The 121,896-nt window shown below is 38.2% G+C and overlaps 1 protein-coding gene across 3 annotated transcripts; it reads right to left on the bottom strand.

The window, feature by feature from the left end:
* Window positions 1-61,434: 61,434 nt before the first annotated feature.
* Window positions 61,435-118,016, bottom strand: LOC103111638 (desmocollin-3). 3 transcript variants are annotated; one of them, XM_007520955.2, is made up of 16 exons: window positions 117,760-118,016; window positions 108,210-108,294; window positions 104,654-104,853; window positions 99,815-99,934; window positions 87,615-87,770; window positions 87,218-87,362; window positions 84,011-84,177; window positions 79,007-79,141; window positions 78,195-78,380; window positions 74,705-74,961; window positions 74,451-74,593; window positions 73,184-73,408; window positions 71,595-71,819; window positions 70,022-70,143; window positions 66,855-67,112; window positions 61,435-63,735 (listed from the first exon to the last, which is right to left on the bottom strand). In XM_007520955.2, the coding sequence occupies exons 1-16, from the start codon at window positions 117,826-117,828 to the stop codon at window positions 63,532-63,534; spliced, it is 2,697 nt and encodes an 898-aa protein (XP_007521017.2). In that variant the 5' UTR covers window positions 117,829-118,016; the 3' UTR covers window positions 61,435-63,531. The 3 variants fall into 3 exon arrangements, with proteins under 3 accessions (XP_007521017.2, XP_060029637.1, XP_060029638.1); XM_060173655.1 differs by lacking the exons at window positions 104,654-104,853; window positions 108,210-108,294; window positions 117,760-118,016 and adding an exon at window positions 63,816-63,858 and having other exon boundaries at window positions 63,598-63,735; window positions 99,815-99,955; XM_060173654.1 differs by lacking the exons at window positions 104,654-104,853; window positions 108,210-108,294; window positions 117,760-118,016 and having other exon boundaries at window positions 70,022-70,125; window positions 99,815-99,955.
* Between the last annotated feature and the right edge of the window lie 3,880 nt (window positions 118,017-121,896).

Genomic DNA, 121,896 nt, shown 5'->3' on the forward strand with positions numbered 1-121,896 from the left:
GCAGCACAATTCATAATAGCTAAAACCTGGAAGCAACCCAGGTGCCCAACAACAGATGAGTGGCTGAGAAAGCTGTGGTATATATACACAATGGAATACTATGCAGCTATCAAGAACAATGAACCCAACTTCTCTGACCCATCTTGGACAGAGCTAGAAGGAATTCTGTTAAGTGAGCTAAGTCAGAAAGATAAAGATGAGTATGGGATGATCCTACTCATCAACAGAAGTTGACTAAGAAGATCTGAAATGGAAACTAAAAGCAGGACCTGACCAAATTTTAAGTAGGGCACCAAAGTAAAAGCCCTGTGATGAGGGGTAGACATGCAGCTTCCTGGGCCAGTGGGGGGTGGGAGTGGGTGGGAGGGATGGGTCACAGTCTTTTGGTTGTGGGAATGGTGTTTATGTACACTCCTAGCAAAATGTAGACATATAAATCACTAGTTAATTAATATGAGAGGGGAATAATCAATTGTATGTCTCAAAGTTTTTCAAAACACAATCTGAATCTTTTTAATATATAGGCTGTGTATTTGATATGCGGACACTCGCAAAAGCCTAGACCAAGTAGATCAGAAGCATCCAATAACACAGCTATATACAAGATACTGGGTACTGTACAGCAAACCATAACAAAAGGACTTTTCAAAGTTAACCCAATTACCAAATAATGTGATGATAACATTAACTATCGATTGTCTTTTTGAACCCTAAGACAGCAGGAACCTCACATCTCCACTATAGAGCCCCTACTTCCCCCAGTCCTGGAACCCTTGGATAGGGCCCACTTTCCCGTATGCCTCTCCCAATCCATATAAAATAATATTGCATCCGCCCACCACAACCTAACCAACACAACGATTGCCACCTCAACATGCTTCACCTGAGACTGTGTCCAGAGACTTCATGTGTGGAATGACAACCCTTCAGCTTCATTACTCGGGTGAGACCTTTCCTTTTTATAGTACACTCTAATTTCATCTCAGGTGGTTCACTTTCTAACAAAGTCCCAAAACCTAGATATACACCAGTTTCTGTGAGAGAGAGCTTATGTTCACACGTATCCATAAACTACTGCAAAATATATACCTGAAAGCAGAAGTACACTAGAGTTTGCAGTGAGTACCTTCGTACCACTGCCTCTCCACTATTCCAAGCTTTGGGTCCATGATTGCTCAACAATTTGTTTGGCTTCTTATGTTAACTCTCTTTTCAGTCACCAGGTTCCAGATGCCATCAGGATGCTGGCCAGGCTTCCCTGGATTGAAGACCCCACCAATGTGTCCAGGAGCTCAGCTTCCCAGAGACACACCCTACTAGGGAAAGAGAGAGGCAGACTGGGAGTATGGACCGACCAGTCAACGCCCATGTTCAGCGGGGACGCAGTTACAGAAGCCAGACCTTCTACCTTCTGCAACCCTCAATGACGCTGAGTCCATGCTCCCAGAGGGATAGAGAATGGGAAAGCTATCAGGGACGGGGGTGGGATATGGAGATTGGGTAGTGGGAATTGTGTGGAGTTGTACCCCTCCTACCCTATGCTTTTGTTAATTAATCTTTTCTTAAATAAAAAAATTTTTAAAAAAATTCTTAGGGCAGGACCATGTGGTGGTTCACTTGCTAGAGCTACACATTACAAAGTACAAGGACCTAGCTTCAAGCTTCCTTTCCCCATCTACAGGAAAAAAAGCTTCAAGTGTAGTGGATCATAGCTGTAAGTATCCCTCAGTCTCATCTTCTATCAAAAATAAAAATAGAAATAGTTAGCAGGTTTTGGGAACTAGGAATAAAGAAAAGCCCCCAGAAAATGACTATGTACAAAGAATGGCTATGGGCATGCTGAGTTATTTTCTTAGTCACCCCAAAAGTTATGTCTTATTACCACTTAGTGGAAGACCAAGGTATTTTTCTACCTTTAAACTGAAATCTTTCGGGACCGGGTGGTGGCGCACCTGGTTGGGCACACATGTTACAGTGCACAAGGACCCAGGTTTGAGCCCCCCACCCCCGTTCCCACGTGAAGGGGGAAAGCTTTGTAAGTGGTGAAGCAGGGCTGCAGGTGTCTCTCTTCTCTCTTCCTCTTTATCACCCCCTTCCCTCTCAATTTCTGGCTGTCTCTATCCTATAAGTAAATAGAGGTAAAAAAAAATAAATAAAATTGAAATCTTTCAATGACTTAACATTAATTTTCACATTCCATTGGCAATTGTCACTTTATTTTTTTTCAAAACTCTTTTTTTAATTTAAAAAAACACTGGAATTTCAAACATATGAGCTTCAAAAATGACTATTTCAGAAACAGGACTTGTGAAAAGGGGCTGTTTCAAGCTGAAGCAGCTTCAAATGATTAGCCTTGTGAGACAACAGGTGTTAGATTCAACAGGGTCCTAATGCCAGGAACACATTTACATTCAAATTGAGCTGAACATAATTAGAAGTTATTTCTTCAAAGTAGAAGCCCCTTTGTGTAAGAAAATTGCACTCCCACTTATGCAAAATCTGAATTAAACTTTACACTTTAAACATCCATCTTGGCCATGCTAATAGGAATGCCACTCACCTATTGTTGGACACCTGGTTTGTTTCCAGGTTTTGGCTATTATGAATTGTGTTGCTATGAACACAGATATACACATATCTCTCATATCTTTTTGGATGAGTGTGTTTGACTCCTGAGGGTATATCCCTAAAAGGGCCGGGTGGTAGTGCACCTGGTTGAGTGCACGTTACAGTGCGCAAGGACCCAGGTTAGAGCTCCTGACCCCCACCTGCAGGGGGAAAGCTTCACAAGTGGTGAAGCTTGGTTGCAGGTGTCTGTCTCTCTCCCCCTCTGTCACCCCCTTCCCTCTCCATGTCTGGCTGTCTCTATCTAATAAATAAAGATTAAAAAATAATAAATAATAAATTTTTTAAAAGGATCATATCCCTAAAAGAGGAATTGCTGGCTCATAAGGAAGGTCCACTTCTAGCCTTATAAGTGTTTTCCAGAATGCTTTCCACACAGGTTGGACCAATTTACATTACCATCAGCATTGCAGAAGAGTTCCTTTGTCCCCACGACTTCTCTTGCATCTGTTGTTGCTGGTATTTCTGATGTATGCCATTCTCACAGGGGCAACATGGTATTTCATTCTTGTCTTCATTTGCATTTCTCTGGAATCAATGTCTTGGAGCATTTTTTCATATATTTGTTGGCCTTTTGTATCTCTTCTGTAGTAAATATTCTGTTCATATCCTCTGCCACTTTTTAAAAAGTTTATTTATTTTCCATTTTGTTGCCCTTGTTATTTTAACAGTTGTGGTTATTGATGCCGTTGTCGGATAGGACAGAGAGAACTGGAGAAAGGAGGGGAAGACAGTGAGGGGGAGAGAAAGATAAACACCTGCAGACCTGCTTCACTGCTTGTGAAGTGAACCCCCAGTTCTGTTTTTTTTTTTTTCCTCAAGATTGTTTTGGCTATTCTAAGTGTCTTCTGGTTCCAGATAAATGTTTGTAAGTTTTGTTCTATTATCTTAAAAGAAAATTGGTGGAATCTTGATGGGTTTTGCATTAAATTTGTATATGGCTCTGGGTAGAATATTCACTTTAAGGCAGGGGTAGATAATATAGGTAATAGTTATGCAAAAAGACTTTCATACCTGAGGCTCCATAGTCCCAGGTTCAATCCCCTGTACCACCATAAGCCAGAGCTGAACAGTGTTCTCTCCCTCTCTCTCTCTCTCCCACTCTCTCTCTTTCTATATATATATATATATTCCTCTCTGTCTTCCCCTCCTCTCTCCATTTCCCTCTGTCCTATCTCCTATCTAACAATGACAACATCAATAACAACAATAATAACTACGATAATAATAAAAACATCAATGGCAACAAAAGGGAAAAATAAATAAATACATATTTAATTTTTTTAAAAATATGTATTTATTTATTTGCAGAGCTGGGGCTTCACACCTGCATTATTTCATCCAGGTGGACACAGAGAAAGACAAAGGGGAAGAGGCACTACAGCAACAGATCATCTTCCACTCCCATGGCAGTATGGAATCTTGAACTTAGATCACATGCATATCAAGGTATGTGACCTAGCCATTGAGCCACCTCTCTGACCTACCAAGACATTTTTGTCTTTTACTTTTATACTAAATTATTTTTGTTGATAAGGAAGGGGAAGACAGATGTGATCTAGCAATGTCTTACTCAACTGTTCTGTTAAAGCCATTTAATTCTTCACTTTAGGTTAACTGACAGTCAAATAGGCATCAAAGGACTGAACTATAATTATATATGTTTTGAAGTTTTTACGTAATGGATTTATAGAAATGGCATCTCAAGATCCTTACTATATTTGATTTTTTTAGAAAAAGAAATTGTCCTATCTCTACTGAAGGTAAGGAGAACATGTACTTATAAATTCTGGCTTCTAGGTTGGAGAGATATATTCTACTTATGCATGTGATCCATGTTCAAGCCCAGATATCTGCATCAGAGTTGTAATGGCTCCAGAAGTGTCTCTCCCCTCTCTGTGCCTTTTTACCTGAATGAAAATGTGGGCCAGGAGTTGTGCTTGTATGTCCCTGACTCTAAAAAAAAGTGATAGAAATTAATTAATTGATTAATTCTGATTAGTTACTATCACTTTGTAATTGAATCCCAGGTGTCTCCCAACATTACAGAATAGAAACTACTCCAATCCTTTGTTTACCTCTAGCACAGCTGCACTCAGGGTAAACAAGCAGAGTGAAGCACATCAAAGTACTTTCTTTAAAATATGGGTCATGTGTTAAGATCTCTATCGTGCATGCATACTTAAATGCATTGAATTTCTTTAACCAATGTCCACAGAGAATAAGATGCTTTCTTTTTATTCCGTCAATTAGATTTAACACAGGAATGGGGGAGATAAGCATAATAGTTATGCAAAAGACTTTCATGCCTGAGGCTCTGAGGTCCCACAGGTTCAATGCCTAGCATCCCAGTGAAGCAGAGCTGAGCAGAGCTCTCATATAACTCTGTGTCTTTCTCTCGATCTCTCTCTCTCTTTAAAATAATATAATATATTTAATTAGCCTTAACACATTATTCTATAAATAGTCTCAGTTGATTAGCTTCTTATAGCTTATTCAATGTGTGTTCTGCCCTGTGAAAAGTTATATTGCTGGGGGTAGAATTTGCATAATGGTTATGCAAAGAGACTCTCATGCCTGAGGCTCCAAAGTCCAAGGTTCAATCTCCTGTGCCACCATAAGCCAGAGCTGAGAAGTGCTCTGGTAAAAATAATAATAATAATAATAATAATAATAATAATAATAATAAAATAATATATACATATCTTTATACTTTGATAAATCATTTTGGTCCATAATTATTGAAAAAAGTTGTCAAATAATAGTACTATTCCTGCCACAAAAATATGAGGGATGATTAATATTAATAGGCAAATCTTCCACAAAGATTGTTTTTGGAGACAGAAAAATAAAAAGTGTTCCTTAATTAGTTGGTTATGAAAGTCATTGGATACTACACCAGTTATCACAAATTTCCGTGTCTGAACTGGGTGAACTATATGTGAAGTATCCTAGTCTAATGGACTGAAGCAACTCTTTACTTCAGTGATGTTTTGGACATTTCAAAGAAGCAGGATGAGCGTCCATTCAGCCAAATTTTAGTTTGAATATCAGTGATGTTCCCCCCCATGTGTTCTAAATGGGACGCAAGAATATTTATGATTTACATTATGAGACTTCCCAAGAGAGAGCAGGCACATCTCCCAAACTAGTCCGAAAGATTATGGGAGAGCAGGGAAACTAGGCTGGCTTTTGGATTTTTTGTTGTGAAGGAATGTAGTTAGGCTGAAGAATCCCACATACAGATAGGAGCTGAGGTCATCTGAATTTTTCATCAGTGCTAAGGGAGGGAGAATCTAAATTTCTTTTACTTGTGCAGATGTATAGAAGAGAGGAGAGCATGAAGCTTAAAAGCTGTCGACAGTAAAACTTCAAAAGCATGGTGACAGATTATTTGTTGTAAAGGGATTTTCAGAATTTAAAAAAAAAGATTGCCAAGCCAATAGTTGTGCTTAGAATGTATTTACATAGAGATACCAGAGAGTTACAGACCTGAATTATTATATATACAATTTCCGGTTTTGCATTACCCACCCAATTCCCAAGAATTCATGAGGACACATATAATTGCCTGTTTGTTGTCCATATTGCTCTGCTTAGACTTTGAATGACCTGAAAACTGAGAACATATTTTATCTTGATATTTACATGTCTTAGTATGATGTGTGGTACACAGTGAATGTCCATTCAACAAATGCTTATTGGATAAATGGATCTATTAACTCTAATGTGCTTTAAATTTTATTTTAAATCACTGGAGCATAAATAGCATGATAGCTGGTATAATAGTTCACCTTATGGACAATTATATAAAATGTGCTATACTTTAATAAGGATTACACACTGAAAATGGTTAGTTAGCATATTAAAGACTCTTATCAGGAATTCCCCTTCCAGGGACAGATTATACAAAAGCTTTAATTATCTTTATTTATCATAAGCACTTACAGGATATGAATTGTTATAAGGATTTGGAAATTATCTTTAGTTGATAGAATGTTTCTTGCCCACGATAGGTGAATTGACTAGAAACACATCATAGGTCCTTTGGTCTAGGTAGGGTCAGGGTCCAACACTCATGCTCAGTGTTTATAATGTAGGCCTTTGTTCAGTTTCCTTTTTAGGATATATTGAGGATTGTGAGCTTAGTGGTATTTAGGCACCTGATTAAGTGGGCCAAACATCTCTGTCCTTGGGTAGCCTCATCATTTCACCACAGTTATGTCAGGTTCAAAGACTGTCATGGGATAGCAAATATAGAAAGAAGTGTTTCTAAAAATCACTATACTTGCATTAAATGAGTCTTCTAAAAGATGCTTATGGAGTACCTAAAAATGACAAGAGCTGGGACCTCATGAATTTTAAAAAACAATATTGTGTTTGTACTAACTCTGATACTACTGGCTTTCAAGTATGCAGAATTTAACTTGCAGATTATTCTATTCAGATACACAATCATGAGTTGAGGTCATGTGAAAAGTCTTACCTCCAATCTATTGATATTAGCAGAAAGAAATATAATGAATGTAAACCACCAAATGACTTACCTAAATTAACAACATTCCATCTCGAAAACCAACCAGTTTACCATAGTAAGCAAGAATTTTCCTTATGTTTCTATCAGGCTTCTAATTAAGAGATTTCAATAGAATTATCCATATTAGTTATCTAGATCTGTTGCAATACCATGCTGTAGGCTAGAAGTGTTGTTGTCCTTGGGCTAGATGTCTTAAAGCAATAGAAATTGATGGTCTCTCAGTTCTGGGAACCATAAATCCAAATCAAGAATCTGACATTCCCTTTTACCCTTGAAGGGGTCTCCATGGTTTCTATTGACTTTGAGCAAACTTTGTCCTATAGATGTATCACTCTGGTACTTTGTCATCATATGACCTTCTCCCCTGACATGCACCTGTTTCTTAACATGATTGTCCTCTTACAAGAACATCAGTCCCATTAGATTAATGGTCCACCTTATTTATTTGTTTATTGATTTATATTGCCACCAGGATTATCCCTAGGACTTAAGCACTAGAATTCCAGTGCTTTTATTTCCCTAACAGAGACAGAAAGAAATAGACAAGGAAAGGCAGACAGGGGAAGAGAAAAAGAGACACCGCACTGCTCTTCCATTCCTAAGGCTTCTCCAATCATGTGGGCACCTGGGGTTTGAATCCACGTCCTTAAACATGGTAATGCATGCACTCTTCTGGGTTCTTCTGATTATAATACCACCTCATCTTAACCAATTGTATCTGTAATGATCCTAATTCTAAATAATGTCACACACTTGGAATGGAGCAGTTAAACACTTGGTTGAGTGCACACATTACCAGGTGCAAGGACCTGGGTTCAAGTTTCCAGTCCCCACATGCAAGGGAAGTTTGAGGAGCAGTGGAGCAGTGCTTCAGGTCTCTCTCACTCTCCCTCCTCATCTCTGCTTCTCTACCTTCCATTTCTCTCTACCTTATCAAAGGGGGAAAAAGAAATGTGGTAACATCCTGAAGCACTGAAACTTGAGGATTTCAACCTACCTCTTTAGGAGTCAACTCAGAATAGAATCTCTTTGTAAATTTCCCCATCTATGTTCCAAATCCCAAGGGAGGTCTGATTTTTAATCAAGAAAGGGTTTTTTTTTTTCTTAAGCTAAAATCTCGGCCTCTGTTCTCAGTGAGATTTCAGTTTAAAATAAGGCAGATACGTAAGCAAATAAATATGGTAAAGTTGCTGTGCTAATGGAGGAATGTGTCTCATTATGGTGAAACATAACATTTGAGAGATGAAAATAATTATAACAGATTGTATGAGCATTTTATTGAAGCTTTAAAGAAACACATTGCCCTGAATTCTAAAATGTTCTAAGCTCTCATTAAGAACTTTTATTTCTCCTCAAAAGAAAGTAAAACTTTTTTAATATCTTGAAGGAAAATAAGACTAATAGCATAGTAAGATGACTCAGCAATTTAGAAAGTAGTTTTGGATGCAAAAAGCCCACATTCATTTAGAAGCTCCCACATTTCTTGTGTTACAAGAAGTAATCAGTATTGTCAGCCTCAAAGAAGAAACTATGACAGTAGCATTTTTATTTTCACTTGACACATCAAATCATCTTCCAGACTATACACATCAGGGCATATTTCCTTTGAAATTCAATTTTGAATAAGTTTAATGGTTGTGTAATTTCTTTTTACTATATCCTCAACATCAGAAAGGGCAATGCATTCATTTCTTATAAAGATAAAACAAAAACAGTATTAACAAGCACTTTTTCCAAAGACTACATACACATGGCCCACAGATACATGAAGAAATGCTCCATTTCACTTATCATTAGGGAAATGAAAATCAAAGCCACACTGAGATTCCATCCCACACCTGTGAGAATTGCCAGCACCAACAAAACAGAACAACAACAGGTGCTGGCAAGACTGGGGGAGAAAAAGGGACTCTGATACATCCTGGTGAAAATGCAAACTGATGTTTTTATTTGTTTAAGGACTCCTTTGGGGAGTCCTTAAACAAATAAAAATGGAGTTACCCTCTATCCTGACTATATCACTCTTAAGCATTTACCCAAAGGACACATATTCACTTATCCAAAGGGACATAGTTGCTCCCATATTCACAGCTGGATTATTCACAGTGGCGAATGAGTGAAAGCAGTTTAAATGCCCATCGTTCACGATGACTGGCTAAAGAAATTATGGAATGCTACTCTGAAATAATAAAAAGATGATATTGTGACTTTGGGACAAATTAGATGGAACTGGAGGTGAGTATGCTTAGTGAAATGACAGGATGAAAGACAACTATCATATGATTTTATTCATAGGTGGAATCTAGAGAACTGATACACTTGACCTTGCCAAAAAAAAACAAAAAAAACAGAAGCGAGCAAATTGTTTCTAAGACTTGTGGAGACTATGATGGTTAACTATGGGAGATGGGAGAGTGGAAACAGAACTTTGGTGGTGGTGGGTATGGAACTATATATACCCTGTAGTCTACATTTTTGTAACCTGCTATAATCACAAATTAAAAAAAACAGTATTGATAATAAAACTTCAATTTTGCTTCTCAGTAGCACAGATGAAGTAAGTACAGAAAGGCATTAAGAAGGACTCTAGCCATGGGTTACAATGTACAATTTCCCCCACAGAGAGGGCATCTTTGCACTTCACCCATTTTCCCCTTAACTGGTGAGCAGCCTGATTTTTTATCTGGAAGCACCATGGGCTCTCTCCAACATTCTCCTTAATGTTTCTGGAGTCCTTAAACCCTTTACCTTTTTTCTTTTCTCACTCTCCAGTGTTGCACCTCTTCTATCAATCTTGGGCTCAGAAATGCAAGAATTTTTTCTTCTTTTTTTCTTTCATCAAAATTTAATGTCTGGCACTTGTGCCAGCATAACAAATACACAACTCTAGGGAGTTCCTCTTTCTCCTTTTCTTTTCTCTTCTCTTCTTTTCTTTTTTTTCCTTCTCTTTTCTTTCTTCCTCTTTCTCTCCCTCCTTTCTTTCTTCCTTCATTTTTTTTCCCTTTCTTTCTTTCAAAGAATCAAAGAGACATTTAGAGGGAAGGTGAGTATAGAGAGGGGGAAAAAAAGAGAGACGAAGGCAGTACTTCATCACTGTTGCTGAATCCAGTCACCCCCTGCAGGTATGGAATAAAGACTTGAACCCTGGCCCTTAAATGTAAATAATTCTTTACAGAAATTGTATTGTCTCATTATAAAGTGAACTTTGAATTATTTATTTGAGTCATTTCTTCATTGTATCATGCTAAGAATATCACTGATTTTTTTTTTTCTTTCAGGGTTATTTTTGGGGCTAGGCGCTTGCAAAGTGACTCCCCTGCTGGTGGGAAGCTGGAGGCTCAAACCAGGATCCTTGTATAATTACAAAGATCATTTTTAAGTGGGAGGCAGGAGGGTTAACACAAAGGCACACAGAAACTGAGGATTGCAGGCAACTTCTCAAAGGGAAAGGCAAAAAGTGACTTTTTGCCAGCTTCCAGAAGAAACTTTTGCCTTTAATTTTTAACTCTGTAGGACTCATTTTCGACTGTTGATTTTGTGCTAGAATATAACAGATACTAATCGCTAGTGTAATATTGATAGTGTAATATTTGAGAGCTTAAACTGCTAATTCAGACAAGCCTAGTTAGAATATACTGCTCTCCTCCAGCATTGTACTACTAGAGTAGGTAACTCATTTTCTCCAGGCTGAAGACTTCTCATTTGCACAGTGGGTATTAAAAGTGGTTGGGAGGCAAGAAAGATAGCATCATGGTTATGCAAAAAGACTGCCATGCCTGAGTTGCCAAAGGTCTCAAATTCCATTCCCAGCACCACCATATACCAGAGTTGAGTAGCGCTCTGATGAAATATACATATTAGAAGAAGTGTTTGTAAACTACATGTTTTGTTATAATTACTAGTCATTATTATCACATACTATAAATTTATTAACAAATATTTTCCTAGATATGTGAGAGTGGTCTTTGCTATTCTCAGATGAACACTGGAGCCACCCTGTCTGAGATAGCTGTTATTATCCTCTTGATGCTGAAAAGAAAATGAAAATTCAAAAGCTGAATGGAACCACATTTTCCAGAACCATTCTCTAAATTTTTTCAAGAATTTTTTTTATTATTATCTTTATTTATTGGATAGAGACAGCCAGAAATCAAGAGGGAAAGGGGTAATAGAGAGGGAGAGAGACAGAGTGACACCTGCAGCCCTGCTTCACCACTCATGAAGCTTTCCCCCTGCAGGTGGGGACCTGGGGCTTCAACCCCAGGCCTTGCGCATTGTAATATGTACACTTAACCAGATGCGCCACCACCCATCCCCCAATTCTCTAAATTTTATGGTCAAAAATGAAACTGAAGAAAAATGATGAATCTGGAAAATATGATCCATCTAGAACATCACAAAATAAATGGAAGAGCAGAAGATTAAAATGTAACATGGACTGTATTCTTTTTTTTTTTTTTTTTTTTTTTTTTTAGAAACAAAGGCATAATCAGGCAATTTGTAGTTTTCTGTTACAGATACCAAATCATACCCTTGGAAAACTTGAAGCTAATTGACTTTTTATTCATTTTTAAATACCTGGAGCTATAACTTTAACCTATCTTATGAAACAAATGGGGCTTTTTATTTCCACATCCGGATATTTTTAAGAGGTTAGTGTGAAGCTCCTATAAATATGCCAAGATTTCAGCAGCTAAGACAAACATCTCAGTAAATAACTTAATTGAGCTGTGAATATTTAGTGATTGAAATCCGATTACTTTGTGGCTTAATTTGTGTACTGCTTGACTGCTCTGCAGTTTCAGGCAATTTAACAATGTAGACAGTGTATGAAGATGGAATGCTAAATAGTGACTGAGGCATTTAAAGTAAAAATGTCTGAGTCCTGTTCACTTTTTTAAGCTTACCACTGAGTAGGTTGTAGGCCCTTTTCAAAGACCCCCCAAGTCAGTTCTTCTTCTAGCATTTGCCCTTCTTCCGTAGCCAGTCAACAGCGTCAGGTTGAGCCTGATGTAAAGTTTCGAGACCTCCTTGGAATCTGGAGAGGTGGCAGTCGTTGACTATGTGGGTCATAGTCTGTCTGTAGCCGCAGGGGCAGTTTGGGTCGTCTCTGGCTCCCCAGCGATGGAACATAGCGGCGCACCGGCCATGGCCTGTTCGATAGCGATTGAGGAGGACCCAATCATAACGTGCTAGGTCAAAGCCGGGTTGACGCTTGCAGGGGTCTGTGATGAGGTGTTTGTTCTTTACCTCAGCTGACTGCCAACTCTGTTTCCAAGAGACTGGAACAGAAGTTCAGTGTAGGCATAGGGGACCAGATTGGGTGACGAGACGTCAGTATAGCATATAAAAGTAAAGAAAGGTCTAGATTCTTTCCCCCTAAATCTTTGGGTAATTAGTTTTTACCCTCTTGTTGAATCTCTGCAGGCATTAGGCTAATAAAGATTAATAGCATAGTATACAGAATCACCTTCTGTTGTATGCTTTACATTGGGTTCTAGTTCTCCCCCACCAAGAGAATTAGATCAGTCCAGTTAATTTCATGGGCCCGCTTGGCCCCGCCCCTAGGAAACCCACCAGAGTTCCAGAGTGACAGAGTTGGAGCGCTTCAGAGTTCCAGAGTTGGAGGGTTCCTGAGTTCGAGAGTTCAAGAGAGTGCTTGCGCCGCCACAAAGAGACAGCAGAGTTCTGTTTGGTGATTAGTTTGTCTTAGTTTATGAATCGTTGTTCCTGAATAAAGAAATACAGCTTCCCTGCCCAGCCGTTGTCTCCGCATCTCTGTTACCTGCCCGTGAAGCTAGACCGCCCAGCAAAAGCCTCCAAATTTTAACAACAAATGGCGCCCACGTGGACCTGACCTGCGCATCTCTCAGATAAGTAAAGACAATTTGGCTACCTATGTACTATGGCCTTCTCTTCTGCTTGTGAAGAGATCTCCAAAGGCCTCTGCTCTTTCTTCACGAGACTGTTTTGCTGTTTCTGGAACATTTATCTCTGGACCACTCTGTGGTTTCCACTCACTCGGGCAAACTCAGAACAGCCAGCGGGAATAGCCAGCAGGTGGGAGGCGAGGCGCGGAGCTGCTGTTTCCACCTGGTTAAACAGCCAGCCAGCCGGCTGCGCCCAGACAACCCCGCGCACTGCCCCGCAGCCCGCAGGAGGCCGACGCCAGCACACAAGAGCCCCAGGAGCCCGATGCCAACACGCTGGAGCCCGATGCCAACACGCAAGAGCCCGAGGCCAGCCCACAGGAGCCGGCTCTCCACCACGTGGCGCAGGGCACTGGATGCCTGATCCCTCCACACTGCTTGGCCACTGCGAGCAGGGCAGCAGACATGGCAGGGCCATGGGGCAGGGTCGCGGCAGCCTATCATGGCCGCCACCCCTGGGCACCTAGGCCCACGCCTTCTACAATGGTGGCCTGCCTGACCTCTTGCTATAAATTCTGGAACCATCCCAGGCCTCCCGGACCCCCGGGCTCCCTGCCGAAACTGGGCACACGAGATCTCCAGCCGCAGGTCCGGTCTGAAGGCAGACAAGCTTGAATATGCAGAGATTTGTGCAGAGATCGCAACCTGCAATTCCTAAAAGTGAAGCTGCGTGAAAAGCCACCTCTGGATGGTGAAACCCCCCCCCCCCAGCAACTAAGACAGTACAGATTTAAATTTGTGTTTAAAATGACATGTCTGCGTAACAAAGGTTTCTCTCCTTGTGTATTAATGACCATGTTTATGTGTATGTTTAAAGTTTGGTAAACAGTAGCTTTAAGGCTAAATTCTTACTAGTCAAAGTTAAATGAAAAAGGTTTTTAATGTAATTCTCATAAAGATAAAAATTAACTTACATTTAAAGTCTGAGGTAAAAATTAGTTAACAATCAATATATTTTAACTAAGTTGGTCTAAACAAAAGGTTAAATAGACTTGTTGATGTGTAAAACTCTCCATTACCTTCTCTGTTAGAAATGGTAGATCACACAATGGCTATGCTAATTATTCTCATGCCTGAGGTTTCCTCTCCGGCCCACACCTAGGGTGTGTCTCCATCTTGAATGGGTGTAACAAAAGGTTAAAAGACGTTGTTGATATGTAAAAGTCTCAAATTCCTTCTCTATTAGAAACGTTAGATCGTGCAGTAGATATGCTAATAATAAGTTTTGTTTCATAGTAAGTAAATTGCAGCCAGCTGCCTTTGGGACTCTAGGCCATTCCCTGCCCCCATGCAAATGCCCATCGAAAAAAGTATGCCCCCCAGAGGCAAGAAATGTTTTTTTTTTTTTTTAAGCTGATAAAGTTTAGCCTACAGAGGCAGATATGGCCCCCTCAGGCCTTCCCTTGGCAACACGCTGGTTCTTGTTATTTGCTTGCATGTTTCTCCATGTTTGTGCTAGTTTCTTTTTTAAAAATGCCTGTATGATATATGTTTCTGTTCACCCCACACCCTTGATACTGTAGCCATTTAGTTAAAAGAAAAAGGGGAATTGTTGTATGCTTTACATTGGGTTCTAGTTCTCCCCCGCTAAGAGAATTAGATCAGTCCAGTTAATTTCGCGGGCCCGCTTGGCCCTGCCCCTAGGAAACCCGCCAGAGTTCCAGAGTGACAGAGTTGGAGCGTTTCAGAATTCCAGAGTTGGAGGGTTCCTGAGTTCGAGAGTTCGAGAGAGTGCTTGCGCCGCCACAAAGAGACAGCAGAGTTCTGTTTGGTGATTAGTTTGTCTTAGTTTATGAATCGTTGTTCCTGAATAAAGAAATACAGCTTCCCTGCCCAGCCGTTGTCTCCGCGTCTCTGTTACCTGCCCGTGAAGCTAGACCGCCCGGCAAGAGCCTCCGAATTTTAACAACAACCTTCACTCTTATCAAATACAGTCCTCTCAATGATATATAAATGAAGTTAGTGAATTTTTGTGATGGTCTAATGTTTTCAAAACACAGTGAAGTAGTAGCTCTTCTGAGAGAATTATTGTTATCCTAAAACCCAGCTACATGGGTTTCCAATATTTCACAATTATATACCCAGAAACACTGAATTTTATGAGATAGATAATAAGTTATATTCCAAAGATTTTGAATATTAGATACCAAACAAACTTCAGTTTTCAAACACTTAGAATGTCATTCTATAAACTCATTCCAGGATATTGCTTCTATGGTGAGTTTATTTTATTCTCCCTTCAAAATTAAGCCTTTTTCTCTGTTTATCACCACCCTGAGCTCTCCAGTCTGTTACTTGGGCTAATACAAGAATTCTAGTTTATTGATACAAGTTTCATCCACCATCATCCCACCCCCTTGCTAGAATTCATTCATCCATCGCACAGAAGTCAGAGAACTTTTCAAAACCTAATCTTTTATTATTGTCTCAAATGCCTTCTGAAGTAAAAAACATTCCAGAACTTTACTATGATCATCAGAAATGTACTGATTTGACTACGCCCTATTTTTCTTATCTCATTATATTTACATCAGTCTGTTGTATATCAGTAGTTGTCTATACAAATGTATACACTATTTCCGTATGTAATTAATATAATTTTATTTTTGTCATACTAAGACTTCAAAATCCAGATCAGCTCCTCCCTTCATAGTGAGCACACATGTAGTACTCAGCAGTCATATGTAGCATTCAGTCTGGATCCCTTAGTTTAGTGAAAGAATTAGAAACTGCTAATGAGACAATCATGTGAGCAATGTGTAGGTGATAAATATGAAATGGAGTTGGTGTATTGCACCAAAATAATAGTCTCTGGGATGGGGGTGGGAATACAGGTCCTGGAAAAGGATGACAGAGAACCTAGTGGGGGTTGTATTGTTATGTGAAAAACTGAGACATGTTATGCATATACAAACTATTGTATTCACTGTCAAATGTAAGACAAACAGAGACACCACAATTCCTGACTCCAGTTTGTATTCCAAAGAAGTAGTTAAAACCGTGTGGTATTGGAACAAAAACAGACACATGGAATGATGGAACAGGACAGACAGCCCTGAACTAAACCCACACATAAATAGGCACATTATATCTGATAAAGGAGCCAGAACTGTCCAATGGGAAAAAGAAAGTCTCTAACAAATAGCGTTGGGGGAATTTGCACAACCACATGCATTTCACTATAAACAAGAGATGGTATCAAAATCTCATTGCTGTGCTGCAGGCCATTAGGAATAAACTGTTCAGTCATTTCCCTTTACTATTGCATTCAAGCAAGAAGTTAATGATTTTAAGATAAAAATTGAACCCGTATTTTGGTGCACAAAATATAGATACTTGGACACATCTGGTTGATTCATAGATTTTTCACTTTTCATCCAGATGGCTTTTCATTATAAATGTCATAACACAAACACAGCCAAACTTGAGCTTCTCAAGATGTTCTAAATGAACCCCAAAGCACTCATTGCTCTTGCAGAAGTATAATGTTGATTTTTTGATAAACTATAATGCTTTGTGTAAGGCTCCATAATTAAGCACTTATGATGTTTCATTATAAGCATTCAAAACAGTAAATGAAAATTTGTACTGATGAGACATCTAAAAGTTTTTTTTTTTTTTTCTATCTAAAGTTTATTTCTACTAACAAAGAAACATCAGTGGTGTTATAGTGATAACTTCTATGGACAGAAGTAATTATGCTAAGATTTGGTGATGCAAGAGGAATCATATCAACAGAGATCCTGATCCTTGGCCCATATTCCCAGAGGGATAAAGAATATGGAAGCAATCATGGACCCAAGAGATTGGGTGGTGGGAATTGTGTGGAGTTGTACCCCTCCTACCCTATGGTTTTGTTAATTAATCCTTTCTTAAATAAAATAAATTTTAAAAAAAAGAATATGGAAGCTTCCAATGGAGGGCATGGGGTGCAGAACTGATGCTGGGAATTGCACGGAACTGTACCCCTCTAACCCTTCAACCTTGCTGATCATTATTAAATCACCAATAACATCAATTAAATTTTTAAAAAGATTGAAAGCACAACATAATAGGAGAGCAGGAAGGGCACTAAAGGTAAATAAAAAACATGAAAGCTATGGGATAAAAATCTTACCTTTTTTATCTAAAAGTTGAATATGGCACACAGAGGAAGCCTAGAGTTTACCTGTTCACCAACAGGTAAAATAATATTTGCCTCCTGACTATTATTTTATGAGGTCCTATTCATGAAAGAAGCATCTTAGAATGGAGGGGTGGCTAGCCTTAAACTTGTGCTTGAAGAGTTTACAAATAGGGGACAGGTGGTGGCACACTTGGTTGAGGCACATGTTAGAATGTTCAAAGGTCCCGGGTTCAAGCCCCTGGCTGCAGGGGTGAAGTTTTGCAAATGGTGAAACAGTGCTGCATGTATGTGTCTTTCTGTTTCTCTCCCTCTTTAACTCCTCCTTCCTCTTGATTTCTTGCTGTCTCTACCCAATAAATAAATAAAAATAATAAACTTCAAAAAACAAAAATATTTTATTAATACACTAAAATATTCTTTTATTAAGCGATCCCTTCACACTAGCCTACTACTTTGGAAGGCAGCTATGCTAATCACTATACCACCAACACCTTCTCTAGTCTACTACTTTGAAGACTTCACTGTCTTCCTTCAAGAGAAGGATGTTGGTTACTTATCAAGGTATACTTATGCATTGTCAAATTATTTTTCAAAATACATTATTTATTTTATTTGTGGCTTCTACATATTTGAGTAATCATTTGATGACATGCCCACTAGCTGACCATCCAACAAAGAAACAAATTTGATCATACTCACATTTTTAGGCATTCAAATGAAATCGCAGTGATCATAAGCCATGTGTTATGTATACAAATAAGAGTGAAATGACTCAACCCCAGCAGCACATGATCAAAATGCAATTATATACGCTTTTTGTTTTGTTTGCTCATTTATTTGATAGAATGATTTTATTTGTAGAAGTGACCATTTTATTGTAAAATTAAAATCTATTATATAAAAAGAGGGAAGAAGGGATATATAATTCAGGAGAATTCAAGAAAGCAGGGTGATTACACCTTTCTCAATCCTGTACAAGTATCAGCTTTCCAAAAAATGTCTTAGAGGGACTGCACACTGGTGCACCAGGTTGAGCGCACATGTTACAAAGTGCAAGTACCAGGGTTCAGCCACTGAGCCCCACCAGTATAAGAAAAGCTTCACAATGGTGAAGCAGTGATGTAGCTGTCACTCATTTCAGGACCAGTCTTCCTTGAGTGGCATGTGGGATGACCTTGTCTCCCTTTAGAGAGGGTCAGTCCCTATCATTGCTACTTTATAGTGAGGACAATGTCCTACAGAGGTCCACAAGAGGGCTTATAGTGGTGTTCCTGATAGAAGTGACCAGTGATAGGAGAGAGAGAGAGAGAGAGGGAGAGAGAGAGAGAGATCTATTCCTTTCTGTATCTATTGAATAGATAATGTTAAAAAAAAGATTTATATAAAATAATATGTCAAAAAAGAGTATGTCTAGAAAAAAATGTTTTCACCAGCATTGGCAAACATTTGCTTATTATCTATCATAAGTTAAATAAATGCTTTTCATAGAGATTTAGTCCTGCTAATTCAGAACTCAGAGTAATTACAGAAAACGGACTATCAAGTTATTGGTCTTGGTTAAAAAAGGAAGAATAAAGAGAGAATAAAGACAATATGAGCACTGTTTCAACCAGAGCTTTGCTGAGTTCTGGCTTTTGATAGTTTCAAGCCTGGAATCTGTCATATACAAGTCCTGTATACTGCCACTTGATAATACCCTGGTCATCTGTGAATTTTTTTTCTTTTATTATATTTTGTAAAAGTATGACTTAGGTCAGGGTTGATTATTTTGCCCACTGACATTCACTAGTTGTAGCACTACTTGTTTAAAAATTTATTGATCCTCAATTGACTTGGACCTATAATTTTTTGAAAATATGCTAAGTCCATTTATGTAAATATAACTTACTTTTAAAAAACTTAAAAAATATTTATTTATTTATTCCCTTTTGTGGCTTGCCCCGGCCAGCGGGGCGAGAACAGGGGCTAGGAACCCTGAGACCTGGAATGAAAGGGACAGGAGACACAAAGAATGACAGCAAGACAGGATTCTGATCGAGCTGCAAAATTTTATTGTGTTTACAGGCATTATAAGGCTTTGGGGAAGGGGGAGTGCAAGGGGGGGGGGGAGCAATTATCAGGGTGGAATGTCCCTTGCAACATACATAGCCGAAACTATGTCTATTAACTATAACTATGTGGTGTGTCACTTGTTTTCTGGTAAATGGCCTACCTGCGGGGAAATAGAAACTTATCTCGAGGGCTTTCATTGTTTCAATGGCTTATCTTCTATCAAGCAGAGAATGGCTCTTGGCAGTTGCTCTTGTTGCTTTATTGTTGTAGTTATTATTGTTATTATTGGCGTTGTTATTGATGTCATTGTTGTTGGATAGGACAAAGAGAAATGGAGAGAGGTGGGGAAGACAGAGAAGAGAAGAGAAGAGAAAGATAGACACCTGCAGACCTGCTTCACTGCTTGCGAAGCGACTCCCCTGCAGGTGGGGAGCCAGGGGCTCGAACCGGGATCCTTATGCTGGTTCTTGCACTTTGTACCACCACTGCGCTACCACCCGATTCCCCACTATGACTTTTTAAAATTTGGAGGATTATGGATTATAGTACAGTTGTTGACACACGGATAACATTTCTCATTATCTATGATAGGTCTCTCCATCCATTATGCATAGGTATCCATCCTAATGTCCTCTCACCCCCTCCCATACCTTCTGTCTACCCCACCCTGCAAAGAACTTTCTTGAGTGCATTCCACTACACTCAGCATAAGTCTCACTCTGTGTTCTCCCTTTCTTTCCTTGTTTCATAAGTCCCACCTATAAGTAAGATCATTTGGTATTTGCCTTTCTTCTTTTGATTTATCTCATTTAACATGATTCCATTGAGATCCATCCAAGATGAGACAAAGGTGATGTCTTCACCATTTTTAGTACTTGAGTAATATTGCATTGCATATATTTTCCATGCTTCCTTCACCACTTACCAGTGATTGGATATGGGAGTTACTTCGAAGTTTGAACTCTAAATATAAGTGTACATAGATGTTTTCATATGGGCATCTTTGCTTCCTTTGGATATTTCCCTGGGACGTAAATATCTGGGTCATAAAGTTGTGCCTATATACCTATCATTCCACAAAAACCATACTGTCTTCAATATTGTAGCTACATAGTAAATATTAGCATTTGGTATAGTGAATCCTCTCACTTTACTCTTAATTGTCATTGTTTTAGCACATGTAACATTCCAAAAAATTTTTACATAAGTTTGTCTAAGCTTACTTCATTCCAAAAACATAAAAACACATAAAGAAACTTTGGTGGAAATTTTGAATGTATTAAGTCTACTGATTACATTTTACTAATATAAAGTTAAAATTACTTTAGGTATTCTTAAAAATTTATATTTAAACAATATAAACTCATAGATAAATACAGATAACTTGATGAATGTTTACACTTTTAGATATTCCGTAGATTATATAAGGATAGGACTAGGCTTTGTCTCGCTACTCTGAACAATACATGTGATGTTGTACCACCAGGTAATTCATTACTCAGTTTTTTTTCAATTTATATACAGACAATCATCATATATAAACACGGAGAGTTTTTGCTGCTACTGTGGTATTAGTCTTCCCCAACAATTCAGATAGACTTTTTAAAAAAATCTTTATGTATTTATTTTGAGTAGAGACAGATAGAAATTGTGAGGGAGAGGGAGAAATAGTGCAGAAGAGAGACAGAGAGACACCTGCAGACCTGCTTCACCACTCATGAAACTTTCCCCCTACAGGTGGGGACCAGGGGCTTGAATCTGGATTCTTGCGCACTGTAATGTGTGTGCTTAACCAGGTGCGTGACTGCTTGGCCCCTAGAGCTTTCTCAATATACCCAGAGTAGACCTTTTCTAATATGTGGCACCTTGGTATGGGAAAATAAAGGTCAAAGGTCAGTTGAGTCCCCAGGGTCATGGGGAAAGGATCTGTTACCATTGTTTTGGAAGATAAACTATTTTAAGAGCAGCAAAGGTCCTCAAGGACAAAACAAAGTTCTTGTCCTCATCTCAGTCCTTTGCTTATTTCCTAGCTGTCCTTGTTCAGTCCTCGAAGAGTATAGTTTGTGCTATCTATCATCTAGGTGTTTATCAGTGGAGGTATCCACCCTGTCTAAGAAACTGACCTTTTTGCTTTCAGAGTAAAAGATGAGGGAATTTCCTTCTTGTCATATGAAGTGCCCCTTACTCTTTGATGGAGGTTCCTTAGCACAGGATGAATATTTCTGACCTGCTCCATCTTATTTTAGAATTTACAGCCATGGAAGTTCTCTACCCATTTGTTATTCAGTTTTAGCTTTCTCAGAAGAAAGTGGGTGGGGTGGAATTTCACCCCTGTATCCTGACACTCTACAGACAGTTTAGTGATTTTTAAGCATAATTCTCATGAAGGTAGTGATAAGACTTGCAAAACTCAGATTAGCATGACTGCATTTGTTCTCTTGCTTCTTTTGGAAAGGACATCTGGAATAATATTCATTTATTTTACACTGATTATTTTTCAGCTCTATTCACATTCATCATAATTAAAATCAGATAGTAAGAGTTCTATGTGAAGCACTAGTAGAAATCAAGGGGTTTGTAATTAGGAATTGATAGGATGTTTTGGCAAAATCACAGAGCCTTCTGGGTCACTTTCTGCTTGTTCTTGCAAAGAACCAATCACATGGAACACCAAAAGGACATTTGACTGGAAAATTGACTTGATTGATTCAAATTTGATTACACACTGGAAACATATTTAGTTCAAGTTAAGCATATTAATATATATCAGTTAGAATAAAGACCCAATTGCTTCTTTGTTACTCATTAATGAAACTTAATATCTTCAGCAAAACATTAATGAAGAAAAAAATACTGGCTTGCAGAATTCATTTTGAAAAATTAATTAATTGTTATTAAGGGCAGCCTGTTCCATAAAGTAATTACTGAGGCTCTGATGGAGAAAAGCTTTATATTATTTACTTAGCAAGCTGTTGTTTACCTTTTTCATTTTATATGAATTTGTCATGCATATAGGTTTTTTTCTCCTACAGAAGGACCTCAAGTATAATTTAAAATTGTTATAGTAACCCTGCACTTATAATTGATAAAGGGACTGCATTTTCTATAGTGTTTACTAAATTCAAATGCATTGCAAAGAGAAAAGGATTACATCATAATATTTTACTCTTGTTTCCAGTCTATTAATAACTAACAAGTAATGTCCTTGATTATGGGATAAAATAAACATAGATATCATAGCTTTTCTTTTCAGAGGGCAAATATATTGTTTATGTTTTAATGTAAATCTACCAGGGGTAAATCTTTAATAAAAATATTTAATGTTTTTGGAAACACAATACCAAGCACCTACATAACAGAATAGCTAAAGGGAAAGTTGAATGAGTAGTTGGGAATTCTACTTTTCTTCCGACTTTGTTTCCTATTTTTAAATATTTTTTTGATTCCTTTACTTTTATTATGATAGAGACAGAGCCAAACAGGATGAGAAGGGGGAAAAAGAGGAAGAGAGGGATGCCAGCAGGCTGCTCCACAGTTACTGAAGCCCCCGCCCCTGTGCGTGGGAAGCAAGACTCAAGCCTGAACCCTCAAGCAAGGCACCTTGTGCATTTTATTGGCTGACCACTGCCCAGTCTGTAAAACTTTGTTTTTCTCTATAACTTTGGTCTACATGCTAAACCTTATCTTACCTGTCTAAAATAGAAATGCTAACAGAAATATTTTAATATTATATAAAGAGTAATGTCATAAAGTGATTTGACCATAAAATGGTTAAGTACTACTTAACCATTTAAGAAAAATTGTTGTTTTTACCAGACCATTGTTTATGGTGGTGTGGGGGATAAAACCTGGGACTTTGAAGCTTCACACATGAGATTCTCTTTGCATAACTATTATGCATCTCCTGCCCAAGATTAATCCTTAATATAATGCTTATAGGGAAGGGGAAATAGCATAATGTTTATGCAGTAAGGTTCTCATGTCTGAGACACCAAAGTCCCAGGTTGAATCCCTTGCACCATCATAAACTAGAACTGAGCGGTGTTCTGATATATCTATAATCTATATCTATACATATACCTATACATATATCTATATATCTCTATCTCTCTATCTCTATCTATATCATCTATATCTATATCTAATCTATCAGATATATGAAACCTATATATGATGCCTATTAAAGGGTTCTTTATTTGTTTTAAAGTATAGACAGGTCATCAGAAGCTGTCTTTGAAAATATAAATTATTGGGAGTTGGACGGTGGCAGGTTAAGCGCACATGGCGCAAAGCACAAGGACAGGAGTAAGGATCCCGGTTCAAGACCCTAGCTCCCCACCTGCAGGGGAGTCGCTTCCCCTACTCTCTCCATTTCTCTCTGTCCTATCCAACAACAACGACAAGTAATAACTACAACAATAAAACAACAGGGCAGGGAGTCGGGCTGTAGTGCAGCGGGTTAAGTGCAGGTGGTGCAAAGCACAAGGCACGGCATAAGGATCCTGGTTCAAACCCCGGCTCCCCACCTGCAGGGGAGTCGCTTCACAGGCGGTGAAGCAGGTTTGCAGGTGTCTGTCTTTCTCTCCTCCTCTCTGTCTTCCCCTCCTCTCTCCATTTCTCTCTGTCCTATCCAACAACGATAACAACAATAATAACTACAACAATAAAACAACAAGGGCAACAAAAGGGAATAAATAAATATTAAAAAAAGAAACTTCTTAAAAAAAACAGGGCAACAAAAAGGAGTAAATGAATTTTTTTTTAAAAAAAATAAAATATAGGGAGTCAGGCAGTAGCACAGCGGGTTAAGTACATGTAGCGCTAAGTTCAAGCACCAGCAGAGTGATACCGGTTTGAGCCCCTGGCTCCCCACCTGCAGGGGAGTGGAGTAGCTTTACAAACGGTGAAGCAGGTCTGAAGGTGTCTTTCTCTCTCCCTCTCTGTCTTCCCTTCCTCTCTCTATTTCTCTCCTATCTAACAAAGATGACATCAATAACCATAAAAAAAGAAAAAAGAAAATATAAATTATTGTGTGTTGTGAATAAATGAAAGTATTTCTGCACTGAACTGCATTAGCAAAGACTTTGATTCCATTATAGGGTAGATTAATTTGCCGGTAATGGCAGGACTGTTTGTATAATAGCACCATGTTTCATTAAGACATATTAAAAAAAAGATAAAACCTGAAGTGGTCATATTCTAAAAGAAATTAACCCAGCTCTGCTGATAGGTTTTAGTTTTTCTTTTCTTTTTTTTTTTTTTCTTTCTCATGATTATATGGATATGATGGATATTTCTCAAAATCTAGTTTAGACAAACTGTTCTGAATGAAATGAGTTCTCCTGATCAAATGAAAATTAAGCTGAAAATTGATGCCTTTCCTCCCTTCCCCTACCTCCGCCATGGAAATATTTAAGGATAAGAGACAATTATTTCTCAGAACTATTAAGCCCTCTCAGAATTTTTTTCTCCTTCATACATTATGGAGCAACCATTTTAAGCTTGTCCTATCTCAGAGGGGTGAATGATAGAGAAACTAAATGAAGTGAGGCTACCCTATATCATTCTTTTTGGAGACACTATGTATGCATCTGTTAGTGTCTCTTCTATTCCACAGGAGCAGCCAGCTCAAACATTTAAGAGTTAGATTTCTCCTCTTTATTTATTTCTCAAGTAACCACTGGATGGCAGCATAGGATGATAAATCAAAATCAACCCTTACTTGCAAATCATCCACCAGAGGCTATTAATCAGGTGTGATTCCCCTACATGCCTAACACCGGGAAATAGCAGCAAACATTTCATAAGGAAAATGTGTGGGTACTTATTCCCCTCTATGTGTGGTTGCAATGACACTTCAAGTAATTTCCCAATTGAGTTCCATAGTATCACAAAAGAGTCTGTCTTTCATGCCATGGCATCTTGTAGGGTGTTAGCAATGTGAATATGAATTTTAGTGAGAAATATTAGAGAATCAAGAAAATGTAAATGATTTTCCCTAGACAGGCTTAGTACTTGCTTTTACAAAAGCTATGTCAGGTCTCAGAACTCCTTTCCTCTGTGCTCATAAGGAACATACAATGTAACAACAACAAATTCCATTCTGACTGTCAAGATATTTTGGTGCAAAATTCCATTCTGACTGCCTCAAGATATTTTAGCACATTACACAGAGTGTTTACATTCCCATTATCTTTGCAGAACTGGATATAAATTGTGTTCTGGTTAGGTGGACTAGACATTTACTTTTAGGGACATCTTTCATTTATTCATTTTTGTTTTTCCTCCATCTAGGAGTTTTTCTTATCCTTTCTTTTACTCTCCATCCTTGGTATTTTTATTTATCAAAGAAGCTCCTTTCAGGACTCTCCGGCATTTTCCTTTTAAGCACCAAGCTCCCAGCTTTACTCACTCTGGCCATATATTGTCCTGCTAAAAATTGCTATCTGGGAGTTAACACTACACACCTTTGTGCTTTTATGTTTAAAGCGGCAATTAGCACATGGTAGTCTCAGGTGTGCAAGACAATGATTACAAATTCACACAGAATGCAAAATCTCACACAGTGAGTCTAGTTATAACAACGTATTGCAGAACTGGTACTTGAAAACAGCAATGTTTTAAGACTGTTTATATTTAGTACATCATATTCCATTTTTTTAAATTTTATTAACATTCTTATTTTAAATTTCAGGTGCTATCACTATCTTGGAAAATCTCAGAAAATTGTCCTAGGATGTTGTGAATTAGTATTGCTTAAGGAAATGTTTCATAAAAGGAATTTTATCTGAGAAATTTTATATGTTCTATATTCTGAAAAAATACTCATTAATACATTAAATCTTTGAAAAGTCCTACAAAAAGACATGCTATATTTTACAAGACTAGCTTTTCAAATTCTGTTATTCACATGCATTAAGAAATATGATGGGGCGGAGGGTAGATAGCATAATGGTTATGCAAAGAACTCTCATGCCTGAGGCTCCAAAGTCCCAGGTTCTATCCCCTGCACCACCATAAGCCAGAGATGAACAGTGCTCTGGTTAAAAAAAAAAAAAAATGATGGATGTGAGGGCGATCTGGCTGCGACATCTGTCACACCATTGATCGCCAGGGTTGATTCTGCTGACCTGGGTGGCTAGGCGGGTGTCCCCTTCCTCCCTCACCGTTCCATGTGCGTCCCTCCGGAAGCTGCGCGCTTGGTCAAAGAGGACAGCCTTCCTGGAATAGCGACAGACCCGGTCTTCTGTCAAGGGTATACCAGTAGCTGCGCTCCCCCACTACAACCTCCAAACAAGCTCTCAAGAAATATGAACATAAAGTAAAAATATAACATAAGGTAAAAATGCTGATTAAATTTCAAGATATATTACATGTCTTACATACAAATTGGCATTTTGACACTACAGAACGTTGAATATTTAATTCAATGAGTTTAACCAGAATGTCAGTTCACATAGAAAATCTCATCAAATTCCTGAATGTCTGAGATGACAATTATCACCGTACTTTTAAAGGTTCTTATATGTCTTAAATTACACAGGCCATTCAATTTTTGTCTGAAATAACTTTGTGTGTGTGGGGGGGGGGGGGTTGTGAGCCACTTTGCTAATCTAAACCTTAGAAATTTAATTTACCCACACAGATGGCCATCTAGTGGTCATTTCTTAAATCCCAGACTTAACTCTGGAACAGACATTTGACTGAAAAAAAATATGCTATAACTGTGTCCAGAAGTAAGTTTTAGAGTAGATAATTACTGAACTAAGGACTAATTTATAATTATGTGAATTTAACCTGTAGTGAGTATTTTTCTTAGAAAATAGCCTTCTTGATTTTCACTTCATTTATTTTTTTTCTTTAATATACTAACCACCTCTAAATGGAAAAAAAGTTTCTCCTTTCTTTCGCCCTCCCTCCCTTCCTTCCTTCCTCTTTCTTCCTTTCTTCCTTTCTTTCTTTCTTTCTTTCTTTCTTTCTTTCTTTCTTTCTTTCTTTCTTTCTTTCTTTCTTTCTTTCTTTCTTTTACCAGAGAGCACTGCTCCCTCTGGCTTATCTTGGTGCAAAGGCTTGAACATGGAATTCTGGATACTGGCATGTGAAATCTCTTAGCATAACCATTATACTGTCTCCATCACCCTAATAATTATTTATTTATTTATTTATTTATTTATGTTGCCTCCAGGGTTATTGCTGGGGCTCGGTGCCTGCACTATGAATCCACTGCTCCTGAAGGCCATCCCTCCCACTTTGTTGCCCTTGTTGTTACCCTTGTTGTCCTTATTATTATAGAAACTTTGCCCTGCAGGTGAGGGACCAGGAGCTTAAATCCAGCTCCTTGCACACTGTAGTGTGTGTGCTTAACCAGGTGCACTACCACCTGGCCCAAAATGTTTTATTTATCTTATTATTTTAAAGAGGAAGGGAGGGAAAGAAGAGAAGGAGAGGGAGAGGGAAAGGGAGAGGGAGAAACAGAGAAATAGAAAGATTACGCTCCAGAACACTGCATGGCTTTGGCTTATGGTGGTGCTAGGGGTTGAACCTGGGATCTTAGAGGCTCAGGCATGAAAGCTATTTGCATAACCATCATGCTATCTCTCCAGCACCTGAGAGTGCTAGATTATATGACAGTTATGTTTTTAATTATTTGAGGATTCCCCATATTGCTTCTTATTCTAACCATACCATTTTGCATTCATATTAACAGAGTACAAGGATTGTAATTTCTCTAAACCATCAGTGTTGTCTCCTATTTTCTAGGAGACAACTTAAAAATATAAAAATAATATTATTTTTAATTTATTTTTTCCAGAGAGATACAGAAAGAAAGTTACAGTGTAAGAGAGAGACCAGAACACTGATCAGCTCTGGCTTATGGTGGTGCTGGGAATTGAAGCTGGGACTCCACAAACTCAGGCATGAAAGCCTTTTACATAACCATTAGGCTGTCTCCATAGCCCATAAAAATAATATGAAATTATAGTTTTAATTTTACTCCCCTGATGATTATTGATATTGAGCCTTTTATTTTTCTGTAGCTTTTGGACATTTGAACATTTGCTTTGAAGAAAGGCTTATTCAAGTCTTTACTTTTAATCAGGTTATCTGGATATTTTCTCTCATTACTGTAAAATTGCAGGAGCTTTTTGAAGATTTTCTTCTTTCAGTGAGAATGCTGAAAACTTATTAGAGTTAAATTAAAGCCAAAGTGTCCATTGCTGACTAGCTCCTCATCCCAACCTTAGTGGCCTAAGAAACATGTTATTTTACTACCATACTTGAGGGCCTGTGTTTTGCCTTTTATCAGCTTGTAGATATTTATACTAATTAGTCAAATACTCTTCGATTTGTCATCAATATCAGGTACATACTTAAGGGTTAGAAAAAAAAAAATATATATATATGCCCTTTGAGGATATTATACTACACTCAGAATGAATATTGCTTTTCTCTCTCTCTCTCTCTCTCTCTCTCTCTCTTGATCTGGCTTCTTGAGATGAACCAGCTTCGAAGCTGAAGGCTGGAGAACAGATTTGTGAGACGAACTACCTCAGCAATCCTTCTCTCCCACCTGCTCTGTGACTGGGCTATAATTCTCAGCTAAGACCTCACAATCAAGATGCTACCTGTGCTTCCAGGAAGCTATTAAAACCCATGGTCACTACTCTAATGCCCACCTTTGTTTACTCCAGTCCTCCAGGCCCAGCCCCCTCCGCAGGCCCCTCCCTGGACACTCCAGGCCAGCCTCCCAGGATGGGCAGAGGGTCCCATGGGCAGGGCAGCAGGGATCCTAGGCCCAGGGAGCTGTGGAGCTGAGCCCTGCCCTCAGAGCCACCCGTGGGCCATTCTACAGGCAGAACTGGGCCTCAAGGTGGTGATGAGGGTCAGGACAGACAGACAGGAGACCTGAGGCACCCCAGATGCACCCTCCGTACCCTCACACCCGGTCCGCCTCAGTAACAACTCTCACCCCCGGGAGAAAGTAAAATATAAGTATCCATACCTTCAAAATAAAGGAAACACTCACTACCTTTCACAATGTAAGGTGTTGACACAGTCTTGATTTTATTTATTTATTAGCCACCAGAATTATCTCTGGGGCTCAGTGCCAGCACTACAAATCCACTACTCCTGGCAGCCATTCTTTCCCCCTTTTTATTGGATAGGACAGAGAGAAATTGAGAAAGGAGGGGCAGATAGAGAAAAAGAAAGACAGACATTTAACTAACGTGCTTTGCTGCTTGTCAACTGTGCCCCCTGCAGGTGGAGAGCCCTGGAACCCAGATCCTTGTGTGAGTCCTTGCACTTTGTACTATGGTTAGGTTCTAAATCTAAGGAAGCATCAAGAGACTGAGATGATGTAAAAACGAGAGCCTTTATTGTTTTCTAGCCGGCTAGGGCCGAATTACCGAGGGGCTGGTGCAACAGCCTTCTGGTAATCAACCCCGTACCCAAGTTCTATTGAGGTTTATATACCTTTCAGATTACATGGCTGCGTGACAAGGTTCAGCTACACAATGTGGTTACATGACAGTTTTACATCTATAGCCCACAGGTGCAGGGAAGGGGGGGGTCTTTTTCGGCCTTGTGGTTACCTCCTTTTCCTGACTCTAGGCTCCTGGACTGTTTTCTCAGAGTCTGTTGTTGGATTTATCTCCTGTTTTGCAGACTCCCAGGCCTGTCTTGTAATTGCTTACTTAACCCTTGGATTGCCCGAGTCTAGGTTCATTTGTCTGTTCTTATAGCATTTTACGTTTATTACTTTTTTGTTCAGTTCCTACACTATATGCGTTTAACCAGGTGAGCCACCACCTGCCCTCCCCCAGTCTTGACTAATTATAAATATCTTTATATAACAGTATTTCCTCTGTCTTTTTCTCTAATAGAAAGAAACCATGTCTAAACTTTCATTATACTTCAGGGGATGATGAAATAACCACCTGGGGGGATGGTAGGGTCCTAATTTGAACCCCCAGTACATGACATGGGAGTAGGGTCTAATCAATGCTGTGGTATCTCTCCCCTGCCTCTCTCTACATTTCTTTTTGTAAAAGAAAATCTAGTCAAGAGTGGTGAACACCTAGCAATTACAAAAACAAATAAATATATATTAATAAATAATAAAATTGTGTTACATTTTGGAAGGAAATGTCTATTATGGGAATACTATTGAAATATCAAAACATTTTTACATTTTTCCAGTTAGAGCAACTATATGAAAACAAAAGAATAAAACTAGTGACTGTGTATTTGAATATTCAGATATACTGAATTTCTAATAGATGAATTGGGTGCAAACTCATATATATATATATATATATATATATATATATATATGTTTTATTTTTGGTAGATTTTAAAAATTATCTGTGGTGATATTTTGTTCAAATATTATCATTATCTCACGGGTCAAGGGCACTATTATTTCATGGGACCATTATTGAAAATAAGACCTAAGTATGAATAAAATGAACATGCATCAGAGACTTTTCCTATTGGTAAACATACTAGAATGTGACATCTTACTATGTGTACTTTGGTAAATCTTTAACAGTTACTCCTAAAAATGAGTACAAAATAAGTTTGAAATTGGATAAAATAAGTTCATTAATTACTCTTTTTTTTTTGCCTCCAGGGTTATCACTGGAGTTCAATGCCAACACTATGAATCCATTGCTCCTAGAGGCTATTTTTCCCATTTTGTTGCCCTTTTTGTGGTTGTTATTGTTATTGATATAAGGCTGTTGTTGTTGTTGTTGGATAGGACAGAGAGAAATTGAGAGAGGAGGGGAAGACAGAGAGGAGGAGAGAAAGATAGACACCTGCAGGCCTGCTTCACCGCTTTTGAAGTGACCCCCCTGCAGGTTGGGAGCTCAAACCAGGATCCTTAAGCCAGTCCTTACGCTTTGTGCCATGTGAGCTTAACCCGCTGCACTACTGCCCATACTCCTACAATTGTTGTTTTTAGTCTCATACTTTAAATCTTAAAAAGTAACTCCAACATAAAATAAAGAAATGTGTGTTTTACATTGACTACAACTTCTGATCCTTTCCCAAAGAGAAAAGATTGAAACAAAAATACAAGTAATTTTTTAAATCCACACTAATCCTACGGGTAGCCTTCAGTTCTGAGATAAACTGACACTTTGTGTGAATACGCCTGGAAATTACAAAGGAAAACTGCTGAAAGTGAAAAAACCACTCTGAGTTAAAAGTTCTGGGGTTTAGTCTGAGACTTCAGCTTTTTGGCAAGAAAGTCACATCCAACTTTTCATCCTTCCGAGTACTGCAGTGAATTGCAAACTGACACTGCTGCCCCAAGAATGGCAAAGATCTTTAACTAAAATAGATCATATTGCTAAAATTTGGGGATGGTGTGTATTTTGTTATTTATACATTTTAATATTTGTAGGTTTTAATAGTGAACATATGGTATTATAACAATGATTTTCCAATGTTTTTCAGAAGCAAAAAAAACATTACAGGATAATCAAAGCCATTTGTAAAATACTGGCCAAAAAAAGTTTCATCTTGATATCAGTTACATACTGACTTGTCTGAGCACTGACATTTTGATATGCTTATATGTACCATAAAGACCAAGGGGCTCTTCATCTTTCTCCAAGTTTTACTCTTGCTTCATTATTAAAATCATCTTTTAGAAGAACTTGCTAAGTCATTCTCTCAGAATGGCTCTTTTATTCTCAAAGGTCTTATTAGGACAATTTTTTATCTATGAAGCACTTCTTAGTTAATTGAAAAGGAAATTGAAGACCAGAACCAACTTTGAAGCATACTTGTGAGGTTGTCTTATAATAAGAACATTAATTGGGTTGATTAAATCAACACATTTTTGAAAATGTTTTGACAAAGACAATTTCTATGTCCACATATGGTTTCTTAAAATAAAATAGTGGAGCTCGGTGCCTGCAAAGAGAATCCACTACTACTGGAGGCCATTTTTCCCATTTTGTTGCCCTTGTTGTTGTTTTTACTGCTAACATTGTTGTTGATGGATAGAACAGAGAGAAATCCAGAGAGGAGGGGAATACAAAGGGGAGAGAAAGACACCTGAAAACCCCTTTCACCACTTGTGAGGTGACCCCCACCCCCACAGGTGGAGAGCCTGAATTCAAACAGGGATCCTTATGCGAGTCTGTGAGCTTCGCGCCATGTGCATTTAAGCCAGTGTGCTACCACCCAACCACCTAAGATATATATATTTTTTAAGTATTTTAAACACAAAGGTAATGCTGCTAGATGTTTTAATAGTTTTTAATAAAAGAACAACACACATACTTTATTTTAACTTGAATACAAGTATTGTATGACTCCAAAAGAAAATGTTATATCTGAAGTACATTTTAAAGCATTTGAAATATAAATACACTTACTGACTCTACGAATATATCAAACATAACATCATAAAATGTTCCACATAATATTGCCCAAATATTAGTGAAAAACATAGATTAGTTTATGGGCAAGTGTTATCATTAAGTCCATCATTAAGATTTGGTATCTTGCAACAAATGCTGGAGAGGTTGTGGGGACTGAGGAACCCTTTTACATTGCTGGTGGGAATGTAAATTGGTACAGCCTCTGTGGAGAGCAGTCTGGAAAACTCTCACAAGGCTAGACATGGACCTTCCATATGATCCAGTAATTCCTCTCCTGGGGTTATACCCCAAGGACTCCACAACACCCAACCAAAAAGAGGTGTGTACTCCTATGTTCATAGTAGCATAATTCATATTAGCTAAAACCTGGAAGCAACCCAGGTGCCCAACAACAGATGAGTGGCTGAGAAAGCTGTGGTATATATATACAATGGAATACTATGCAGCTATCAAGAACAATGAACCCACCTTCACTGACCCATCTTGGACAGAGCTAGAAGGAATTATGTTAAGTGAGCTAAGTCAGAAAGATAAAGATGAGTATGGGATGATCCCACTCATCAACAGAAGTTGAGGAAGAAGATCTGAAAAGGAAAATAAAAGCAGGACCTGACCAAATTACAGCAGGAACCTCACATCTCCACTATGGAGCCTCTACTTCCCCCAGTCCTGGAACCCTTGGATAGGGCCCACTTTCCCGTATGCCTCTCCCAATCCGTATCAAATAACATTGCATATGCCGATCACAACCTAACCAACGCAACGATTGCCACCTCAACATGCTTCACTTCAGACTGTGTCCAGAGACTTCACGTGTGGAATGACAACCCTTCAGCTTCATTACTCGGGGGAGACCTTTCCTTTTTATAGTACACTCTAATTTCATCTCAGGTGGTTCACTTTCTAACAAAGTCCCAAAACCTAGATATACACCAGTTTCTGTGAGAGAGAGCTTATGTTCACACGTATCCATAAACTACTGCAAAATATATACCTGAAAGCAGAAGTACACTAGAGTTTGCAGTGAGTATCCCCCTAACACTTCCTCTCCACTACTCCAAGCTTTGGGTCCATGATTGCTCAACAATTTGTTTGGCTTCGTATGTTAACTCTCTTTTCAGTCACCAGGTTCCAGATGTCATCAGAATGCTGGCCAGGCTTCCCTGGACTGAAAACCCCACCAATGTGTCCTGGAGCTCTGTTTCCCCAGAGACACACCCTACTAGGGAAAGAGAGAGGCAGACTGGGAGTATGGACCGACCAGTCAACGCCCATGTTCAGAGGGGAAGCAATTACAGAAGCCAGACCTTCTACCTTCTGCAACCCACAATGACCCTGGGTCCATGCTCCCAGAGGGATAGACAATGGGATATGGAGATTGGGTGGTGAAAATTGTGTGGAGTTGTACCCCTCCTACCCTATGGTTTTGTTAATTAATCCTTTCTTAAATAAAAAAGAAAAAATAAAAAGATTTGGTATCTTACTTGTGGCACAAAAAAGAACAAAACTATATTTTTGGACAGTATATAATGCATCATTTGATATTTTAATTCTTTAGCCCACCTTTTCACAAATAAAGTGCCAGAAACTGGGGAAAACTATAGAGGAAATTGGAATTATTTGGGCAGCTAAAAACACTATTGAATTCTACATTAGCAAAACGGCAATTCAGAGTAGACCAAACTCTTCCTTTTTTCATAAAATAATCTACAAAACAACCAGAAATCCAGCCACTTTTGTAGGAGTTCTGGAAACAAAGAATTGAAAGTTAGCAAGCACCTAATGAAGAAAAAAAAAAGTCAACTCTAAAATCGTGGAAAAGATTGGTGGTTGTTTTTAACCTGACCACATTCTGCCTCTTGCCTGGGAGAGTAACATTTCGAAGCAGCGACCTAGTTCAGAGTTCCCCTCATCTTTGGACTAAAGGAAGCAGATCATTGCATATGTCTGTCCAAATCTGTTTGAGAATATTGAAGGACCTACTCTACTTGAATTCTGTTTCACATAGCTTGGAATACAGAGAATGATGGCAAGCCTTCCACATAAAAGCTACAAGAGAACTACAAACATCTGGGCTATGGATAGAAATATACAGTAGGGCTAACCAAGACCTGAAGGAAATTCTGAGGTAAAACTTTTTGGAAGATCGGGATATTGACAAGCAGCTGTACAGATGGAAGATCTGAGATTTCCGTGTGTGTGCCTAGACAAGATTTATGCTCCAAAACATCCCGAGGCACCCTTAATGCTTTCACAGTAGGCTAAGAGCAAACCTAGGTACTCCATAAAGAGGTCTCTCAAACAAAAGCTGGTCTTCAATTACTGGGACACATACTTTATAGTTGTTTTTCCTACCATCATCACATTTTTGTATATGGATTTTTAGTTGTCACAAGGTCAGTTACTATCATATAAACAAATTTCTGTCAAAAAGTTTTTAAAATATTGGGAATGCAAGTTCAGAATGACAGGGTTGCAGAAATTACATTGGCTTCTGGGCTAAATCTGGTGGGAGCCTGCTGACCAGGAACAGTAGTACCTGGAGAGGGCGCTAGAATTGAGAAAAGAAAGAAGACAGTGTAATGGGATCAGGAGGGCCCCAGTTCATTAACTGAGCGCCCAGATTTATTTTCCTTACAGTCTTTTATAACACACACATCAAGAAGTTTAATTAATGCTGGAACTGAATAAAGTTTCTCAAAACATAATCCAGGTGCATAAGCAAAGTACAGTTTTTCAAAACATGAGCAAGATACAGTTGAGGCAAAAGTTCATGTACTTAGACTCATCATTTTCCCAGAGTCTGCAAAGTCTTTATCATTTTCTCAGCTTTCTCTAGTCATCCTAGGAGAAAGGTCAGAGGCGCACAGAAAGCCTGCTTTGCCAGCCTTCTGCTCACAGGCCCAGGGGCCTTTGCCTCTCAAGAACCTGCTGCCTCTGACAGCAAAACATGAATAGACATGGGCCCTAGGGGTTTATAGTTAACGGTGTTGATATACTTTTCACATATTTGCGAGATACTCTTTGCCATGATCCAGCTTTCTAATCCTATTCCCAATTCTGACACCATCTTCCTAGACAATATTTTAGCCCACCTGCATGTTACCTATAAGGCTTAGGAAAAATTAGTAAAGTCATAGGCTCCTTGGAGTATACCTAAAATAGATTTCCTATCCTCTACCAAAATGAAGACCACAAATCTCATCTACTGTATTATTAACTTTAGATTCCTGATTATTAAACAGTTTTTTCTGCTTTATATCTTTTTTTTTTATTTAGAAAGGATTAATTAACAAAACCATAGGGTAGGAGGGGTACAACTCCACACAATTCCCACCACCCAATCTCCATATCCCACCCCCTCCCCTGATAGCTTTCCCATTCTCCATCCCTCTGGGAGCATGGACCCAGGGTCATTGTGGGTTGCAGAAGGTAGAAGGTCTGGCTTCTGTAACTGCGTCCCCGCTGAACATGGGCATTGACTGGTCGGTCCATACTCCCAGTCTGCCTCTCTCTTTCCCTAGTAGGGTGTGTCTCTGGGGAAGCTGAGCTCCAGGACACATTGGTGGGGTCTTCAAACCAGGGAAGCCTGGCCAGCATCCTGAGGGCATCTGGAACCTGGTGACTGAAAAGAGAGTTAACATACAAAGTCAAACAAATTGTTGAGCAATCATGGACCCAAAGCTCGGGATAGTGGAGAGGAAGTGTTAGGGAGGTACTCACTGCAAACTCTAGTGTACTTCTGCTTTCAGGTATATATTTTGCAGTAGTTTATAGATACGTGTGAAGACATACTCTCTCTCACAGAAACTGGTGTATATCTAGGTTTTGGGACTTTGTTAGAAAGTGAACCACCTGAGATGGAATTAGAGTATACTATGAAAGGAAAGGTCTCCCCCGAGTAATGAAGCTGAAGGGTTGTCATTCCACATGTGAAGTCTCTGGACGCAGTCTGAAGTGAAGCATGTTGAGGTGGCAATTGTTGCGTTGGTTAGGATGTGATCGGCGGATGCAATATTATTTGATATGGATTGGGAGAGGCATACGGGAAAGTGGGCCCTATCCAAGGGTTCCAGGACTGGGGGAAGTAGGAGCTCTATAGTGGAGATGTGAGGTTCCTGCTGTCTTATGATTCAAAAAGACAATCGATAGTTAATGTTATTATCACATTAATTTGTAATTGGGTTAACTTTGAAAAGTCCTTTTGTTAGGGTTTGCTGTACAGTACCCAGTATCTTGTATATAGCTGTGCTATTGGATACTTCTGATCTACTTGTCTAGGCTTTTGAGAGCGTCAGCATATCAAATACACAGCCCATATATTAAAAAGATTCAGTTTGTATTTTGAAAAACTTCGAGACATACAATTGATTTTCCCCCTCTCAAATTAATTAACTAGTGATTTATAAATCTACATTTTGCTAGGAGTGTACATAAACACCATTCCCACCACCAAAAGACTGGGACCCGGAGGGAGAGGAAGATGGCGGCCTGAGAAGTTGCTGACAGCGAGCGCTCTGACCGCATCGTCGGCAACGGTAGGATTTTCTGCCTTTAGCAGGCCAGTTAATAAGGGGTGACACCAAAGAGTGGGTACAATTTAATTTGGGTTAAGAATTAGAGTAAAGGTGACACAGACTAGCGGGGCTCCAGAATTCCCAGGGCGCCGGGCAAGGAGAGTGCGCCGGGCATTGTCCTCCGCCCGCCCAGGAAAGCGGCTCCTCCGCCGGTTGCAGAGCGCGGCGGGCAGAGGACCCGGAGAGAGCACTTTAGCTCGGGGGCTTCCTCTTGGGAGAATCCAGGGTCCACCGCGACCCTGAGAGCAGATCCAAAGACTTCTTGAGTATAGCTCTCATTGGATCAAAGGATTTGGAGCTAGTTTTCATTTTTGAGAAATCCTTTAAAAAAGTCTGGAGGGGGGGGTTTCCCGGAAGATGGCGGACTACGGAGAAGCGGCTAGCCTTTGAGCTCCGGACACATCTCCTGTAAACAATAGGATTTTCTGCCTTTAGCAGGCCAGCCAATAAGGGGCCACAGCGGTCATACCAAGGTGTCTATAACTTAATTTGGGTTAAGAATTAGAGTAGGGGAAAAAATTCTTTTTTCTTCCTTTTAATTTTCAAGCATACATCCTTCCCGCCGCTCCCCCCACCCCACCATAAACAATGCCTGGGACCAGCTACTAGCAGGATACCCCATACCACCAAACAGGGTTTTTTTTTTTTTTTTTTTTTTAAACTCACTGATACACATTTGGGAAGTTCCTCGCACTGCTCTTTAATTACAACCCTTCTTCTTATATTCTCCCTTTTCTCTCTCTTATCTCTCTCTATCTCTTTTTTTATTTTTTATTATTACTATTTTTTTTTTATCCTGTCATACAATTCTTTCTTCTTTGCCTTTCTGAATTTGTGAATTACTTTGGGGAAGAAATCTGACCCAGAGTGGACTTTCTATGTGTGTATATCTGCTCTAGTTCCCTTTACACTCTTGTTACCCCTAGAATATACACTGGATAGTAGATTTGCATAACTGTCTATTCTTGCTATCCTCTCTTTCTTTTCTCTTTCTTCACTGGGATTTGGTTACTATTTTTTCACGGACTGGAGAAATTTTTTGGCTAACTGGTAATGATTAAACTCCTTCAATACTTACTTCAGTTGCTACTGTAATTCCGGAGGTTGGTGAGTGCAATTGTCATAAAGGTATTTAGTACAGTGCTACTTGTGCTCACAACACAGCAACTGAGGAACAACAGAGCATTAAAAAAAAAAGAGAGAGAAACACATAAATAAAAAAAATATGGGTAGATTAAAAACAAATAAAACTGCTACCCCAATGAATGAAGACAAGAGCCCAGAAGAAACCATAAATCAATCAGAAGTAACCATAGATAAGAAAAGTATGCAAGCAATAATAAACTTATTAATCACAGAAATGAAAACAACATTGGAGGAAAGGAATGGCAGTATTAGGGAAACAACAGTTGAGACACCCAAGGAAAATACTGATTATCTTGAGACAATTAGAGAACTGAAAGCTGAAATAGCTGTAATGAAGAAAGAAGCTGAGGCAAGGGAAAGCAGACTAACAGAAGCAGAAAACAGAATTAGTCAGACAGAGGATGAGTTAGAGATAACTAAGAAAGAGGTGAAAGAGCTTAAAAAGAGATTGAGAGACACTGAAAACAACAACAGAGACATATGGGATGATCTCAAAAGAAGTAACATTCGTATAATTGGCCTGCCAGAGGAAGAAAGAGAGGAAGGGGAAGCAAACATTCTAGAGGAAATAATACAAGAAAATTTTCCAGACCTGAATAACAGAAAGGATATCAAGGTGCAAGAGGCCCAGAGAGTACCAAACAGAATCAACCCAGACCTGAAAATACCAAGACACATCATAGTCACAATGAGAAGAAGTAAGGATAAAGAAAGGATCCTAAAGGCTGCAAGAGAGAAACAAAAAGTCACATACAGGGGAAAACCCATAAGACTTTCTACAGATTTCTCCACTCAAACTCTAAAAGCCAGAAGGGAGTGGCAAGATATCTATCGAGCCCTGAATGAAAAAGGGTTTCAACCAAGGATAATATATCCTGCTAGACTTTCATTCAAGCTAGATGGAGGGATCAAAACCTTCTTAGATAAACAACAGTTAAAGGAGGCAACTATCACCAAGCCGGCCCTGAAAGAGGTACTAAAAGACCTCTTATAAACAAGAACATCACTATAATACTTGTAATATATCAGAGTAAACAAATCATTTTTTAGAACAATGGCACTACAATACATTAAATCCATAATATCAATAAATGTCAATGGCTTAAACTCACCCATCAAAAGGCACAGGGTGGGGGGATGGATCAGAAAACATAACCCAACCATATGCTGCTTTCAAGAATCCCATCTGTCACAACAAGATAAACAAAGACTTAAAGTGAAAGGATGGAAAACTATCATACAGGCTAACGGTCCACAAAAAAGGGCAGGAACAGCCATTCTCATCTCAGACATGATAGATTTTAAATTAAATAAAGTAATAAAAGATAGGCAAGGACATTACATAATGATTAGAGGATCAATCAGCCAAGAAGACTTAACAATTATTAACATCTATGCACCCAACGAGGGACCATCTAAATACATTAAACACCTACTGAAAGAATTTCAAAAATACATCAATAGTAATACAATAATAGTGGGAGACTTCAATACCCCACTTTCACACTTAGACAGATCAACAAAGCAGAGAACCAATAAAGATACAAGAGAATTGAATGAAGAGATTGACAGACTAGACCTCTTGGACATTTTCAGAGTCCTCCACCTAAAAAACTGGAATACACCTTCTTTTCAAATCCACATAACACATACTCAAGGATAGACCACATGTTAGGCCACAAAGACAGCATCAATAAATTCAAGAGCATTGAAATCATCCCAAGTATCTTCTCAGACCACAGTGGAGTAAAACTAACTTTTAACAACAAACGGAAAATTATTAAAAGACATAGAATTTGGAAACTAAACAACATGCTCCTTAAGAACCACTGGGTCAGAGACTCACTCAAACAGGAAATTCAAATGTTTCTGGAAACTAATGAAAATGAAGACACAACCTATCAAAATATTTGGGACACAGTGAAAGCAGTACTGAGAGGGAAACTTATAGCCATACAATCACATATTAAACACCAAGAAGAAGCCCAAATGAACGACCTTACTAGACACCTCAAGGACTTAGAGGAAGAGGAACAAAGGAACCCTAAAGCAACCAGAAGGACAGAAATCACTAAAGTTCGAGCAGAAATAAACAACATCGAAAATAAAAGAACCATACAAAAGATCAATGAAGCCAAATGTTGGTTCTTTGAAAGGTTAAACAAAATTGACAAACCCCTAGCCAGACTCACCAAACAAAAAAGAGAGAAGACTCAAATTAATAGAATTGTAAACGATGCAGGAGATATCACAACTGACACCACAGAAATCCAGAGAATTCTGCGAAACTTCTATAAAGAACTATATGCCACCAAGCTAGAGAATCTGGAAGAAATGGAACAATTCCTAGAAACCTATGCACTTCCAAAACTGAACCAAGAAGAACTACAAAATCTAAATGCACCAATCACAGACAAAGAAATTGAAACCGTTATTAAGAATCTCCCCAACAACAAAAGTCCTGGACCAGATGGCTTCACAAATGAATTCTACAAAACTTTCAGGAAATAGTTAATACCCATACTTCTTAAGCTATTCCATAAGATTGAAGAAACAGGAATACTCCCTTCCACCTTTTATGAAGCCAACATCACCCTGATACCAAAAGCTGATAGGGACAGAACAAAAAAGGAAAACTACAGACCAATATCTCTGATGAACATAGATGCCAAAATATTAAACAAGATCTTGGCCAACCGGATACAGCAACACATCAAAAAGATTGTTCATCATGACCAAGTGGGATTCATCCCAGGAATGCAAGGCCGGTTCAACATCCGTAAATCAATCAATGTCATTCATCACATCAATAAAAGCAAAGCCAAAAACCACATGATTATCTCAATAGATGCAGAGAAAGCCTTTGACAAAATCCAACACCCATTCATGCTCAAAACTCTACATAAAATGGGAATAGATGGGAAATTCCTCAAGATAGTGGAGTCTATATATAGCAAACCTACAGCCAACATCATACTCAATGGAGAGAAGCTGAAAGCATTCCCCCTCAGACCGGGAACTAGACAGGGCTGTCCACTGTCACCGTTACTCTTCAACATAGTATTGGAAGTTCTTGCCATAGCAATCAGGCAAGAGAAAGAAATAAAAGGGATACAGATTGGGAGGGAAGAAGTCAAGCTCTCACTATTTGCAGATGCTATGATAGTATACATAGAAAGACCTAAAGAATCCAGTAGAAAATTACTGGAAGTTGTTAGGCAATATAGCAAGGTATCAGGCTACAAAATCAATGTACAAAAATCAGTGGCATTTCTTTATGCAAACACTAAATCTGAAGAAGAAGACATCCAGAAATCACTCCCATTTACTGTTTCAGCAAAATCGATCAAATACCTAGGAATAAAGTTGACCAAAGAAGTGAAAGACTTGTATACTGAAAACTATGAGTCGCTACTCAAGGAGATAGACACTGATACCAAGAAATGGAAAGATATCCCATGCTCATGGATTGGAAGAATAAATATCATCAAAATGAATATTCTCCCCAGAGCCATATACAAATTTAATGCAATACCCATCAAAGTTCCACCAGGCTTCCTTAAGAGAATAGAACAAACGCTACAATCATTTATCTGGAACCTGAAAACACCTAGAATTGCCAAAACCATCTTAAGGAAAAGAAACAGAAATGGAGGCATCACACTCCCAGACCTTAAACTATATTATAAAGCCATCATCATCAAAACAGCATGGTACTGGAACAAAAATAGGCATACAGACCAGTGGAACAGAATTGAAAGCCCAGAAGTAAATCCCAACACCTATGGGCATCTAATCTTTGATAAGGGGGCCCAAAGGATTAAATGGAAAAAGGAGGCTCTCTTCAATAAATGTTGCTGGAAAAACTGGGTTGAAACATGCAGAAGAATGAAATTGAACCACTTTATCTCACCAGAAACAAAAATCAACTCCAAATGGATCAAAGACATAGATGTAAGACCAGAAACAATCAAATACTTAGAGGAAAACATTGGTAAAACACTTTCCCACATACACCTCAAGGACATCTTTGATGAATCAAACCCAATTGCAAGGAAGACTAAAGCAGAAACAAACCAATGGGACTACATCAAATTGAAAAGCTTCTGCACATCCAAAGAAACTATTAAACAAACAGAGAGACCCCTCACAGAATGGGAGAAGATCTTCACATGCCAGACATCAGACAAGAAACTAATCACCAAAATATATAAAGAGCTCAGCAAACTTAGCACCAAAAAAGCAAATGACCCCATCCAAAAATGGGCAGAGGAAATGAACAAAACATTCACCACAGAGGAGATCCAAAAGGCTAACAAACATATGAAAAACTGCTCTAGGTCACTGATTATCAGAGAAATGCAAATCAAGACAACACTAAGATACCACCTCACTCCTGTAAGAATGGCATACATCAAAAAGGACAGCAGCAACAAATGCTGGAGAGGATGTGGGGACAGAGGAACCCTTTTACATTGCTGGTGGGAATGTAAATTGGTACAGCCTCTGTGGAGAGCAGTCTGGAAAACTCTCAGAAGACTAGACATGGACCTTCCATATGACCCAATAATTCCTCTCCTGGGGTTATACCCCAAGGACTCCATAACACCCAATCAAAAAGAGGTGTGTACTCCTATGTTCATAGCAGCACAATTCATAATAGCTAAAACCTGGAAGCAACCCAGGTGCCCAACAACAGATGAGTGGCTGAGAAAGCTGTGGTATATATACACAATGGAATAATATGCAGCTATCAAGAACAATGAACCCACCTTCTCTGACCCATCTTGGACAGAGCTAGAAGGAATTATGTTAAGTGAACTAAGTCAGAAAGATAAAGATGAGTATGGCATGATCCCACTCATCAACAGAAGTTGACTAAGAAGATCTGAAAGGGAAACTAAAAGCAGGACCTGATCAAATTGTAAGTAGGGCACCAAAGTAAAAACCCAGTGGTGAGGGGTAGGCATGTAGCTTCCTGGGCCAGTGCGGGGTGGGAGTGGGCGGGAGGGATGGGTCACAGTCCTTTGGTGGTGGGAATGGTGTTTATGTACACTCCTAGCAAAATGTAGACATATAAATCAGTAGCTATTTAATATGAGAGGGGGAAATCAATTGTATGTCTCAAAGTTTCTCAAAAGACAAACTGAATCTTTTTAATATATAGGCTATGTATTTGATATGCGGACTCTCTCAAAAGCCTAGACCAAGTAGATTAGAAGCTTCCAATAGCACAGCTATATACAAGATACTGGGTACTGTCCAGCAAACCATAACAAAGGGACTTTTCAAAGTTAACCCAATTAACAAATAATGTGATGATAATATTAACTATTGAGTGTCTTTTTGAACCCTAAGACAGCAGGAACCTCACATCTTCACTATAGAGCCCCTACTTCCCCCAGTCCTGGAACCCTTGGATAGGGCCCACTTTCCCGTATGCATCTCCCAATCCAAACCAAATAACATTGCATCTGCCGATCACAACCTAACCAAAGCAACGATTGCTACCTCAACATGCTTCACCTCAGAATGTATCCAGAGACTTCACGTGTGGAATGACAACCCTTCAGCTTCATTACTCGGGTGAGACCTTTCCTTTAATAGTACACTCTGATTTCATCTCAGGTAGTTCACTTTCTAACAAAGTCCCATAACCTAGATATACACCAGTTTCTGTGAGAGAGAGCATATGTGCACACGTATCCATAAACTACTGCAAAATATATACCTGAAAGCAGGACTACACTAGAGTTTGCAGTGAGTACCTCCCTAACACTTCCTCTCCACTATTCCAAGCTTGGGATCCATGATTGCTCAACAAATTGTTTGGCTTCATATGTTAACTCTGTTTTCAATCACCAGGTTCCAGATGCCACCAGGATGCTGGCTAGGCTTCCCTGGATTGAAGACCCCACCAATGTGTCCTAGAGCTCAGCTTCCCCAGAGTCACACCCTACTAGGGAAAGAGAGAGGCAGACTGGGGGTATGGACCGACCAGTCAACGCCCATGTTCAGCGGGGAAGCAATTACAGAAGCCAGACCTTCTACCTTCTGCATCCCTCAACGACCCTGGGTCCATGCTCCCAGAGGGATAGAGAATGGGAAAGCTATCGGGGAAGGGGGTGGGTTATGGGGATTGGGTGTTGGGAATTGTGTGGAGTTGTACCCCTCCTACCTTATGCTTTTGTTCACTAATCCTTTCTTAAATAAAAAATTAAAAAAAAAAAAAAAAAAGACTGGGACCCATCCCTCCCACTCACTCCCACCCCCCACTGGCCCAGGAAGCTGCATGTCTACCCCTCACCACAGGGCTTTTACTTTGGTGCCCTACTTACAATTTGGTCAGGTCCTGCTTTTAGTTTCCATTTCAGATCTTCTTAGTCAGCTTCTGTTGATGAGTGGGATCATCCCGTACTCATCTTTATCTTTCTGACTTAGCTCACTTAACAGAATTCCTTCTAGCTCTGTCCAAGATGGGTCAGCGAAGGTGGGTTCATTGTTCTTGATAGCTGCATAGTATTCCATTGTGTATATATACCACAGCTTTCTCAGCCACTCATCTGGTGTTGGGCACCTGGGTTGCTTCCAGATTTTAGCTATTATGAATTGTGCTGCTATGAACATAAGAGTACACACCTCTTTTTGGTTGGGTGTTATGGAGTCCTTGGGGTATAAGCCCAGGAGAGGAATTACTGGATCATATGGAAGGTCCATGTCTAGCCTTGTGAGAGTTTTCCAGACTGCTCTCCACAGAGGCTGTACCAATTCACATTCCCACCAGCAATGTATAAGGGTTCCTCTGTCCCCACAACCTCTCCAGCATTTGTTGCTGCTGTCCTTTTTGATTTATGCCATTCTTACAGGAGTGAGGTGGTATCTTAGTGTTGTCTTGATTTGCATTTCTCTGACAATCAGTGACCTAGAGCAGTTTTTCATATGTTTGTTAGCCTTTTGGATCTCCACTGTAGTGAATGTTTTGTTCATATCCTCTGCCCATTTTTGGATGGGGTCATTTGCTTTTTTGGTGCTAAGTTTGCTGAGCTCTTTATATATTTTGGTGATTAGTTACTTGTCTGATGTATGGCATGTGAAGATCTTCTCCCATTCTGTGAGGGGTCTCTCTGTTTGTTTAATAGTTTCTTTGGATATGCAGAAGCTTTTCAATTTGATGTAGTCCCATTGCTTTGTTTCAGCTTTCGTCTTCCTTGCAATTGGGTTTGATTCATCAAAGATGTCCTTGAGGTGTATGTGGGAAAGTGTTTTACCAATGTTTTCCTCTAAGTATTTGATTGTTTCTGGTCTGACATCTAGGTCTTTGATCCATTTGGAGTTGATTTTTGTTTCTGGTGAGATAAAGTGGTTCAATTTCATTCTTCTGCATGTTACAACCCAGTTTTCCCAGCACCATTTATTGAAGAGAGCCTCCTTTTTCGATTTAATGCTTTGGGCCCCCTTATCAAAGATTAGATGTCCATAAGTGTGGGGATTTATTTCTGGGCTTTCAATTCTGTTCCACTGGTCTATGTGCCTATTTTTGTTCTAGTACCATGCTGTTTTGATGATGATGGCTTTATAATATAGTTTAAGGTCTGGGAGTGTGATGCCTCCATTTCTGTTTATTTTCCTCAAGATGGCTTTGGGAATTCTAGGTATTTTCAGGTTCCAGATAAATTATTGTAGTGTGTGTTCTATTCTCTTAAAGAAGCTTGGTGGAACTTTGATGGGTATTGCATTAAATTTGTATATGGCTCTGGGGAGAATATTGACTTTGATGATATTTATTCTTCCAATCCATGAGCATGGGATATCTTTCCATTTCTTGGTATCAGTTTCTATTTCCTTGAGTAGAGACTCATAGTTTTTAGCATTCAAGTCTTTCCCTTCTTCGGTCACTTTTTCCCTAGGTATTTAATTAATTTTGCTGAAACAGTAAATGGGAGTGATTTCTGGATGTCTTCTTCTTCAGATTTAGTGTTTGCATAAAGAAATGCCACTGATTTTTGTACATTGATTTTGTAGCCTGATACCTTGCTATATTGCCTAATAACTTCCAGTAATTTTCTGCTGGATTCTTTAGGTTTTTCTATGTATACTATCATATCATATGCAAATAGTGAGAGCTTGACTTCTTCCATTGCAATCTGCATTCCTTTTATTTCTTTCTCTTCCCTGATTGCTATGGCAAGAACTTCCAATACTATGTTGAAGAGTAACGGTGACAGTGGACATCCCTGTCTAGTCCCCGATCTGAGGGGGAATGCTTTCAGCTTCTGTCCATTGAGTATGATGTTGGCTGTAGGTCTGCTATATATGGACTCCACTATCTTGAGGAGTTTCCCATCTATTCCCATTTTTTGTAGAGTTTTGAGCATGAATGGGTGTTGGATTTTGTCAAAGGCTTTCTCTGCGTCTATTGAGATAATCATGTGGTTTTTGGCTTTGCTTTTATTGATGTGGTGAATGATATTGATTGACTTACGGATGTTGAGCCAGCCTTGGATTCCTGGGATGAATCCCACTTGGTCAAGATGAACAATCTTTTTGACATGTCACTGTATCCGGTTGGCCAAGATCTTGTTTAATATTTTGGCATCTATGTTCATCAGGGAAATTGGTCTGTAGTTTTCCTTTTTTGTTCTGTCCCTATCAGCTTTTGGTATCAGGGTGATGTTGGCTTCATAGAAGGTGGAAGGGAGTATTCTTGTTTCTTCAATCGTATGGAAAAGCCTAAGAAGTATGGGTACTAACTTTTTCCTGAAAGTTTTGTAGAATTCATTTGTGAAGCCATCTGGTCCAGGACTTTTGTTGTTGGGGAGATTCTTAATAATGGCTTCAATTTCTTTGTCTGTGATTGGTGCATTTAGATTTTGTAGTTCTTCTTGGTTCAGTTTCGGAAGGGCATATGCTTCTAGGAATTGTTCAATTCTTTCAGATTCTCTAGCTTGGTGGCGTATAGTTCTTTATAGAAGTTTTGCAGGATTCCCTGGATTTCTGTGGTGTCAGTTGTGATATCTCCTGCATTGTTTACAATTCTATTAATTTGAGTCTTCTCTCTTTTTTGTTTGGTGAATCTGGCTAGGGGGTTGTCAATTTTGTTTAATCTTTCAAAGAACCAACATTTGGCTTCATTGATCTTTTGTATGGTTCTTTTATTTTCGATGTTGTTTATTTCTGCTCGAACTTTAGTGATTTCTGTCCTTCTGGTTGCTTTAGGGTTCCTTTGTTCCTCTTCCTCTAAGTCCTTGAGGTGTGCAGTAAGGTTGTTCATTTGAGCTTCTTCTTGGTGTTTAATATGTGATTGTATGGCTATAAGTTTCCCTCTCAGTACTGCTTTAGCTGTGTCCCAAATATTTTGATAGGTTGTGTCTTCATTTTCAATTGTTTCCAGGAACATTTGAATTTCTTGCTTGAGTGAGTCTCTGACCCAGTGGTTCTTAAGGAGTATGTTGTTTAGTTTCCAAATTCTGTGACTTTAATAATTGTCTGTTTGTTGTTAAATGTTAGTTTTACTCCACTGTGGTCTGAGAAGATACTTGGGATGATTTCAATGCTCTTGAATTTATTGATGCTGTCTTTGTGGCCTAACATATGTTCTATCCTTGAGTCTGTGTTATGTGGATTTGAAAAGAAGGTGTATTCCAGTTTTTCGGGTGAAGGACTCTGAAAATGTCCAAGAGGTCTAGTCTGTCAATCTCTTCATTCAATTCTCTTGTATCTTTATTGGTTCTCTGCTTTGTTGATCTGTGTAAGTGTGAGAGTGGGGTATTGAAGTCTCCCACTATTATTGTATTACTATTGATGTATTTTTGAAATTCTTTCAGTAGGTGCTTGATGTATTTAGATGGTCCCTCATTGGGTGCATAGATGTTAATAATTGTTAAGTCTTCTTGGCTGATTGATCCTCTAATCATTATGTAATGTCCTTGCCTATCTTTTATTACTTTATTTAATTTAAAATCTATCGTGTCTGAGATGAGGATGGCTGTTTCTGCCCTTTTTTGTGGTTCGTTAGCCTATATGATAGTTTTCCATCCTTTCACTTTAAGTCTTTTTTTATCTTGTTGTGACAGATGGGATTCTTGCAAGCACCATATGGTTGGGTTATGTTTTCTGATCCATCCCCCTACCCTGTGCCTTTTGATGGGTGAGTTTAAGCCATTGACATTTATTGATATTATGGATTTAATGTATTGTAGTGCCATTGTTCAAAAAAAAATTTTGTTTGCTCTGATATATTGCAAGTATTATAGTGATGTTCTTGTTTATAAGAGGTCTTTTAGAACCTCTTTCAGGGCCAGCTTGGTGACGGTTGCCTCCTTTAACTGTTGTTTGTCTGGCTTTTAGAGTTTGAGTGGAGAATTCTGCAGATAATCTTATGGGTTTTCCCTTGTATGTGACTTTTTGTTTCTCTCTTGCAGCCTTTAGGATCCTTTCTTTATCCTTACTTCTTCTCATTGTGATTATGATGTGTCTTGGTGTCTTCAGGTCTGGGTTGATTCTGTTTGGTACTCTCTGGGCCTCTTGTATCTTGATGTGCTTTCTGTTATTCAGGTCTGGGAAGTTTTCTTGTATTATTTCCTCTAGAATGTTTGCTTCCCCTTCCTCTCTTTCTTCCTCTGGCAGGCCAATTATACGAATGTTACTTCTTTTGATATCATCCCATATGTCTCTGTTGTTGTTTTCAGTGTCTCTCAATCTCTTTTTAAGCTCTTTCACCTCTTTTTTCATTTTCTCTAACTCATCCTCTGTCTGACTCATCCTCTGTTTTCTGCTTCTTTTAGTCTGCTTTCCCTTGCCTCAGCTTCTTTCTTCATTACAGCTATTTCAGCTTTCAGTTCTCTAATTGCCTCAAGATTATCAGTATTTTCCTTGGGGGTTTCAACTGTTGTTTCCCTAATACTGCCATTCCTTTCCTCCAGTGTTGTTTTCATTTCTGTGATTAATAAGTTTATTATTGCTTGCATACTTTTCTTATCTATGGTTACTTCTGGATGATTTGTAGTTTCTTCTGGGACCTTGTCTTCATTCTTTGGAGTAGCAGTTTTATTTGTTTTTGATCTACCCATTTTTTTGATTTATGTGTTTTTTTTATATGCTGTGTTGTTCCTCAGTTGTTGTGTCTTGAGTACAAGCAACACTGTATTAAATACCTTTATGACAATTGCACTCACCAACCTCAGGAATTACAGTAGCAACTGGAGCAATTATTGAAGCAGTTTAATCGTTACCAGTTAGCAAAACAATTTCTCCAGTCTGTGAAAAAATAGTAACCAAATCCCAGTGAATAAGAAATAGAAAAGAGGGAGTCGGGCTTTAGCGCAGTGGGTTAAGCGCAGGTGGCGCAAAGCACAAGGACCGGCATAAGGATCCCGGTTCAAACCCCGGCTCCCCACCTGCAGGGGAGTCGCTTTACAGGCGGTAAAGCAGGTCTGCAGGTGTCTATCTTTCTCTCTTCCTCTCTGTTTTCCCCTCCTCTCTCCATTTCTCTCTGTCCTATCCAACAACGACAACAACAATAATAACTATAACAATAAAACAACAAGGGCAACAAAACAGAATAAATAACTAAAATAAATATTAAAAAAAATAGAAAAGAAAGAAGGGATAGCAAGAATAGACAGTTATGCAAATCTACTATCACTGTATATTCTAGGGGTAACAAGAGGGGAAAGGGAACTAGAGCAGAGATACACACATAGAGAGTCCAGTTTGAGTCAGATTTCTTCCCCAAAATAATTCAAAAATTCAGAAATGCAAAGAAGAAGGAAGGAAGAAGTGTATGACAAGATAAAAAAAAAAGAAAAAGAAAGAATGGACAAGAGAGAGAAAAGGGAAAAGATAAGAAATAGAGCTGTAATTAAAGAGCAGTGAAAGGAAAGGTTTTTTTATTACTTTATTTTTAATTTAATTTAATTTTTTTGATTAGCTGGAGGGGGAGGAAGGAGGAGAGTCTGTAGAGGAGGTAGGAGTAAGGAGACAAGTTCCTCCCACAATAGATAAGATGCCCACTACCCTAGCACTGAAATATATGCTAAGAGTTAATTCTGATCAACCTAAAGGGGGGGAAGATATATGCCTTTATATAATATTAATAGTAAAATAGAGCATGGTATAATAAAATAAAATAAAATAAAAACCCTGTCCCAGATTACCTCAAACCTTGTGATCAGAGGCAGCTGATTGTTAAGAATGAGAAAAAAAAAAACCCGTCAGGACTAGACAAGGATAGCTGAAATAGACAGTTATGCAAATCTACTATCCACTGTATATTCTAGGGGTGGATAAAGGTGGAAGGGAAGTTGAGCAGAGACACTTGCAGTGAGAGTCCACACTGAGTCATAATTCTTCCCCAAAATAATTCCCAAATGTGTATCAGTGAATTCAAAAAAGCACACTGTTTGGTGGTGTGGGGACTGGGGGCTGTGGCTTTGGAAGCTGTAGGATTAAGGAAGAAAGGATGAAAAGAATGAGAGAAAGAAAAAAAAGAAAGAAAGAGAGAGAAAAAAGAAAAAGATAAGAAAAAGAACAGTCATAAAAGAGCAGTGAAAGGAAAGGGTTTTTTTAAAAAATTTATTTATTTTTAATTATTTAATTAGCTATGCAGGGTGAGGTGGGGGGAGGTTGGCTACTTAGAAAGAAAAAAGGCCAGAGGTTTCAGAAGGGTATAGACTTAGAATGAATGATACTCCCTTTTGGGACAGGAATTTGGTAAAGAAAGAGGCTCCTAGCAGGAGACCCTGCTAGGAGCTGGTCCCCAGGGACTGGTTATGGGGGGGGGAGGAGGCGGAAGTATGCTTAAAAATTAAAAGGAAAAAAAAGTTTTCCCCTTTTTTCCTACTAATTCTTAACCCAAATTAAGTTATAGTCACCTCCTTGGTGTCACCGCTAGGACCCCTTATTGACTGGCCTACTAAAGGCAGAAAATCCTACCGTTTCCAGGAGATGTGGTCTGAGCTCAAGCCACTAGCAGCTTCTCAATCCGCTATCTTCTGGGAACCCCTCTGCTTTATATCTTAAGGCTTCTCAGCTACCAAGTTGAAGATACTACCATGATACCAACCTGACTTCTCCGGGTAGATGACCTCACCAGTGTGTCCTGGAACCCCACCTCTCCAGAGCCCTGACCCACTAAGTAAAGATAAAAAGTAAGTGGGGGTATAGATTGATCTGTCAACACACATGTCCAGTGAAGAAGCAGCTACAGACAACAGACCTTCCACCTTCTTCACCCCATAAAGATCTTTGGTCCATACTCCTAGAGGGATAAGAATAGAGAAACTTCCAGTGGAGGGGATGAGACACAGAACTCTGGTGGAGGGAACTGTATGGAATTGTACCACTCTTATCCCACAATCTTGTTGATCATTATTAAATCACTAATAAAACAATAAATAAAATTTATCTTTATTTCACAAGTGTGTGTGTGTTACAGAAAGAGAGATAAAAGCCATCACCAGTCTTCTGTACATATAGCACTCAGTATTAGACCTGAAATCATAGGCATACAAGTCCTGTGCTCTATCAGCTGAGTTATATCACCAACTGTAGAATTTTCTAAATGTCAGATAATAGGGAAAATCAGAGAGGGGTTAGGTCTCTTCCTTTCTTTTTTTTTTTAATTTACTTTATAAAATAGAAAATATCGGGAGTCGGGCTGTAGCGCAGCGGGCTAAGCGCAGGTGACGCAAAGCACAAGGACCGGTGTAAGGATCCCGGTTCGAACCCCGTCTCCCCACCTGCAGGGGAGTCGCTTCACAGGCGATGAAGCAGGTCTGCAGGTTTCTATCTTTCTCTCCTCCTCTCTGTCTTCCCCTCCCTCTCTCCATTTCTCTCTGTCCTATCCAACAACGACAACAACAATAGTAACTACAACAATAAAACAACAAGGGCAACATAAGGGAATAAGTGAATAAAATAAATATAAAAAAAATTAAAAAAAAATAGAAAATATCAACAAATCCATAGGATAAGAGGAGTATGGATCTGGGATCATGATGGGGTACAGAAGGTGGAGAGTCTGGCTTCTGTAATTGCTTCTCCACTGAACATGGGTGTTGGCTGGTCAATTCATATTCACAACCTGTCCCTATCTTTCCCTAGGGGGGCAGGGCTCTGGAGAGGTGAGGTTCCAGGACATACTGGTGAGGTCGTCTGCCTGGGGGAGTCAAGCTGGCATCATAGTAGCATCTGCAACTTGGTCTCTGAAAAAAGCATTAAGATATCAAGAAGAACAAGTTTGTTTAATAATCTAGAACACAAAGGCAAGAATATAGCAGATGAGATTTGGGGTTTCCATTTTGGAAAAATACAGTATCCTAAGTGAAAAAATCAGGAATTCAAACCCAGTTAAGATTCTGGTAGCACTAAATAACTAAACAAACAGCCACCTTTATAGGAAACATACTCCAGACCAGGCTATGATCTAAATTTTTGACAAGTACTGATTAAATTAATGTCCTGAGCAATCCAGTGAGGTGAGTACTGACATTGTGTATCGTATCTCTCTTCTGATTAAAAACTAGCAGTGAACTCTAATTCTATTCAGAGTGAAACCTTACAATAAATTTCTAAATTTGATATTACTTCCAAGAATATTTGGCAAAATTTCTCTGAGAAATGTCTAAGTTCACATTCTACCAACTCAATGTGTAATGTCAAGAAAAAAAATTCACCTAGAAAGGAACATATTTGCTATATCTACATAAAGAAAGCCACATATTTAGTACTACTACTAACTTTCCACTCTTTGACTTAAAGGTTACGGGAAAATTATTAAAATACACAGCTCTGTTTGGAAACGAATTATTACAGGATTATTTGAACTTGCAGATTTAAACAGAAAAATGCCTCACTAATTGAGATATGAAATGAGTGTGGACATAATGCCTGCAAGTCTAGCAACTAAAATCATATGTAGGAAAATAAATGGAAGGAACAAGAGTTGGCACATCTGCAGAGTTCATATGTTCACCATGTGTGGGGACCCTAGTTCAAGGAGTGGTGAGCAATGCTACTGGTAACCTTTCTCTCTCCTTTTCTTTTTCCTATTTTTTTCTGTCACTCAGAAAATGAAGAAAAAGAAAACTATGACCACTAAGAATGGTAGTTATCTTGCAGTCACCAACCCCCAGATATAAAATTTAAAAAAGAAAAATAAAGGGGAAGGAAACATATTTAGATTGATCACTATTCTGTCATCTGAACCTCATTAATTTTAAAACTTTTTAAGCCATAATTCAAAACTGATATATTCAACCAATTTGATAGATATAATAAAACAGTTCATTTTTTTTTCTTTAGAAACTAATAAAGTACAATGATTTGCTTCATGTTTTGTATAAACAGTAGAAAGAACAAAGTGATTAAAAGTCACTATCCATAACATACAAACAGCATCAATTGATGCATTGATGCTGCATAAAATAAAATATTTTATTTAAAACAGAAAGAGAAACGGGAAAAAAAAACACTTAACTCTGAGTTTGTGTATAGCTGACATAACTTGGAGTAAAAATATATTAATAATCACATTATCACCCAATGGTTATGTTTGAGACCTCCCTGTAATTATCTAAAGCATATTGGTAGGATATGTAAATAAACTTAATGATAAAAATCAATTGTGAATAAAGTAATTTGATAAGTAAGCATGATAAACATGATTTTTTATAAGAAAGAGACAGGAATAACCTCTGATATTTATTCATAAAATGTGCCTTTCTTGTTTGTGTGTAGTGCTGGGACTTGAACCCAGTGCTTCACATATGTAAGGTATGTATTCTCACCACTGAATATTGAGCCAAATATAATTATAATAAAAGTCGTATTTATTGCCAGATTTAATATTGTTGGCAACTTTGCTGTACTTTGTATAATGGTCAATAAATTATTATGTATATCTACTTATGGTCTTTGGATAAAGCCCATCACTTCAGAGATCAGTAGAAACCTTATCTATAGAATCTAGAAGAACCAAATCATGACACAATTAGAACATTCAGACTCCATTTAAGAGGGATGTTGGGATGTTTTTAGGCACTGTAGCAAGAATGGATTGAGGCAGAGATGAATTCACAGGTAGCTAAGCTGGTTGGAAGGGAAACATCAGATCGAAAATCAGATTAGGCTCTTGTCTGTAAAAACATGCTAGAAAACAAATTAAATTTTCAGTGTCAGAAGAGGAACAAATGCTAAATACAAATGACAGTTTACATTCTCAAAATCACTTACTGGGCCATGCCTTTTATATACTCACTGAGATATTACAGATTCACTAACATGAAGATCTCCATGTGACACACAATACAGCAAGTGACAAAGCTAAGCTGAACATTTGGTTCTAATTCTGGGAGGCAGTAAATGAAGAAATAAAAATGAGAAGAAAGGGATGGGGAGAAGAGAAGGAAAAACAAAAGGAGGTGAGGAAGAGTGAGAGGCAGGAGGAGAAAAAACAAAAGAATAATAAAAAAGTTTGAAGAGAAAATGGGAAATGAAAAAGAAATATATATATTCTTATCATTCATGTCTCACCCTCTCTCAAAGCCCTCTAATCTACTCTTTTTAAAAAATATTTTAATTGGACAGTCACATGTCACCACCTAATACCATAAACCAAGGTCAAATGAAAATGCAATAAAGATCTAGATATACTATCTTCTGAGATCACATGAGTTCAGTGTGTTCAGGGACCACATGTTAGAGCTGAAACTCTAAAAATCATAGAAGAAAATGTCTGTGAAACTCCACAAGATCTTCACATCAAAGATGCCACTTGAGAAGCAACTCCCTGGGTATGGGAAATGAAAGCAAGAGAAAGTAAATGTTATAACATGAAACTAAAAGGCTTCTACACATCGCAAGCAAACTACACAAGGATAACCAGGCAAATGGGAGAAAGTATTGGCTCCTCACACATTAGACAAGTGACTGGTATCAAACATGTATATAGAATTGGTACAGATCTACAGAAGAAGCAAAAACAACCCAATTAAAAAGTGGATAAAGAATTAAACAGCTTTCTAAAGAAGAGATACACATAACCCACAGACAAGAAAAAATGTGAAATGCATATTAAAACTACATTGAGATACCATCTTACACCTTAGAGAATGGCTTACATCAACAAACCAGGGGATGACAGGTGTTGGGGACGTTGTGGAGAAAAAGAAAATTTACTACATTGTTGGTGGGAATACAAACTGGAATTACCTTATGATCCAGTAATACCACTCTTAAGCATTTATCCAGTAGACACTCAAACACTAATTAGAAGGGACACAGGCGCCTCTATGTTCATAGCTGCATTATTCACAATAGCCAAAGAGTTAAATTAGTTTAAATGTCTAACAACAGATGACTGGCTAAAAAAGTTATGGGATATATATTCCATGGAACACTATTCTGCAGTGGAACAAGATAATACTGTGTTCTTTTGGACAAAGTGGATGTAACTGGAGGTGACTATGTTTAGCGAAACAAATAAATGAAAGACAACTACCAGACGGTTTCACCCATATGTGAATCTAGATATCTGGTTTACATGAACTTGCCAAAGAAAAAAAACAAAACAAAAAAACAGAAGCAAGCAAAATCTAAGACTTTTGAGAAATATGGTAAAGACACAAACTTTGGTGGTGAGTGTGGTGTAGAACTATACATAATAATTTTACAATCTTGTTACTATTAATAACAAATAAAAGTAAATTGATTTCTTTTTTAGAAAGAGAAAAACTAAAGCACTGTTCAACTCTGGCTTATGGTGGTTCTGGGGATTGAACCTAGGACTTTAGAGCCTTAGCCTTTTGAATAACCAGTATGCTACTTCCCAGGCCCTCTAATAGACTATTATCTTTTGCAGAGTAAGACCCTAAACCTTTACTATAGTCATAGAACCATACTTAATCTGGCTTCAGACTATGACTCCCCAGTGGCCTCCCCATTATTCCTCTCAAGTTCAGTTTCACTAATTTTTAAACCTAGCAAGTAAAATTCTACTTCAGGGCATTTGTATTATTTCTATTCCCTTAAAAATTTCTCCCTTTCCATCTCCGTAGCCATTTGTTGACTCACTTCCATTTGAAATTTGCTTAAATGGTACTAAGTCATAAGGGTCTACTGTAACACATTTTTAAATTCAATATGTATTCATTTTCAAGACCAGAGCACAGTTTCTTTCTCCAATATGCAGTGGCAAAGTTAGAAGTTGGAGCCTCAGGCATGCAAAATCTCTATTTTATTTATTTGTTGAATCACCTCCCCAGTCCTACATAATTCCTATCAAATGAAAGTCCCCCAAAATAGTTTTTGCTCCTTACTCTATTAACTCTATTATATTTGCTCCTCTATCTCTTCTCTATGTCACTTACTGCACACAACACATGAAATGCATTTATGCATTTGCCTTTTATCTGTCTCCACTCCTGTCTTGAGTTGCATCATGAGAACACAAGCTTTGGCTATTTATTCACGTGGCAATTTTTTTTTTATTTAGAAATGTGGTTGACATGTGATAGAAGGATGAGAAAGAATGAGTTTTCCTCTCCTTCTGTGACTAACCTATTTTACTTCTGTAATGTTCTCAAGGTACATCCTTGTTGCACAGGAATGGCATGATTTCCTTCTTTTTCATGGCTGAATGATAAGGCAGCCATGATGAATAGTATGGGGTTCCTCAAAAAACTTAAAAATAAAAATGTGATCCAGCAACTACACTCCTGGCTATTCAGTCAAAAGAACTTAAATCAGGATCTTGAATAGCTATCTGCATTTTCAGTTTTTTAATAGCCCTATCCACTCTACAAACGCCAAGAGATAGAAACACCCAAATGACCGTGAACAGATGAGTGGATAAAGAAATTCATTCATGAGTAGATGAATGCTCTTGCTTTAAATAGTAAGTTGAGGCAGAGTGAGGTTAAGGAGTTTATTCTGGTTACTTAACAAATTAAATACATTTCCACTGATGAGTCTACTTTTGTATCTATTCAGCATGTAAATTAAATTACATTTAATTTTCAAGTCTGTATTTGTCTGTATACTGTACATGTAAGTATATACATATATTTTCTTTGTTTCTTTTTCCCTATCCTTTGGAACACTTTTAAAATGTTTATCAAAATAATAAATTGGTAGGAGCATTGATGTGCAGATTTCAGGCAGGACGTAAGTTTAATTTGCTACCTCATATAAAATTGTAATAGTATTACCTACAAATTTTGGTCAAAAGATAGAGTATTTTGCAACTTTATCAAATACTGATAAATATAGTGAGAATAAAAACTAGGGAGTGTCTTTGATAGTAAGATCTAAAGAAAAGAAACCCTTCACTTTGACTTACAGTTGTGTGAAACAACAGACTCAATTCATAAACATCACTAAAGTCTAAGATTTAATCTGATAAAATTCACACTTATATATTGGCTTTTCCACCCAAATAGGTAGAGATTGATAGTAACAAGATAGAAACAAATTAAGTTAGGGGCTGGGCATTGGTGCTCCCAGTAAAGTATACACATTACCAGGTGCAATGACGCAGGTTCAAGTCCCCAGTCCTCACTTGCAAGGGGGTAAGTTTCAAGAGTGGTAAAGCAGCGGTGCAAGGATCTCTCTTTAGGCATCCCCCTCCTCCCTAAGTTTCTCACTATCTCTATCCAAAAAAGAAAGAAATGGGGGCTGAGTGGTGATGCTCCCGATGAAGTGCACACATTACAGTTCATTTGGACCAAGTTTCAAGCAGCTGTTTCCCATGTGTAGGGGAAAACTCTCATGAGTGAAGCAATGCTGTGAGTGTTTCTCTTTTTCTCTATCTTCCCCTTACTTTTCAATAAAAATTTAAAGGAAGGAAGGAGGGAGGGAGGGAGGAAGGAAAGAAGGGAGGAAGAGAAAAGGAGAGAGGAAGGAAGGGAAGAAGGGAAAAGAAAAATAGAAAACAAGACCACCAGAAGTGGTGGACTCCTCTTGCAAGGCCTGAGCTAAAGCAATAATGCTGGTGGAAATCCCACAATGACCTTGGGTCCAGACTCCCAGAGGGTTAACGAATAGGAAAGCTATTAGCGGAGGGGATGGGATACAGAGTTCTGGTGGGAATTGTTTGTTGTACCCCTTATCCTATGGTTTTGTCAGTGTTTCCTTTTTATAAATAAAATTAAAAAAATTAAGTTACAAAAGAAAAAAATAATAAAAAAGAGGTAGAACTTTAGTTATTAATAATAATATTCTATAAATATGAATATGTAACTATGTATATAATCTGTTGAGGCAGGAAGATAGCATAGAAATTATGCAAGATTCTTTCATTGCTTAAAACTCTCAATTCCCAGTTTTAATCCTCTGCACAAGTATAAACCAGAGCTTAACAGTTATAGTTAATAATAATAATGTAAATATATATATATATACATTTAGTCTTACAGTAGCATGTATTTAATATTACATTTCTTCTAAATAATAATTTTTGTGTTTTCATAATTGGGCTGAAAAAATAACCCTATTTAGGACATCATTCTTATTGTAGATGATATATATCCAACTTCACTAACTTAGAACCACAGAACAAAATGAGGACATCACCAGTTTGATGCTGATAAAATTCACATCACTTTTTGCCTCCCCTAACACATGTATGTCATTTTATTGACTTTCTCCCCAAAGACCTTCATATTGTTACATAACTGTTTTAACTAATTTGTGACTCATAGTAATAAGAAAGAGATTTTAATGAACTTAGAAACTTGGTGAAATTGATCTTTAGTTTGGAATAGGTCACAACAAACTAGAAGTACTTTATGATAGTCAAAATCCAGTGTCTCAGCCTGACTTTTTAAGCAGTAATGCAATTTAATTCTAGCACACTTTGACTTCCATTAAGTTCAAGTACAAATTTTCCTTCATATATAAATATATATATAAATATATATATATATATATCACACCATACATTTTATGTAACTTGCAAAGAAAAGCAGAAAATTCATTTTAAAGTTATGAGGAAACTTACTCAAAAGTATGAAAGTTTCTTCTGCAATGACTGAGTACAAGCCACCAGTGTACCCCAGTTTGAGATACTGGTTCATAATATTCAAAGTGCGTATTTTACCCCTCACTATGGCTGTGTTATGCACATGAGACAGAGAGACAGAGAACACTCAGAGAAGAGATAGGTTGCAGGTGTTTCTGCTAATGCTGAACTTTTTGTTCCTTCTTCAAATTGGCTTCTAAAGATCCTCTGCTTTGAAGCCATATTCAATAACAATGTCTCTCTGGCCCTACCCACATGATTATGCAGCTCCAGGTGTCTCCTGTTTGTGCTTAAACACAAAAGAGTTCTCAGTGACTGAAGGGTGTGTCCTTGCTTTCTTGTAGGTACTTAAAAAGGAGCCAGAGGCATAGGCAGAACACCAAGCTCCTCCTACCTTTAGGACTCATGGAACTTACCTCATCCAAAGCATACTGTAAACCATTTCATCTTGAAGGGAATGTATTTAATTTGTTAAGAAACACATGGCTTGAGGTCTACTCTCAACAAATGCTGACATGCACAGCCCAGTATTGCAAACAATAAACACTATGTCATACACCAGATATCTGGAACTTTTTCTTCTTGTCTGACTGAAACTCGATATCCACATGCCATTTCCCTCTCCTTCATAGTTCTCCTTCTACGACTGACCTATTTTGCTTATGTAATGTCCTCAAGGTACATCCCATGGCATGATTTCCTTCTTTTTCATGGCTGAATGATACAGTAGCCATGATGAACAGTATGGGGCTCCTCAAAAAATTTAAAATGTATGATCCAGCAACTTCACTCCTGGGAATTTAGTCAAAAGAATTTAAATCAGGACCTTGAATAGCTATCCAGACTCTCAATTTTTCATAGTACTATCTACTCCACAAAAGCCAAGAGGTAGAACCACCCAAATGAACAGATGACTGGATAAAGAAATTGTGATATATTTATGAATACAACAAATACATTCTTTTTTTAAAATTGTTAAAAAAACATATATTTATTCCCTTTTGTTGCCTTTGTTTTATTGTTGTAGTTATTATTGTTGTTGTTACTGCTGTCTTTGTTGTTGGATAGGACAGAGAGAAATGTAGAAAGGAGGGGAAGACAGAGAGGGGGAGAGAAAGATAGACACCTGCAGACCTGCTTCATCGCTTGTGAAGAGACCCCCCCTGCAAGTGGGGAGTTGGGGGGGGCTCGAACCGGGATCCTTATGTTGGTCATTGCACTTTGCACCACCTGCGCTTAACCCGCTGTGCTACTGCCCTATTCCCCAAGGAATACATTCTTTAATTGTCATTTGGTGACCACCACTGTTTGATGGTAGATATGATGCTGCCACTTTAAAAATGTAATTTAGTCAAACTGAAAACAGTACCTTAGTGTGGACCCTTTTCAGTGCTCAGTGTGAAAAATCTAGAGAGGAACTCCCAGTAGTTATTCAATGGTGTTACACAGGAAGGGGCTAGGATGGGAGTGACAGTACAAGGTCAACATCCATGAATGGTAAAGAAGTGCTGTGGTATCTCCTCTCTCTCTCTCTCTCTCTCTCACACACACACACACACACACACACACACACACACTTTCTCCTCTCACATGGGAGTCATATATCCTCAAAGTGGCAGACCAAGATTGGAACATTATTTTAATGTTAACATTATTTTTTTTCTCTTTATGTTTCCCCTTTAACTATACTACTTCACTCCCTAAGAATCTTGTATCAGTGCTTTACATCTGGAGTACTACAATCACAACCACCTTCTAATACTTCTTATCCAGTGAAAATCTGATAAATAAATGGAAACATATAAATTATAACTTATAAAGCCATCCCCAAAGAGCAATCTCACATCCCAAAGTGTGAAATAGTGATGTCGACAACTTGACAATTATCTGTTCCCCACAGTATTATTGGGCATACATGAAACCATCAGTGAGGATGTCTATTTCTATGCCAGCTTTAAGCATACTTTTACAACTTGACCACATTGGGGTAATCTGATATTTAAATACAATAATGTAAAGAAATCATGTTAACATTTTTATTAACATTTTACATATGCAAAGATTACCTTGTACATTCAATTTTTGCCTATTTTGATCTGTGATATTTTCTTAAAAATGTAATTTCTTTTACTATCAAAATAAAGTTCTGTTTAAAAAACTGCAAAACAATCCTTATTGTATTTTAAACAGTTAACTACTTCCTCATAGATAAGGTAAAATGTACATTGATATTAAAAATTCAAGAATATTCACTGGACAAGTAAAAGCTTTAGAAAAACATTTCCTTTCATAGTCAAACAGTATATTTTATCTTATACATATAAGAATAACAGTACATGTCAAATTTTTTATATTATGAATAAAACCTTAAAAGTAAAATTATCTTTATTACCTGTGAATCTAAATATCTTTATTTCTGAGGCAAATAAGAAAGCAGAAAATGTAGCACTCTCTCCAAGACAAAAAGCTGAGGGAAGGGACTATGTAGGTGGGTAGCAGTTTTTCTTAGAAAAATGCACAGATTTTAAGTTAATTTAGTCTTTATTAATCTATTCCAATTTGTTTCCTAGTAGAAAAAAAATTCCTATTACTCACTATTTTAAGCTTTCACCTGAAGTGAGTCTACAACAATGTTATATTCAACTTTTCATAAGAATACCTATTAGATTACAGTTCTCGTAATATTTTCTAGGGCTTTCCAGGGGGTCTAGAATATCAACACATTTGAAAAAACACTAAATTTCTGAAATAGCTTGAGGATACTCTAAATTGCATCACGAATTAAACTTTTCTTGTATTCTTTTTTATATTTTATAGCATTTAAAATTCTTGCAGGTGTCTTTCTCTTGACCTACCTTTCCCTCTCAATTTTTCTCTGTCCTATCAAATAAAATGAAAAGGGCGGGGGGGGTGAGGAAGGCAGTGGCACACCTAGTTAAGCACTCACAGTACAGTACACAAAGACCCAGGTTCAAGCCCCTGGTCCCCACTTGCAGGGGAAAGTGTCATGAAGGGTAAAGCAAGGCTGCAGGTGTCTCTTTGCTTCTCTACCATCTACTCTCAATTTCTGTCTCTATTCAATAATAAATAAATGAAAATCAGATAAAATGTAGTTTGATTTTTTTGTCCATGCACTTTTTTGAGATGTTGTCAGAGCAACTGAGAAGATAAAGCTGTTCTTCATGATCTTTCTGAGCAAACAACAGACTTCCCTGGACAGACAACTCCACCATTGTGTCCTGGAGCTCTGATTCCCCAAAGCCCTTCCCCACTAGGGAAAGAGAGAGACAGGCTGGGAGTATGGATCAACCTGTCAAAGCCGATGTTCAGCGGAGAAGCAATTACAGAAGCCATACCTTCCACCTTCTGCACCCCACAATGACCTTGGGGGGTTCATACTCCCAAAGGGTTAAAGAATAGGAAAGCTATCAGGGGAGGGGATGGGATATGAGTTCTGGTGGTGGGAATTGTGTGAAGTTGTACCCCTCTTACCCTATGATTGAGTCAATGTTTCCTTTTTATAAATAAAATTTTTTAAAAAAATATACTGGTGCTAAGTGTGACTGACCAGGAGAGACAAACATTTTGAAAACTAAAAATCCAACATATAGTAAACATAATATAGTATAAATGGATACTGATTTCTAATATTGTACATCTGAAACCTGTGTCAAGCCACCATTATTTCAAAAGAATAAAAAAATAAAGTAAAAAAAAAAGCTCAATGTAATCGGATAGTGCTTGATATCGCCTTCTACTTAAAACTAAATGTGGGAGAAAATAAGAATTTCTAGTCCAGAACAGTGTAGCTACTGTGCAATTAACATTTAACAAAGCTATTGGGGAAATATCAGTAAAAGAGAACAAGTCTTTTGAAGAACTCAATTCTAATACTAAAGCATGAAATCTGCCATTCGTTGCTGCTTTACTCACTGATTTCAAAAAAGGCAAAATTTATTCTAAAATTCTTGGAAAAGATAAGATTAATGCTATACAAATACAATTTGTTAAATGGTACTATTTGAATTGAGAAAAATGCACACACATATTAAAATTTAATGTCATATTCCTTTGGAAGTGTCCAGAGTGTCTGACAAAAACAAAGCTAGCTGGAGCACTCTAACATTCTCTCTTTGTGCATGTATCTGCCAGTGCAGTAAATTTAGGTTCCAGATTATTTAAGAAGTCAAGGCCCTCTTCTTCCTGCTTCTCACTGCAACAGCCAACAGAACCAGCTGGAGAGCCTCTCCCTTCATAGCTGTATGTCAGGACATAATCTCGAGATGGAACCTGGTCTTCATTCTGATTACATAGGTGCAATTTCTGTAAAAAAATTTAAAAGGTTTGTATTATTATTTTAAACACCTTAAACATATGAACAAGAAATTTATTATTGTATTTACCTTTTATGTCTAATTTTTAACCAGTGTGTCCTCTAATGGTGTCCTACATACAAAAAATGCAAATGATTGGTCGTTATCACAACCAGTATCTTAGACATAGCTGCTATTCCATACACATAAAGAAATGGATACAACGGGTATTTTTAAGTGCATTTAAATTATCAACTAATGCTTATCCCAAGTCTATTTCTAGACCTATGTCCATATTTAAAGGTCAGGTTCATCAGCAGGATGGTGGCAATATGCTTAGGTAGAGTTTATGAATTTGAACTTAAATAGACAATCTGATTATGAGTCATAGTTCTAAATTGTATTGACTTGTATTGACTAGTTATAAGATTTTTTAACAAGTTTTTAAACATTTGTAAGGCTTACTCACATTAAACTGGGAAAACAATCTACCTTATACAAATTATTATTAAATGATAAAGGAAAGTACATGAGAAATATCTCTGTTGTTCATACCCAGTACACAGTAAAGATGTTAATTAAAATCACTATTATATGCAGTTATAACATAAGAATCACTACGTCAACTTCAAAATCAAATTTCTAAGATAATCAAAAGATGACAAAAGAGAAGCACAATATTTGCAGTGACATTTAAAATAATTGATATTAATGATAATTCATATAGCATTAACATAATTGCAAAAATCATACTGTTTTGGATAAAGAAGCCAAGCATTCAGTCACCTCAGTCCTCCTTGTCTGACACTGATTTTTTTAAAATTCCTGTACCCCCTCCCTCTCTCATCTGCTTCCTATCCTTTCTCTAACTCAGAGCTTATGTCCTTGGCTACTATTATCCAGTGTCTTACCTCAAAACTGTTTTTTTCCTCATATTCCATTACCTATTTGAATATATTGAAGAGCACACCTAAGATAAATTTTAAACATCACTCCTTTAAAAAAATTTTTTTTACTGTTTGCTAGTATTTTACTTGATAGAACAGGTCAAACACAAATTAAGATGAAAGGGGGAGATGTAATAGAGATGGAGAGAAAAAAAGAGATGTGTACAGCATAGCTTCACTTTTTGTGAAGCTTCCCCCGCTCCTCCTGCAGGTGAAAGCTGGGGATTTGAACCTGGGTCTTTGTGCATGGCAATGTGTGCGCTCAACCAGGTACACTACTGCCTGGTTCCAACTTCACTCACAATCTGATCTTACACTAGATGGACACTAGAAACAAAAGAAAATTGATGCTTGAATTTGACAAAAAGATAAAGCCATTGATTAATTTAATAAACTGAAGCTGTGTCTCTGAATGCTGTCACTTGTGGCCCATCAAAGGGCTACAGATCCTGGTCCGGTGTTTTACATTACAATATCACTAGTGTCTTCTGATATAAGATGCAGAAATTTAGTACCATGCAGATACTACAGGACCCAGCAGTGGTACACCCTGATAGGCGAAGAAAGTACTAGCACAAGGACCCATGTAAGAGTTTGGGTTCAAGTCCCCAGCTCCCCACCTGCAGGGGGAATGCTTCCAAGTGGGAAAGCAGGTCTGTAGGTGTCTTTCTCTCTCCCTCTCTCCCTCCCCCTCCTCACTCAATTTTTCTCTGTCCTATTCAATAAAATGAAAAATGGCCTCCAGGAGTAGTGGATTTGTAGTGTTGGTATCAAGTCACAGTGATAACCCTGGAGGCAAAAAAAAAAAGGAGAAGGAAACCGGAAGGAAAGAAAGAAGGAAGGAAGGGAAGGAGGAAGGAAAGAAGGGAGGAAAGAAAGATAAAACAGAAAAAAAATACTTTAGTCACTTGTGGTTCTCTACCCAGGCTAGATATTTGAATCACCTGAGGAGCTTTAAATAAATAATCAAGCAGGGAAACAAGTAAACAGCCAAGCCAAATAAATCAGACTCTTTTAAGAGGGAACCAAGACAATAGCAGTTTTTGACTATGTGAACTTCTTCACAACACAAATAATTTTAATGAGGTAATTCAGTAATTATAAAAACTTGGGGGCTGGTGAAATAGTTGAATTGGATAGTGTGCTACTTTGCCAGGTGTGCAGCCCAAGCCAGGCCTCCATCACATAGAAGGAAGCTGCAGTGCTGTACTCTCTTTCTGTCTCTATCTCTCCCTCTCTCAGTACATTTCTGTCTTTATTCTAAAAAAAAAGTAATTAGGGAAGAGGAGATAGCATAGTGGTTATGCTAAGAGATAAACTCCAAAGTGTTAGATTCAATCCCCCATACCACCATAAGTCAGAACTGAGCAGTGTGCTCTCTGGTAAACAAACAAAAATTGTTTAGATTATTTAAAAGCTTCCCAAGTGATTTTGATATCCTTGCAGGACAGAAAAATCCTTTATTTAATCCCTCCTTTCATTTCTTTATTTTCTTGCAAATAAAAATATTATATTTACATGGTTCTCTTTATATCAAATAAGGTTCATATAGGTCAAATTAGTTGATGTTCATCCTAGAATTGTGTACAGGTGTTTTCATAAAGAATGGAAGATTTGATTGAAAGAGTTTTGTGATCGTGAGAATCAGATTTTTAAAAACTCTTTATCAAAAACATTTATGTAGTAAATGCAGAGAGAAAAAATGGGGCCAGATGGTGGCACACCTGATTAAGCACACACATTACAGTGTATAAGGACCCAGGTTCAAGTCCCTGGTCCTTACCTACAGGGGAGAAGCTTCACAAAAGGTGAAGAAGGGCTGAATGTATATATCCCTCTCTCTCTCTCTCTTCTTCCCTCTCAATTTCTTTTTGTCTCTATCCAATAATAAATTAAATTACATTTAAAAGAAAAAATGTAATCCCAGTAAGAGTGTGTATTAAAAAGCTCCAATTTTCATGAGATTTTGGAAATTAAGAGAAATGTGGCAACTGCAATAAAATCCTTTTAAAATAAATAAAGTAACAAAAGTAAAGAAAAAAATAACTGGGGGATGAGAGAAAATAAACTACATCAAAGTATATGGAAAAACAGTTTCTGAGAAATATACATTAATTTCAATTATCTACTGTTCTGTGCCTGACCATTGAAATTATAATGTAAGTGACTGAGGGGAACTCACTTCACCAAGACGGGGCTGGGTGAAACTATGCCACTCAGAATAAGTGTATCTACAGTTGTCCACATCTAGGTGTCCTCCCCTGCAGGAGTCCAGGGTCTGATGATGTCCCACCGCCTGGCAGGATTCCGAAGTCTGGTGTCCTCCTTTCACCATCTCAATAACATCCTGTCCTCCATTCTTGACTCCAGATCCCACTGTACCACAAAAGCCGTGGCTCAGGTTGTTCACAGTGTTGGTCGTAAATCCATTGGCAGAACACTAAAATGAAATAAGATCGATAGAATGAAGAAGACATGGATTCAAAACAACTCACAAGAATACAAAGGAGAGAGATGGGGCAGCAAAGGGTCAGGAATCACTGTTCAATGTTCTGCTTGAGGAACTGGATAGATGGGATAAAATGAGGTCGGTCACCTTTGTAGGTGAAAGAAGAGCTCGCAGTTGAATTACGAACATGGTTTAAGTTTGAGAAGCATGGAGGATGGATATCTTAAGGTGAGTGAATTCATGGATGCGTAGAACTGAAGCTCAGGTGAGAGATCAAAGCTGATAACAGAGTTCTGGGAGACACTGTTAAACAGTTTTTTTTAGTTGAAGATGTATTAATAAATGAGATCATCCAAAGACAACTGTAGATTAAAAGAAAAGAAGGCTAAGAATAAAGCAATAAAAACAAGAAAACCTCAGTAGCACAAGAAAAATAATGTTTTGAGAGGTAGATTAAAGAATTAGAAATATGATAGATTTGAGTGGAAATAATTATCAAAATAGTAAAGGAAAAAAGAAAAGTGGGTTCTATAGCTATACAGAGAGGATTCTGTTAAGACAGTCAAGTAATACATAAAGGAAGCAAAAAATGGCACACTCAGTAAAATGCACGTTACCGTGCTCAAGGACTCCCACATGTCCACCTACAGGGGGCAACTTCACAAGTGGTGAAGCAGTGGTTTTTTTTTTTTAAGTTTCTTTAAAAAATGTTTATTATCTTTATTTATTTATTGGATACAGACAGTCAAACATAGAGAAGGAAGGGAGGGATAGAGAGGGTGAGAGACAAAGAGACACCTGCAGTACTGCTTCACCACTTGTACTGCTTTCCCCCTGCAGGTGGGGGACTGGGGGCTCCAATATGGGTCCTTGTGCATTGTAACATGTATGCTCAATCAGGGGTACCACCACCAGGCTCCGAAGCAGTGTTATAGGTGCCTCTCTCTCTCCTCTGCTCTATCTCCTCCTTCTCTCTCAATTTCTCTCTGTCTTTATCAAAAAGAGAGAAAAAGGAGAGGAGGGAGTGGAGTGACCATCAGGATCAGAAGATTCCTACAGGCACTGAGTTCCAGCAATAAGCCTAGTGGCAACCTAAACAAATAAACAGTAGGAATAAGATGAAACAATTTAATTCACATAAAGTAAACATCTACTGTATTCAAGTTTAAAAAGTAGTTATTAGGGCAAGGACTGGCATAAGGATCCCGGTTAGAACCCTCGGCTCTCCACCTGAAGGGGAGTCACTTCACAGGTGGTGAAGCAGGTGTGCAGGTGTCTGTCTTTCTCTCCCCCCTCTATCTTCCCCTCCTCTCTCCATTTCTCTCTGCCCTATCCAACAACAACGACATCAGTTAACAACAACAACAATAATAACTACAACAATAAAAAAAAAACAAGGGCAACAAAAGGGAACATTTTTAAAAATTAGTTATTAGTTATCTTTATCAAAATAATTTCCAAGAAGTGCTAAGTGAACAGGAAGTAATGTTATAGTGAAATGAAAGATATTTTCCCTTCCAGAAGTTCAGTTTCAATGAAGAAATCTAAATAAATCAAATAAAAAAGATGTTATGGGAAGTAAATGAGAACAAAGAGTTCAATGAAAGTTTTAAAATGAGAAAGAATTAGAATTGCTTTTTAAATATTAACTTAACATCGGAATTTTACTGAAATATTTTTTTAAATTTTTTTATCTTTATTTATTTATTGGATAGAGACAGCCGGATATTGAGAGGGAAGGGAATGATAGAGAGGGAGAGGAACAGAGAGACACCTGCAGCCCTGCTTCACCACTCAAGAAGCTTTCCCTCCTATAGGTGGGGACTGTGGGCTCGAACTCAGGTCCTTGTGCCTTGTAACACGTGCATTCAACCAGGTGCACCAATACCTGGCCCCTACTGGAATCTTTAGATCATGTGTGCAAATTAGTTATAATCACCTCAGCATGTGAGTTCTAATGATAAGCTAGTCCTTTCAAGATATCCGCTGTAACTAGGTTCATTATACCATATTCTTATCAAAATTTTTCCATTTAATATAAAGAATTACTAACTACACAGGAAAACATTTGTGTTCGGGTGGCTTACTAAACCTGAAATATATCTGTAAAAGTTATATTTACAATATCATTGCTTGCAGAAAAAGAACTAATAAGTAGCCATTTGGTGGCACTGCTACTCTATTTATTTAGGTTACTGCTTCAGTAAAAATCTACCATACACATAGGCTCACACGAATCTTGATTATCAAATCTCCTTGATAGTATAATTTTATCCCTATAAATGCTCTTTGGGGAATTATCTTATGTAAACAAAGTATACTTGAAGTGAGTTTCAGATTTACTTTTCCAGCCCGATGTTTTTATTTTTTTGAAATGTTATTAGTGATGTAGTAATGTTAGACAAGATTGTGGGATAAGAGGAATACAGGTCCACAGAATTCCCATCATTAGAGTTTCATATCCCATTGGAAGCTTTCCTATTCTTTATCCCTCTGTGAGTATGGACCAAAGATCTTTATGGGGTGCAGAAGGTGGGAGGTCTGGCTTCTGTAATTGCTTCTTTGCTAGGCATGGGTGTTTACAGGTCAATCCATATCCCCAGCCTGTTTCTACCTTTCCCTACTGGAGTAGAGCTCTGGGGAGGTGGGGTTCCAGGACACATTGGTGAGGTCATCTACCCAGGGCAGTCAGGTTGGCATCATGGTAGTATCTGCAACTTGGTACCAGCCCTGATTTTTTCACCCATCTTAACTCGATCTGGGATTTTTTTTCTTAAACTCCAAACTATTCCATATATTAATATGGAAAATATGCTAGAGCACAGCATTATTCTGGCCTTTCTCTTCTATCTCTTCATTTGAAGAATAAATAAATCTTAGAAGAAATAAGAATTACTTACCACCTTATCATCTCCAGGTGCTTCTGTGTTGGATATAATTAAATTCTGTTGTGCTAAATCCTCAGGAAAACCTTTTCTTTTCTTGGCTCCGACAACTCCACATACTAAAGTTAACAATACAGCTGAGTTTAAACAAAAGCAAAAAAAAAAAAAGCAAATTTAACATTCACGGAATAAACATTCATTATTATTTGTTATTATCTAAAGTTGACAGAAGAAAAATAAAATCCTTAAGCATAGCAGCTGATGAAATTACTTTAGTCTTTCTAAATGTCACGTAAGTTTTAAAGTCTGAAATGCTTAAATGTGTTAAATTTGACTCTAGTCCTGCTTACAAACTGGAATTCTACACATGCTTCTATGTTTGCAATTTTATGCAAAAAGTACATTTAAAATAAACAATTCTCTGTTTCTCTTCCTATCTACCCCTCTTCTCTCAATTTCTTTTCATCCTATCAAAACAGAAAGAAGAGAGGAGAGAAAAAAAGTATATATTGCACCATTCTAAGCTTGAAAAATGATTGACCTAGAAACTCTGGTTGCAGAATCCTTCTCTTAACGAATATCACAGAACAATTGAATGGACATAAAAAGGGGGAGAAATACTGTGCCACTGAGGACTACATAACTGGGATGGAGGTCAGCAGAATTTAAAACTGTCAAGATAGGCCCAAGAAGACATAGTGCTGCAATATGAATATCTCCCATAAATCTGTGGCTCCTGGTGTGAAGATATGAAGTGAAAGTGACTTTATAGAGAACTTTCATGTGGCAGGTATTTTAGAATATTTATTAAACTATAAAAGGATTAAGACTAAGAAATAAAAGCTATGAGGTGACAGATTTGGTTTGATCTTAGAAATTTTCTTTTCTATTTTTTTAAAATTATTTTATTTTTTTTGTCATTGCATTGTTAAAGCCCTTGTTGTTGTCATTATTATTATTGTTGCCATTGATGAAATTGGATAGGACAGAGAGAAATCAAGAGAGGAGGGGATACAGAGAAGGGGAGAGAAAGATAGACAACTGCAGGCCTGCTTCACAACCTGTGAAGCAACCTCCCTGAAGGTGGGGAGCCGGGGGCTCCACCGAGATCCTTATGCCGGTCCTCACGCTACCACCCAACCTCTTTCTTTTATATTTTTTTGTTTTTGTTGCCACCAGGGTTGTATCTGGAGCTTGCTTTCTGCACAATGAATCCACCATAACTGGTGGTCAGTTTTCCCTCTTATTTATTCTTTCATTTGGCAGGACAGAGAGAAATCAATAGGGGTAAGGGAGTTAGGAAGAAAGACAAAGAGACACCTGCAGCACCATGTAACTACTTGTGAGGCATCTTTCTTGCAGAAGGGGAACGGGGGAGGCATTTTCAACAATTTTTTTCAAGAGTAACATCTTTTATCTTAAAAAGGATATCACTTTCATAGAAATTATTCAAAATCCAGAATTCAGTTAATAACGTAAAAAGAATCTGAAGGAGGACTCAGAGCCCATTGGATAAGATTTGTAAAACATTTTCCTTCAATCATGTATCTAGCATATACTTGAACACCAAATCAATGAAAAGACTTACTTGAAAGTAATGCTAGGCCCAGTAGGATTGCTAAAATGGCCCATTTTCCAAGGACTATTCCTGAACTCCTTGAAGCTGACCGGCATTGAGTCGGATGCGTACAATCACATAGATTAACTTTCAATTTTTTTGTTGCAGATTGACCTGCTCTATCATTTACAGTAATAGGAATGATGTATTCTTGAAATTCAGCGTTTTTCCGATATGAGAGTCGAGCCGCTGTATCTGAAACAAAATAAATACATTTCTAGAAATTGTTTATTACTTCCTTAACTTTTGCTTCACTTTATATATTGCTAATATTTTATTATATATTTTACTATTATTTACTTTATTCCTACTTATATTTTAGTATTAAGAAACTGCTGGGATGGGTGGTGGCACACCTGGTTGAGTGCATATGTTACCGTGTGCAAGGACCTAGGTTTGAGTCTCTGGTCCCCACCTGCAGGGGGAAAGTTTCACGAGTGGTGAAGCAGTGCTGCAGGTGTCTCTCTTCCCTCTCCCTGTCTATCACCCCCTTCCCTCTCAATTTCTAGCTAAATAATTTTTTTTTAAAAAAAGAAACTGTCAGCAGTGTGAAAATGAATAGAATTAATGGACTGTCTTCAACCTTTCCAAACATGAATATTATCTTCTAGAAGGTGTTCATTATAATTGTCTTAGAAGAGAGCATTATGTAATTTAACATTGGAGTGACCCAGTGGAATTCCATTAGCATTTAGTATTCCCTTGTCTACTCCCTTACCTACAAACTGAGGATCTTACATGGGTTATCAACATAAACTTTAAGCACTTTTCTGTAATATAATTGTGACACACATATAATTAGCACCTATAGTTTCCCCCACAAAGATTAATAACTTAACATTCTTTTATTCATTCACTATCTGACACCTGTCTATTATTCTATCAATAAGATGTGAATAAGTAGCACATTCCAAAGCCATCAATAGGGCTTGAACTTGAAATTTGAACTTCAGGGATTTGGGGCTGTACCTCCTACTTGAAACTTCTCAACACCATCACTTGAGCCATCGTCATATCTCATCGTTCATACTAGTATACCAGTCCTTGGTTTTACTTGTCATTCACCTTTACCCTGTTCTCCTATCATTACTTTTCTGTCCTCCTACCATTAATATCACATTTTAAGATATAAATTTGGCCCTGGTACTGAATCACAAGCTTACTTTGTCTTGTACACCATTCAGATTTGAGCCCAGTCCCCACTACACTGGAGGAAGCTTAGATGCCATTTTACTTTTTCTTCTCTCCTTCTATCTCTCTCTCTCTGTTTTTCAATTTGAAAAAGTAGACAGGGTACCAAAAAATGCTAAACTACCTGCTACTATAAGAAAAATGTATATTCCTTTATAAAAAATGCAAATTGGACCTCATAAAAATACTTATTTTACATACAATGTGTAATACAGACCCCAAATAGATTTTATGAAAGTTTAATTTAGCCTTTTCAACTTTGTTAATAAAATGCTGCATGTGTGAACAAATCAATCCACTGGGAAATAGTTGAGAGCATAAAATCACTGTTTTACATCAAATAACGTTAACTGTTTTACATCAAATACCGTTAACTTTGGTGAGGATCCATAATCTATTGATATCTGAAGCTGGGTTTGCAAAACTGAAGGAAAATGGAGCACCATGGATAGGTTCATCAGGATCAACAGCTGAAATGTCAGTATATGCCATCTTTGGCTTGCAGATTATGATATCATTTTGGAGGATTTCTGGTGCATTATCATTCACATCTTCAATGGTAACTACAAGTGTTCCAGTACATGATCTACCGTCTAGAATAAAGGAAAAAGAATTTGCTTAGTTTGTAAACTTCTGTAGTTCAACAAGAACAACAAACAGTTAACCAAGTTCTACTTTAAATAGGCTTTTAAAATAAAAAGACTACTAGAAGAAAACAAAAACATGGATATACAAAAGTAAATGAAGAAGCCTGCAGGTCATCTGCAATGAGTACTGCAGCTGATCATGTCAGAAACTATCACCAATAATACTTTTGCCAGATTATTAATGAACATGAAAGTAAATATCTAAATTTGAAACCTTCTATTTGTGTGGCTATCTTCAGAGCAGAAGCTTATGTGTAATAAAATGGCTATACAGAAGTTATTTTAATTTTGTCCACAAAAGACAACAACCAGATGGTTTTGGAATCTAGAAATCTGATTTACATCATAGAAATCTGAACTTGCAAGAAAAAAATATATTGTACACACAATATTGTGAGTACAATATTTGGAAGACTTTTTTTAACCACTTTTTTAAAACCACTTTGAAGGACTTTAATTTTAAATATATAATGCCCATGTCCCTCAACCAAAAATTCTGACCCATCTAGACTAAATGAATGTCTATACTTTGATAATTGAAATGCTCCAAATGATCTTAAGATGAAGCATAGCTTAAGGGACATAATTCAAGGAAAGGACCATTTAACCTAGTCATCATCTAAACTATTTAAAGGCTCAAATTAAAGTAACATAAAGAAACCAAGAGTCTGGTGAGACTTCAGCCTTTGCATAAGTTTCATCACTAGCCTTTAATATAGTGATTTATAAGCATTTATGGTTCCAGTGCAGAGGATATGAAGCTAAGCCAAACATGGCATCTTGTTGCAAGCCTTTTCATCTTGTCAGACAATTAAAATAAATGTAAATAAAAAGCAAAAAAAAAATAAAGGAGAAAAAAATGAATATAAACAGTCTTTAAATCAATTCCTAAGACTTTGACATACTTATTAAAGGAGTACATCTGTATAGGCATAATTTCAATTTATTCCCCGTTCTTTTATATACTAGATTAAACTTGATTCTTTACCTTGGTCTATTGCCAAAACTGTAATATTATATAAGTCATCTCTAGGAGATGCAGCCTCTCTGTCCAGAACTTTGGAAGTTTTTATTGACCCTGAAATTTCATCAATGGTGAGCCATCCCTTCGGATCATTCAATTTTCTGTACCTGTCAGAAAAAGAAAAAAAGACAATCATCAGAAATATAAAATGTATTGAAATGAGTTCATTTCAATTATTACAAATCATTTTTATCATATGGGAATATATTTATGTATACCTTATGCTATTACTATTTCTAGTTTCAGGGTCATAAGCTTTATAGCCATTGATCTTTAACCCCACTTCTGAGTTTTCTTTTATCCGCACATATTGGGCTGCCGGGCTGCATTCTGGTCCTTCATCTTGATCTATCACATGAACTGTGACAGAAGCTCTGTTCATGGTTATGGTTCTGAGCACATCCCTAGTAAACGGAGCTTCGTTGCTCACTCCAATTTCCAGGATCACTTGGTGATTTTCTTCATGGTTTAGTGGCTTTAAAATAAAGTACATGTGTGTATCAGTATGAGTGTTTCACACAGTGAGTGGACTTTTGCCAATATGAAATGTTTCCATACCCCAACTCAATCAGATTCTGCTTTGAGTTTCCATTTCTGTTTTTCTTTCTCAACTTCTGTTTATGAGTGGGCTCATCCAAAAGTTCTGCATTCCCATTTAGTCAATATTGACTTTTATATTTTCCTAAAGAGACAGGTGTCTCTAATAAGCCTTTCATAAGTTTGGTTTAAATGTTTCTACAGGTGGCTTTACAGAGTTCTGGAAAATCAATTCCTGAACTATGTTACAGCTCATTTTTGCTAAGGAAACTTGGAATTAACACACAATATGACTCTCCTTCGAACACTATCATTTAGAAACTTATTAGTCATCCGACTAGTTTGACTTTTTTGACAAGTGTGTTGGACTTATTATTTTCTACAAAGGTCTAGACATTTTACAGCTCTCATGAAATTAAGTGTTGTCTTATTAAAAAGAACAATGTGTTTTCTCTCTGATAGAAAAGGTAGTCCAAAAGTACATTTTAACTGCCCTATCTGGCAAATATTGAAGTGATTTTATTTAAGCTTTTACTTTTTTTGTCAATGTCCATGCTAATTCTCACTTCTTCTTAGAAGTCTGATTTGACTTCTTGATTTCCTCATAAATGAATTCAATAAAAATCATACCCATGTTCGCTTGTTCATGTTTGTGAAAATTACATTTGGACAATTTAAGAATGACACAGTGAAGGCCAGGATGGTCCCCATGGCAGAGCACACAGCTTGTCACGTCTGACCTAGGTTTAAGCCCCCAGCACATGTGAGATCACTATGTACTACATCAAGGGAAACTCCATGAGTAGTGGAGTGGGGTGGGAGTGTCCCCTCCTCTTTTTCTCCCTCTCTGTCTCTCTGTGTGAAATTAAAAAGGGGGGAAGGGAGTCTGTTAGGAGCAGTGGAATTGTGCAAGCAGCAATTAAAAAAAAAACATACTGTGGCATTGTCTATAGCTTGTCCAGCAAACTTTCACAATGAAAATGAAAAGTAATAAAAGAAATACTATGTATCCAGTGGTATTACCATAGTACTTCTTCCATTTTATGGAGCAGGAAAGTGGAGATGAGGAGGTAAGCTGATTTTTACCAAGGTCAAAAGACATTCCTTCAAGCTGGAGTTGATAATAAGTCTTCCTTGATTACATTTCACTAGTCACCACTTTGTAATTCCTCTGCTGTTCTACACAACTTAGTTGGCTCATTGGTCAGTCAGGCTCTCTCCCTCCCTCTCTCTCTTTCTTTCTTTCTTTTTTTTTTGTCTTCAGAGTTATCCCTGGGGCTAGGTACCTGCACTACAAATCCACTGTTCCTAGAAGCTATTTTTCCCCTTTTTTGCCCCCATTATTCACTGTTGCTGTTGTCATTACTTTTGTTACTGCTGTCATTATTGTTGGATAGGACAGAGAGAAATGGAGAGAGGAGGGGAAGACAGAGAGGGGGAGAGAAAGATAGACACCTGCAGACCTGCTTCACCGCTTGTGAAGCAACCCACCTGCAGGTGGGGAGCAGGGACTCGAACAGGGATCCTTAAGCCCGTCCTTGTGTTTTGTGCCATGTGCGCTTAACCGACTGTGCAACTGCCTGGCCCTCTTTCTCTCTCTTTCTCTCTTAAGCCAATCTTTTGATTATAGTTGATTTTTTTTAGAATTTATCCCCTTGGCATTGGAAGAGGAAAATTTCTTTAAAGAGAATAATTCATTCCTGTAACTTTTTGTTTGAACTAGTAAGGGGTGTTGTCATCATTGGCACTGTTGTTTATATGACAGAATGGACTTAAAATGCCCTGCTATACAGTTTTATTTTAAAATAGGAGATACCTAAGCAAGAAAAGCAAAGAATCCCTTATAAAGAAAATCCTATTAGACATCAGCAACTTTTCAAAAGGCCAAAAGCTAGAAAGAACTGACAGAATGTATTCAAAATTCTGAATTAAAAAGACCCACAACTGAAAAAAACTTCATACTACTAAGCTGTAAGTTTTGAAGAAGACAGGAAGTGTTTTTTAGGCAAGCAACAGCTGAAGGAATTCACCATCACTAATCCAGGCCTATGAGAGATACTAATAAAATTCCCATGAAGTGAAAACAAACAAAAATGACCTCACTCATAGGGAGAAAGCAAAATCAAGAAAGTAAGCAAACCCCAATGAAGACCATGGACTAAACAACAGAACTGAGTATATCAAAGGTCTGGGGGTAGGGAGGGCAGTAGCAGGAGAGGTGGCTCAATGGACTTTAGTAGAGAGATATCAGTACTTTTGGGGGGTGGGGTAGTGCATCTTAAAGAGGTAGAAAATGCACTTCAGAATATCTATTGGCTTGTGAACCAAGGTTCACAAACTAAATTAAGGGGAGTCATAGAGCAAAGCGCAAGGATCCTGGTTTGAGCCCCAGCTCCCCACCTGCAGGGGATTTGCTTCACAAGCGGTGAAGCAGTTCTGTAGGTGTCTATCTTTCTCTCCCCCTCTCTGTCTGCCCTCCTCTCTCCATTTCTCTCTGTACTATCCAACAATGATGACATCATCAACAATAATAATAAGTACAACAATAAGGGCAACAAAAGGGAAAATAAATAAAAATAAATTAAAACTATTTTTAAAAAGAATATAACATCTTTTTGTATAGCATCAGAGCTAGACCCCACACAAGAGATATGTTACAAGAAGAATAATTTGGGCATATGGAAGTTAAGACTATTGAGAATCATGGTTTTACAAATGTGGAGGAAGTTACACTGAATATATGAAATTCCTACAACTATGTTCAAGCATAAAGTGACTCATGACTTAACAAAGTTACAAAAGAAAGGCAGTCATTAGATGGGGGCAGTTAAACTAAATATTCAGTTTTCTTCCAACCTGTTGCCTTCTCACTTATAGGTGGAACTTAAAAACAAAGAAAGGTAAGAGAAAGCACAAAGTGAAACTTGGACTGTTGTGGTATATTGCACCAAAGCAAAGGACTCTGAGAAAAGAGAGGAAGAAACAGTATGAAGGGACACTGGCATCATATTGTATCTCCTACATACCAGCCAAAGGGAGATGAGAAGTTTGTGCTTATGTGTTAGACTATACTATAAAACCGTTAACCCCTCAATGAAATAAAGTAAAATAAAATAATTCATTGACTAAAATCTAACTTTCCAAGTTATCGATTAGTCTGTATTTTTGTACCTTTACAACCCAGAGGACACCTTCATTAGTTTCTTTGTCCGTTGTGATTTTGAAATGTCCATTTTCATTGCCCTTGATAATGGTAAAGTTTGCTCTCCAATTGGCAGTGTTGATTAAATCCTTATCATCTATAGGTATTCTTAAGATTTCCATATTAAATGCATTTTCATCTATAGATGCTTCATACTGAAACAGAAAAAAAACTCATTAAAGTTTACTTTTTAAAGATAAATGTACAGACTAAAATGTTTCTTCCACATTAAGAGTACTTTTATCCACAAGGCAGAACTTGGACTAGGTTTAGTGTGTTAGACCAAAGAGGAGGGGGTGTTTTAGAGGGAGGGGGTGCTTTCAGGTTCTGGGGCACCATGGTAGAGGATTACCTAAGTGGAGGTTGGAATGTCTTATGGTAAACTGAGAAATTTTACACATGCACCCACAAGTGTATTTACTGATTACTATAAACCACTAATACCCCCAATTGAAATAAAAACAAAGAAAGCATAATTCTAGATGAAAAAAATACTTATTTTTCTTATAGTGCCTACCTAGATAATTTTAAAACCACAATGATAAAAGACATTCTTTCCTGTAAGGATAGTTTCTGAATTAAGTAACTTAAATATTCAAATGAAGACTTCTGCTGCTGCTTTTTAACAAGAAGGTAATAATATAAACAAAATTTTAAAGGCATAACAAAATAAAATACTGTCTGTAAATAAGATTTAGATTCCATTTAAATAATTAATTCCGACTATATAACAAATAACAATATGTACAAATAAACACAGATTTTAATACTACATACTTACAGTATTTTGCCTGAAAGTGGGTGGATTGTCATTTGAGTCTTTTACTGTTATAACACAAGTTGATGTAGTCATCAGTCCAAAAAATTGACCGTCCATGTCTTGTACTTTCATTAGCAATACATACTTATCTACAGCCTGAAAACAAAGCAAATAACTAATTAGTTCTAAAAGCTTTTACTTAGATTTGCAAATGAAACATAAAATGCATATTATTATATTTCCATTATTATATTTGATTTCCACAATTGTATGTAGTCTAAGAATTTCATAGACGGAAATAAAACTGAAAAGGCAAACAGGGTAAATTACAAAGATCCATATTAAGAATTTAGATTATGCCTTCAGTAGAGAGTAATAAAAAAAAGGCTTATGGGAATGATATGGGAAGCACAAAGTAAGAATATTTGTATTACAAAAAGACTATTATTGAGAGCTGGGTGGTGGAGCACCCAATTAAGCGAACATAGTACTAAGCTCACATAGTACTAAGTCCAAGGACCCATGCAAGGATCTGGTTTCAAGACCCCACCCCCCCAACCCCCATTGCAGGAGGGATGTTTCAGAAGTAGTGAAGCAGGTCTGTTGATGTCTATCTTTTTTTCTTTCACTCTAATTTCCCCTCCTCTCTCAATTTCTCTCTGTCCCATCCAATAAAATGGAAAAACTGGCCTCCAGGCTCAGTGGACTTCTAGTGCTGGCACAGACTCAGTAATAACATTGGAGGCAAAAAAAAAAAAAAAAAGAAATTAAAAGGAAAAGACTATGATTATTAAATGTTAGTGCACATGATTTGATATAGAATTCTTTTCTCAAAATGTGAAGTTAGGAGAAAATATTGATGACTACATTATTTTGGTTAAAACAATTTCAGATTTCTCTCTTAGTTACTCTTTAGAGCTTGACAGACTAGCTAATTAGACAAAATGTCCACAAGGAAGGCAAAGCACAATTAAGCAAGTTAAGCCAAAAATTAAACAGATAAGGAGGCAGGAAGTTGGCTCAGAAGTAAATAATGAGGCTCAGTGGTACAGCATCTGCCTCACAAACTTGAATCTCTGTATTCAATCCCTGGCATTCCCCCCCCCCCCACCCCACCCCACCCACAGCAGCAAGAGCTCAATACATACTGAAATGTTGCCTTGCCCTTTTTTCCCTCATAATTTTCTGTTCTATCTCTTTATTGACCTAAAAATAGAAAAAGCAAATTGTGTTGAGGGGGGAGGGGCACCACAGCAATCAATGCCTATGAGTAAGACCTTGGGTTTAATCTCCACTACTATATTTTAAATAAATCTAATATAATTTAAAATATTGTATTTTTTATTTTGAATATAGACAGAAATTGAGGGAGGAGGAGGAGCAAGGTGGTTGGGGGAAGGGAAGACACCTATAGAATTTCTTCACCATTCATGTGCTTCCACCCTGCAGACTAAGACTAAGGGCTTGAACCCAGGTCCTGTGCACTACAATGTGTATGCTCAGTGACGTGAGCCACAACCCAGGGCCTAGTTTAGTTTAATTTAAAACCCAGTAAGGAGTTTTCAACAATGGTCAAAGGCAGGTGATTTAAATCAAAATAACAATGGATAGAGAGTAGAAGGATGACATGCTAGTCATCTGGGAGAACAAAGTTGGGGTTGAAAATAGAGCTTATATAAAAGTTGAGGATGATACTCAGGTTCCTGACCTGAATACCTCGGTAGACAGGTTTACCCAAACAATATGAGGAATTCAGGATTTACAGGTCTCCGTTGGAGTAAAGATTTACTCAAGGTTGTTAAGATGGGACAAAGAGAATGAGTTTTATTTGACATATAGTGGATTTTATTAATCCATGAGAGGTTTAAGAAGAAAGGTTCAGAAGATGCCCAGTTAAATGATGTTAAATGATACATACTTAAGGGATAGCTAGAACCAAAAATACCAAAATGGGGGTCTGATAATATAGATGATGACTGAAATTACAGCAACGATCAGTTATCAAGCAGAAAAGCTAAAGGGTGGCAAAAGCTGACGACACAAGGAAGAATAATATAAGTAGAGGGGAATACGAAGACTAGCAAAGAATGCTAATAAAGAGAGATCAGAGTGGCCACACCTGATTGAATGCACATGCTACAATGTATAAGGACCACGGTTCAAGCCCCTGGCGCCAGCCTGCAGGAGGAAAGCTTCACAAGAGGTGAAGCAGTTCTGCAGGTGTCTCTCTGTCTATTTCCCTATCAATTTCTCTCAGTCTCTATCCAAATAAATAAACTAATTTTTTAAAAAAGCAGAGATCAGAGATGCAGAGGAGAATAAGAAATCAAAGAGAGGGAAGAGTTTTAATATGTGCCAACAACGAGAAAAGGACTTAACAAAAGTGAGTTGGAAGTAAGGAAGCCTTCACTGATTGTTGCAAATTAAGGCTTACAGATAGTGATGAAATGAAGTCATGAGTGATGAAATGAAGTCATGAGTTGCTGACACATTCATCTCTGGCCTTTCTCTCATATCTTATTATTTTTAGCCACTCCAGTTATATATACTTCCACATGGGAAATCAAAATTGTGACTTTGAAATTCTCCTTTTATAGCATCCAGGACCCTGGTAATCTATTTTTCTTCCTTTAAATAAACTGCCATTTTTTTCCCCTCTGTCTCATGTATTCATTTCCTAGCTTTCTTTTTTATTCTCCAGAGTGTACTTTGTAGCTGATCATCACACAGTCCCATTAGATTTATTTTTCTTTTCAGGTGAACAGATCTGGAACTGACTCAAAATCTCTTACAAACTGTGTAACTTTTGTTTATTTCATTTGATTTTTATAAATTTCCTTTTTTTCGATCTGTATAAAGTTTGGGTGAAATTCTTTCATTAGCATATTCACTGCCACATATTTCACAGATACTAAAAAGCATTCACGCTCTCAACTTCCCCATTAATTATTACCATTATGGGTGTACATTGTCACATAAGCTGTTCTGACCTCATACAATTTAAAGTAATGATAAACAAAACCTATATACTATTTTTGATTCAAAATTATGATTTTTCCCCTATGTTTTCTTTTTCGTTAGTAACAAATACCACTGATGATCTCTTTCTTTATCATTTCTCTCAAGTCATATTGGTCCTTGTATTTAAATTTCTCTAATCATCATACAAACTACTGAAGTGTTCTAACAGAACTACTTTCAACATGTAGAACTGATTAGTCTATCACAGTCAATACTACACCTCTTAGAGCTAAATAAAAGTTGATAAAATAGAGCAATCGTAATAAAATTCAGTACAGTCATTTGACTTGGGTTTGTCAATCACTTGTGTTTGTCCCTTGCATTTAATGTATTGCCTGTCTAGCTAAACCAGTCAAAGTTGGAAGAGCAAATAAGACTATGTGTATTTAAATATAAAGTGCCATATATATATATATATATATATATATATATATATATATATATAATGTTATTACATCAATCACATAGTATTATCAGTTTTAACAATACACTAAACTGGGTCAGTGAAATAGCTCACTTGGTCAGCATGGTGCTTTGCCATGTGTACAACCCAGGTTCAATCCCAGCCCCTACTGCACCAGAGGAAGCTATGGTGCAATGGTCTCTTTCACACACTATCTCTCCCTGTCTGGGAAAGAAAAAATGTCATCCCAAAATAGTGAAGTCCTTGTGATGACCAAAAACTTCACTGATATCTCAACTAATTCTTTCCTAATTAAAGTTACATACCTATAGTCACTGAGTAGACATCAAGGTATGACACCTGCTTGTAAAAGGAACAAAAGTATTTTTCTTAAATGAGAATTAGAATTTGTACTAAGGTTAAACCTATGAGTCTAGTCACACACACCATATATTCAGTAATAACTTTGTTAAGTATCTCTTGTTCATAGGCCTAAATGCTCACTTATTTGTACTTTTATGACTTAGGGCTTACACAGGAAAATAAAAGCTCTATAAGAAATAATTTACAGGGGCTGGTTGGGTGGTTCAGCACTAGGGTGTTGCCTCAAAAGCTTTAAATCTGGTTTTGATCCCAGGTACCACATGAAAAGGCAACAAAGACAGAATGAGTGCGACTCCAGGGATGGTGGCTATCATTTGGCCTCTCCCCCTCTCTTGTTCAAAAAGTGTAAAGTAAATATTGGACAGTCAAGATCACTGAGCAGTAGAGGGCATGTCTCCCTTGTATGAAGTCCTGGGCTCAATTCCCGGACGCCTCATTAAAAGAAGAAGAAAGAGGAGGAAGAGAAGGAGGATGAGGATAAGGAGTTGGAGAAGGAGAAGGAGAAAGAGAAGGAGAAGAAGAAAGCAGGCTCAGGCAAAAATTACTAAAGTCAGGGGGCTCCTTGGAATATACCTAAAATAGACTGCCTAGCTTCTTCTCAAATGAAGGCCCTTTGTCTCATCTTCTCTATTCTTACCTCTAGGTTCCTATCTATTAGACAATTTGCCCTGCTTTATATCTTACTGCCTTTCAGCCACCAAGCTACAGATGCTACCATGACGCCATCCTGACCTCTCCGGGTAGGTGATCTCACCCACGTGTTTTGGAACCCCACCTCCCCAGAGCCCTACCCCATGAGGGAAAGATAGAAATAATCTGGGGTATGGATCAATCTGCCAACGTCCGTGTCCAGGGGAGAAGCAATTACAGAAGCCAGACCTTCCACCATCGGCACCCCATCAAGAATTTTGGTCCAGAATACTTCCAGAAAGGGATAAAGAAAAGAGAAGTTTTCAATGGAGGAGATGGGATACAGAACTCTGGTGGAGGGAATTGTATGGAATTACACCTCTGTTATCCTACAATCTTGTTAATCATTATTAAATCACTAATAAATTTTTTTAAAAAGAAACAGGTAACATAGACAGTAATTCTTCATGTCTTATGCCTAAATAAAATAAAATTAGTTGTCCCTAATCCAGAGGGCAGTGAATTTCAGTAAATTTGAGGGAAGTATATTCCTCAGTAAAATGATATTCCAAGGACTTTCAAGTTACCTCTCTGTCCATAGAATGAGAGACGGTGGTGATTACGCCCGTGCTGGGATGCACAGAGAAGAGGCCAGGTGATCTTGGCATCTGCTCCAAAATGCTATACTTCAGGCGTGTGTGCATCGTGTCTGGCTCATCTCTGTCTGTGGCACAGACCACTCCCACCGTAGTACCTAAATATTAAAGAAAAAAAAAAGTTGTTCCTAAATTCCAGAGTTAGAATCAGTGTCAAAATTAATGTTAAGTAGTACACATTTTTAAAAAAATGAACGACTAGAAAGGAAATATAATTTAAAGTGTACTTATTCCCATAAAAGTATTCCATTTTCTACCAGAGATATTCCAAATAGAGAGCTTCACATTGAAACTGTTAGGCATCTTGAATCAAAGTCTGTTTTTAATACTTTACTCAGTTAAAAATGTCTGATCATGTCACTAAAAATGTACTTAAGAGGTGAACAAGAATAGCTTCAACATATATTTTCTCACAGTGTAATAATAACCAAGCTGGGGAGGTACACGATATCTTTTACATAGATACAATTTTTAATTAAGCATTTCATTACTAGATAAATAGCAACCAGCTTGTGGTATAACTGTATAGATAGCCCAGTTTCACAACCCACTCACTCCTTTCTATGATATTGTTTTGCTATTAGCTGATTTTCTTCACTTGTCTTTCCCCCTACACCGAGTTTGGACTCATCCACATTCTACTTCCCTGTCCCTCAATAAGGAAGCCTGTATTCTTTACCACTTGGGCAGAAATTAAGTCAGCTATTCCTTCCATTAGAACTATTAGTGCTTGTCAGTTGTATTAAATGTAAGAATATTTCTTGGTAAGCTACTTCAGGAATCAAATAATGTACACAACTGGTATTTTTATACTGTAAAATAATGTTCCAAAGCCCATGGAAAAATAATTCACAGATGCATTCATTTGCTGATACTACAGCATGGGACACAGATCTGAGAAACAACACACAAAACCCTAGCTGACCACCACTTGTGGAAACTCTCTTTGTGTGAATTAAGATAGACCCAAGAAAGGCCTGTTAGTACAGAGATTTACAGCCTTAACTACTCAGAAACTACTAATAAGAAGTGCTTAAAGTGACTGCAGATTAACCTGGGCAGTCAAGTGTTTCTCTTGATGACTCTCTGGTACGAACTAATAAAATACTCAGGAAAATGCTAGACCCAATCAACCCTCTTTAAAAAAAAAAAAAGTATAACAGAGCCAGACTTGTGAAGGTAAAAAAAAAAAAAAATAGGATAGGCCATCTAATGTAATCATCTTGTTTCACAGGACAGAGAACTGAGAGACTTCAGTGAGTTTCCATACCAAATTAATAATATACTCTGAATCAAAAACTCAGTTCCCTAAACTCCAAAACAATGACTTTTATTTCTAATTGTACCATGTGAGTAATAGAGGTTAGCATCTATGGCATCATCTTATCAAAGTAAAATACAAAGGAGAATGTCAGATATAATCATAAGTGAAGATCTAAGGAACTAATGGAAATATCAGTAGGCAAGTTAATAAAGCCATCTTTTATGAGTGAGACCCATGTTCCTTAAGCTTTATTGTGAGTGGTTATTTCTCATACCGCACATATAAGATGATATTGAGAATACCACATTAAAGGCCAACTAGGTTATAACTTTGTTTTTCCATATGTGTTTAAGGCAGACAACATGTGAGATAAGTTTCTTTGAATTTACTTATTTTATTCTAAAGTACTAAAGAAAGAGTAGGTACTAGTTTTAATTAAAAAAAATGAGCTTAAAATGCATTTTTCATAACATTATGTCACTCATAACTTCTCTAAATAAAAACATCTGGGGGCCAGATGGTAATGCACAGGATTAAGCACACATAGTGTGAAGCTCAAGGATCTGGGTTCGAGCCTTTGGCTACCCACCTGTGGGGGTAGGGTAGTCTCTTAGCAAGTGGTGAAGCAGGTTTGCTAGTTATCTTTCTTTCCGCTATTCTGTCTTTCCCTCCTCTCTCAATTTCTCTCTGTCCTATCCAACAACAGCAGCAGCAACAACAACAACATAATGGAAAAAAAAATTATGGCTACTAGGAGTAATGGATTCATAGTGCAGTCACTGCACCCAGCCCCAGCGTTAGCCCAGGAGGCAAAAAAAAAAATAGCTACAAAACAGAGATTCTCCCAACTCTTCATCTGCACTACTCCAGCCTTTAGGTACATGATTAATCAACAACTTGTTTGGCTTTATATGTTAATTCTGTTTTCAGCCACCAGGTTCCAGATGCTACCATGATGCCAACCAGACTTCCCTGGACAGATGACCCCACCAGTGTGTCCTGGAGCTCCACTTCCCCAGAGCCCCAGCCCACAAGGGAAAGAGAGAGGCAGGCTGGGAGTATGGATCAACCTGTCAATGGCCATGTTCAGCAGGGAAGCAATTACAGAAGCCAGACCTTCCACCTTCTGCATCCCACAATGACCTTGGGTCCATACTCCCAGACGGTTAAAGAATAGGAAAACTATCAAGGGAGGGGATGGGATACAGAGTTTCCTGATGGTGGGAATTGTGTGGAGTTGTGCCCCTCTTATCCTATGGTTTTGTCAATGTATCCTTTTTATTAAAAAAAAATTAAATGTAAAAAAATTAATTTATCACAAAAAAAAGATAAATATATTACCTCTCAAAAAAAAGTATCTATGCTGATTGTAGTTTTATTGCATAATATCCTGAGCATCCTCTTTTGGAACTGAGAAAGATAATAACTCCTCATAATGATAAAAGTAAATATATAAACCAAATGTTGTACAATGAATAACTGTCATTTGCCTTTCTATTATATTCTGTTGTACTGACAGGATCACAAACTCCTGTAATATCCTGGAAGTTACACATTGGTTAGATGTGATGGTAATTGGATCTGGTAAATTGGATACTGTTGTTATTTCTAGATGGCATGGACTTGATTATATAGACCTCATTGTCTCAAAATGTATACAAGGATATATAACTTGATATACACTTTATTCTTAAAAGTTGTCTCATGGTCCGACAGGTGGCGCAGTGGCTAAGGCACTAGAATTTCAAACATGAGGACATGAGTTAAATCCCTGGCAGCACATGTTCAGAGTGATGTCTGGTTCTTTCTCTTTCTCTTTCTCCTATCTTTCTCATAAATAAATAAATAAAATCTTTTTTAAAAAGTTGTCTTACCGAGTCTACTACTTTCTGGAACTTCAAAATTATAAACTGATTCTGTGAAAACAGGATGATTGTCATTTTCATCCTCCACTCTGATGGGTAGTGGAAGAGGCAAGTCTGCTGAGTATCCGTCGGCAGTTGACGCATAGGCTACCAACTGCAAAGAAGCAAAAGCAGGGTCAGTAGGTCGTCATACAGTATCAGAGAGAGAAAGAATGCTAACTCTTTATCTCTTACTATGCTCTTTGTAGATACCTTCAGTAATAAACTCATATATTTTTATATTTTTTTAACTCCAGGATAGCATCTCAGAGGAGAGTGCGAGAAGACAAGAAAGAGTGATGAAATACCATAAGACATGTATTTGAGTTATTTAAAATGACTAAGTCAATAAAAAAAAAAATCCTACATCAAAAACGTCATATTCTTCACGATCCACAGGCCGGGTGCAATACAGATTTCCAGTATCTCTTTCTATGAAAAACAAATTTAAAGGTTCTTGGTCAACTCCACGTCCACTTATTGAGTAAAAGATAGTATAGTTCTGTGCTGCATCAGATTGGACCTAAAAGAAAAAATAGTGTGTAAAAATTACTATTAAAATGCTATTTTAAATCAAGTCTATGTTTTTATTTTAATGTCAAAAACATGAATTTAATAAATAGTATACACATTTGTGATTCATCAACACATAGTAATAAGCATTTGAAAAAAGGCTTGTTTTTAAAAACCACTAAATGTCCAACATAAATGATAACCAAAAGCTCAGATTAATAGCAATCTGCCATAATTTTTTGTCCAGTATTTTGGAAAAAGAATAGGAATCAAACCAATCATTGATAAGAATAAATCAAAGAAGAAGGGAATGGCAAGTTGGTGGTTTTTACTTTTATTTTTAAAAAATTTTTATATATTATTTTCCCTTCAGTTACCCTTGTTTTTTATTGTTGTTGTAGTTATTATTGATGTTGTTGTTGATGTCATTGTTGTTAGATAGGGCAGATAGAAATGGAGAGAGAAGGGGAAGACAGAGAGGGGGAGTGAAAGATAGATACTTGCAGATCTGCTTCACCACCTGTGAAGCGACTTTCCTGAAGCGGGGAGGCAGGGGCTCGAACTGAGATCCTTACACCGGTCCTTGAGCTTTGCTCCACATGCGCTTAACCTGCTGCGCTACTGCCTGACTCCCAAATTGGTGGTTTTTAGGGAGAGAAACTGAAAAGAACTAAAATAGTGAGTGATGAGAATAGACACCTAAAGTTCTTCCCAGTAGAGGACAAAGAAACTACAAAGCTCCCGGATAGATAGAAAAGTGTCTAGTGTTTCTGTGTTCAAATGGTTGCAGAGAGTTTCTTGTCATAGGAAAAAAGCAAATTCATGGGGGAAAGTAGATCAGGATGACTATGTAACAGGAAGCACATGATTCTACTGATTCCAAGGATGTTTGTTGGCTTTTTCTTGGAGTCAATCAATGAAGACTTTAGACAAGAATGACATCATCTGATTCACATCTAAAAAAGATAATTCTTAGTGCTTTTAAGACTATACTTAGGAAATACACATAACTTAGACATTAGGGGAAAAGCAGGAAGGCTATTTTGAAAGTTACTACAGAAATCTGGGAGAAAAATAGAAGTTTGTTACATTAACATAGTAATAACAGAGGTGGTGAGCAGCGGTTAGATTCTGGTATAATCTGAAGATAGAACCACTACCATAAGCTCATAAATTCAAGGGAAATACCTAAGATGAAGTTGCAACTATGCTATAGCAGATGGCATCATGTACATGTACATTTCTACCCAGTCTTCTTCAGAGTATGATGTATAGGTAACTACATAAAGGCTTTCCTGTTCCTCTGGATTCTAGCAATTTCTGGTACTCAGTATTTTCATCCAAGTTAAAAAAAAATATCGGGGAAGATGGCGGACTGAGAAGCTGCTAGCAGCGTGTGCTCTGATCACATCTGGAAACGGTAGGATTTTCTGCCTTTAGCAGGCCAGTCAATAATTATAGTCACCAGAGAGGTGACTATAATTTAATTTGGGTTAAGAATTAGAGTAAAGGTGGCATGGACTAGCGGGCGGGCTGCTCCAGACTTCCCAGGAGGCGCCGGGCAAGGCGGGTGCGATGGGCATTGTCCTCCACCCAGGAAGGCGGCTCCTCCGCCGGTTGCAGAGCGATGCTGGGCGGCCAGCAGAGGACCCTGAGGGAGCACTGTAGCTCGGGGGCTTTCTCTTGGGAGTCTCCAGGGGCCACCGCGACCCTGAGGGCGGATCCAAAGACTTCTTAAGTATAGCTCTCATTGGATCAAAGGACTTGGAGCTAGTTTTCATTTTCGAGAAATCCTTTAAAAAAGTCTGGAGGGGGGGGGTTTCCCGGAAGATGGTGGACTGAGAAGCTGCTAGCCGCTGAGCTCCGAACACATCCCCTGGAAACAATAGGATTTTCTGCCTTTAGCAGGCCAGCCAATAAGGTGTCATAGTGGTGACAAGGAGATGACTATAACTTAATTTGGGTTAAGAATTAGAGTAGGAGAAAAAAATCTTTTTTCTTCCTTTTAATTTTCAAGCATACCTCCCCCATCCCCACCCCCCTGCCACAAGCAGTCCCTGGGGACCAGCTCCTAGCAGGATACGCCACACCACCAAACAGGGTGCTTTTTTGAATTCACTGATACACATTTGGGAAGTTCCTTGCACTGCTCTTTAATTACAACTCTTTTTATTATCTTCTCCCTTTTCTCTCTCTTGTCTCTCTCTATCTCTCTCTTTTTTTTTTTAAATCTTGTCATACACTTCTTCCTTCTTCTTTGCCTTTCTGAATTTGTGAATTACTTTGGGGAAGAAATCTGACTCAGAGTGGACTCTCTATGTGTGTATCTCTGCTCTAGTTCCCTTTCCCCTCTTGTTACCCCTAGAATATACGGTGGATAGTAGATTTGCATAAGTGTCTATTCTTGCTATCCTCTTTTTCTTTTCTCTTTCTTCACTGGGATTTGGTTACTATTTTTTCACGAAATGGAGAAATTTTTTGGCTAACTGGTAACGATTAAACTACTTCAATACTTACTTCAGTTGCTACTGTAATTCCTGAGGTTGGTGAGTGCAATTGTCTTAAGGTATTTAGTACAGTGTTACTTGTACTCAAGACACAACAACTGAGGAACAACAGAGCATAAAAAAAGAAGAAAGAAACACATAAATAAAAAAATGGGTAGATCAAAAACAAATAAAACTGCTACTCCAATGAATGAAGACAAGAGCCCAGAAGAAACTACAAATCAGCCAGAAGTAACCATAGATAAGAAATGTATGCAAGCAATAATAAACTTATTAATCACAGAAATGAAAACCACATTGGAGGAAAGGAATGGCAGTATTAGGGAAACAACAGTTGAGACCCCCAAGGAAAATACTGATTATCTTGAGACAATTAGAGAACTGAAAGCTGAAATAGCTGTAATGAAGAAAGAAGCTGAGGCAAGGGAAAGCAGACTAACAGAAGCAGAAAACAGAATTAGTCAGACAGAGGATGAGTTAGAGAAAACAAAGAAAGAGGTGAAAGAGCTTAAAAAGAGATTGAGAGACACTGAAAACAACAACAGATACATATGGGATGATATCAAAAGAAGTAACATTCGTATAATTGGCCTGCCAGAGGAAGAAAGAGAGGAAGGGGAAGCAAACATTCTAGAGGAAATAATACAAGAAAACGTCCCAGACCTGAATAACAGAAAGGATATCAAGGTTCAAGAGGCCCAGAGAGTACCAAACAAAATCAACCCAGACCTGAAGACACCAAGACACATCATAGTCACAATGAGAAGAAGTAAGGATAAAGAAAGGATCCTAAAGGCTGCAAGAGAGAAACAAAAAGTCACATACAAGGGAAAACCCATAAGATTATCTGCAGACATCTCCACACAAACTCTAAAAGCCAGAAGGGAGTGGCAAGATATCTATCGAGCCCTGAATGAAAAAGGGTTTCAACCAAGGATAATATATCCTGCTAGACTTTCATTCAAACTAGATGGAGGGATCAAAACCTTCTTAGATAAACAACAGTTAAAGGAGGCAACCATCACCAAGCCGGACCTGAAAGAGGTACTAAAAGACCTCTTATAAACAAGAACATCACTATAATACTTGCAATATATCAGAGCAAACAAATTCTTTTTTAGAACAATGGCACTACAATACATAAAATCCATAATATCAATAAATGTTAATGGCTTAAACTCACCCATCAAAAGGCACAGGGTGGGGGGATGGATCAGAAAACATAACCCAACCATATGCTGCTTGCAAGAATCCCATCTGTCACAACAAGATAAACACAGACTTAAAGTTAAAGCATGGAAAACTATCATACAGGCTAACGGACCACAAAAAAGGGCAGGAACAGCCATTCTCATCTCAGATATGATAGATTTTAAATTAAATACAGTAATAAAAGAAAGGCAAGGACATTACATAATGATTAGAGGATCAATCAGCCAAGAAGACTTAACAATTATTAACATCTATGCACCCAACGAGGGACCATCTAAATACATTAAGCATCTACTGAAAGAATTTCAAAAATACATCAATAGTAATACAATAATAGTGGGAGACTTCAATACCCCACTTTCACACTAAGACAGATCAACAAAGCAGAGAACCAATAAAGATACAAGAGAATTGAATGAAGAGATCAACACACTAGACCTCTTGGACATTTTCAGACTCCTCGACCCAAAAAAACTGGAATACACCTTCTTTTCAAATCCACATAATACATACTCAAGGATAGACCACATGTTAGGCCACAAAGACAGCATCAATAAATTCAAGAGCATTGAAATCATCCCAAGTATCTCCTCAGACCACAGTGGAGTAAAACTAACATTTAACAACAAACGGAAAATTATTAAAAGACACAGAATTTGGAAACTAAACAACATGCTCCTTAAGAACCACTGGGTCAGAGACTCACTCAAACAGGAAATTCTAATGTTCCTGGAAACTAATGAAAATGAAGACACAACCTATCAAAATATTTGGGACACAGCTAAAGCAGTACTGAGAGGGAAACTTATAGCCATACAATCACATATTAAACACCAAGAAGAAGCTCAAATGAATGACCTTACTGCACACCTCAAGGACTTAGAGGAAGAGGAACAAAGGAACCCTAAAGCAACCAGAAGGACAGAAATCACTAAAGTTTGAGCAGAAATAAACAACATCGAAAATAAAAGAACCATACAAAAGATCAATGAAGCCAAATGTTGGTTCTTTGAAAGATTAAACAAAATTGACAAACCCCTAGCCAGACTCACCAAACAAAAAAGAGAGAAGACTCAAATTAATAGAATTGTAAATGATAGAGGAGATATCACAACTGACACCACAGAAATCCAGAGAATCCTGGGAAACTTCTATAAAGAACTATATGACACCAAGCTAGAGAATCTGGAAGAAATGGAACAATTCCTAGAAACCTATGCACTTCCAAAACTGAACCAAGAAGAACTACAAAATCTAAATGCACCAATCACAGACAAAGAAATTGAAACCGGTATTAAGAATCTCCCCAACAACAAAAGTCCTGGACCAGATGGCTTCACAAATGAATTCTACAAAACTTTCAGGAAACAGTTAATACCCATACTTCTTAAGCTATTCCATAAGATTGAAGAAACAGGAATACTCCCTTCCACCTTTTATGAAGCCAACATCACTCTGATACCAAAAGCTGATAGGGACAGAACAAAAAAGGAAAACTACAGACCAATATCTTTGATGAACATAGATGCCAAAATATTAAACAAGATCTTGGCCAACCGGATACAGGAACACATCAAAAAGATTGTTCATCATGATCAAGTGGGATTCATCCCAGGAATCCAAGGCTGGTTCAACATCTGTAAGTCAATCAATGTCATTCACCACATCAATAAAAGCAAAGCCAAAAAACACATGATTATCTCAATAGATGCAGAGAAAGCCTTTGACAAAATCCAAAAACCATTCATGCTCAAAACTCTACAAAAAATGGGAATAGATGGGAAACTCCTCAAGATAGTGGAGTCTATATATAGCAAACCTACAGCCAACATCATACTCAATGGACAGAAGCTGAAAGCATTCCCCCTCAGATCGGGGACTAGACAGGGCTGTCCACTGTCACCGTTACTCTTCAACATAGTATTGGAAATTCTTGCCATAGCAATCAGGCAAGAGAAAGAAATCAAAGGAATACAGATTGGAAGGGAAGAAGTCAAGCTCTCACTATTTGCAGATGATATGATAGTATACATAGAAAGACCTAAAGAATCCAGCAGAAAACTACTGGAAGTTATTAGGCAATATAGCAAGGTATCAGGCTACAAAATCAATGTACAAAAATCAGTGGTATTTCTTTATGCAAACACTAAATCTGAAGAAGACATCCAGAAATCACTCCCATTTACTGTTTCAGCAAAATCAATCAAATACCTAGGATAAAGTTGACCAAAGAAGTGAAAGACTTGTATGCTGAAAACTATGAGTCGCTACTCAAGGAAATAGAAACTGATACCAAGAAATGGAAAGATATCCCATGCTCATGGATTGGAAGAATAAATATCATCAAAATGAATATTCTCCCCAGAGCCAAATACAAATTTAATGCAATACCCATCAAAGTTCCACCAAGATTCTTTAAGAGAATAGAACACACACTACAATCATTTATCTGGAACATGAAAACACCTAGAATTGCCAAAACCATCTTAAGGAAATGAAACAGAAATGGAGGCATCACACTCCCAGACCTTAAACTATATTATAAAGCCATCATCATCAAAACAGCATGGTACTGGAACAAAAATAGGCATACAGACCAGTGGAACAGAATTGAAAGCCCAGAAGTAAATCCCAACAGCTATGGGCATCTAATCTTTGATAAGGGGGCCAAATGATTAAATGGAAAAAGGAGGCTCTCTTCAATAAATGGAGCTGGGAAAACTGGGTTGAAACATGCAGAAGAATGAAATTGAACCACTTTATCTCACCAGAAAGAAAAATCAACTCCAAATGGATCAAAGACCTAGATGTCAGACCAGAAACATTCAAATACTTAGAGGAACACATTGGTAAAACATTTTCCCACCTATACCTCAAGGACATCTTTGATGAATCAAACCCAACTGCAAGGAAGACTAAAGCAGAAACAAACCAATGGGGCTACATCAAATTGAAAAGCTTCTGCACATCCAAAGAAACTATTAAACAAACAGAGAGACCCTTCACAGAATGGGAGAAGATCTTCACATGCCAGACATCAGACAAGAAACTAATCACCAAAATATATAAAGAGCTTAGCAAACTTAGCACCAAAAAAGCAAATGACCCCATCCAAAAATGGGCAGAGGATATGAACAAAACATTCACCTCAGAGGAGATCCAAAAGGCTAACAAACATATGAAAAACTGCTCTAGGTCACTGATTGTCAGAGAAATGCAAATTAAGACAACACTAAGATACCACCTCACTCCTGTAAGAATGGCATACATCAAAAAGGACAGCAGCAACAAATGCTGGAGAGGATGTGGGGACAGAGGAACCCTTTTACATTGCTGGTGGGAATGTAAATTGGTCCAGCCTCTGTGGAGAGCAGTCTGGAAAACTCTCAGAAGGCTAGACATGGACCTTCCATATGATCCAGTAATTCCTCTCCTGGGTTTATACCCCAAGGACTCCATAACACCCAACCAAAAAGAGGTGTGTAGTCCTATGTTCATAGCAGTACAATTCATAATAGCTAAAACCTGGAAGCAACCCAGGTGCCCAACAACAGATGAGTGGCTGAGAAAGCTGTGGTATATATACACAATGGAATACTATGCAGCTATCAAAAACAATGAACCCACCTTCTCTGACCCATCTTGGACAGAGCTAGAAGGAATTATGTTAAGTGAACTAAGTCATAAAGATAAAGATGAGTATGGGATGATCCCACTCATCAACAGAAGTTGATTAAGAAGATCTGAAAGGGAAACTAAAAGCAGGAACTGATCAAATTGTTAAGTAGGGCACCAAAGTAAAAACCCAGTGGTGAGGGGTAGACATGTAGTTTCCTGGGCCAGTGGGGGGTGGGAGTGGGTGGGAGGGATGGGTCACAGTCCTTTGGTGGTGGGAATGGTGTTTATATACACTCCTAGCAAAATTTAGACATATAAATCAGTAGTTAATTAATATGAGAGGGGGAAAATCAATTGTATGTCTCAAAGTTTCTCAAAACACAAACTGAATCTTTTTAATATATAGGCTGTGTATTTGATACGCGGACTCTCTCAAAAGCCTAGACCAAGTAGATCAGAAGCATCCTATAGCACAGCTATATATAAGATACTGGATACTGTACAGCAAACCATAACAAAAGGACTTTTCAAAGTTAACCCAATTAACAAATAATGTGATGATAACATTAACTATCAATTGTCGTTTTGAACCCTAAGACAGCAGGAACCTCACATCTCCACTATAGAACCCCTACTTCCCCCAGTCCTGGAACCCTTGGATAGGGCCCACTTTCCCGTATGCATCTCCCAATCCAATCCAAATAATATTGCATCTGCCGATCACAACCTAACCAACGCAACGATTGCCACCTCAACATGCTTCACCTCAGACTGTGTCCAGAGACTTCACGTGTGGAATGACAACCCTTCAGCTTCATTTCTCGGGTGAGACCTTTCCTTTTATAGTACACTCTAATTTCATCTCAGGTAGTTCACTTTCTAAATATTTATTTTATTTATTGATTCCCTTTTGTTGCCCTTTGTTGTTTTATTGTTGTAGTTATTATTGTTGTTGTCGTTGTTGGATAGGACAGAGAGAAATGGAGAGAGGAGGGGAAGACAGAGAGGAGGAGAGAAAGACAGACACCTGCAGACCTACTTCACCGCCTGTGAAGCAACCCCCCTGCAGGTGGGGAGCCGGGGTTCAAACCTGGATCCTTATCCAGGTCTTTGCGCTTTGCGCCACCTGCGCTTAACCCGCTGCGCCACAGCCCGACTCCCAGTTCACTTTCTAATAAAGTCCCATAACCTAGATTTACACCAGTTTCTATGAGAGAGAGCTTATGTGCACACATATCCATAAACTACTGCAAAATATATACCTGAAAGCAGAAGTACACTAGAGTTTGCAGTGAGTACCTCCCTAACACTTCCTCTCCACTATTCCAAGCTTGGGATCCATGATTGCTCAACAAATTGTTTGGCTTCGTATGTTAACTCTCTTTTCAATCACCAGGTTCCAGATGCCACCAGGATGCTGGCCAGGCTTCCCTGGATTGAAGACCCCACCAATGTGTCCTGGAGCTCAGCTTCCCCAGAGACACACCCTACTAGGGAAAGAGAGAGGCAGACTGGGAGTATGGACCGACCAGTCAATGCCCATGTTCAGCGGGGAAGCAATTACAGAAGCCAGACCTTCTACCTTCTCCAACCCTCAACGACCCTGGGTCCATGTTCCCAGAGGGCTAGAGAATGGGAAGCTATCTTGGGAGGGGGTGGGTTATGGAGATTGGGTGGTGGGAATTGTGTGGAGTTGTACCCCTCCTACTTTATGTTTTTGTTCATTAATCCTTTCTTAAATAAAAAATTTAAAAAAAAAGAAAAACCAATAACTTTCAATGCAAAAAAAATATCAAGTAGGTAGTTAGAGATAACAATAAATATTCTTAAGTCTCAAATGTGTAAAGAGGACTTAAAGCTGTGAAATAGTGAGAGATGGTGAAACAGTAAAGATGGACTAAAATGGTGAATGTAATTTTAAAAGGAACATTATTTATGGGCCGAACTTTGGACCTCTACAAAGTATAGAAACCAGACTGAAGGGGAGGAGGATATAGGAGTAAGGAAGACACAGAAAAACATATAAGGGGGAGTCAGGTGGTAGCATAGTGGGTTAAGCGCATGTGGCACAAAACACAAGGATTGGTGGAAGGATCCCGGTTCGAGCCCCGGCTCCCCACCTGCAAGGGAGTCACTTCACAGGCAGTGAAGCAGGTCTGCAGGTGTCTATCTTTCTCCCCCCTTCTCTGTTCCCCTCCTCTCTCCATTTCTCTCTGTCCTATCCAACAACAAAAACAGCAATAATTACAACAATAAAAAATCAAGGGCAACAAAAGGGAATAAATATTTTAAAAAAATTTTTAAAAAGAAAAGCATATAAGGAGTGTCAGTGAGTTGAACAGCACATTAGATAAATGGTGTCTTAGAAGAAGAATAAAGAAAGTATTTTAAAAAGGAAAGTGCAAAAGCCAAAATCAACTATGATCAGAATAACTTTAATACTTAGAAATAATTTCTTTTTTAATTTTCCTTTTTTTTTTCCTACAAGTATCACTGTGCCTGCATGATTTCAATTCCCACTTAATCTTTTATTTTTTTTATTGTTAGAACGTTAAGGGATAGAGATAGATAAAGAAAAGAGAGAAAAAAGGAGAGACACCACACACAAGTGCTCTGCTGCTTTTGAAGGTTGTGAGTGTGTGTGTGTGTGTGTGTGTGTGTGTGTGTGTGTGTGTGTGTGTGTTGAGTATTACTCCCATGTGGTGGCCAGAGGCTCCCAGCCAGGTCCTCACACACAACAAAGCTTTCACTCTGCTGGATCAGCCCAGGAATCATTTCTCTCAATTGTCTCTCGGCACTAATAGTTCAATTATCATATAGATGAACTAAGAATCTGGAACTAGGCAGATCAAAAGTAAGTGTTAGGGTAGGTAAGGCAGCATCATGTTTATGCAAAAAAAAAAAAAAAAAAAAAACTTTTGTGTCTGAGATTCCAAAGGCCCAGTTTCAATTCCCTGCGCCACCATAGATAGGGCATAGCTGAGCAGCGTTCTGACAAAACAAAAACAAAAACAAACAAAAAACACATAAGTATGAAATGATATTAAAAAATAAGCAGGTAACACTTTGGTATAGTAATAAAAAATCAGAGGGAAAGGCAAGGAGAATACCATACACAGCCTGAAGTCAGTAATGGCTCCCATTATAGATACTTTATATTTTTGCTAAGTATATCTAAGCCTATATAATTTTTTTCTTTTTTATAATAACTTTCTTTTTCTATTTAAAAATATTTATTTTTTTAATTTATTTATTTATGAGAAAGATAGAAGGGAAGATAAAGAAGCAGACATCACTGTGGTACATGTACTGCTGGGGATTGAACGAGGGACCTCAAGCTTCACAGTCCAATAGTTTATCCACTGTGCCACATCCAGGACCACACAATTTTTTCTTTATTTCTGGAAAAAGCAAAATTTCCTAAAAGAACATATAAGTTCATTATGGTTTCACTATCACCTGGCTCTTATGCTTCATAGCCCAGCTCTATCTATTATACCTTGAAAGACCTCTCTAAGGAGTCACATGGGCTTTCACCTCTGCACTTCCCTCTGCTTTCATAATTAATTGCCTATACACACTTCCCCATTCCTCAGCTGAAGGAGAAGTCCAGTAAGTATCTTCTTGTTTTATACAACATCTCATATCAAGACAGTTCTCACACTATGAATTCTAACCTTGCTCCAGTACACCGTTTTTCAGTGATATAATCACTTGTTAATGTATCCTCTCTCACTAGACTGAAACATATCATGAGAGCAAGTGAGATGATGTCATTGTTTCTGAGTTACCCCAGGCTTCACTGAAACAACTATATATATATATATATTTCAAATATATATGGAGGGTGGGAGTCCGGCAGTAGCGCAGCAGCGCAGCGGGGTAAGGGTAGGTGGCACAAAGCGCAAGGACCGGCCTAAGGATCCCTGTTCGAGCCCCCGACTCCCCACCTACAGGGGAGTCACTTCACAAGCGGCAAAGCAGGTCTGCAGATGTCTTTCTCTCCCCCCTCTCCATTTCTCTCTGTCTTATTCAACAACAACATCAATAACAACAATAACTATAACAATAATAATCAAAATCAAATATATGTGGAAAGAAAAAGAATCATGGTACTGCTTCTGTGGGCTTGAACCTGAGTCACTTTTATAGCAAGAAAAACATCCTGGGGTCGGGGTGGTACATCTGGTTAAGTGCATGCACAACAACCCAAGTTCAAGTGTCCAGTCTTCACCTGCAGGGGAAAGCTTCATGAGTGAAGAAGCGGGACTGCAGGTATCTCTCTGCCTCTCCCTGTATAGCTCCCCTTCCCTCTCAACTTCTCTCTGTTCTATCAAACAAAATAAGAGTTTTTTTTTTTTAAAGAAAAAACTTAAAATAAGACAGAGAGAGACCTTCCCAAATGAGCAATTCTGCTAGGCTGTGACTTTTATCTTCAATACCTAGAGAACCTTCTTCCGCATGATATATATTAGATGTTCAAAACTCAATTGCTAAACGAATGCTTAAGCTAATAAGGAATATTAATGGTAGGTTTTTCTGATATTTTTATTAGTGATTTCCTTTATCTTGTTACAACTACTGTTACTACACCTTAGAGCACATTTTAAATCAAATCAACCTGTTTTTGAGAGTTAAAAAAATAAAAGCTTAGTAAACCTGAACAATGAGTCTCTAGAATTAAAGCAGCCCAGACTAAAGGAAATGTGACACTTACTTGTTGAAGAAGCATAGGGAAAGGTCCTAAGGAATTCTCTTGCATTGAACAAGGAATAGGTGCCCATCTCCTCTTGGAACGTCTCAGGACAGTTTCTTTAGCATGTCTTTTCCTCAGTATCTAAATTGAGAAGGAGAGACAGAGAAATAAAACTACCACAGAGCACTTTATTGTGAAATGATGGGTAGCCCATGACTTACTGCCTCTCAGGACGCTGTCTTCAGAATTTTCGTACTGAAGCTAAAGATCAGATCAATAGGTCGTTTGATTTGAGGGCTATGAAAGGACATATCCAAAATTTTCAAGTTCACAAACTAGAGAATTTCATTTCAATGATGGTTATGACTCTGACCATGCTTTCAGGTTTTTGTCCTTCATGCTCAGTCCCAATTAAAAATCAAGAGCATATCCTCTGCATAACAGAATTTCTAGATGGTGCTTATTGTACAGCAAAAATCTTTCTTTCAAGTGTACCTAAGCTTGAACACTTATTCTTTATTGTCTTACTTAATGTTTGCTTATGTATAGGAGAGAGAGAGAAAGAAGGGGGAGAGAGAAAGGGAGAGAGAGAAGGGGAGAGAGAATGAAAGAGAGTGAGAGAGAGAATGAAAGAGAGTGAGAGAGAGAAAGAAGGGAGGGGGGAGGGAGAGGGAGAGGGAGACAGAGGGGGAGAGAGAGAGAGAGAGAGAGAGAGAGAGAGAGAGAGAGAAAACATGACTGAGGAGCAAGCAATACCAGGAATCAAACTTAGGACCTCATGTTTGAGAATCCAGTGTTTATCCCACTGGACCACCTCTAGGGTCACATTCTTCACTGATTTTTTTTTAATTTTTAAAAATTTATTTATAACCCTAAGACAGCAGGAACCTCACATCTTCACTATAGAGCCCCTACTTCCCCCAGTCCTGGCACCCTTGGATAGGGCTCACTTTCCCGTATGCTTCTCCCAATCCATACCAAATAATATTGCATCCGCCGATCACAACCTAACCAAAGCAACGATTGCCATCTCAACATGCTTCACCTCAGTGTGTATCCAGAGACTTCACGTGTGGAATGACAACCCTTCAGCTTCATTACTCGGGTGAGACCTTTCCTTTTATAGTATACTCTAATTTCATCTCAGGTAGTTCACTTTCTAACAAAGTCCCATAACCTAGACATACACCAGTTTCTGTGAGAGAGAGCGTATGTGCACACGTATCCATAAACTACTGCAAAATATATACCTGAAAGCAGGATTACACTAGAGTTTGCAGTGAGTACCTCCCTAACACTTCCTCTCCACTATTCCAATCTTGGGATCCATGATTGCTCAACAAATTGTTTGGCTTTGTATGTTAACTCTCTTTTCAATCACCAGGTTCCAGATGCCACCAGGATGCTGGCTAGGCTTCCCTGGATTGAAGACCCCACCAATGTGTCCTGGAGCTCAGCTTCCCCAGAGACACACCTTACTAGGGAAAGAGAGAGGCAGACTGGGAGTATGGACCGACCAGTCAACGCCCATGTTCAGCGGGGAAGCAATTACAGAAGCCAGACCCTCTACCTTCTGCAACCCTCAATGACCCTGGGTCCATGCTCCCAGAGGGCTAGAGAATGGGAAGGCTATCATGGGAGAGGGTGGGTTATGGGGATTGGGTGGTGGGAATTGTGTGGAGTTGTACCCCTCCTACCTTATGCTTTTGTTCACTAATCCTTTCTTAAATTAAAAATTTAAATAAAAAAAAAGAATATTAAAAAAAATAAATAAATAAATAAAAATTTAAAAGATTATGACCAATTTTTCTTTCAGTTCTGATTATAATTATCAATCCACAGATGTACTTTCTCACAGTGATTGATAGATGAAGCAGACAAAAAATACACTTAGTTAACATGATCTAATTGAAATTTATGGTGTACTCAACAATTGCTGATGATGTATTACTGTCAAGTGAACATGAAACATTCATCAAGACAGACCATATACACATCCATAAAAAACAAGTCTTAATAAACTTAAAAGTTTGTTGCTAAAAAGAAAAATTCAAACAAGACAGAGCAACCAAACTATAATACTTACAAGAACTATGGTGGCTATTTCTGTGAGCTGGGCATGTGGGGATACTGAACTTTGGTGGTAGTATGGTCACAGTTTTATAATTTTTATAACAAACTACTAATAACAAATAAAAATTAAATAAATAAATTTAAATTTAAAAAAAATTATTTATTTATTTATTTATTCCCTTTTGTTGTCCTTGTTGTTTTATTGTTGTAGTTACTGTTGCTGTCGTTGTTGTTAGATAGGACAGAGAGAAATGGAAAGAGGAGGGGAAGGCAGAGAGGGGGAGAGAAAGACACCTGCAGACCTGCTGCACTGCCTGTGAAGTGACTCCCCTGTAGGTGGGGAGCCAGGAGCTCAGACCAACCTGGATCCTTAAGCTGATCCTTGCACTGGTCCTCGTGCTTTGTGCTGGTCCTTGTGCTTTGTGCCATGTGCGTTTAACCGACTGAGCTACTGCCTGACTCCCTTCTTCACTGTCTTAATACTCTATCTGTGCTCTCCTACGTGGCAGTATTTAACACTCACATCACTGCAAAAATTGCTGCTGAACTTCTTAGTGATGTTCATTTTCATGGTGGATATGGAGAGATATTTCCTGATAATTCAATAGTCATTTTATTAAACATGTAATGATGTTCTAAACAGTCATTTAAATGAACTTTCTCTTGAATACTCTTAATTCTAATTAGTTGCAATCCACTCCAAGCCTTTAATCATCTGTATGACTAATTTCAAAATAGCTTTCCTGCTGATGTGGAATCTTAAACTGCAATGAATAGTTTCCTGAGTCATGGTCAGCTACATGCCATGCACACTCTTAATCATACGCATATATACTCCAGGATTTCCACCCTGGTTGGTACCAGAATCACTGTGGCATTGCAATCAAGCTTTTCATAGGACCCACTGCCCTTATAATTATTTTAAAATTCATTTATTGATTCTGGGTCAGATGCAATACAAAAGGTTAATTCGTGCCATCAACAACTACAAATAAATTGTTGACACTGTTAACAGAAAAGTTCAGAGCTAATTGAAAAGTAATTAAGCTGGTACACACACACAATTAGCCATTATAGGTGGGTTAATATTTCACAGAGGAGAAATTATGGAGATTTACAAAAGCAATGTCCAATGTCAGTGTTAAGAAAAAAAGAAAAAGGAAAAAAAAAAAGGAGGGGCTAGGAAGGAGAAAAGAGTTTTCTTTCTTTTTTTTGTAATATCTATTTATTCCCTTTTGTTGCACTTGTTTTATTGTTGTAATTATTACTGTTGTTGTTATTGATGTCATTGTTGTTGGATAGGACAGAGAGAAATGGAGAGAGGAGGGGAAGATAGGGGGGAGAGAAAGATAGTGCTTCACACTGCTTGTGAAACAACCCCCCTGCCTCTGGGGAGCTGGGGGCTCGAACCGGGATCCTTATGCTGGTCGTAGAGCTTTCCACCACGTGCGCTTAACCTGCTGTGCTACTGCCTGACTCTCAGAGTTTAATATCTTTTTTTTAATTTCTTTATTGGGGAATTAATGTTTTACATTCAACAGTAAATACAACTTTTTTTTTATTTTTAATTTAAACCAGAACAGTACTCAGGTGGTGTGGGGAATTGAACCTGGGACTTCAGAGCTTCAGGCATGAAAGTCTGTTTGCCTAGCCATTATGCTACCTACCCCCACAAATATAACTGTTTGTACATGCATAATATTTCCCAATTTTCCATATAACAATACAACCCCCACTAGGTCCTCTGTCATCCTTTTTGGAACTGAATTCCCCCCCCCGCCCCGAGTTTTATTTCTTATTTGATCCACTCCACAAGTTTTTTTTTAATTTTTTATTATCTTTATTTATTGTAGAGAGACAGCCAGAAATCGAGAGGGAGGAGGAAGATAGACAAAGAGACACCTGCTGCCCGGCTTTACCACTTGTGAAGCCTTCCCCCTGTAGGTGGGGACCAGGTGGTTGAACCTGGGTCCTTGAGCACTGTAATGTGTGCACTTAACCAGGTGTGTCCCTGCCTGGTCCCGACTCTCCAAGTTTTTTTGTAGTACAGTGCAGGGGGAAAACAGGGTTTATTTAGGATGTGTGCAGTACCAATGCATCACCTCTACAACACAATCTTTTATTTTATATTTTAGAGAGAGTGATCAAAGCACCACTCCTGATGCATGGAGTTCTATCTATTCTAGTTTTTAGTATTGTCTTTAAAAAAGATTGATTTATAAAGGAGCCAGGCGGTAGCATGGTGGGTTAAGTGCAGGTGGCGCAAAGCACAAGGACCAGAGTAAGGATCCCGGTTCGAGCCCCCGGCTCCCCACAGGCAGGGGGGTTGCTTCACAATCTGTGAAGCAGGTCTCTCCCCCTCTTTGTCTTCCCCTCCTCTCTCCATTTCTCTCTGTCCTATCCAACAACGAGATCAATAACAACAACAATAATAACTACAACAATAAAACAAGGGCAACAAAAGGGAAAGTAAATAAATATTTTAAAAATTTAAGATAAATAAATAAACATTTAAAAAAATTAATTTATGAGAGAGAACCAAAATACTACTCAAGCCTATGTGATGCTGGGCATTCAGCTTGGAACCTCATGCTTGTGATTCCCAGCGTTTCTTTATTCAGCACCTCCCAGGCCTCATCAGTACTATGTATGGTATTCCCATGTGGCAGGGCTTCCTGCATAGAAAGTGTAGGGTCTGTTGCTGAGTCATGAATCAAGTCCCCTATTATGAAATTGAAAGCACTAAGATGAAAAAAAAAGCCCTAAATATCAATGTACATTTCGTACCTTCTTCTGCTGTTCTAGAACCACAGTGATCTCTTCCTTTGTTTGTTTCTTCGTGTCAGAAAGTGTTATGGTGAATGCTCTTCTCTCAGCAGACAAAACAACAGGGTTGGTTGTCAATACTGATCCATCATTTAAAACTCTAAAGTCAGAGTCACTTGACTGGATGAGGTCTGCAGATCTGTGGCACTCTTTCAAGTTAACTACAAGTGAAGATTTACAATTCATAAGACAAAAATACATGCAGAATTTACACAAGAAAAACATGTGTGAACACAATTTATATAATCTTATTTAAAATCATTAGGTGGAAATTAAAATGAAATCATTATGTAGAATTAGTCACTCTGCATTTACCAACTCCCTTAACATGATAGAAAAAAGTGATAATCTCTTCAGTTAAAAATAGCACTTTCAAACATGCTTCCACAAGGTTTACTAAAAGGTTCTTTCTGAGACTGGGTAGTAGCATACCTGTTAGAAGGTACACACTACCAAGTACAAGGGCCAAGGTTCAATCTACAGGTCCTCACTTCCAGGAAAGAAGCTGCAGAAGCAATGGAGTAGAACTGCAGTTGTCTGCCTTCTGTCTGTCTGTCTGTTTTACTCTCTCCCCACCTCCCCCCCTCCTTCTGTCCTCTTCCCTTGCTTTTTTTTTTTTCTTTCTCTATTCCCATATCTTATCTTGTATCAAAAAATAATAAATAACCACCAGGAATGGTGAATTCATGTAGACATTAAGCCCCAGCAGTAAACCTGGTGGCGAAAAGAAAAAGTAAAAAAAAAAAAATTGGGGGGAGTCAGGCTGTAGAGCAGCGGGTTAAGCGCAGGTGTCGCAAAGCAAATGGACCCGGCATAAGGATCCCGGTTCGAACCCCGGCTCCCCAAGTGCAGGGGAGTCGCTTCACAGGCGGTGAAGCAGGTCTACAGGTGTCTATCTTTCTCTCTTCCTCTCTGTCTTCCCCTCCTCTCTCCATTTCTCTCTGTCCTATCCAACAACGACGACAACAACAATAATAACTACAACAATAAAACAACAAGGGCAACAAAAGGGAATAAATAAAATAAAAATATAAAAAAAATTTTAAAAATTGTCTTCTTAAAAAGAGAAGAGCATGTTGTAATTTCAATAAAGATAATTACATACCCCCATACCTGAATAAGCAAACAGAAATGTTTCTCCTACCTTAATCTGAATCTTTTTATATACAGCACTCCTTAGCCAGAAGTTATACACTAACAAATGAAGTGTAAAATTTAAGCATTATTTTTTTTTTAATTTTTTATTTAAGAAAGGATTAGTGAACAAAAGCATAAGGTAGGAGGGGTACAACTCCACACAATTCCCAACACCCAATCCCCATAACCCACCCCCTCCCCTGATAGCTTTCCCATTTTCTATCCCTCTGGGAGCCATCTTGGACAGAGCTAGAAGGAATTATGTTAAGTGAATTAAGTCAGAAAGATAAAGATGAGTATGGGATGATCCCACTCATCAACAGAAGCTGACTAAGAAGATCTGAAAGGGAAACTAAAAGCAGGACCTGATCAAATTGTAAGTAGGGCACCAAAGTAAAAACCCAGTGGTGAGGGGTAGGCATGTAGCTTCCTGGGCCAGTGGGGGGTGGAAGTGGGCGGGAGGGATGGGTCACAGTCCTTTGGTGGTGGGAATGGTGTTTATGTACACTCCTAGCAAAATGTAGACATATAAATCAGTAGTTAATTAATATGAGAGGGGGAAATCAATTGTATGTCTCAAAGTTTCTCAAAAGACAAACTGAATCTTTTTAATATATAGGCTATGTATTTGATATGCAGACTCTCTCAAAAGCCTAGACCAAGTAGATTAGAAGCTTCCAATAGCACAGCTATATACAAGATACTGGGTACTGTCCAGGAAACCATAACAAAGCATTATTTTTAATTAGAAAAATCTCTTAAAATTTAACCCAATGACAATTTTCTGTTATACACCTATACCACTGTTGTATGCATTTTAATTTCTGTAAGAGGTCTTCTTTCCCTGGAAATGTTGTACTATAGAAAGGGGCATTAGAATATAAGTATTTAAAAGCGTGTGTTAACAGTAGCCATCTCATTCAACTAACAGAAACTGAACTGGTAAACTGATACTGTAGAAAGAATTTCTCAAGAAACCCATATGCTACCCATGTAGATAGTAAGTTCATTTTAATACAAACCTGTCACAGGTAGAAACATTTAGTTGAAGAATAAAAGACACCTGTAGAATGGATAATATATTTTCCATCTTCACATTTTTGAGAGAAAGCTAACTTCTGATCTATTTTCTTGAAGAAATCCCCTGGGGCCGGGTGGTGGCACCTGGTTGAATGCACATGTTACAGTGTACATAGACCCGGGTTCAAGCTCCCAGTCCCCACATACAAGGGGAAGCTTTGTGAGGGGTGAAGCAGGGCTTCAAGTGTCTCTCTGTCTCTCTCCCTCTCTGTATCCCCCTCCTCTTCATTTCTGGCTACCTCTCTTCAATAAATTAATAAAGATAATTTAAAAAAGAAATTCCCTTAACTGTTATTTATAGCCTTTCAGTTTCTTCTTCCTCACAGGAATGACAGAAATATTTGTTTATTAAATTAATTGAGGTACTTTAACCAGAAATGGGATACCTTGTTGAAAAAAATAAACTTTGTATCTCCTGTACAACTTATATGTCTCTCTTTAAAAACAGCAAAAAAAAGAAGAGTGGAGTGATACTTTCCTCCAATGTTCCTTACATGAAAGGAATTTCCTTCTCAGGAAAGTCCTCCTGAGAAGAGTGGCCCAGATATTGGTAAAGCATGAGGTCTCGCAGTTTCTCTGTGCACAGATGAAATACTAAGTTTAGGTTTGGATGTTATTGATGACTGTTATCCTTCTCGGTACCACTATAGTATTAAAAAGAAGACTATTCCAATTTTCTCAGGGTCTTATCTGTAGGTTCATAATGCTTAGAGTGCTAGTTAATAAATGGGTTATTTTATACAAGTCATTCTCTCGATTTATTTTTGCCTCCACGGTTATCGCCGGGGCTTGGTGTTTCTGGTGGCTACGTTTTTTCTTTTTATTTTCTTTATTATTTTTTTCATTTTATTTGATAGGACAGAAAGAAATTAAGAGGGAAGATAGAGGAAGAGAGAGACGGACAGACATCTGTAGACCCACTTAATTGCTTATAAAGTGCCACCCCACCACAGGTGGGAAGCTAGGAGCTCAAACCTGGATGCTTGAGAGGGTCCTTGCACTTAGTACTATGTACCCTTAACTGGGTGCTCCAACGCTCGGCTCCCCGACCCCCCAAATAATTCTTTATACTGTTAAAACACACATCCAAAAAAACAAGGATTAGAACATCCACACTCATATAAGCTGTAGTTCATTTATCAACTTCAAAATTTTAATGGCGTTATAAAGAATGGAAACATACTTTTAACTGTCTTGAATTGGCCTTAATTATAAGGAGTCCTAGCTTAATTACAGAAGTATCTTTGTCATGTAATTAAACTGAATTTCTCTTTTAAAACACAATTTTGAAATGTCTCACCTCTGCCAACGATTTTATTTGCATCTAGTCTGGAAGGCACATTAAAAATCGCATTGTTGCAGGCTTCACAAGAAAAACTGAAGACCTAAAATTAAAAAAAAAGTCCTATAAACAAAAAGTACACTAAAGAGTAATGTTTAGTTAATGCAAGATGAATAAATCCTAGATACCTACTAGACAATCTAGTACCTTTAATTCACAATACTGTATTATACAGTCAATATTTTTACCCAAAAAGGGTAAATACAATGCTAAGTGTTCTTATTACAAGTAGATAATAAATAAAGAGGGTAGGAAAAAACTCAGAGAAGATGGACATGGTATAGTACAGATTGTGGTAATGACTTCATAGATACACACATCTCCAACTCACCAAGTTTGTCTACATTAAATGTGTGTCAAACTTGTCCCCATGATGTGTTTTTTAAAAATAACAAATAAAATCACATACTCACAGCAGTGAATTCAGAACAGTTAAGTGAGAAATTTATAACTGATGTCAAACTTAGTGGAGGAACATTGATTTTTCCCTGACACGAGGAACAAGAAAATGATGCTCACTTTCCCTCTATTATACATTATACTGGGACTTTCAATTAATAAATTACTCCCTCTTCTCTCTCTCTCTCTCTCCTTTCTCTTTCTCTCTCCCACCCCCTCTTGAAGGCATGCAGACTTCAGAACAAAGATGTAAATTTGCCATATTTTTGCAAGTGATCTTGTACATTGAAAATTGTAAGGAATCAATTTTTAAAAACTATCAGAATTAATAAATTCAGCATTTTTTTTTAGATACAGGATCAACATACAAAAGTCAACTGCACTTTTGTATACTGGTAATGAAAAACTTGAAAACAGGATTAAAGCAACCAATAGCACAGCTATATACAAGATACTGGGTACTGTACAGCAAACCATAACAAAAGGACTTTTCAAAGTTAACCCAATTACAAATTAATGTGATAACATTAACTATCGATTGTCTTTTTGAACCCTAAGACAGCAGGAACCTCACATCTCTCCCCAGTCCTGGAACCATTGGATAGGGCCCACTTTCCCATATGCCTCTCCCAATCCATATCAAATAATATTGCATCCGCCGATCACAACCTAACCAACGCAACAACTGCCACCTCAACATGCTTCACTTCAGACTGTGTCCAGAGAGATTCACTTGTAGAATGACAACCCTTCAGCTTCATTACTCGGGTGAGACCTTTCCTTTCATAGTATACTCTAATTTCATCTCAGGTGGTTCACTTTCTAACAAAGTCCCAAAACCTAGATATACACCAGTTTCTGTGAGAGAGAGCATATGTTCACACGTAACCGTAAACTACTGCAAAATATATACCTGAAAGCAGAAGTACACTAGAGTTTGCAGTGAGTACCTCCCTAACACTTCCTCTCCACTATTCCAAGCTTTGGGTCCATGATTGCTCAACAATTTGTTTGGCTTCGTATGTTAACTCTCTTTTCAATCACCAGGTTCCAGATGTCATCAGGATGCTGGCCAGGCTTCCCTGGATTGAAGACCCCACCAATGTGTCCTGGAGCTCAGCTTCCCCAGAGACACACCCTACTAGGGAAAGAGAGAGGCAGACTGGGAGTATGGACCGACCAGTCAATGCCCATGTTCAGAGGGGAAGCAATTACAGAAGCCAGACCTTCTACCTTCTGCAACCCTCAATGACCCTGGGTCCATGCTCCCAGAGGGATAGAGAATGGGAAAGCTATCAGGGGAGGGGGTGGGATATGGAGATTGGGTGGTGGGAATTGTGTGGAATTGTACCCCTCCTACCCTATGGTTTTGTTAATTAATCCTTTCTTAAATAAAAAAGAAAAAATAATTTAAAAAAAAAAGAAAACAGGATTAAGTCAGTAATTCCATTTACACACACACACACACACACACACACAAAACAAAAAACCATAGGCCCCAAAACTCATCTACAGATTTAATGCATTCTCTATTAAAATCCCAATTAGCTTTGTAAGAAAAATTGGCAATCTATTCTTATAAAAATGCAAGTGCTAGGGCCAGGCAGTGGCTCACCTGGATAAGCACATATATTACCAAGCGCTAGGACCTGGGTTCCATCCCTGGCTCCCCACCTGCAAGAGGTCCACTTTACAGGTGGTAAAGCAGGTCTGCAGGTGTCTGTCTTTCTCTCATTCTCTGTCTCCCCCATCCTCTCTCAATTTCTCTCTGTCCTAACTGGTAAAAAATTAGAAAGAAAAATAATGGATGCTGGGGTGGTTGATTCATAGTGCTGGCACCGAGACCCAGTAATAACCCTGGTGGCAAAAAAAAAAAAAAAAAAAAAAAGCAAATTATATGAAGGCCCAAATAGACTTGAAAAATACAGCAAAGTTGATATTTTCCAATCACAAACTTTACAACAAAATTCCAATGATGAAGACAGTAGTATTATAGTAAAATATAAACATAGGCAAATGGAATGCAAACTAAGTCCCTGAAGTAAGCTCCATGTTTAGAGTTAGCTGATTTAAAAAATAAAGAAAGAAATTTTGAAAGAGTGAAGTAACCCTTTAAACAATATCTTTAAAAGATATATATATATATATTTTTTTTTCCCTTCCAGGGTTATTGCTGGGCTCAGTGCCTGCACCATGAATCCACCGCTCCCGGAGGCCATTTTTTCCCCCTTTTGTTGCCCTTGTTGTTGTAGCCTCGTTGTGGCCATTATTATTGCCATTGTTGATGGTGTTCGTTGTTGGACAGGACAGAGAGAAATGGAGAGAGGAGGGGAAGACAGAGATAGATACCTGCAGACCTGCTTCACCGCCTGTGAAGCAATTCCCCTGCAGGTGAGGAGCCGGGGGCTCGAGCTGGGATCCTTACGCCAGTCCTTGCGCTTTGTGCCACATGCGCTTTACCCACTGTGCCACCGCCCGACCCCCGTTTAAAAGATATATTTAAAACATAGCATGTGTTGCATCATAAGAGGAAAATAGTACCCTATTTTAACACTGTAATAAAAGTAGCTCAGAGTATGGATGAGAAGACTAGAGAATAAGCAGTCATTTCTTATATTTCAGTTTGTTTTTAAGCTGAATGAAATAGTTCAAGTCCTTAATAACCAAAATACATTAAGAGCACACTAAACTCAGCAACGAACTAAGGATGCCATTAAAAAAATGAAGCCAGGGCATGAACAGAATCTTCACCAAAGAAGAGACCCAGAGGGCCACCACACATATGAGAAAGTACTCAAAGTGACTCATCACCAGAGTGATGTAAATAAAGACAACAGTGAGATACCACTTACCACCAGTGAGAATGTCATATATTAAAAAGGACAGAAACAACAAACCAAATGTTGGCTGAGAATGTGAGGAAAAAGGAACATTCTATACCACTGGCAAGAATGTAAACTGGCCCAACCCTTGTGGAAAACAGTCTGGAGGTTCCTGAGAACTTAGGAAATGGAGCTAGCCTATGGCCTACCTATTTCTGTCCTGGCAAGTTATCCAAAGCTAACAAAAACACCTATCAGAAGAGAATTATGTACGCCTCTGTTCATAGCAGCATAATTTGTGATAACCCAAATGTGGAACTAACCCATATACTCAAGGACAGATGACTTACTAAGAAAGTTGTGGTGTGTATACACAATGAAATGCTACTCAGCTCTTAAAAATAGTTAAGTAATTTCCTTTGCCTCATTTTGGATGGGCCTGAAAGGAATCATGATAACTCTGATGTCAAAAAGAAAAGGGCAGATATCAGATAATCTAACTTATAGGTGGAATTTAAAAGCAAGAAAAGAAAGAGGAAGCACAAGGTGGAACCTGGATTAGGTTATTGCACCAAAGCAAAGGTCTCTGTTGAAGGAGAGGAAGGGAAAGAATGCAGAAGGCATAGGGGTCTGGGGCTTGATGGTGGCAAAGGACCAAAACTAGGGGTGAGAGCATTCTGCAGACACCTATATATGGAGATGAGAAAATGTACACGTCTCAACAACCATAATGCAAGCCATCCAAAACACCCTAATAAAATGGAAAAAAAAGAGTTAAAGCCTTCAGGGTGTCAGATTTTTTCAGTGCAGATATTTCTTAAAATCTTGAATTTGAATTTGGTGCTCCTTTGGACCAGTACTGATCACTTTGACCAGTTCTGAAGATGACAGTTTCCTGGCGACACAAACTAATGGTATATCAACAGCCTCTCAAGAAGATTTTTTTTTTCTTTTACTATTAAATGTGAAACAGCAGGTAGACAGCACATTGGGTATATCTGATTGAGCCAACACTCAAATTCTGATGGCAAACTACTATATAGAGGAATTGATTCAGAAGAATTGGGGTGGAAGGGGTCAAACCAGGAGCCTCAGAGAAGCAAGTCCTGCATGCTGCCCACTGAGCTATTGCTCTAGCAGCATGACACACTGTATATAATTATAGGTTGGGTTTGTTGCTACTACTTATGTTAGAATTTCAAATGTATCTCCACAAATGACATTAGACTATTATTTTCCAACTTTTTATAAGCTTTGCAAATAAGTTCAGAAGGGGTCCACTTTTTCTGCTCTTTGAAACAATTTATATGGAAGTTATCTGTTCCATATAATTATAGAAGAGTTAACCTACCACAGGTCTAGGCTTGTTATACAGATGAAGGTGCATGCATGTGGAAACATTTGGCTCTAGTTCAAAGTCTTTACGGTTATAAGTCCATCAAGTTGTTGTATGCCTCTTTAAGTCAGTGTTGGCAAAGTATATTTTATGGGAAGTTGCCATTTGTCTGTGCATTAATATTAATTAAAATAGCATATGGACATTATTGTCTATTTATTTAAAAAAAAAGACATGAACATTGGCAGGTCTATGCATACCCCAGCTTGTTTCTAGCATGCCATAACTGAAATATATATGTGACTATCATCATTTCTAAAAGTAAATTGTTGAACTGACTATATGTTCTGTCCAATAATGCACTACTGTATAATAATGAGTGTTCATATACTTATATTTCTGCCATGTATTTAACATGCATAAACTGCACAAATGCAATTTTGGCAAAGTAATAAGGCTAAGTAAGTCCTGTTTTTTTTTTTTTTTTTACTTTCATGTTTATTTTTAATACTGTATTATTTTGTAAAGTTAATCATGAAAATCTATTCAGAGGTTATTTCACTTAAAGTGTGTGTACACAGTTCTTAAGACTGCACATTTATTATTTACACAATACTAATTTAAGTCTGGTTATATATTGTGTGGAGTCTTACTAAATGAATCAAAAATAGCGAAGTGTTTTGTTGAGAAATTTTGAATTAAAAATGTATATTTTACTTATCTAACAGTACTTCAGTAAAATAAACTTAATTTTTATTTTATTAGTGATTTAATAACGATTAACAAGATTATAAGATAACAGGGGTACAACTCCAAACAGTTTCCACCACTAGAGTTCTGTGTCCCATCCTCTCCATTGGAAACTTCAAATTCTTAGCACCAAAGATCAACCTCTCTGTATTTTCAGTACTTTGATGAGTCTACAAAATTTTCTTCTAACCAAATTCTATAAGATGGATTGTATCCCTATGTACATTCCAAAAGGAGAATGGTAAGTTAAGTATGAATGGTAAGTACAATTAGCCACCGCATATGCCATATATGGAATGCCAACTGTCAAGTGAATTACAACAGGACCAAAAAATGTGCTTAGGCTTACATGTATTCAGTGATTCATAGGTGCTTCAGGACCTAGAAAAGTACCAATATGAATATAATTTTATTTTTAAAAAACCTTCTAGGCAGTGATAAAAATGAATAACACTAAAAAGGTATCTGATAGTATACATATGTAAACATACTAAGATTTGACTGTCTTAAGCTCAAATTATTTTGAAATAAGCTAATTCCCTCTTCCTTTATTTGCCTTAACCATTTTTCACTAGTTCAAAAGATAAAAGAAATTCACATGCTGATATGTATTTTTAAAAAAATATGCCAAATGATAGTTTTCCTATAGGAAAATTCTTTCTGGTAAGGGAATCACATTCTTCTCATTAATTAATGCCCTAAATCTGAAGAATAAAAAAGAAAGAAAGAAAGAAAGAAAAGAAAAAACCAGACTTCCATTTGTGAAAATACAATTTATAAACTCAAAGAGAAAATGTATATTATGCTATAAAAGGGCACATTATTTTAATTCCTTTTAAATAAGAATCCTATTAACAAAGTAAGAGTTTAACTGTGTCCAAGTACACTCTATATAATAGACAACTTAATTGCCAAGATGGATTTGATATGGTGAACAATAGTAAGCTTGTAATTAAAAGTAGAAGTCAACTACAACAATGCAAATTGATTTTCACTTAATAGCTGTTGCTACAAGAGTTGAAATATTCCAAGAGGGGGTCCAAGTGTTGACTCACATGGCTAAACAGACATTATAGTGCAGAAGGATCCAGGTTTAAGCCCTTGGTTCCCACCTGCAGGAGGAGAACTTCACAAGTGGTGGTCTCTTTCCCTATCTTCCCCTCTGCTCTCAATTTTTCTCTGTCTCTATCTAATAATAAATAAAAGAAAAAGATTAAAAATAAATAAATTCTTTTAAAAAATAGAAGATAAGTATTCCAAGAGGCAATATTGTCAATAGTGGCATAGACTGAGTTTATTTTCTAGTTTCCCACATTTTAAAGTTTATTTTAATGGGATTTCTGTTGATTTACCATTGATTTACAGTACTGTGAAATTTTGACAATACAATTTCACTCCTCTATGAATACCCCACCACAGTCACCACTAAAGTTCTAGTGCCACTCCCACTATCAGAATGAGCCCTTTTCTTTTACCCTGCCCCCTTCTGATAATCATGTATTTTGCAGGCTGCATTATTTTTGTTGTGGTTTGTTAGTTTCTTTGTTTTAGCGACATTTACATGCAAGAGATACCATCGTGTTTGCCTTTCTTTTTTTGACTTACTTCACTTAGTATTATCACATGGAGTTCCATAAATAATGCTGCAAAAGAAAAAAGAAATGTAACACTTTCAAAACTGTTATCCTTGGGCCTCAGTAGCAGCACTATGAATCCACGGCTCCTGGAGCTATCTTCCTGCTCTCGTTTTTATTCAGTAGAACAGAGAGATTGAGAGGGGAAGGGGAGGTAGAGAGGATGAGAGAAAGATAGACACCTGTAGACCTGCTTCACAGGTGATGTGACCCCCCTGTAGGTGAGGAGTGACCCCCCCCCCCCCCCCCCGCAGGTGAAGATCTGAGCAGGGTTGTAACCCAGATCCTTGCACTTTGTACTATGGGCACTAAACTAGGTGTGCCATCTGTTGCATACATATACTACAACACTATTTTTTGGCATGCTGTGACTTTGCCCTGCCTACATGATTCCACTGTCCACAGCAACTGTTCTTCTTTTTTATTAAGCTAGTAGTAGGGGGAAGTGGGAGAGAGAAAAAGCGCCCAGAGGAAAAGTGACCACAGTTCCTGCCCTTCAGGGTCTTCCCTGGGTCCTTGTGCACCCCCAGCCTCAACCACAACTTCTTTTTCTAGTCATCCTTACATGGATACTTAGGTAGAATATTTATATGGCTTTTTGAGGAGGGAAGATAGAAGGGAGGCAAAGAGAAAGGAAGAGGGGTGGAAGGAAGAATCATTAGAATTGGTCCTAAAGTGAATCGGGGATTAATGGTGAAAAGGGAATAGAGAAGCAAAAGTGCAGAGAGAAAAATTCCTCAATTTAGTAAACAACTCAGTGGGAAAGTTAATCTGGAAACAACTGCTGCTTCATCTTAAATGCTTGCTTTGAAAGTTCTCTCAGAGACAGTTGTTCAGGAAACATGTATTATCTATAAATGGAATATTGTGACACTATTACCAAACAGAAAAGTGTCTTATAGGTCTATCAAAAGGAAGCTCAAACATGGAAACGTCAATAGAAATCTTAATTCATCTACCTGTATAGAAATTCAAGGTGTTTATAAACTGATGATTATAAATAAAAGAATTATATCTAACAAACTTTCCAGCATTCAACTCTCCAAATATACCATTTGATATGAAATGTATGGAATTCTTTTTTATAACCCTAAATGAGTATGTCATAGACTAGAGCTGACGCTATCGCTATCTTTATTTAGATGAACATGCACCTTCTTGCCTTGCCACACCCCAACCCCCCACACACAGAGACACATAGACATCATACACATAATCTAACTCCAAATTTTCATGTCCACCCTTCAGAGAATATTGGAAATCATAAGAACATAGCACCTCTAAAGTTTCTTCCCATCCTCAAATCCCTTTCACAGAAAAGAAAAAAATCACTAATTTCATATTTTTAAATAAGAAAGTTCTGAGCAGTTGTGTATGAAAGAAGGAAGGGAGGGAAGAAGGAGAGAAAGAACATTTTAAGAGAGGCTCCCATCTGGAAAAAGGGTCTTTTCATCACTTAAGACATTAGTAGGCACTTTCTTTTTACAGTTCCTTATTCTCTCTCTCTCTCTCTCCTCTCCCTCTCCCTCTCCCTCTCCCTCTCCCTCTCCCTCTCCCTCTCCCTCTCCCTCTGTGTGTGTGTTAGATAATAGAACTAGTCCAATATTCACAACTTGGAGTACTGAAACCAAGACAAACCTTGGGTCCATTCTTTTTGCATGAGGGCAGAAGAGCAACAAGAATCTGTTTAGTTGACTCCCTTCCTAGCCTGGCAGATCTTTTCATCACAGATCCCCATGCCCATTCTCTAATGCCTAAGAAGCTGCGGATCCTCTAGTCCTTTGCACAATGCAGTCCAAGAAGTCGCATTGTCAGGGTTCCAGATTTCCCCTAATTTCCTCTCGAAATATATCCGCTCCTCTGTCACAGGTTTCCAGACCACAGGAGACCCCTTGCTCTGAACTTGGACAGTGCTATCCAGAACCCATTCCAGCAGCACTCATCCAAGTTCCAAGCATCACCTTTCCCAGCCCTGGTTAGCCGCCCCGCCCTGGCGCCCCAGGGACACTGGCCCCAGGCCAGGAGGCTCGCGGGGGTGGCTGGCTTGGACCAGCGGCTGAATAAACTCGAGGGGAGGCAACACCTCCAAGCAGGTTTTCTGAGATCCATGGCACACAGTTCCACCCGCTCCTCTTTTAACAACTCCATCTGAGATTCACTTGGTTTATGTACAGGACTGAGGTTTCCTTTGTGCCTCACTTCACTTCTGCGTTTTGCATAGTAGGGATCTTGAAATAACCAAAACGTTCCCCCACTCCCTAACCCCTACTATTACTAGCCACAGAAGCCAACGTGTAATCCCAACAATACAAAACGACCATAAAAATAAAATCAAACGAAATAAAATGAAATCGAAGAAAATAAAATAAGATAAAATAAAGCCTCAGTCCTAGGTCATTTCCTCTAAGAGCTCTTTATGATCCTCATCTCACTCTGCCCGCCCCCCGACCCAAGTTTGGGTTGGACCATGCCCAGCAGGATGGAGCTTCTGCGTAGACACCTGTGCACCACCAAGTAGATCCCCGTCCCGGACCCCATCCCTATCCAGGCTCTGGGCTCTCACTCACCACCAGGGTCAGCAGCAGCCGCCCGCAGAGGGCTCCGCGAAGGGCGCCCGGGGACCCAAGGGCAGCCATGGGCGACTGGGGAAAGAGGCGCAGGAAGTTCGCTTCTTGCTGCTGCTGGTCTCCAGGTTGCTTTGGGCTCTGTGGGACCTGCCTGCCTGTGAGCGTGTTCTTTCCAAAGGCCAACAGGATCCAGAAAAAGCCGAGCGGCCCCTCCTAGTTCTTTCTCAAGTTTTATCACCGCGGCAGTAGCTGGGGAGCTGTTTGAGCCTGCCCCCAACTTCCTGGCGTCCGCGCCGGGCGCTCGCTCCCAGGGCAGCGGTCCCTGGCCCAGCCTGAGCGCGCACCCACGCCACTGTTGGCCTGCGGTTCTAGCGCCCCGCCCGGCGCTTGGCTCTGGCCTCACCCTAGATGGTCCCTGGGCCTCTCCAGGATGAACTCTACCTGGCGTGGTCCCGCAGAGACACCCAAATCCGCCTTTGGGGATCCCAGTCCTGACATGGATACACCTGGGTGCCAGAAACACTTGCTTTTGGATCAGCGGATTCTCCTGACCACTAGGGATCAAATTCTTGGCTACATCTATGTGCATTTCAATTTAAGGAACACGGTAAGCTGAAGGGAGGGGAACCTATCTCCAGTGGTGTGAAGAAGTTGACTTTGAGTAATGATAGAAGTAAAAGAAAATTGCACTCCAAATATGAAATTGCACAGGATTTACTACCGATTTTGTAGCTATATATGAATCAAGAAAGACCTTGTTACTACTCTTCTATGTAAAGTTGACTTAGAAATTACTTATTGTCCTAAAGTACAAATTTTCAGGCTATGATAAAAAGAAAATCTACCACGCCAAACGCGTTGATGGGGTTTAAATTCCATTTCATTTATCAGGCAAGTATCAGGGCCCAAAGTAGTCTAAAAGGGAATGCACAAAATCCAGTTTCTCCTCTGACCAATCCAAAATCTAGAAGAGAATAGTGACAGCCATCAAAGCAGAGTGATCTCTCTCTCTCTCTCTCTCTCTCTCTCTATATATATATATATATATATATATATATATATATATAGTTTTTTTAAGATCAGTAGTTTACGATACTAGTCATATATTCTTTTATTTTTCTATAGATTGAATTTTGTGTCCTCCAAGCCCCATTGTTGAATTCAGGGGGAATACCCTTTTAGAAATGTGTTGCTGAGCATCCAATTCAGTGTACAAGTTCCAAATCCAGACAGTACCAGTTACTGAACCTTCATTTCAGCACTTGATGAATGGTGTCCAATTAATCCCACACCTTCATGCATCCAAACAGGCAATTTATCCAAGTCATGTATCCCCAAAACTCCATAGCTTCCCTGAAACTCACAGACCTCAACTTTCACAACATCCCTTCCTATTTCTGAGATACCCTAAGTATCCTTTAGAGACCCAGTCTCAGAAGGTATCTATATGGCAGAGTCCTTCCAGTTTCAGGGGGAAAAATTCTTTAGACTTCAATTCACTACAAACATTACATCTCTAATTTTACTCTCTAGCCCTCTTCAGCCTTGATAGTTTTCCTTTATCAAAGATGATACTATGAACTTGTGTCCCCTCAAAAATCCTATGTTAAAACTATACCTCCCCCTCATATGACTTTGTTTGAAACAGGGCTTATCACAAAATGGTTAGAAATGCTCATCTGACAAAGTTAGTATAGTTTTGAGAGAAGAGACCCCATTCATAAAGCACATTCTTCCCCCCCTTCCCTCTTCCTCTCCTCCTCCTTCTCACTTCCCTCCACTCTTTATTCTCATTATGTGTAGGCATAGCAAAAAGACTATAGACAGAATGTGAAACTGGTAAACACCTTGATTTTGAAACTTCAACCTTCAGAAGTCTGACAGAGCCACAGACAATGAAAGCAGCAGCACTACTAAGAGCTCTGTGAGGGCTTTCCATGTCATGGAAACAGAAAGGAGCTCCTCTAAAACCACTGGAGGGAACAACACTTAAAGACTGAGAATCAAGTTGGGAATATAATCTTGTGACAGGCCACGGTGATATGAATTTCACCCTGGAAGATGGAGAGCCATCCATTTGATCTGAGAGAAGAGTTTACTAACTTTGGTTCCTTGGTTTCAGAATTACCACTTTTGGTGAGATAATAAACTCATTAACTTCATTAATGAGCCTGTTTATGTCTTGACAAGACCTTCTCTTAACACTTCTAAATGAAAGTCTTTGAAGTCTATTTTCTGTTGTTTTTTTTTTTCTAAGCAGTCCTGTTTTTCTAGGTAGTCCAAAGTTTTCAACTTTGTTTACTAGAAGATTACTACTGTAATCTTCCTAGTGTGTAAATGTGTAAAATAGCTGTGACTTAGTTTATTCAACTGTGAAATTCAGAGTAACAAGTATTGGGACTGGGCAGTGGAGCTCCAGGTTAAGTGTACATAGTATGAAGCTCAAGGACCAGCTCAAGGAAGGAATTTCAGGTCCCTGGCTTCCCACTCGCAGAGGGATCACTTCACAAGCTGTGAAGCAGGTCTGCAGGTGTTTATATTTCCCTTTCCCTCTCTATCTCTCTCTCCTCTTTCAGATTCTCTGCCCTATCAAAAGAAAAAAAAAAAAGGTCACAGGAGCAGTGGATTCATAGTGCAGGCACCAAGTCCCAGCGATAACCTTGGAGGCAAAAATTTAAAAAATAATAATAATAATAAAAGAAAAAGATTATTAAGTCTTCTCTGAGCTTCCATACATAACATCTACAAAATTCCAACCTTGTTAATCCTTTCAAGAAATATTTAAGGGCAATCGAGTGGTAGGCAGCGGGTTAAGAGCAGGTGGCACAAAGTGCAAGGACCTGCGGAAGGATCCGGGTTTGAACCCACAGCTCCCCACCTGCAGTGGCATCGCTTCACAGGCAATGAAGTAGGTCTGCAGGTGTCTTTCTCTCTGCTATGTTTTCCCCTCCTTTCTCCATTTCTCTCTGTCCTATCCAACAACGACGACATCAGTAACAACAATAATAACTGTAACAACAATAAAAAACAACAAGGGCAACAAAAGGGAAAACAAATTTTAAAAAAATTTAAAGAAATATTTAATGTTGAGCTGCGCCGTGGAGAAGAGAGAGAGGAGAACCGGAGTGAAGAGGGAACACAAATCTTTATTTGCGCTAGCACCTCAGAGTTGGGTGAGAGAGAAGCAGCTTGGGCCACTTGGAGGTAGCAAAAATGGTCGCCTCACGCAGCAACCTTCCCTGCGTCTAACCACCAAAGTGAAGGGTCGGTGAGAGAGAGAGGTGCGGAAGAAGAAGGGCTTTTATGGGAGTAGCTCTCCTGAGAATGGGAAGGGGGAGGAGTAACCATAGCACTCCAGGGTAGGATAATAACTCTCGTGAGAATGGGAAGGGGGAGGAGTAACCAAAGCACTGCAACTATTGCGGGGGAATAGACAATGCCCTGAGGGCACAACATGGCAGAACAGGTGCTCGGAGAATGTCCCAACTCTTGCGGGAACTAGCAATAGCCTGAGGGGGGATGTGACTGCATCTGCACAATTTAAGAAAGAATATTTAGGATATTTTATTTGCAGTACAAAAATATAGGTAAATATAAATACTAAATAATAATAGGATGTAGTAATTACCTTGGAATTCTCTGTTTTGCCCCATAATGTATTTGTCCACCATAAGTATATTAGTCTGAGTCCTAATACAAAGTAACACATTATTTTAGAGAAGAATCTACACAGATAACCACAAGTATAACATGAATATAATCTGAGTATAAATAAAATCCATTTTGTGAGAGTTGGGTGGTAGCTCAGCAGGTTAAGCGCAGGTGGCGCAAAATACAAGGAACCGCGTATCCCCACCTGCAGGGGAGTCGCTTCACAAGCGGTGAAGCAGGTCTGTAGGTGTCTTATCTTTCTCTCTGTCTTCCCTTCCTCTCTCCATTTCTCTCTGTCCTATCCAACAACAAAGACATCGACAACAGCAATAATAACTACAACGATAAAAACAAGGGTAACAAAAAGGAATAAATAAATATTTTTAAAATCTTTATAAAAATTTAAAAAATCCATTTTGTTTGCCTCACATAAGAAAAAATTTAAAATTTATTTGTTCAGGTTTTATTAAAATGTTGGCAAAATAA

This window comes from Erinaceus europaeus, chromosome 15, assembly GCF_950295315.1.
Source record: "Erinaceus europaeus chromosome 15, mEriEur2.1, whole genome shotgun sequence".
Classification (NCBI taxonomy): Eukaryota; Metazoa; Chordata; class Mammalia; order Eulipotyphla; family Erinaceidae; genus Erinaceus; species Erinaceus europaeus.

Bases quoted from the DNA above. Each gene is read 5' to 3' on its own strand.
- LOC103111638 (XM_007520955.2), bottom strand. From the start codon at position 117,828: ATGGCTGCCCTTGGGTCCCCGGGCGCCCTTCGCGGAGCCCTCTGCGGG. The intron at 74,594-74,704 runs GTATACATAAAT...TTTTTCTGACAG, and splicing joins AGAAATAGTAATAGCATAAG to GTACAGAAAATTGAATGATC. The intron at 71,820-73,183 runs GTATTTGATGTA...ATTTTGTTTCAG, and splicing joins GATCCTCACCAAAGTTAACG to ATACAGCGGCTCGACTCTCA.